Source organism: Prionailurus bengalensis, chromosome C1, assembly GCF_016509475.1.
Source record: "Prionailurus bengalensis isolate Pbe53 chromosome C1, Fcat_Pben_1.1_paternal_pri, whole genome shotgun sequence".
NCBI classification, from domain to species: domain Eukaryota; kingdom Metazoa; phylum Chordata; class Mammalia; order Carnivora; family Felidae; genus Prionailurus; species Prionailurus bengalensis.
Genome location: NC_057345.1, coordinates 37466524 through 37610702, shown reverse-complemented (window position 1 = coordinate 37610702; position 144179 = coordinate 37466524). Strand labels below are relative to the sequence as shown.

Below are 144179 nucleotides of genomic sequence, written 5' to 3'. Positions count from 1 at the left end.
AGGCAGTATGGGAGATACTGCTCTGTCCATCTTTGGAAAATGCAGTCTACCATCCCCACACCCTGAAGACCATGATGTGGTTAGCTGGAAAGAGTTATGGTACTTGTTACCTATAAGCCACTGTGCCAGCCCAGTACCGTTTCTGTACTTCTCAAGTAAACAAATAATGTCCTAAAAGTTTAAGCCATCGTGAGCTGGATTTTCTGTCCAAATGTGGAGCAGGAGGCAAACATGACCAGGGAAGACTTCCTAAGAGAAGATGGACTTAAACTGGATATTTTAAGACCATCTCAAGTTCTTACTCTTTGGTATCAGATACTCCTAGGTTTGAGTTCTATTTCTGCAGTTACTACTAGCTGTGTGAGTCTGAGCAAGTTAATCTCTCCGAGCTTCAACTTCCTCATCTGTAAAATAGGAATAATAACATTTGCCTCTAAGGCCATTCTGAGAACTCAATGGTATGATACATAGTAAGAGCTTAGCATGAGACCACAGAATAAGTGGTCTTTAATCATGACTATTTTATCAAATTATTCATTGAGAGGCAGAAAAGTAACCCACTTGGTTTTGTGTGGTTCCGAATGTTGTTGCTGAGACCACTGAGGGGGAAGTATCAGGAAAGCATTTTCTGGCGGACATGGCTGCCTCTGGCTGTGACCCTTCCATGTCTGGGGGCAAAAGCAGAGCTGCGGGGCCCTGTGAGGGAGACCGAGGAGGGGCTCCTGGCCTGGGAGAAGCTGGACTGTCCTGTGCAGCTCAGTGATGGGGAAGAGGTGGGAGTGGTCTGTAATTTGGGAGCTGGTGAGAGGACACTAGCTGGGATCCCCAAACAATTGCTTACAGCGGTCTGTGAGACCCCAAACCTTTCTCTATGGAAGTCTGAGGTTGGGACAGGGAACAGTCCTCTGCAGGTAGGGTGACCAATTTTAACTAGTTTGTCCAGGACTTTCTGGTTTTAGCACTGGACCTTTCACATCCTGGGAGGCCCTTCAGTACAGGGCAAACCAGGATGGCTGGTGGGATCCTGTTTGCAGGGGATCATCTAGGTGGAAGCTTCTGGGACTCAGGGAGTCCTGTGTCCCAGTATAAGGGATAACATCCTGGCTAAATAGTCTGTCCCATGGAGACCCAGGATGCAGAGCCACCTCCAGGCAATCAGCCTTATAGGTCAGGGACAGCAATGGCCCTCAGTGACCACAAAGTGCACTTCCAGGTCTGGAGACAGAGGATGTAGTGTGGAGTAGCAGCAACCTCTCTGCAGCCACAGTCAGCCTGTCTCAGCCCTTTGGGACATTCACACTTGTGCTGTCATCACCAGGGAGAAATATGAGATCATTTTAGGGGCTCAAGACCTATAAAAACCGTGCTTATGCCTGAGATATAGCTTTCCCAAACCAAGTTCTAGAACTGAAATACCACCATTCACTCTTCATTTGTTAGGTGAGAACCAATAAGAACTATGTTCCCAGAAGCTCTCACCTGACATGCACACTCAGAGTAAAGAGGTCTACAGTCCTTCCTGGTGGAGGAAAGAGCCTGGAAAGGTGAAGAAGAGGTGTCTGAAGCTTGGAGATGAAGGAGCGAGCACAGGAGTCCTCAAACACACCTCGATGACCTCACAATTGGGCCAGTGTGGTAATAAGATAATCCCATAAAATAACGTTGTACCCATAAAATAAGACCTTGGGCTGACATGTCACTGGGGATGTTAAATTGATGGCTTGTTTTATTCCCCTTTCTCTTGAGAGCCTTCTAAAATGATTGTTAAGAAATAAAAAGGATATAAACCCACAACAATAAAAATAATGGGTGAGGCATCATCAGTAGGGGAGATACTCAACAAATGTCAGGACAACAGAAAGCAGATGGAAGGGTGGTAACTAATGCAGTAGGACAGAGAAAGCCTTGGCACAGAGCATGCAGAGAAGATACAGCCACGGAAAGAGGCAGCACCAGCCTCTTGGCAGCCCCAGCAAAACACAGAGCTTAAATCAGCAGATTAAATGAAAATCTGTACACTGGACAATGCCTCCCCACACCTGGGCACAGACCACCAAGAGGTCAGGGTCTACTCTCCAAGTGGGAGTGGGCAGTTTCTGGAGAAATCTAATGTCCCCAGACGAAGGACCCTCACGTTCTGGGATTGGGGTGGGAGTGGGGGGAGGAAGTGCTCTGCTGTAGTGACTGACTGACTGGCTGCCTAGTCAACGAAGACACGCCAGCTAATCAGCAAGCTTTTCAGTTCTTCATTCTTAAATATGAATGGACAGCCAAAGATTACCACACATTTGAGGAAAACCTCCAAACTGAGCACAAGACAAACAAATAAAATGACCTCAGAGGAAATGGAAATAATGCAAGGAACAGAGAACTAAAAAAAAAGTTTACACTCTAAAGATCCTCACATAGATTCAAGGACATGTTGTACCCATAAAATAAAAACTGGAAGGAAAAAGAACCAAAGAGAACTTTTGAAAAAAAATATTATATTTATGTATATGTTAGTCATATAAATAACTTATATAATATCATGTAAATTAAGTTATATATGTAATTTTTATATAATATAAATATATATAATGAGAATAGACAAAGGACATTTTTCAGAGAATGAAACAAAAAGATGAGGAGGTAGAAAATATGAGAGAATGGGGAGCCTGGCTGGCTCAGTCAGAGGAGCATGGGACTCTCGATCTTGGGGTTGTGAGTTCAAGCCCCACACTGGATATAGAGATTACTAAGAAAAATAAATGAACCTTAAAAAAAGAAAATATGAGAGAAAATATAAGCAACATAAAGGATCAATCCAAGAAGCTAAAAATCCAACAAATGGGGAATTCTAGCACAGATACAAATGGAGAAGAGGAATCATTTAAAAGTTACATAAGATGGAAAAAGATATTTGCAAATGACATATCAGACAAAGGGCTGGTATCCAAAATCTATAAAGAACTCACCAAACTCCACACCCGAAAAATAAATAATCCAGTGAAGAAACAGGCAGAAGTCACGAATGGATACTTTTTCAAAGAAGATACTCAGATGGCCAACAGGCACATGAAAAGATGCTCAACTTCACTCCCCAGCAGGGAAATACAAATCAAAACCACACTGAGATACCACCTCATGCTAGTCAGTGTGGCCAAAATGAAAAATCAGGAGACTATAGGTGCTGGAGAAGATGTGGAGAAATGGGAACCCTCTTGCACTGTTGGTGGGAATGCAAACTGGTGCAGCCACTCTGGAAAACAGTGTGGAGGTTCCTCAAAAAATTAAAAATAGATCTACCCTATGACCCAGCAATAGCACTGCTGGGAATTTACCCAAGGGATACAGGAGTGCTGATACATAGGGGCACTTGTACCCCAATGTTTATAGCAGCACTTTCAACAATCGCCAAATTATGGAAAGAGCCTAAATGTCCATCAACTGATGAATGGATAAAGAAATCGTGATATGGGTATTGAGGAGGGCACCTTTTGGGATGAGCACTGGGTGTTGTATGGAAACCAATTTGACAACAAATTTCATATTAAAAAAACAAAAATAAATAAAAGTTACATAAGAAAATGTCCCATAAACAAAAGTCATAAAGTCTCCACATTAAAAGAGCTCAATATGTGCCCCCAAAATGAAGGACAAAGTGACCCACACTCAAGTCCGTTATCCTGACATTTTTTAACAACAGGGATGAGAGAGATCTAAGAGCTTTCAGAGGGGAGCAAAATGAAAATAAAGAAAAAAAAGGTCACAAAGGAACGATAATCAGAATGACCTCAGAATTCTCAGCGGCAACATGGGATGCTAGCAGTCAATGGAGAAATGCTTCCAAATGCTGGGAGAACAGTTTTCAATCTAGAGCTCTAGCTAGGCTGAACCGTCCATTATTGGGCTGTAATAAATACATATAGAGAGTCAGAACATTTATGTCCTATGTACCCTTAGGTGATTACTTGGAGGGTTTTCTCCAAACATGGAAATAAGCCATGAAAGAAGACTGAGCTCCAGAAAAGACTGGCCTCGTGCAGAAAGCTAGGAAAGGAAGTGAGACTGATGGATGTCCAACAGGTTTGGACACTCGCAGACCAGACTGGAGTGCGAGAATAGGGGGCCCTGAAAGGTCTCCGGGGAGAAAAAGAGACTGGGGAAACATGAGGGAAAGATAAAGGCCATTAGGAAAAGAGGAAAAGAAAAAGTGGTGTAAGAAATAAAATGCAACCTGGTAACCACCGGGTCTGCAGTGAATGTGATACTAACACAGCTACACGAAAGACAGTGTCTTAGCTTCACAGTTTGGGATGCATCTATAAACAAAGCATGAAAGCCTTGATTGCCCAGCTGGCGACAGAAGAGGAAATCAGAGATGTGAAGCATGACAAAATTCCATCTGCCTTTGTTGTCTGGAAAATGGAAGGGGCGAGTGGAAGGGACCTGAGGCTTGCCTCTAGTGCCAGGAAGCGCCCCATGACCAATAGTCAGCAAGGAAACAGGCACCTCAGTCTTACAACCGCAAGGAACTGGATTCTGCCAACAGTGAGTATAAGCTTGGATGTAGATTCTTTCCTGAGCCTCCAGATGAGAGGCCTGCCCAGCTGGTTTCTTGATCTCAGCTTTGTGATACTGTGAGCAGAGAACCCAGACTTCTGAGCAACTGTGAGGGAACAGGGGAGCGTTGCTTCAAATTGCCAAGTTTGTGATGATTTGTTACGGAGTCATAGAGAACTAATCTACCTGGGATGTCGGCCCCCAAACACTTATTTTGTTACAAGAGCTGTTTTGGGTTGAGTGGTTAAACTCTCAGACTGCAGACAGGCTGACCTGGCTTAGAATTTTTCCTCTCTGAGGACTAGCAGTCACAAACACAGTAAACATTCAACAAACAGAACCGTAACCGTTGTTCTTATTCACTCTGTCTCTGTTCGGCTCTCACCCCCTCTGTAAATGTTCCCTGACTCCCCGCCTCGCTCCTCTGGAAAGTTCACCCCACCCTCCCCTGAACTTTGTACTTGCTGCACTACTGCAGGTCTCATGCTGTGCTGGTCAAATGCCCTTCCCAGACTATTAGTTTCTGGAAGGGCAGAAATCCTGTCTGTTCAGAACCTGCCACAGCCCGTCATGAAGGCGGAGCTCTGGGAATGTTTGTGGAGAAGGAACGTAGAGACACTTTCGAGAAGTGTGAACTACCCAGTGAGGACAACTGTTCAGGTTGGGGTGAGTAATCTGTTACTAGGGTAGCCACCTGTCAGGGATGCTGAAAGAGATAAACTCCAGGACATATTGGGTCTTTCTACCCTAGCTTATGTTTTGAAGCCAGTATTTGTTTCATAGAACCACAAGGGGTGGGGAGTGGGGGTTGCGAGAGGCAGGTGCTGAGAGTGGAAGACCTCTTCAGCCAGGGCAGATGGGGAAGTTGAGTTGGGCATTAACTCGTTCAATTATTTTACCATGCACTGTTAACTTTTGGCAGTCCTGCACTGGGAGATGCTATCTCACACCTTGAAAAAGAGATGAGATTTTGACAATTGATTCTGGGGGAGAAGCTTTTGGTAGAGGCCACATTATGATTAAGACCTGACAGATCCAGGGGCACCTGGGTGGCTCAGTTGGTTGAGCGTCCGACTTCAGCTCAGGTCATGATCTCACAGCTTTTGGTTTCGTGCCCCGCATCGGGCTCTGTGCTGACAGCTCAGAGCCTGGAGCCTGCTTCGGATTCTGTGTCTTCCTCTCTCTCTGCCCCTAACCCACTCGCATTCTGTCTCTGTCTCTCTCAAAAATAAGTAAACATTAAAAAAAAAAAGACCTGACAGATCCAGCCCCCAAGGAGCAATCTCAGGACTGAACAGGGGGCTCTGAAGTATGGTGTGTGTTCAGCTAGGAGGAAGCAGAGGAGGGGTTGTGGCTGTTTCAGTGGTTTGGAAGAGGGAAAAGGTGAGAATGAGTACAGTGGATCCTAGAAGGTTGGGGCTGGAGGCAAGGAGCCTCCCAGCTGTGTGCAGGGAGCCGGAACAGGAAGGTGCAGGTTTGTGGGTACAGAAACAATTGACGGGTTGGCAGGAGCGGAAGGTGGATGCACGATGGCTGACGGGTGCCCCTCGGTGGCCACACTGAATAACTACACCTGATACCACCCAGACACAGCAAGTGCCCAACTGACTGACTTACCTCAGGGCTAGAAGGGCCCACTCACCTACAAAAGAGGACCACACGCTGCAATAAAAACGGTTTGCGTGAATGCATCTGTACCCGGGGCAGTGCGTCTGTGTGCCTGTGTTGGGTAGGAGCGTGCCTGATATGAATTTAGGCATGCTTATTCGTGTATGTGTCTGAGTACGTGTATCAGTGCAAGTGATCGGGCGTATGTGCAGGTTGTGTGTGCACGTGTGTACATGTTAGTGTGCAAGCCCTGTGAGCACTGGAGCCAGGATGTGCATCTGTATGTTTGTATGTATGTGTATCTGTTGGTAAGACTGCTTGTGTCTGAGTGGATGTGTGTTAATGTAACTTTTGGGGCCTTGGCTTTCTTTTCTGTTACACATTGAAATAGTTAAGCTCCATAATCTTATTGTTTGTTTAAAGTTTGCTCTTGGATGCAGGCCTGTTCCAGAATAACTAGCAGATGCGAAAAGCATCCATTATGTATTTTTGCAATTAGCCGAAAACCCAGAAACTTTTCTTAAATAACAGACACAATTCTGTGGGTTGCTTATTGCTAGGAGCCGCCTCCTCTCCCCGGCTCAGGCAGGCCGGCCCTGGGCCCAGCCCTAACCCAGGCCAAGCCAGGGAGGGTTTGCAAACTGTCCCTAGTGAGATGGGAAAACCATTAAGGGTTCAGAATAGAACTCAAGGGACAGCTTACAGTAAGGAGGAGAAAGAGTAGAAAAAGAGGAGGGGTTGAGGAGTAAAGCAGCCTCCAAAATCTGAGAGGACTTTGTCAAACTTCCCCGTCCAGCCTAGCAGTTACCCAGCATTCTCGTCTGGACGCAGCTAAACAGACACAGGGTAAGCCCGCATTCTTCTACCCGCCTTTATGGTCTGTCCATTACATTTCCCTGCCTTGTCTTTGCATGCCCCTATCTCCTATTGTTTGGCACATGGACCCCCACCCTGTCCAGCCACCCATCCTGGCTGTCATGCTTTTGCTAGCACGGTTTCTCTCCCAGAATATGCTGTTCCTCTCCCCTGAGGCAAAGCAGGCACCTCCTGACCACCAGCAGCATTACCATCAGCAAACTTTGCTGAATACCTATCCCAGGCATGGCAGAGGGCACCCAGGAAGTAGAAACAGAAGCTTAAGGAAATTTCTCAATATTTGGGTTCCTATGGGAAGGCACAGACTCTCATGATGTTCCTTAGCCTTTCCTCCCTGCCCGTATGGACAGGGAGCTGTTCTGCATCCCGAGTTTCAGGAGGGCCCAAAGAATGTGGCTGGGGTTCCAGATGGACCTCAGACTTAGCTACAACTTGAACAAGATGTGACCATGGAACCTAAGGGCTGGAAGATTCTAAAACATCCTGCTGGCTACACACTTCCAGTGATGGGGAACTCATGTCCTAAATTATCCCAATTCAGTGCTGGGTGGCTCTAACTTTACAAGGTCTTCTTTAGGGGCGCCCGGGTGGCTCAGGCGGTTAAGCTTCCGACTCTTGATTTTGGTTCAGGTCTTGATCTCATTCCTAAGATCGAGCCCCTAGTTGGGCTCAGCACTGGGCATGGAGCCTGCTTAAGACTGCCCCTCTGCCCCTCGTGTGGCAACTTCAGTTGCTTCCAGGGCCCTAGCTCTGCCCTCAAACCCATCTCCCCTCAGAAGTCTGGACAGTGACAGCGGCCCCCGGGCTCTCCTCACCTTTTATGACAATGGCAGTTGTGAAGTGAGCTGAAAGCCACCCTACTATGTCAAATTAGTACCCATCTGACAACTTTTTTAGAGAGAGAACATTTGTGATCTTCTCCTAGTCCTTCTACCCCTCCCCTCCTCAACCCAGGAACTTCAGGGATGGTAGACTAGGGAACTGTTTGATTTGTGAGCTCTCAACCAGGGTTATCAATTTGTCATTTATCCAGCACTAAGTACCTCCTCTATGTTAGGCACTGTGGACATAAAGACCAAGAAGCTGGTCCCTTGTCCACAAAGATGCAAGGCCAGGAGTTTCCAATATCAGCTCTGGTTCCTATTTAGTACACTGGTTCTCAAAATATCACTATCACCTGGAATTTTATAAGAAATGCAAATTTGTGGACCCCACCCCATATCTACTGAGGTGGGCCCCCTAGACTGGGTTTAACAAGCCCTTCAAATGATTCTGATACACTTGAAAGTTTCAGAATCATTGGTTTAGATTCACCTGGGGCATCTTTAAAATGAAATTAGAATTTCTGGGAGTGATGCCTGAGACATTGGTTTAAAAACATGGCTTATGTTTTTTTAATTTTATTTTTGAGATAGAGAACGAGCGAGCATGAGTGGGGGAGGGGCAGAGAGAGAGGGAGACACAGAATCCAAAGCAGGCTCCAGGCTTCATGGTGTCAGCAGAGTCCCACGCGGGGCTCGAACCCACAGAACCTTGAGATCATGACCTAAGCTGAAGTCGGACGCTTAACCAACTGAGCCACCCAGGTGCCCCTAAAAAAAAAAAAAAAAATGGTTTAAAGGACATTCAACAAATGTTCGGCACACTGAATGAAATCCTATTAAATAGAAGTGACTCTCGAGCATCACAAGTTATAACTTTGCCTTTCCAGGTTTTTGTTAGGAATGACGGTGGATTAAAGCATGTTGGTGTTAAGGAATGAGGGCTGGGAAAAAGGGGACCTGGGTTCTAGGCTTAGTTCTGTTACTATCTGGAGGGCTTTGAGGAAGACACATCTTTCAATATTCAAGAGAATGTATTAAGAATATCTTAAGAATAATGTGTAGGGGCTGCCTGGGTGGCCCAGTTGGCTAAGTGTCTGACTCTTCATTTTCGTTCAGGTCATGATTTCAGGGTTCATGAGATGAAGCCCCATGTCGGGTTCCATGCTGCTTGGGGTTCTCTTGCTCTCTGCCCTTCCCCCACTCATGCCTGCACTCTCAAAATAAACGTTAAAAAAAATAAAATGTATTAAGAATTGACTCTGTGCCAGGTCACTAAGAGAATACAGAAATACAGCTAAAGACCTCTAAAATCTCTTTCCCAAAGACACCATGCATCAAGAACTACAATGCATTACCCACTGAGGAGAAAGTAGGTGGAAACCTCATTCTGTTCTTTCCCAATCCAGTAAATACGGTCAGTGAAAGCGCTGAGGAGACACCGTAGTCTTACAAGGCTTCAAGTAGAAATTTATACTAAAGAGTTTCAGATCAGGAACAGGAACTGGAAACTATCAAGTCTTCATAAAGCAAAAAATTTTCTAAGTCATAACACAGTAACATGACAATGGAGGTATAATAAGTCAAAAATCTATCAACTAGATTGAATTATGAGTGGGTGGGTGAGATTTTCGCCAAAACTATTATTTTCTGGCCCTAGTCTCTCCTGGTTTTCCTTCCAAGACAGCCAATCACATGGTCTTCTCTGAGCTGTGAGCTACAAGTAGAGGGAGGCTGATGAGGTGAAAGATTCATCTCCCCTCCTATCCCCTGTACTCCATGGTTATCCGATTCCAGGCTCTGGGAGAGATGAAAATAGAATCCTAAAGAAACTGCAGGTGGACCCAGTTAGGATCCAAAGTTCAGTGATGCAACTGGCAGCTATAGCGAGTCAAAAATAACTTTTTCATTTTGCTTTTTCAAGAAGTATTTACTGGGTGCCTACTATGTACAGACACTAGGAAACAGAGATGAAAACATATTTTTGCTCTCCTGACACAATCTAGCAGGGGACTCGCCAATAAGTAAACAAAGTAACTTCACAAATTGCAGATACGTGCAATAGTGAAAACAAATGAGGGGTGCCTGGGTGGCTCAGTCAGTTAAGCATCTGACTTTTGATTTCAGCTCAGGTCAAGATCTCATGGTTTGTGACTTTGAGCCCCGCATCTGGCTTTGGGCTGACAGTGCAGAGACTGCTTGGGATTCTTTCTCTCTCCCCCTTTCTACCCCTCCCCTGCTCTCAAAATAAACAAACTTAAAAATATATATAAAATAAACGAGGGTGGGGTGCCTGGGTGGCTCAGTTGGTTAAGCATCTGACTTCAGCTAAGATCATCTCACAGTTCATGAGTTCAAGCCCTGCATCAGGGTCTGTGCTAACAGCTCAGAGCCTGGAGCCTGCTTTGGATTCTGTGTCTCCCTCTCTCTCTGCCCCTCCCCTGCTCCCGCTCTCTCAAAAATAAACAAACATTAAAATAAACAACAGTAACAGGGTAGTGAAGAGGAAGCATGATGGCATATTAGTGGTTACACTTCAAAATCAGGCTTTATTACAAGTAGGCAACATGGGCTACTGGAAGACAGGAGGCAGATCTGGTAAGACCCAAAGGTCTGGGGTCCAATTCCAGACTCACAACTATCTAGCTGTAAATATTGTTGGGCAATTGACTTGGGCTCCTTCAGCTTCAGTTTAATCATTCACAAAACTGGAAAACCGTCATCCCAACCTGAATGGTTGGGAAAACAAGATGAGAACAGAGGTAAAAGTGTGCTTGCATTAAAGCACTATACAAAAACACAATAGAGTTAAGAAACTGCTAGACTTGAGCTTAACTTGTGAACCTGTTGAAGGCAGGGACTACGTATTACTGCTTGTGGTATCCTTAATAAATGTGTCCCAAACATATTTTGAATGGTCAGCCAACGTTTTTTAAAATATTTATTTTTGAGAGACAGTGTGTGAACAGCGGAGGGACAAAGAGAGAGGGAGACACAGAACCCAAAGTAGGCTCCAGGCTATGTGCTGTCAGCGCAGAGTCTGATGCAGGGCTTGAACCCATGAACCATGAGATCACGACCTGAGCCAAAGTTGGACACTTACTGACAGAGCCACCCAGGCGTCCTGCCACCAAACTCTTTGTAATGTCACCATTTTAGTGCTCATCATCTCCTGGTCTGATGACAGACACATTGCCTAATTAAGGAAAATGTAGATTTCCTGTAACAAATTCTCTGATCTCAATCCTAAAAGCTAGTATCTCTGCCAGGTAGCTTGCTAACACAACCAGTTAGCTCAATTAAGATGGCAGATCCATGAATGTGATTGCAGACTGTAATAATGCCTCCTGTATCAATCTAGTTATTATTTCAGCAACTGGCCAGTCTGAGTATTGTCATATGAAACAACGATTTAGCTGACTATAAACACTTAAAGTCATATACACAAGCTAAACTCACAAATATCCATAAAACTACTGAAACCATAAGTTAAGGATAAATGAAGACAGATAGTATCAAGGGAGTCTCATTCTTGAAGCCCATTTTCATCAACAAAATAATCCTGGAGAGTAGTGGGAATGGGGTCTATGATCATGAAGACTGGACAGATTAAGAAATGGTGTTTGGTAGGAGTGATTATGGGTAGAGTAAGTCTCCTACAAGGACCATCATGGCCAAAGAACTGGAATGAACCAACTCCTGCTTCTCTTTTTTTTATTTTATTTATTTATTTTTTTTTTAATTTTTTTTTCAATGTTTATTTATTTTTGGGACAGAGAGAGAGCATGAACGGGGGAGGGGCAGAGAGAGAGGGAGACACAGAATCGGAAACAGGCTCCAAGCTCCGAGCCATCAGCCCAGAGCCCGACGCGGGGCTCGAACTCACGGACCGCAAGATCGTGACCTGGCTGAAGTCGGACGCTTAACCGACTGTGCCACCCAGGCGCCCCCAACTCCTGCTTCTCTACACAAACGGTTTTACTCTCCCTGCCCTCATCCCATCCCATCCATCCCCTCCATTTCTGACTCTTCCATTAGCACAACAGCAGCAGCCTCAAGTCCAGTAGTGCACCTACCTTCTCTAAAGAGCACTTAGCCAGACCTCAGCAGGAAAGGCCCTAGGCAGAGGAATGGTCTCTGCTCAATCAGGTTTGATACTGGATGTGACAAGGACATTCTGACACAGTCCTTGACATCAGGGGGATTTTGATATAGCTGTTTTAAACTGGTCATTTGGGTGTGACTATTTTGACCCAACATGAAAGTTGACCATTAAACTTTAGCATTTCTCCCCCAAATAATGTAAATGACGTGTCTATGGTGGTCTAAACCACCACCCCAATCCAGGACAGGATAATGGTAGTGCCTATTGTGCTCCACCTGGTAATTAAAAGGAAAAAAAAGGTTTCCATTTTGACAAGGCTATTTTGATGCAGCCTTGTCACAATCATACTCTGGCCAAATTCTGGCAGCTGGTTTGGAACCACTTGTGAGAATGCTTCTCTGTAAAACTAAGGACCAACCAACCTGGGGTGAGCCATGCACAAACAACAGCTTTGTGCTTTTAAGTACTAACTGCTGAGCCGATTCAATGTCTTCTCCCTCTGGTTCTGGAAGCCTTTGGAGCCAGGTGGTCGTAAGAGGGCCAGTTCTCTCTGGCCCTCTCTCTGAGGACCCCGAGTCCTCAGAGGGCCGCAAGCATTCACAAACTGGCAAGGAATCTCAGCCAATTCAGGGGGTTTCTTGGAAGTCCATCTCGAGTCCACTGTATCAGTTTTCCCCCTTAATTTCAGAGAAGCAGTTACCAAGAATATACTTCTTCTAGGAAGCCTTCTAAAGGGTAGAATACAAATATTCCCAAAGCTCACATACATGTTTTTTGAATTTTATTTTCTCTTTTTAGATGTGGTTACTCAACCAAATGAGAATGCATCTGCTATTTATGCAAAATGCTGCTTAACTGCTCAACTGCTCGATTCTACAGTGTAGAAGACAATTTTCAAAGTTTGTCTGGATTATCTACATCAGGGCTGGGATGAGGTAACCTACCTCTACAGATGCTTTTCCTTTGGTTGGTTAGGGCATTGAATGCCAGTGTTAAGAAGGTAACACTTTGTGCGTTACTTCAAAATGTATCATAAATAAAAAACAACTTTCTGTGGCTGAAAGAACCTCACTTAGAGAAATGTTGATTTATTACCCTCATCTCTCCCTGAATAGGCCAAAATAATTAAGCCCTCTTCTCTTATGGCTAGGTCTTAGGAGGACAAAATCATGAAAGAGCCTTTTTGAAGAAGATGGACTCCAGAAAACCAGGTTCTGCTCTGATGAGCAGGGACAGCAGGGATCTCACAAAAATCTGAGCCCTGGTGATGGCCTGGAGGTGGCAGGGCTGACAAAGGGTATACAGCGTGATAGCCAGAAATTCAACTTCGTCCTTTAGCTGTCCCAAGGACAGGAAAGCTGGTGACCTGCGGAGCACAAATGAGTCCCAGAATTAACACCACAGTCACAATAACCACACCCATTCAAAGGAAAGCAAACCTGGATCCAAGAGAATACTTAAACTGGGGTCAGGGGTGAGGAAATAAAGGGATAGGTGATTAGGACCATTTTTACCTTTTTCCTTGGTACACAACAAATGAGCTTACTTTCTTCATTAAAAGAAAAATGCTTAGGATTAAGGAGTACTTAATTTAGTTGAAACATGCAGGCAGGCTAGGGAGAAGTGAAATAAGCTATATAATAATGATCATTACCCATCTAAAGACATGTGAAGGTCTACCCACATCAGGATGTTAGTTTCAGATAGAAAACTCTTGGAAGGCAGAGTATGTGTTTGTAGCACCTACAGCTTGTGCCATTATTATGAGTTTGAAGAAGGACCAAACCTCCAGGGGAAAAAAAAAAGCTGACCTACTCTGGCCAATACTTTCAGTCACTATTATCTCCAGAGTGTCAGGCAACTACTTAATTACATGACAAAGACACAAGCCCCCCAAGGCATTTTGAGACATTGCCTTGAGGCATCTTGAGACATAGCCTGATGCCAATTTCCCCCTCAAAGAGACAAGCAATTGCTGCTGTAGGTAGGTAATGAAATAGGCTATACTTGTGCCTCCATCCAGATTACTTCTTGAAGGAACGGGATAAAGTCATGCTTTCTACTTAATTCAAGATGTGCAAACATAATACAGAGCAGAAAATTCTCCTGGATCCTGAACTCTGCTTTTGCTGTAAACCCACATGTTAAATACAGGGATATTTCTCAGTCTTCAATATGCTTGAGAGAATGGAAATCTGAAACAGCAAACGCCATAGCACAAAATTTATTAGGATTATTTACCAAGTAATTTCATATACATCCAACATCAGGAAATGTCAGTTAATTAAAAAAAAAAAGAAAGAAAGAAAAGCAAAAAAAAAGCAAAGCTTCCACTAAGGTCTTTCAAAACAGTGAAAACCTCCTTGGTGACTTTAACAAACGGAATGACTAAACTAATGAAGTCCGATGTATCTCAGTCAAATCCTAAACACAATATTGCCAACATGTTTTTCTACTCAAAAGCAAACTAGCAAAGGCTCATAATTTCATAATTACGATGTTTCTTGATTTGTGTTCTCAAATGCCACAAAAGGCTGTGTGATGAAAGGAAGCGAAGTGCCTCGTCTCAGCAGTCTTCTTAAAAACCTCACGTTTGCTTCCCAAAATCAGTATAAACATTTAGATTCCCCCATCTGATGAATTTCTTCACTTATTTGGCAGGAATGCTCTCAAAACCTTATAGTCTTTACTCTTGCTTCATACTGCAGCTTTTTGATTAAACCACCAGCAAAATCCCTCTGTATCTGCTGAACTAAATCACCAGACAAGAATTTGTTGTAGTCTCTTCCAGGAAACCAAGATAATCTCAATACAAATTTTGGTGGCTAATATGATCCATCCCTTATATTTTGTTTCCTAATGGCAAGTATGTTGAAAAATATATCATTAATAAGTGAATTTCATAACACACATAGAAATAAATGAACCTATTATAATGTAAGAACATCCACAAGTTGTCCTCACTATTCCCAATGACTTTATACTTCTAATTTTTCTTCTTCTTTTTTAAGTAAACTCTATGCCCAATGTGGGGCTTGAACTCAAACCATGAGATCAAAAATCACATACTTTACACCACTGAGTCAGCCAGGCGCTCCTATTCCCAATGACTTTAAATATAAAATCTAATTAAACAAAAACAAAATTCCTTACCCTATTTAACCCTGTATACCAAACAGTATAAGTGCTAAAAATGAGAAACATTTTAATAAATCTCACATTAAGAACCTTGGAAATAACTCTTCATTAGTAATGGCAGAAAAAGATAAGAAAGGGGAACACAAATTTCTCAGAGATTTTTTTAAAGGAAGAATGGATTTAAGGGAAAATTCCTTTGGACTCGATAGCCTTTTTAAAATAGCCTTTTTAAAATTCTGTACCTTTCAATGCTTCAACATGATGCCAAAAAAGAATTTACTAAATAAAAGTAGCCAGGAAGGAAATCAAACATTTATAAGATATATTTATTATTTTTCTGACCAAAGTGCAATGATTTTTAAATGTCCTTAAATAACTGAAAAAAAAGTATTCAAGAAAATAAACACAAATGGGAAATTTAACCATTAGATTTTTTTTTACTTCATACCAACCCTACATTTAATCTAGAAAACAAATAAAAACAAAAAACAAAAAACTCTGAATGAAATGTTATTAAAATGCTAACCAAATCATTTTACCATAAACCCAGTACATGCATTTCAAGGTTCCCCTGCTAGGAATTTTGTTAAGATCAGTTTAATCATTAATAATAATAACACTATATAATAGAGCACAGGAACACATGTCATTTGATGTGATCCTGCCCCTTACCCTCAGATTTATGTCAGAATAAAGCTGACAATTCTCCCAGGCTCTGAACCCCCAGCGACCCCATCCCAATCCCTGGAAGCAAAGAAGATGCCTTGTCATACAACTTTGTATAAGTTGTAATAAAACAAAGCCTTAAGTTTTCTTATCTTTCTGTAGGAAATGGTCAGTTATTTGATAAATACTAAAACACTTCTAGGAATTCATTTTATGAGTTTGTTTACCAAACACATTTTGCAAGAACTGACTACACAAAAAGTTCCTTTGGAATTTGGTCCACAAATTCGCTTAACAGGTTGGAAATGTAAAACCTACAAGAAAACAAGGAAGTGGGGAATCCCTAATCTTAACATGTTGTAATTACTAAAGGGATATACACACAGACTACAGAGTTTTGCTCACAGAAGGCACAAACTATAAAAGGGATATGCTTTTTGAGGAAAAACAAAGAACTAGCTGATATCCTTCTTTGTTTTGTGAGCACCATAGCTAAGATGAAGTTAGACCCGAATTCACTGTCTACTCCTGTAACCAGAAAAATTGAAGATAAAAAATTTAATTTGTCTTACTACATACTTTCCAGCCATTCATTGAGATGTAATTATGAAAGATTAAAATTGCCTTAAAAAGGGGTTGTAATAGCAGCTATCAAAGCAATATTCAAGCATGATTTCAAGGATGCTTTCAGGTTTAGACTTAGCCTTCTTTGTCAAAAATCTTCACAACTTCATCAAAAACCTGTAAAGGACAAAGAGTAGTAATTTAAAAAGGAAGTATTATTAAAATACTATATGGCTAAGTTCCTGTTTAGAAGTCCATTTTTTAATTAATTTTCAAGATGTATCATTTAAAAAAATACATTAATTCCTTGGTTTCATCTATTTTCCTTTGGACCTCTCTCCCAGCTCGTGCTTTGTCCGTCTGTCTCTCTCTCTCAAAAATAAAAAAAAACATTTAAAAAATAAAAAAATAAAGAGAGAGAGAGAGAGACACTAGAAAAGAGCTGCTAGGCACTGAGGGCTTGCACGGCAGTTTAGAGATCAGGATTTTTAGAGTGGGAGGGAAGGGCTGGGCGCGGAAGCCCTGCGCCCCTGGGGCTCTGTGCTCTGTGACTAAGAGATGGAAGCTGCCTGGGGCCCTTGCTCTAGAGGACTCGCCATTCACATTAGAGATTTTAAAAGATGAATGTGGTCCAAATCACAGTTCTCAAAATGCCAATTTTCTAGTGCTTGAGAAAAGAGGTTTGGAATTAATAAACCACCCACTTCTTATGAAGAACAAGTCTGAAGTTGTAAAATCTATTTTAGACTCTATTCAAAAAAGGAGAAAAAAAATCTCATTTTTCACTTAGTTTCCCAGGTCTTGAAAAGCAAACAAACTAATCTGTCATACTTCTTTTTCTCCTGCCTACCTACCCCTTGTCCCCCAAATCACATTTTTACTGGACTTTTCTTTTAAGGCAAGCTAGGGATACTCACTTCATCAACAGACTTAGAGGCATCTATTTTCTTGACTTTCCCCATTTCTTCATATAAGTCAATAATTGGCTTTGTTGACTGAAGATAGGTCTGAATTCTGCAAAAGCAGCACATATTGCAAGGTTCTAAGTATCCACCCGCTCTCCCCCACGTTATGGAACAGCTCAGAGCACAACCCAGACCCAACCCAACCGACTCCCTTACCATCTCCTTAGACCACACACTACATATTTAAGCATGCCAGTTTCTTTTTCTGGACCAAAATGAGGCAGGTATTTAATCTGTGACTCAAGTTCCAAAACGAGCCCAAGGTGGTGATGTGTAAAGTCTGCAAAGTACCTCTTTTCCAAGCTCTCTCTGTTGTCATCACTCCTACCACTACTCTTTCCCCTCTCAAGACACCGTTCAATACAGATCTAAAAAGAGAAATAAATAGTACAAAAAAAAAAAAAGATGTGAATTTCACATTTGCCATTCTTTTAACCTGAATGAGAACAAAGTTTGAAGAGATCACAAAAAAACCCTACATTAAAACTAATTTGTCTAATTCATTAATCAACATGCAAAGTCCTTTTAAACTTAAACATGTGGTTCAATTTATATAAACTAGGTTAAATAAGCACAGAGCATAATAAGAATTCATTCATGACTCAGTTTTTCCTGTGTACTTTTTTTTAAACCGCAATAAAAAGAAGATCTGTATGTGTATGCTTCCATCCAGGATATATTATTAACTTATTAGGTATGAATTACATGCCTCAAACTTTGTTCCATTTTGCTTACTTTTTGATAATTCCATAAATATCCAAATATTTAAGAGTCAACATATTTGCATTTGAATAAAGTATCCCTTGTTAATCGTGAATAAACATTCCTTAGTTATAAAGCTGTGGTAACATTCTAAAGTCAACTTTGAAGAATAAGTGAAAACATATTTTTGGGGGTTGGAAAAAGAGAGTTACATTTTAAAACAACTCAAAGGCTGCAGCAAGCCTCTCCACCAGAGGCACATTTGCAATTCAGCCCAAGAATAGCCAACTTCCTTCAAGGCAGTTCTTTAGATTCTTATTCTTCCAGACTGTTGGCATTAATTTAATGAAGTTCTACTGCAGCTGTCAAACAGTCAGGCCTTTTAATTAAATGACTCTGAGAAATTTGGTTATTCAAAGGTATGTCTGGGTATGTTATTAGAAGTGCCAGAAAGAAAAAGAACGCTTTCCTGCTTTTTGCAAGATCATTTCACTCTTAGAAGACAAATCAAGCTATCTTGTATGTTTCTTTAAAAATAGAAAGTTTTCCCAACTTCCCAAAAATGTTGCCCTAACGTCCTAAGGCAAGATACTCTCTGATAAGAGTGCATACCTACGAGGTAACACTGCAGTTTCATTACCTAACATTATTGTAAAAGTCAATTCTTAAAACAAACACAGTACTGCTATTTTGAAAATAAAGCAAATTTTAGGTCCACAAGGTTGCTGATGCCAAATAGTTTCTAATAGTCCAACAGCAATACAGTGCTGTTCCATCCAACCAATTTACCAGTTCAAAGCAATACTGCTGCTGATATAAAAATATAAGTAAAAAATTACTTTGTTTTTCTCTAATAGTTGACCATCAGTTGGTTAAACCCCATGTGGGCAGATGAAGGTCTTCATTACCTCATTATTACAGTCAAAAAACAGAACAAAAGACACTTCTGCCTTCCCATCCATGGTCTTATTCCAACCTTGAAGGTTGTCTTGATTTCTTGGAAACCCATCAATCAAGAATTTATTCTTCTGAGCATTGGCAGCCATTGTCTGATCCATTTCCTAAAAGAAAAGGAAGATTTAGGTTCAATAAAACATTAACAAAATACAACTTCTTAAGGAAGGGGGGGATATATGAGTGTTTGCTTTGTTATTATTATTCTTCAAATCATGAGTAGAGTGGAGGGTGCATGGGGAAAAAAAACAACAACAAGACTTAAAGGAGATGATCAGGCAGGGCCCCTGGGTGGCTCAGTCGGTGAAGCGTCCGACTTTGGCTCCAGTCATAATCTGGCAGTTCATGAGTTTGAGCCCTGCATTGGGCTCTGTGCTGACAGCTCGGATTCTGTGTCTCCCTCACTCTCTGCCCCTTCCCCACTTGCATTCTTTCTCTCAAAAATAAATAAACATTAAAAAAATTTTGGAAGCGGGGGTGGCGCCTGGGTGGCTCTGTCAGCTAAGCATCCGATTTCAGCTCAGGTCATGATCTCACAGCTTGTGGGTTCGAGCCCCGCATTGGACTCTGTGCTGACAGCTCAGAGCCTGGAGTGTGCTTTGCATTCTGTGTCTCCCTCTCTCTCTGACCTTCCCCCGCTCACGCTGTCTCTCTCTCTCTCTCTCAAAAATAAATGAAGTGTTAAAAAAATTTTCTTTAATTTTTTTAGGTTATAAATTAAAATTAAAAAAAAAAAAAAAAAAAAAGATGATCCAGTGTAGTAACACGGTCACCTCAAGTTGGTGGAGTTATGGTATATACCCCTTCCCCATTTATACATATTAATAGACATACACACAGTTTCTTTTTCATGCAGTTTCTGAATTTTCTACAGTAAGCATGTATTACTTTCACATATAGATTCACAAAGTTATAAACAGCAAAAAGAAAATAGGCATTAACCAGTATCTTTGCTCTAGCCACCAGAGACCCTATTCCTTCCTCTCCTCTCTCCCAAGTCATTTTTGCTGTGCTAAGAAGAATGCTACTTCTTCAGGTATTAAGATTCTCTGCAATAATTCAAGTCCAATTGCAAAAAATCCTTGGACAAATATAAAGAGATTGCCAGCATTAATTATTAGCATAAAGTTAATAGTTTTTTCAACTAAAGCTAATTAAGCTACCCAAACACATGTAGCAGAGGAAAGAACAGACTCAAGAAAGATAGCAAGAGCAGCACGTTTCACCATCCTGTGCCAGTGTGAATTTGGGCACAATGTGACAATATGTGACAGGAGATGCAGATCTCTAGTCTCCAAATCCTCACCACTGCCAGCCCCCATTGGGTACACACTGACACATGACTTTGACCAACTCCAGAGCAGCCTCTATTCCAGACACCAACATCTAGTCCCCTCAGTGCTCAAACTGTTTCCTAGTTCTTCAAAAAGAGCGAGGGCTGTCAGGCCCCCTAATTCCTTTCTTTGTCTGAGGGTTGGCTTTGTCCCATCATCTAGCTTTTCCAATATTCTCCAATAATACAAAGCTATCACAGAATGTTTTTGGGCCCCTGCTATAGCATTTCTACCCCAATTATGGTAGTGGAAGATACCTGAAGAGGTGCATCAATATTCCACCATCACATACATTTACTCGAGGCCTATAACCAGGGAACATGAAGAGCAAAGTCATGGCTCCTGGGGGCTCACAGTTCAGCAGGTAACAAATATGTGTAAGTAAATGTGCTAAGTCCTATGATGAGGTATGAAAGGATGCTATGATAAAACAAAGAAATTAAGCACAAACTACCTGGGAAACTGCTAGAGAGAGCTTTACCAGGGAGGTGGCCATGGAGTCCTAAATAATGAAGTGGCAAGCAGACAGGGATCAAGGTACTCCAAAGAGTGTAAACTGGATAGATAAAGGCTCAGAAATGAGAAAGCATAACAGCTTTGCTGAATCTGAAGTAAGCTGAGACAGTTGAATATTAGGACACATGTAGAGAGTGGTGGGAGATAGGACTAGAAAGTAGGTAGGGGCAAGATTAATGAAGAACTTATTATGTCACACTAAGGAACTGGTTTTTATCCTGGAAGCAACAGAGGACCACTAAGGAATTTTAAGCAGAAGAATATGCTTACATCACCTTCTGGAAAAAAATCACCTTGACTGTACCGTGAAGGACGAGCTAGAAGGGGACAAGCATGGATTAAAGGCAAAAGACTCATGAGGAGGCTCCAATAATGGTCCAGGTAAGAAAAAGAGGATCTGAACTAAGGTGACAGTAGTAATACAGAAAACAGACTAAGTCAAAGAGGGTTAAGAGGAAGATAATCGGGGTGCCTGGATGGCTCAGTCAGTTAAGCATCTGACTCTTGGTTTCGGCTCAAGTCATGATTACGGTTCATGAGTTCAAGCCCCGCTTCAGGCCCTGCACTGATGGTGCAGCATGGAGCCTGTTTGGGATTCTGTATCTCCCTATCTCAGCTCCTTCACCACTTGCACTCTCTCTTGCTCTCTCAAAATAAATAAATAAACTTAAAAAAAGGAAAGTCACTGGAAGATCTGCTCACTGAATGGATTTGGGAAAGTGAAGAAGAGGTGGTAAATACAGGATGGCCCCAGGTTTCTGGCTTGGACAGCTGCACAGATGGCAGAACCATTGACCAGGACAAGAAATAAAAGGTGATCACATTCTAGAGGTTATGCTGATAACGCTGAGATACTTGTCAAATATTCAGATGGATGTCTAGTAGTCAGAAATATAGGTCTGGAGTTCAGAAAAAAAAGATGTGTGCCAGCGCTGTAGGTTTTAGCATTTATTAGCACAGTGAAAGCCTTGGGCATGGCTAAAACCATCCATCACGAAATATATAAAAGGAGAGGAGAACCAAGGATAAAACCCTGAGAAGCATCATGGTTTAGAAACTTGCAGAAGATGAGCTATCAAAGGAAACATAAGAAACAACAGCCACTGAAGTAGGAAAGAATAAAAAAAAATGGTATCACAGAGAACAAAGAAGGTTTGAGAAGATATGAATAGAGTTAACTGCTGTGAGAAAAATGACGACAAATATCCCCTAGATTTGATAAGGAAGAACATTGGTAACAACAGCAAGAATCGTTTCAATGAAGATGGAAATAGTACCTGATTCCAAAGGGTTGAAGAGCAGGAAGTAAAAAAGTGAAAAATGCAGACCACTTTTTCACAGTGCTTAGTGATAAAGTGGAGAAAAAGGCATTAAATCCAGAGAATAGGGGAGGATACACTCTGGAGTGGAAGCAGGTTACTCCCATCTCTGAAACAAAAGGTAAGAATGTGTGTAAATGAGCCACTACTCCTCATCCTCAAGGTTCTGTGGTTCTGTCCTGGTGCTCAGATATCTCTTTTCCATTGGGCTTCAACTATTTCTTATTGTTCTCACTCTTGCATTTCTCCTTCACTATTTCTTATATATGAAAAAACCTGTTAATAAATAGTCTTAGAAATATATAGTGGAGAGTTACCATGTAAATCCAAGATCTCTGTTTTTAAGATGGGACATATTATAATTTCATAGCTATTAATCTTGGCATTTCACACCGAAGATGGTGACACATTCACCAGAAAAGGAAACATCGAAATTGAGAGACCGGCAACAATGACAGGGTCATGGGAAGCAGGAAAAAAAGGAAGGGGGAGAATGAAGGAAGGAAGAAAGAAGGCTTACAAGAAAACAGAAAAGGGAAAGGACGTGGGGAAGGAAGAAGAGGAGGGGAAGGAAAAAAGGAAGAAGACAGAAATGGAAGTGAGACAATTTCTGCACGTTGGGGAAGGATCAAGTACACACATATGGATGTTAAGTCATCCATAAGTCAGCTGTAGCTGATCCTAGTTCTAGGCAGAGAATGCTTGCTACTGTCCAATTTCTTCCCAGGTGAAAAGTAGAATTTCTCAAACACCGTGACCACCTACCACAAGCAAGAAATTTAGTACTCTCATTTTTTTTTCATTACTCAAAGGAAAGGTAGATTTACTTTCTCATTTCCTTGCTGGTTTGAACTGGTTGGCATTCACTCCTTACCCTCTTTAACAAACTGATGGTTATCTCAACTGGCACAATCTTTCCATCTTTAATGTACTTTTCAATGAGTTCACCATACTGTGAATCTGGGTTCTTCCTTTCATCACGAAGGAGTTCTCCTGCAGAAAGGTGTGTGTAGCCATATTTCTGAAAGGAACAACACATAGGGAAAAAAATTAGAATATATTCAACCCAATGATAGGACTATCGATTTTTTCCTTCATGTTAATTTCTATATTCTAATTTTTCTACAATAAATAAGCTTTGCTTGTACATTAAACAAATAATTGTTAAAAATTTAAAGAGATTTGATACAATCAAATTTGCTTAAAAAATACTCTTAACCTGGTAGGGCATGGTGGCTACAATGTTCACACACCACAAAATCATCCAGGAATTTGTGTAACTATTCAAGGCATTAACATTTCATTATAATCCCTCACAAAACACAAAGTTTAAATGTCATTAATAATGTTCAAAAATGCATAACAAAAACCTATACAATTCAAGGCAAAAAAAATAAAAATAAAAAATCCTACCAGTGTTGGCTGTATCCACCTTCTACAAAATCTCTACTTCCATTCCTTAAACTCAACACACCTAAACTGAACTCATCAGAATTTACACTAACCCCATTCTTCTGGTCTGTTCCCTTTCTCAGTAAATAGCACAAGTCCTACCTCCTACACAAAATTAGCTTCGAGAGTGGTCACATTAATCAAATAGAGCCTTCTCTACCTATCACTGTATCACTGTCTCTCTACCTAGACCAGTACCTTCCTTACCTTTCTTCAAAGTCCACTGCCTCTTCCTCCTCTAGTTGCAACTAGAGGTCTCATCTGTAAATTGGGAATACACATAGCTATTTTATAAGTTATGGCTAAATAAGATAATGTATATACATTGCCTACCAAAAAGCCTACACATAGCAGGGGATAAAAGTCACCAATTACTTCAATGCTATTATGAAGATACTTATCTTAAATAAGCTAGAAGCATTTTTTATATTATATATACACCATTTTATATGTGTGTACATAAACACCCACACATGCATATGTACTCATTTTGATGGTTTTTATAGAAAGACCAATCAAGAGGCTTAACTGAGGTAATAGCTATGAATAGCCAACGAAAAATCAGTAGTATAATTATGACTGTGATGATCATTATTATGTAGGACTTACAAATGATACACTAGGTGCAGGGTACAGGGTAGTAGTTGAATTAAGTCATATAAAATGCTACAGTATTGTGGGCGCCTGGGCGGTTCAGTCAGTTAAGTGTCCTACTCTTGGTTTCGGCTCAGGTCAGGTCATGACCTCACAGTTCATGAGTTCAAGCCCCGCATCAGGCTTCAGGCTCTGCCCTAACAGCACGGAGACTGCCTGGGATTCTCTCTCTGCCCCTCCTCTGCTCTGTCTCTCAAAATAAATACACAAAAAAACCAAAAAACAACAACAAAAAAGCTACAGTATTGCTCTGCCATTTCCCCATGACTGGAATGAGAAAACAATGCTGATCTAAGAGACCATTCTGAATAATGAAAAGCTTCTTCCCCTACATGAACATATACATTCCCTTTTATTAAGTCAAAAGAACTATAGAATCTTTTTTTTTTTTAGTTTTTATTTATTTATTTTGAGAGAGAGAGAGACCATGTGAGTGGAAGGAGGGGCAGAGAGAGGAGGAGAGAGAGAATCCCAAGCAGGCTCCACAGTCAGCGCAGAGCCCAACACGGAGCTCCATCCAACAAACCCATGAGATCATAACCTGAGCAGAAATCAAGAGTCAGATGCTTACTGGGCCACCCAGGTACCCCTAAAATCTATTTTTACAACGTTTTTACTCTCAAATATCAGGGCATTCAGAACTATATTCAATTTTTGGTTACAAAAATCATCTCTCCCCAAATTCTTAAGACTCCCTAAATGAGACTTTATCTCATGCATACTTAAGTGTGCAATAAACGTTTAAGATCTTAAATTTATCTTTAATTCCAACATTAAGATTTGAGGAAGCCTACAATCCCACCTCCTACTTTTAAAGTACAATGTTTCGGGGCACCTAGGTGATTCAGTTGGTTAAGGTCTGACTTCAGCTCAGGTCATGATCTCGCTGGGTTTGTGAGTTCGAGCCCCGTGTCGGGCTCTGTGCTAACACCTCAGAGCCTGGAGCCTCCTTCAGATTCTGTGTCTCCTCCTCTCTCTGCCCCTCCCATGCTCATGCTCTGTCTCTATCTCTCAATAATAAATAAATGCTAAAAAAATAAAAAATAAAGTACAATGTTTCAATTGCACTCATAAAAACTCTCTCAATTACCCAGGTTATGGTGAGTCTTCTTTTTTTGGATTACAGAAGCCTTACATTCTTTACCCCTTTTCTATTTCCAAACATCGTTGGCTAAACTTACTCTTGCCGAACTAGTTCTAAGCTAGCAGTAAGGTAGTCAGCAAAGGAAAACAAACTCTAAATAGTTTATTTGCTGACTAAAATTGGGCATAAAGTTGGAGGAGAATAAACAAAACCGCAGCGTCACTCATGTCTCTTAGTCACACAGTCCCTACCATTAGAATTATCAAAAGTGTATTTAGTTGTTATAATAGGGTTTAAAGAAAAAAAACCCCTCCCATCGTTTACAGAAAATGGAAATACAAAATGTTTAATTATTTAAACTGTTATTTTAAAATTATTTCCACACACCATTTTTAAATGCCTACTTTGATCACCAAGCATAAGCAAACTTCTGAAAATGGGTGTTGTAGAAAAGGCCTTATAAAAAAAATGAGGCGTGACCCACTTTCCCACTCACTATTACAATTTTCAAAAAGCAGTTTGCAACTAGTGTCCATAAAATTTAATAGCAGTCCCATTTCCTACAGTTTACTTTGTTTTCTGCTTGGAAGTCTATGCTTGCTGGATGTTCTCATCTGGTCTAGAGATTATAGCATATGGTAATATTGAATAAATGCAGAGACAAACAGTACTAAACAATGGCAAATGCTTAGTGAAACACAAACCACACAGATCGCTCTGTACAGATTGCCTCTGCTGCATGAACAACATACATTTAGAAGCCCAGCTAGCAATTTAGAAATTAGTATATACAGTGTTTATTTCCTGACACTGGAGCACTCAAATTTGCAAGCTCTATATTGCATTAAAGTAGGTTTTGGCATATCACTTTTTTAAAAGAGAAACTAGTTGTAAACTGAAGTATACAAATGATATTTAAAAAAAAAAAATCACACACAGTTGGTCAAAAAGAGAGAAAACAACCTTATCTGCAAAGTCTAAGGAAACAAGGAATTCAAATTAGAACGATGTCAAATCTATACATGTGTCTTCCTACTGTTCATTCACATTGCATCTTTAAAAATCCTCTATTTACCACTTTTTTATATTTTTCTTAAGGATTTTGCTGAAGCTTTCCTCTTACCACAGAGTTTCTACAACAAAAAGCAACTATCACTTACACACTAGCTATTATGGTATTTTAATAACAACTAGACTTTAAAGAGCATGTTTTTAAAGCATTCTGTTGTCATTAAGTAGTCACTGATGCCAATTCTGAGGAAAGCAAGAATGGCTTTTTCTCAGGCTTAACCAAAACTCTTTCACATTCTCTGAATTTCCTAGCAATTAAAACCTAGTGGGTCACTACTGCAGTCTTAAGAACAACATTCAAAACCACAGCAGGTTATAAATACTATAAACTACAATAAATACAATTACAAGCTACTATTCAACTAAAAATAGTTTTCTAGTGACAAATATATAAACTCAATTCATTTAGAGTAACGGTCTAAATTTTTTTACTTTCATTTTCTCCTTTAAGAAACTGAAAACTCAATAAATTTTTATAAACCATATACTAAGACTTGGAAGGAGGGAAAAAAAAGCACCATGTTCTCAATAAGGACAGAATGGCACTCTGTGTAATTATAACTAGGTGAAGGTTGACAATTTATGGTATCAAATCTCCAATCATCTTGATGGACTTCTCTCCCTTCTTAGCAATCATCTTTCCTTCTTTCTAAATTTAGGTAATGTGGTGTTATGTGAACAAAGACAACGATAAAAACAATAAAAAAACAAAACCACAACGAAAAAAAGAGTTCAAGGTAAAAATGATGCATAAATGGCAAGTCCTTGGAAGCAAGAAGAGATCCAGATGCCAGACACCCCCTCCTGTTAGTGTGGCAATTAGAAAGTACCACAGACTGTGACTGAGCCTCACAAGAGAGGGAACATAGCACATATATTAGCTACAAATATACATATATGGATATATATATGGATATATATACATATACATATATATACATATATATACATATACATATATATCTTTTTAATTTTTTTAATATTTTTAATTTTTTTTAATATTTATTTTTGAGAAACAGAGTGAGGCAAAGTGTGAGCAGGGGAGGGGCAGGGGAGGGGCAGGTTCCAGGCTCCAGGCTCCAAGCAAGCAGTCAGCACTGTGAGATCATGACCTGAGTCGAAGTCGGACGCTCAACGGACTGAGCCACCCAGGTGCCCTGCTACAAATATATTTTTAATGCAACTGTGTGAGTTAAAATTACTGGGTATCCTTTAAATAGTGGATGCATCTTTAAAGCATTTAAGACTAAGTTTACTTTGCATTCCTTATAAGATTAGTGACCCTTAAAATCTAAATTTTGGTTCTGTACTGTCAACAATGTACCTTCAGCAGCACACCCAGAAATGCTACAAGGACTATCCCAAGCCATCCAGACTCACTAGTCTGGTGCCTGCTGCAAACAATAGCTTTAGAGCCTACAGCCTCCCAGCAACACTTTATGTAAGGCTCTCATTTATTTCAAAGGCATTTCCAATAGAACTTTTTCCAATTACTCTAAATGAGATGTCTGATAAGGACCTTCCAAGAACAGAATCTGCCAGTCTTGGGGAACTTACTTTACTTGGAATGTAAAAACTGCTGCACAGTGCCCAGATGCTTAAAACTGGTCAAACGTTTAAGGTTCCTTCCAGTTTTACCTATAGAGGGTTAGAGAAAGGGTCTTTCCTATAATCACCATTAAAGAAAGGTTAGCATTAAAAGAAAGGAAAAAAAACAACTGTTCAGTGCAAGAAACGCTGAGCGTAATAGTTGATTTAAATTGCTAGTAGATTTCCAATCTCATTTTTAGTCTGCCCTTGCTGTATTTCCAAATGCATGAATTGCACTTCACCATGCCTATTTAATTGCAAATCTACATATTAACTATAAACTACAGAAATTATAAACTGAGCTAAATCTTTTCTTAAACAAAAAGCTTTAGCAGACAGATTTTAAATTAACATGAAGCATACTTCTTTTTCTAATTAAAGAGTGATATTTTAAAAGCTTGTACCCCGAAAAGAGGGATATAATCCATTCAACTGCACACAATTACAACACTATTCGTTTTCCTCAATGTTTTGCTCTTCCTAGAAGACAACCTTAATTCAGGCAATACTTGGAACTTAATTTAAATCCATAAATATGTATTGAGTGCCTATGAAGTGCCAGGCAATGTGCTGATTTCAGGGGAAGTAAATAGGATGCAATAGTGACTTGTACATTAAAGTGACTTGAGCTGTACGATTAACTAATAAGACAATTCTTCATCTTGCATAGCTTTTCCTAAGGAATTCAGTCTTTACCAGCACTGTCTGCTGGGGGAAGAAGTTGATTCTTCAGAGGCAGTGCAAGAAGACAGAACAATAAACAAAACTCAGAGCAAAGGTGAGTTAGAAGCCACCCAATACTGTTTCCCCATTTCTGTAAGCCTGCATATTCCTCTAACAGTTTCCAAAAATCCTCAGATAACTGAGGATTTGGGTACCTGACTTATATACCAAATGGTCCCTATAGCAACTGTGAATTGGAATTTTCACACTCCAATTTCATTCCAGTTGGTCATTTCCAGTATTTTTCTTTTAATTCATCTCATTCATTCTGAATCAATCTGTCTTCCCTACATTAGAAGGGCATGGAAAATGGTCAAAGATGAAGACCAGGCCCAGAAACCTCATGGGATTCCAGGAGCTCAGGGGCAGTAATTTGAAAACTTCCAACATTAATGGATAGGTACAGATGTCTTGTTAATCTTAGAAAACACTCTCTGGGGGCGCCTGGGTGGCTCAGTCGGTTGGGCATACAACTTCGGCCCAGGTCATGATCTCACGGTTCGTGAGTTCGAGCCCCGCATCAGGCTCTGGGCTGACAGCTTAGAGCCTGGAGCCCACTTTGGATTCTGTGTCTCCCTCTGTCTGCCCCTCCGCTGCTTGCACTCTGTCTCCCACATTGTCTCAAAAATAAACCTTAAGAAGAAAAATTAAAAAAAAAAAAAAGAAAACACTCTCTGAGCTTATTAACTGAATGATCAATTCTTATAGTCACTGTAGAGCCTACAAGCTACACACTCATATCACTAAAACCCAAATATTGTTGCAGGTGGCCTAAGAGCCTAGAGTTCAATTAATTCATTTCCTGTGAGAACACTTGGAGGACATAAATGAAACCACTTACATGAAGCCCTTGCCTCTCTATTTCACCTTAGGAAAGAGAGTTTTTAAAATATTAAGCAGGCCTAATTGTATTTCTTATTTTTAAAAAATAAATAACATTAAAATCAGAATATCATTTACCTGGGGAATACCAAAAGTAATAAAGCCACCCTAAGAGATACTTGAGAATGCGATTTGTAAAAAGACTCAAAATAACCACAACATTTTGGGGCGCCTGAGTGTTCATGGTTAAGCGTCCAACTTCAGCTCAGGTCATGATCTCATGGCTCATGAGTTTGAGCCCCACGTTGGGCTCTGTGCTGACAGCTCAGAGCCTGGAGCCTGCTTCAGATTCTGTCTGTCTGTCTGTCTGTCTGTCTGTCTCTCTCTCTCTCTCTCTCTCTCTCCCCTCCTCCCCGGCTGACACTCTGTGTCTCTCTCTCTCAAAAATAAATAAAAAACATTATGGGGCACCTGAGTGGCTCAGTCGGTTAAGCATCTGACTTCAGCTCAGGTCATGATCTTGCAATTTGAGAGTTTGAGCCCTGCATCGGGCTCTGTGTTGACAGCTCAGAGCCTAGAGCCAGCTCCAGATTCTGTGCCTCCCTCTCTCTCTGCTCCTCTCCACCTTGCACTCTGTCTCTCACTCTCTCAAAAGTAAATAAACATTAAAAAATTAAAAATAAATAAATAAGTAACATTAAAAAAAGTTTTTAAATAACCACATTTTAATAGCTCAGGTTCTCCTTAAGGGCTAGAATTTATCTGGATTTACGAATCAACTTGAGTAAAATGTGCAAAGGATAACAAACTCTGAATTCAATAATATATGCAAACATAGCATTTGAGCATCTGCAAAATTACCATACTAATGGCAAAATGGAGCTACAGAAATACAGAATCCAGCAACAACCACAAGAAAAGAACCTTGCATGAAGTCATGTACTCAGAACACTGAACTGAAAGTTAAGGGATCAAGTCTTAAAATTAAACGCTCACAACCCTGTGTGACACTGGAAAATTTATGTAACCTTAGAACTCAGTTTCTTCATCTGTAAAACAGAATTATTATTTACATTACCAGAAATAATACCTACACTACACTATCAGCTGCAGCATAGTATCATTAGCTATTACAACTAGAGGTGTCTCCTAAAGAACATACTCCTAAAAACATTGCTAGATGCAAGACTTACTATGAGAGCGCAAACTCCCAGATCCCATTCCAGTTATTCCAAAGTCCACAATAATCAGTGGCTACCCTAACAAATTACACACCAACAAAGGAAAAGTACTACCAAACTGGCTCAACAGCATACGAAATGTACACAGGAAAGGAACAAAAGCAATAATAATAACAACTAAGTATAGAACAAGTATAGTATGATAAATGACAGTCCAATCCACTATGCAAATAGCCTCAAATACAGAGTCTCCAACAAACGGCAACAGTGATATATTTGAATACATTTAAAAATTTATGAGAACCAACAAGAATTTATCTTGCTTACTATCTTCTTATAAACAAACAGATCAATTTCAAACCCACTAGCAATGACTAATTAGAAAATAGACATTTTAAAAAAGATCCTATTCAAAACAGCAATAGAAACATAAATTTAGGATTAGGCCTACAACTAACGTGTAAAAATTATATAAAGAAATTAGAAACCCTTGAAACTATTATTATTAAAAGATGGTATGGGGCGCTGCCTTGCTGGCTCAGCCAGAAGCAAAGAGCATGTGACCCTTGATCTTGGGGTTGTGAGTTTGAGCCTCATGTTGGGCAAAAAACTGACTTAAAAAAATAAATCTTTTTAATAAATAAATAAACAAGGCATTCTTTGCTTCTGTGTTCCTGAACAAAAAGATGCAATACTGTTAAGTATTTTAAAATTCCACAAATTAATCTATGAATTTATTGCAACCTCAATCAAAATTCAACTGGAATTGATTTTTTAATGAAACCTAATGAATGGATTCTCAAGTTTATCAGAGTAAATGTGAGAAGAGAATGGCCAAAACTGAAAATAATTTTAACAACTACAAGAGGGACTTGTCCCACCACGTGGCATAAAATATTATAAAACTACAGTAATTAAAACAGTATACTAGTATAAAAATAGGCAAAGAGAACAATGAAAGTGAACAGTCCAGAAACAGAGCCAAGTAAGTATAAATGGGTATTCAATAAATGACAGACTTAGCATCTAAAATTCAAGGAGTGGGGGCGCCTGGCTGGCTCAGTTGGTACAGTGTGCAACTCTTGATCTTGGGGCTGTGAGTTTGAGCCCCATATTGGCATAGAGTAAAACTCAACACAGAAAAGAACTATTTGATAAATGATACTTGTGCAACTAGGTACCCTGGGAAAAAATTAAATTAGATACCCACATCATACCATATGCAAAATTAAAACAACACAAGCAAAAAAACTCTATGACAGTACTGGAGGAAAATAATCCTGAGAGAAAAAGGCATTCTAAAACAAGAACCAAGTCAGTTAAGGTTTATGTTTGACAACATAAATAATAAACACTTAATGAACAAAGAAAGATATCATAAATATAATCAAATAACAGGCTAGAGCATGGAAGAAAATGTTTTCACCATACAAAGGTGACAGGGTAACATACACTGTACATAAAGAGATCATACTCAGGCACCTGGGTGGCTCAGTCAGTTAAGCATCTGAATCTTGATTTCGGCTCAGGTCATGATCTCATGGATTGTGAGATTGAACCCCAAGTCAGGGAGTCCTGACAGCGTGGAGCCTGCTTGGGATTCTCTCTCTCCCTCTCTTTCTCTGCCCCTCCCTAACTCGCGCACATGCACACATGTGTCTCTCTCAAGATAAATAAATAAACTTTAAAAAATCACACTAACAAATAAAGAAAAAAATACAGGAATGGGCAAAGGATAAGAATAAACAATTCACAGAAAAGAAGAAAAGAACAGATGTTCAACCTCACTGGTAATCACGAAAATTTAAATTAAAACAATGTGATTCATTTTCCACCCATCAGATTGGTTAAAATAAAAAGGCTGTTATATCTGGCTTTTGCAAGAATGGAGGTGGGGGTGGGGAGGAACCATACTTTGCAGAAGTGTAAACTAGTTCAGCCTTTTTTGAGAGCAATTTAGCAGAATCTATCAAAATTTAAGTCTGCATACCCTCTGGTCCATTTCTAGGAGTTGTGCTACTGAAATAGTTGTACATGTACACAAAGACATTACATAAATGAATGTTCACATAAGCATCATCTGTAAACAGAAAATCAAAATGTTCACCAATATATGAATATACCACTAAATATACCACTGTATATATTATGAATGAAGTAGAGCTATCTGTAAGTTCTGATATGGAAAGCTATCCAAGATACACTGTTAGGGAAAAAAATGCAAGTCAAAAACAATAGGCAATGTGTGTGCACGTATGTGCACATGCATTGTATCTGTGTATAGATACATCAAAAAAGGAAAAGAAAGGCACGCACGAAAAAATTGATGTGATTACATAATCTGAGGTTAAGGAGAACTTTCACTTTTACTTTACGTACTTTCAAATGTTTGACTCTTTTATAATGTACATATATATGTATAAACTTTTTAAAGTTTTAATTTAATATATATATACATATGCTTTTACATAAAGCATATATACTAACCACCCATTTCTAAATGGCAAATATCACAAAGAAAAATTCATAACTTAAATGTTTATTAATATAAAATCCTAACAAAACAGCAAAATGAAATTCAAAGTAGCCTCACATTAAAGATAAAAATCCCTATGTTTAAAAAAAAATCTAATTTCAAGAAAAAAGAGAAACAGGACTTGTGCAATCAAAAACTTACTTAAAATTTAAAACTAAATCATTGTAGAGAATAGCAAAAATCAATTCAAATGTTTGAACAAAAATTTCCCTGGAAAGGGACCCATTTCTTAAACAAAGGAGAAACAAAAGTATAATATAGCAACACAAAAACATACTGCATGGGCATGAAGTCAAGAGTTATAGGAGACAGAAAACAGTCCAGTTTTATAGCCTAGAAACAGATGGAAATTTAGAGACAACACTCAGTTAAGAATCCAAAAAGCACATCAGCAAAGGTTTAAAAGGAAACATTTTAATGAAGCCCTACTCTAGACACTAGGGTTCAAAACTATAAGCAAGTTGTTCTGGGAAGGACACCTTCATGGCAAAGACAACATACTCACACTACTTCTAGTCTCCAGGGCACTTTCAGACTGTTATTGTGCCAAGCAATACCTCTCAATTGATTCCTTATACATAATTAATCTTGCTTAGACAACAAAGAACCATCTTCATTTTGATATACCAATCTGTGTTAATAGAAGAAAGTGCAAGCAAAACCACTATTAGGCTTGAAAAGGTAGTGCATGTTTTTAAAATTCGGGGGTATAAAGTTCAGTTTATTACATTTTGCTCAATATTAAATTAAAGTCAGCAAAACAAATGAATAAACAAAGCAAAAGAAGAATCTGATCTCCAGATACAGAGAATAAACTGATGACTGCCAAAGGGAAGGAGGATGGGCAAAATGGGTAAAGGGAAGTAGGAGACACAGGCTTCCAGTTATGGAACAAATAAGTTATGAGAATAAAAGATAAAGCATAGGGAACATAGTCAATAATATTGTAATAGCACTGAATAGTGACAGATGGTGCCTATACTTGTGGTGAGCATAGCATAACCTATAGATGCTGAATCACTATGCTGGACACCTGAAACTAATGTAACATCATTGTGCACCAACAATCAATCGATTAATCAATAAAAGTCAGACTAAGAATATACTTTTTTTAGTTTATTTAAGACAAAGAGAGGGCGCACGTGCACAGGCGGGAGTGGGGCAGACAGAGAGAGAGAGAGAATCCCAAGCAGGCTCCGCACTATCAGTGCTCAAACTCAAGAACCCTGAGATCATGACATGAGCCGAAATCAAGAGTCAGACACTTAACCGACTGAACCACCCAGGCACCCCTAAGAATACACATTTTTTATGGCATAGCCATCAAATCTTAGCCCAGCCTGGAATTTAATGCTGGCCACAGATACCTGTATCCATTTTATAATATAGAGCAGAATATAAAAGACCCTCCGTTCTTGATCAGAGACTAACTTCTTCATAGAAGGGGAACAGTAGTAAGCCTATGGGAAATTTTATGGCAAATTTTCTTTCCTGCCATCACTATACAACAGGAAGAAAGCTGGAAACCATTCTATAGAATGAGCAACTTCTCTCACCCACCCCACTAGTCTGACTTAACTTGGACACAATCATGCCTAGAATCAGTCAAGGAAGTAATAATAATCTGTTATTCCCACTCTTCTTTTCCATCTACTACTATCCCTTCTTCTCCTTCATCCCCAACTCTCAGTCCCAGGTACAAGACATACACTTACCAGTTATCTTCTTTTTTAGTTTTTAACTTACTTATCAGTCTTTTGATCTCTGCATCATAGGCAATAGAAAGCAGACTGTATGTTCTAATGTGCAGGGTGTAAGGCCTCATCAAAATTAAGAACTACTGTGCTTCCAAGGATACAATCAAGAAAATTAAAAGACAACCCATAGGATGGGAGAAATATCTGCAAATCATTTATCTGGGTAAGGGATTTCTATCTAAAATGCATAAGCAACTTTGTAACTCAATAATAAAAAGATGGGGCACCTGGGTGGCTCAGCTGGCTGAGCACCCGACTCTTGATTTGGGCACAGGTTGTGATCCCAGGGCCGTGGTATCAAGCCCCATGATGAGCATGGAGCCAGCTTAAGATTCTCTCTCCCTCTCTCTGCCCCTACCTGCACCTTAAATGCACACTCTCTTTCTCTCTCTCAAAATAATAAAATAAACTTTTCGGGTGCCTGGATGGCTCAGTTGGTTTAGTTTCCAACTGGTGATTTTGGCTCAGGTCATGATCCCGGGGTCGTGGGATTGAGCCCCAAGTCAGGCTCTGCTCCGGGTGTGCAGCCTGCTTGGGATTCATTCTCTCTCTCTCTCTCTCTCCCCCTCTCTCTGCCCCTCTCCCCTGCTCATGCTCTCTCTTTCTAAAAAAAAAAAAAAAAAAAAATTCAATAAATAAATAAACTTAAGAAAAATAAAATTAACTAAAAATGGGTCAAGGACTTGAATAGACATTTCTCCAAAAATATACAAATAACCAAAAAGTCCATGAAAGATGCCCACGTTAGTCATTAGGGAAATGCAAATCAAAACCACAATGAGATACCACTTCACACCAGTAGGATAGTTATAATTAAACAAACAAAAAATGATTAAGTGTTGCTAAGGGTATAAAGAAACTAGAACCTTTATACATTGCTAATGGGAATATAAAATGGTACAGCCACTGGGGAAAACAGTTTGGCAGTTCCTCAACAAGTTAAACAGAATTATCATATGACCCAGCAATTACACTCTTAACTGTATGCCCAAAAAAACTAAAAACAGAGACTCAAACAGATGTTTGTATGCCAATGTTCACTGCAGCATTATTCACAAGGACCAAAAGTCGGAAGCAGCCCTTGTCCCACAATAGCTAAATGGATAAATAAAATATGACATATACATACTATGAAACATTAGCATAAAAAGGAATAAAATTCTGACACATGCTAATATGGACGAACCTTGAAAACCTTATGATAAGTGAAAAAGCCAGACACAAAATGACAAATAATATGATTCCTCTTGTATGAAGAACCTAAAATAGGGAAATTCATAAAGGGAGGAGAAAGCGGATTAGAGGTAAAGGGAGGAATGGGGAATTACGACTAAGTGGTACAATATCTGTTCGGTGTATCAAAAAAGTTTTAGAAGTCGGTTAAGCGTCCGACTTCAGCCAGGTCACGATCTCACGGTCCGGGAGTTCGAGCCCCGCGTCAGGCTCTGGGCTGATGGCTCAGAGCCTGGAGCCTGTTTCCAATTCTGTGTCTCCCTCTCTCTCTGCCCCTCCCCCGTTCATGCTCTGTCTCTCTCTGTCCCAAAAATAAATAAACGTTGAAAAAAAAAATTTATAAAAAAAAAAGTTTTAGAAAAGTGATGACGGCTCCATGACATTGCAAATGCAATTAATGCCACTCAATTATACATTTTAAATGGCTAAAATGAGAAATTTTAGTTTATATTTTACCACAATTAAAAAAAATTAACAGGGGCGCCTGGGTGGCTCAGTCGGTTAAGCGTCCGACTTCGGCTCAGGTCATGATCTCGTGGTCTATGAGTTCGAGCCCCGCGTCGGGCTCTGTGCTGACAGCTCAGAGCCTGGAACCTGTTTCAGATTCTGTGTCTTCCTCTCTCTCTGCCCCTCCCCTGTTCATGCTCTGTCTCCCTCTGTCTCAAAAATAAATAAACATCCAAAAAAAAAAATTTTTTTTTAATTAACAATGTAATTACCAAAACCATTGAATTATACACTTTAAATGGGTGAATTGTTTGGTATGTAAATTATATCTCAATGAAGTTATTTTTTAAAAAACACAGAATTTCTGAAAAATCACAAAATTTCCAAAACAAGGAATTAATTAATTATGTAATGTATCTAATCTATACAGTATGATATAATTATATAGGTTATATGGTAAAAGTACATTCATTAAGATGGAAATATGTTTGTGATATGACAAGTGAAATGCCGGTTTCCAGATAGCATGAGCCTACTTAAAAAAAAAAAAAAAAGTCTGGAAGAATACGCCCCAAAATATTGATTGATGGTAGCTTTCTCTGGATGGTAAGATTACTGGTAATTTTTATACTCTTCTTTTTATATACCTGTATTTTCTAAATTTTGTGTAATGTGTCTATACTACTTGTATAATAAAAAAGTATCCAGAAAAAAAAAGGTAATCAAAATAAAAAGTGTGCTCATCCTTAATAAGACAGTTAAAGTATATATACAGTATTAGCTTACAATACTTAACCCATCATTTGGACATTTGCTCCATTTGGCAACTAATATCCTATTTTGAATATAAACAGCATTTATGCTGTAAACTTCCTTAAATCTATGTGCCCTTTCTAGGGTTTTTCAATGTAAGCTAACTCTAAATATTTTCTCTAAGTACAAAAATAGTTCATATTCAATAGACTCTAAAATACCATACCAGATTTCCTAAAATCTATAAACTGATTAGTATTATCATTCCCTATGTTAGAGTAAACAATGAGAATATAATGCTTCCCCAAACTACTTTTATCCAAATTACTCTTCGATCTCTTTCCTAAACATCTTTTTTAAAATAATGTTACCATTTACACATTGTCATGTACTGTGCTAAATACTGTAGAAGCATCATTTCATCTTTGTAACAACCCAGTTAAGTTGGCATTATCATCGTTTTACAAATGAAGATACAGAATCAGAAAAGTTAGCGAATGTAGCTATAGGTGGTAGGCTGAGATTCAAACTAACACCTGACCTCAAAGTCTACATTCTTTCTAATAGTATGCTAGAGTGTAAGAAAGTTAGTCCTAATATCCCATTTCTTACGTATTTTTAATTTTAAAAATGCATACAAAATTCTATTTCAGAAAGCTATTCTTTTTCCCAACTTCACACATTCTTTGTTACCAGTCTGAAGCTCTATGTAAACATGAAATCCAGCAGGAATTTATTAAATACAATTCCTTGGTGCTCACATTCATAAAGCACAGAATAGCAAAGAAGGTATACATATTTGTAGTCACTGGATAATTTGTCTCTGATTGTACTATACTGGATTACATGCTAACACTGAAGTCTCAGGATACAGATTTGTTTTAGGGTTGGCAAAACTGCCTACTTCTACACTCCTCCTTTCACAGGAGGGAAAACTGAGATAAACAGACTTGCCAGTTAGTGGAGAGGAAACTGGCACTTGAACCCAAGTCTATCAATCCACAGTGGGCATCTGAAGCAATTCCTAGGTGACAGACACGGAGACAGTCTTTTGCCTTGAAGGTACTTACAGCCTTTAAATAACAGAATCTGCTGGCAGAAATTAAAAAGGAAACTCAAAGTTGATGTACTTTATAATTTTGTTGTATCCTAGCACGGAGATGAGATCAGAACTTCATCCATACCAAACAGCCAGGCATGTCCGACCTACCATCCAGCCAGATTCTAACCATCTTTCCTTCATTTGCTTCATTCTTGTCTTTATGATCCCACTACCACTCTGACACCATTACCGTTTCCACTCTCCACTTGCCTCACCCAATAATCACTAAGTGGCAGATACAATTTTCCACTATTTAAAAACCTAAATTAGCTAATAAGTCAGTTCCCAATCACATAATCCAAACATCTGGGCTGTCTCTTTACTCCCTGTAGACACCAAGAAAATATTAATTCATGTTATTATCTACCTAAATCATACATAATTATAAAGGTAAATCTTGTAGGGTAAACTAATGGCATACACCCATGACAAACACACTAGGGAAGTTCCAAACAGAAAGTGGGCAGGGAAGCAGTATTTTGTATAGCCCCAAGTTAAGCATATTTGTTTGTTGATACAACATATGTTCTAATGATGAATAAAACCAACTCATGGGTCTTCTGGAGAAGACTGATGGAAACCAGGCACGGAACATGATTCATGGGACCCAGTCCCTCAAAATGAAAGTTTCTGACAATGGTAGGTAACAACTGGTGCTTTTCCCTTTACCAAAGTAATGTTTTGTTAGATTTACCAGGCAGCATAAAAAATGTCAGCAAACAGTATGTACAATCACACCTGTTCTCTATTAAATTCTAAGTGCTCTTATCACATGTTTAGTCTGTAAAAATGTTCTTGATTTGCCAGGTTAAAGCAATAGAAATGTCAGAGTAAATACATTTTCATAGGCAACTGGGCTAAAAGTATTAGCTTTAAGGTTAACAAGAGTCAGTGTGATCAGGCCAACATGACACAAAGAATGAGACAGTTATCCCCCATCTCCACCCTTTCTTACCTGATCTAAAACTCCCACTACTAGGGGCATGTGGGTGGCTCAGTCAGTTAGGCGTCTGACTTCGGCTCAGGTCTTGATCTCATGGTTCCTGAGTTTGAACCGCATGGGGCTCTGTGCTGACAGCTCAGAGCCTGGAGCCTGCTTCACATTCTGTGTCTCCCTCTCTCTCTGCCCCTCCCCCACTCACACTCTGTCTCTCTCTCTCTCTCTCTCTCTCTCTCTCTCTCTCTCACCCAAATAAATAAACGTTAAAAAATTAAAAATAAATAAATAAAACTCCCACTACTGGAGCAACTTCTCTGAAACTCTCTGAATTTAAATTCAGAAGGATAACTGTTGAAATTGTGACTGAGAGGTCCTCGGGGACTACAGTCCTCTCCCCATTGGTGTCTTAACTGAAACGTGGTGTTTAGATTAACCCATTATTGTCACTGACACTTTAACCCAAAGGGTACATACACATCAAGCAGACTTTAAAAGAGTAAGGATAAGGGAAAGAGATGCTTTGAGTTAAGACTTAGGTAGACGAATCTAATTTTTGTGGGGGTGGACTATATACATACATTCAGAGAAATCCCCCCTACATAGAAAACCCATGTAGTTGGATATATGTATATGTGCGTGTACATACACATATACATATATCCAACTAGTTGGGTATACATATAATACATTTATATATATACACACCCATATATGTATATATATGCAACTACATGGGTATATAAACATATATATATATATATTCTTTTATTTTTAAGATTTTATTTTTAAGTAATCTCTATACCCAACATGCGCCTCAAATTCATAACCCTGAGATCAAGAGCCCATGCTCCACCAATTAAGCCAGCCAAACATCCCAAATGGAGTATTTTTTAATAACATTTTTCCTTTATTTTCTTAAATAATCTCTACACCCAACATGGGGCTCGAACTCACGACCTCAAGGTCAAGAGTTGCATCCTCTACCAACTGAGCCAGCCAAGCATCATTCATATATTCTTTTTTTAATGTTTATTTATTTTTGAGAGAGAGAGAGAAAGAGCATGACCAGAAGAGGGGCAGAGAGAGAAGGAGACACAGAATCCAAAGCAGGCTCCAGGCTCTGAGCTGTCAGCCCAAAGTCCCACGCAGGGCTCGAACTCATGAGCCTCAAGATCATGACCTGAGCCAAAGTCAGACACTTAACCAAGACTAAGCCACCCAGATGCCCCACAAATTCTTTCTTAATGCATAACTGAGCTGGCAGAAAATTAAAGGAGTAACTCAGATTTAGAAAAATCAAGAAAGCACAAATCCAGAGTGAGTGAGTGAGTGCTGGAGTTGTGTCTGCCAGACACAATGGGATTTAAAGGCTCACAAACTGGTGAACAGAGACAGAGACTGAGGCCTAAATAGGACTGGAGATCAGATCAAAGAGCTCCATGTAAAGAATGTCCTAAAGGATGACACCCTCAGTGGCTGAACTAGAAAAGAGAACCCACTATGCAGAGAAAACAGCAAAATTTCCTAACCATAAGCTCATATAAAGAAACTTTTAAAGGATATACTTTAAAAAGGAAAATTATCTCTGAAGGAAGTTCTGAGGTACAACAATAATTGGTGAATAGAGAAGCTGGTATACATGTGAGTTATTCTACACAAACATTACATCATTGCTATAAAATGTTAACAAGTCATTTGTAGGGATTAAAAAAATCAATATACAATTTGAATCCTGGAAAACAGAAGAGGATGGAAAATAGAGTTATGTATTCTAAGGTGTTTCTATTGTTTAGAGGGAGGAGAGTAAAAATATTAATCAACATTAGACTTAAGTTAAATAACATGTATGCCTAAAGTTTCTAGGGCAAACACTAAAAACAGACTGTATAGCTACAAAAGTAGGAGGGAATAAATGGGGCAGGAGGCAGGATCTCAATCAAGTTCAAGAAAGTAGATGGGGGGAGGCGGACAGGTAAAATTAACACATAAAAAGATGATAGTACAAACAGCTAACATTTATATATGATTTACCATGTGCCAGGCACTGCTCTAAGAACTTTACATATATTAGCTCATTACCTCCACAACACCCCTATGAGGTAGACACTATGTATCATTATTCCCATTTTACAGATGAGGAAATTTAAGCATAGAGAGATTAAATGACTTGGCTGAGGTCACACACACAGTAGGTGTTAGGTGAAAATCAAACCTGGGCAGTCTGACTCTAGAACCTAAGTGCTACATACTTCATAGGTATGACACTTTGATATATATTTTTTTAATGTTTATCTATTTTTGAGAAAGACAGAAACAGAGACACAGACACAGACACACACACACACACACACACACACACACACACACACGGAGATAGTGCCAGCACTAGCAGGGGACAGGCAGAAAGAGAGGGAGACACAGAATCCAAAGCAGGCTTCAGGCTCTGAGCTGTCAGCACAGAGCCCGATGCAGGGCTGGATCTTAGGAACCTTGAGATCATCACTTTGATACTTATTCATATCCTTTCAATTAAATTTTTCTTCAGTCTAAATGACTCAGAATGCCTCCCAAAATGTTGCTACTTACACTGCTCAAGACATTTGCTTCATTGACTATTTATGGATACAGAATAGGCAAAGAGGGAGGGGTGCTAACATATATGAAGTAAATATGTATTAGGCAGTCTGCCAGACATTACACAGGTTCTTTTGATTAATCTCCACAATCACCCTGAAAAGTAGATTAACATCCCATTTTTCAGTGGAAGAAACTTTTTAAAAAGCCAAAAATTTAAGTAACTCACCAAGGGGCAGGAACCCAGGTCTGAATGGCTTCAAGATTTACTTACATGTTCAATTTGTGCCAGATGTGCTGGGCACTAAAGATATGAGAGTAAATCAGAAAGTCAGGGCTCTCACCCTTATGGAGTTTAATGGTCTAATGGGGGAGTCTGTGGGGTTCCTGGACCCAATTCTAACTTAAGGAGTAGGTTCCCTTACACAACAAACAACACAGCAGAGTGTTCTCAATTCTGAAGTATGGCACTATCTACCCAGAGAATTGTCATCTTCCACAGGTTAAAGAGTCAGTCCGAGGCGGTTGCCCCCCAACCACCACTTCAGACACCAGCTGCAGTCAAAGGTATTGCCTGTACTTCTGACCAACTGACTATAAATTAGAGGGCCCACGGTCCCCTCTTTGGGCTTGGTTAATTTGCTAGAATAACTCACAAAACTCAGAGAAACACTTTACTTACTAGATCATCAGTTCACTGTAGAGGGAGCAACTCAGGAACAGCCAGAGAGATGCAGCACAAGGGCATAGAGCTTCCCTGCCCTCTCCAGGTGAATGTCTCCCCCTGGATCTCCACGTGTTCACCAACCCAGAAGCTCTCTAAAACCAGACCTTGGGGTTTTTTTGGAAGCCTCTTGCATAGCCATGTTTGATTAAATCACTGGTGACTGGCAAGTGATTAAACATCCAGGCTCACTCCTCTCCCTGGAGGGGAGAGGGAGGGGCGAGACTGAACCCTCTGATGACTTGGTTCCAACACTCTGATGACTTGGTTGGTTTTCCTGGCAACCAGCTCCAGCCCTTAGGTGGGGTCCAAAAGTCACTTCATTAACACAACAAGAAACATTTCTGTAATGCTCAACACTTAGGAAATTCCAAGGGTTTGTGGGAGCCATGAGTCAGGAACTACAGACCACAAATTGTTAGAAAATACCTGAGTATTGTTCAGATCTAATTACTTAACAAATACAACTATTAGATATTTCTTTTGGACCAGGTTAGGTTTGAAAAAATTACTGAGACACTAAGGGCACCATGAACTGAGGACATCTGGGAATCTCTGTATAAGCTAAGATCTGAAGGATAAGCAGGCATTTCAAACACCTTGCAGGAGGAGTAAAAGACCAGGTCCCCACTGTTTAAAACATTACAATAACAGTTAAGGTAAAACTAAAAGATAAACAATTTTAAAACAATTTAATGTTAAACTTTAATATCTGCAAAAGTTTTTCATATCTTTTCTCATAAAATTCTGTTAGTGTGTGTCTATCTCCACTAAATTGAAAGCCCCTAGAAGCCTGTATCCCCGTAGACAGAACACACAGTCTACATTCAGGAAATGTATTCTGGGTCAGTCTCATATAGGTTTACTCTCCTTAGGCTTTTCTCAAAAATGAAACCTCAAATTACCTTATTCAAGGGCTTTAAGTACTCTCGACTCCTCCACATCTCCTAGCTGCTTCTTTCCGATGGCCCTTCAGAATTGAGTTCAGAATGGAAACCAATTTGACAATAAATTTCAAAAAAAAAAAAAAAAAAAAGAAATGAGTTCAGAGCTATTACCTCTCCTGGGAAGACTTCCCTGACCCACTGGGAAGTCACTGGACTGAAATTGAAATGTCCCTTATTTAATGGTATATTTAGTTTATTTCTATCATAGGACTTACCACTCTATTCTGTAGTAGTCACCAATTAACTTCCTTGACTCCACTCTAAACTGTAAACTTCCCTTAACAGCAGGATCTAAGCCTTATTCATTTCAGCAACAATCAGAGTACCTACCTCTCAAAAAAAAACAAAAAAACAAAAAACTGTTTTTGGAATGAATGACAAGGGACATTTTTCAAATTATGCCTTTTCTTCTTTATGGACATCTTGAAAAAAATAAGGAATTTACTCAGAAAAACTTTAGAAAGGAGATTTACAAATTTGCAAAAATTAAATTGATAACTATCCAGTGCTAATAAAGAATCATACACTGCTAATGGAATTGTAATAACTATGTTTTTGAAAAGAATTCTGATAATGAATTATCAATTAAAATTAAAAATGCATATATCCTCTGACTCAGCAATCCTTTTAGGGACCTAACTTACAAAAATAACAGTATCCATATGCAATGTTATATTTACAAGGAAGTTTGTTTTTGCTGTTGTTTTTACAAGGAAGTTTTCTGAAGTACTGTTTGCAATAGTAAAACAATTCCTGCAGACTATCCTGAATGTCCATCAGTAGGGGAATGGTACAATTATGCTATAGAACATGTATTTTACGGAATATTCTACAGCTACTAGTAAGAATGGGTTAAATCTATATGTAAAGACCTGAAAGGTATGTAAAGACCTGAAATGTATCCATGATACATTCAGCAGAAAATACAAAAATCCCATCTAGAGGTAAAAAACATATATTGGTATTTTTATTTCTAAGAATATTGAGAGAGATGGGGAAGCAGTTAATACTAGACAGCTAATATGAGTGACATCAGAATTAGAGGAGATTTAACTCTTCCCATCCAAGTAAGTATTGTTTTTATAACTGAAAACCAAAGCAGGAGGAAAAAAGGAAGTTTTGAAAAGTAATGATAGTAATAACTCAATATATTCTCCCCTCCTCCAAGTTCTTATTAAAAAAAAAAAAAATTCTAAGTTACAACCACCTTTAATAAAAAGGTGGTACTTCAGAAGAGTCAAGAATACTGTGGACTATGTCTTTTATAGATAATTTAAACTTTCTTTAAAAAAATAACAGAAAAACAAAAAACCTATCTCTTACTCTACCCTATCCCACCAAAAGGAGAGAAAGGCCTATTCTTAAACAAGCTTAATGTCCAGTGGATCATCCTATCATCATTCTTCTATGAGAGGTAATCTTTGGGGATTTGGAATTAGGAGCTTGGATATTTTACAATACTCAGCAGATTTTCACAACCATACCATTTATTCACTGACAGTAAGCAGAAGTGTTACATAAGAAATATTTATATGACAGGGTTAGGTCTCACTCAAGCACTTCTGACCTGAAATTGGGAGAGCTAACTGCTACTTGGGCGCCCCCTAAAGACCAAATTCTTAAAACTTTTTACATCTTAGGACAAATTAGTGTCCTCTAAAACAGATTCAAAAAACATTCCCCCCGCCCCCCACCAAATACTTATTAAGCCCTTACTAAGTGCCAAGCACAATGTTCCACACTGGAAACACAAAGATAAATAAAATCGACTTTCTGATTTCTACATGTTTAAATTTAATACCGTCCATACAAAGTATAAGTTCCCCCATACAGGTCAGGAGAAAGTTATAAAACAGAAAATGATAAGAATCCTTTTAGGGTACTAGAGAAAGCAATTTGGCATGGAGATAAGCTTTAGCATAATTTGTTTATGTAAGCAAAATGTCCACCACCTTTAAAAGAGAGGTTAAAATATCCCTTCTGGCTAACACATGCAAAATTGGGGTTATTTTGAAAGACAAATTTAGGTTATGGCATCATAATTTTTCTTGGGTCAAAGCAATATAAGTAAAGCTTAATTTTAAAAATTAAAAAAGGAGAAGTATCCCTGAAAGGATTGCATGATTTAGAAAACAGCCAATTTTCAAAAACAAATAGAGTACAAGAGGACACAGAGTTAGAAACAATTAGAAAATCAAACAGGGGTGCCTGGATGGCTCAGTCAGTTAAGTGTCAGCACAACACAAAACCTGCTTGGGATTCTCTCTCTCTCCCTGCCCCTCCCCTTCTCACACATGCTCGCTCTCTCTCTCTCTCTCTCTCTCTCTCTCTCTCAAAAATAAACTTAAATAAAAAACAAACAAACAAATAAATAAAACTGACGAAGACCAGTACAAATAAATGGGCAAAGTCAACCCCTAAATCTCCCTCAGATCATTCCTTCTCAGTTCAGAACACTTTTAGATGATACTGTATCAGATTTGCCTTTTCTTCCCTCAAGGTCTGGGAGCATAAGTAGTAGAGATAGAATTCACCTCAAGGAAGGAAGGAAGGAAGTTTGGAAAAAAGGAAGGAAAGAAGAGAAGAAAGGAAGAGGGGGAGGAAAGGAGGTAGAAAAGAAAGAGACAGGTAATAAATAAATTATACATACATACATACATATATACCAGCTTCCCTCCAGTTACAGCCTTGATCACTAATTGTGATGCCCCAGGACACTGGAGGGCCAGATATTCTGATTCTGCAGCCAGACCTAAAAAGGTACTTCTGGCAGCCTGAGTTGGAAATCAACATAATTACTCACCCCCTCAAACTGTATTTCAGCCACATTTCAGGTACCCTGTGAGCTAAATTAGCACTGGCATCACAGATAGAGAATTTAACCTTGACTTGTATAATCTTTCCTTACAGAAAAAACTTAGTCCCCAAAATTACAATTGTTTAGGATTCAGCTTATGTTTGCCTATGAAATAAAATATTGGGTCAAAATACAAAAGACAAAGAGGAAAAGAAAAGCCCTCTGCCTTAATTGCTCATTAGACATTCCATTGTTTAATTTAGTCAGCTAGGAGACAGCAATTGCTAAATTATAAACTATTTGGAATTTGCAGAAATCAGCTTAATTGTTTACGGCAACTGGAATCAATGGCAACTATTTTCATGAAAGAAGATGACAGTTTAAAACAATTTAAGGTCATATAATTGCCAAAATATTAAAAAATAATATATTATGAAACATTTAATTATGGAAATTTATAGTTGATAATTAATAGGTTTAAAATATTATTAGCCATTACTGAACAGAGTAAAGAATAAATACCAGTTACAGAATGTGTAGATTATTTTTAAAACAGTGGAGTAATTTGACTATTATTAGCTTGGATGTGGATGTTTAAAGCCACGTTATGATTCAGAAACAAAATATTTAAACACATTCAAATACAGCAGCCGTAAGCCAATTTTTAAAGTAATACTATTTCAAAGTAAAAATAACCAATCTCATAAATTACAAACGGGAAGTCAAAATGTAGAAAAAAATTATTTGCATCTATGTGTGCCAGATATTTTACCTCATTTAATATCTGGAAATACCATACCAGATATGTATTATTCCTCTCTCTTCACAGAGGAGGGCCAGCCAAAAGTAACAACTTCCGGGGGGGGGGGGGGGAGGAGGGGGGAGGGGGGGACACCTGGCTGCTGGCTCAGTTGGTAAAGCAGACAGAGCATGCAACTCCTGATCTCTGGGTTGTGAGAGTTCGAGTTCCGCGTGGGGTGTAGACAGTACTTAAAAATCTTGAAAGAGGGGCGCCTGGGTGGCGCAGTCGGTTAAGCGTCCGACTTCAGCCAGGTCACGATCTCGCGGTCTGTGAGTTCGAGCCCCGCGTCGGGCTCTGGGCTGATGGCTCAGAGCCTGGAGCCTGTTTCCGATTCTGTGTCTCCCTCTCTCTCTGACCCTCCCCCATTCATGCTCTGTCTCTCTCTGTCCCCCAAAAAATAAATAAACGTTGAAAAAAAAAATTAAAAAAAAAAAATCTTGAAAGAGAAGAGAAGAAATAGTAAATGACAAAGGGTTTGAAACCATATGTGTCTGGTTCTGAAGTCTTTTCTCCTTCCCCTATCATGCTATATACCTGTAAGAATCATTTCATATATTTAAAAAACAAAAAACCCAAACCCGAAATCATCCAATCCCCACTAGTCTTAAAAAGTTAAAAGAACCAACAAAAATAGGGAGGGAGCACTTAGGTGGCTCAGTCCATTAAGCATGGGACAGGATTTCAGCTCAGGTCATGATTTCGTGATTTGTGGGATCAGGCCCTGCCTGAGGCTCTGTGCTCACAGCACCAAAACTGCTTGGAAGTCTCTCTCTGCCCCTCCCCCACTCACGTGTTTTCTCTCCCTCTCAAAAAAAAAAATCTTAAAAAAAAAAGGAGAAAATATGTTTTTGGTTGAAATAGTTCCACCTTTATTTCTAAAAATGATCAATAATTATAAAGACAGCTGTAAAACATAATGAAGTAGATGTTACCATTCGATCTTCTTTAGAGATGTTCTTTAGAGAATAAAATATAGGACAGGAGTGGATTGTATGAACACAGAGGAGAGAAGTGAACGCCCAAAGCTAACATAAGCCATATTCTGGAAAAGAGGAGGGAAATATTTTAGAAGTTCTGGGTCAAAACTTTTGTGGTCACCGAGTTTCACAGGGACTGTTTGGGTGTTTTACAGCTCTGCCGGTCGTCTCTTGTTTCTAGATACCCTCTGTTTTTCTTCACTCCCAACATCATTCCCCAGATTCTTCAATAAGCCTTACCGTCACAGTGTCACTAACCACGTTATCTATTCGAAAATTAACAGAACTGAACCGATAACCTTAACACGCCGTGAAGCAACAACAAAAAGAGTAACAGAATTTTAGAGTTGGGAGGTATTTTACATTGAGTTTAAATCTGGGTGCACAGCCTCCTATGGTCTAGGGCGCAACTGAGACTCGGAGAGAGGAAGTGACTTGGCCAAGGACAAAGCCTGAGTTGGCAGCGAGACCAGACGTTGAAGCTTGAACTCAGACTCGGCTCCTCGGCTTTTCCGACCACACGAATCTGGGCTGAGCCTCAGAGCCGGTACTGCCATTGACAGAGCGGGAAAGTGCTCCGGGCAGATCACAGATTATTACCTCAAACAACACCCTGTCCCCCGAGGTTCCTTTCCAGGGTTAAGACCACGGTAAGGTTAGTTGAGATGTTGGCGTTTCTAGAGGGCTTGCGGGAAGGGGCCAAGTAGACAAACCGGTCTCCCTTCCACACAGCTGCGAGCGCACACCGCCTCTAACCTAAATCCACGCTCCCGCTGCCTTCACCCACCCCATAACCGGTGACACACTGAACTCGGCGCGCCGGAGGTCCCCGAAGGCTGATCCTCCCGGATCCCCTCCCAGCCCACTCTCCGGATGAAACTGGTCCCCAAAACGTTAAGGAGAGAGGGGTGCAGGAACAAAGCGACCCCAAGCGGTCCCCCTCCCTTCTGGGCACCCCCCCCCCCCCCCGCGGCGAGGGGACGTGGACTACGAGTCCCGACAGGCAGCGCACCGCAGAACCCTCGATCACCGCCACGCGGACGACGCGATGGTCGCCGGGACTAGTAGTCCGCTGAGTCCGCGGCTGCGGGGGGGCGGGGGAGGGGGAAGGCGCGCGGACCGCCCGGCGCTGCGGGACAAGCCGACCCGGCGTCCGGTCAAGCCCAGGGAGCGCGCCAGCTACCCGGGCCTCACCTCGACGATGCGGGCGCACTGGGTCCCCTTGCCGGCCCCGGGACCGCCGAGGACGAACACTACCAGCGGTTTCATGAGGCGGTGAGGCCAGACGAAAAGCGGCCGGCAGGTCAGCAGCGGGAAGCTAAGGCCCAGGACGTGCAGCAGCCTCCGGCCGCAGCGACTCAGCATACACCGCGTCTCAGCCGCGTCTTGGCCGTCTTGGTCGCTGAGGGAGCTGACAGCGGCCGGGCCGGCGGCGGCGGCGCGGGGCGGGGCGGGGGGAAGGGGGCGGGCCGAGTCGGCGCCCGCCGCGGCCCCGCCGCCGTGGCTGCCGAGGCGTCCGCGCCGCGGCCGGAAGGGGCGGTGCCTCTGCTGCGTTCTAGGCGGCTGCGCTCCGGCGCCGCCCGTGCGGGCCAGCGCCCCTACTAGTCCCCGCCCCTCAGCGGGCTCATTCATCCCACCGCAGGCAGTTCGTCCAGGGCGCAGGTCCCCATCGCGCGCCTTGTCTGACAGGCCTGTGCTGGAGTGTGCGACGCGACACACGACAGAGAAAACCTATTGTCTGTTTGCGAGGAGTTTAAGCTGCAGTGGGGAGGCAGCCGACCTGAACAAGCCAAGGGAAGAATAGATAGATGACAGAAAAGAAGGGAGAAAGAAATAGCGATACAGGCTTTGAAGGAAAAAAGCGGAAGAATAACAAAGGATGGATACAATTTGGAGGCGGTGGTCAGGTAACATTTAAGGCAAAACATAGGGCATAGGAAAGAGCGAAAGCAGGTAAAGACTGGGATAGGTCCCACAAGAAGAAGAACATGTGCAAAAAACCCTAAAATGGCTTGTGTTGGAAAAAGCCAGAGAGACCTGAGTTGTAGGAATGAGGCACAGGATGGAAAGTGGGGGGGTCAGGCCCAGGCAGGTCGTTCAGGCCCTTTGGTTATGGAAAGGAGTTGGGGTTACATTCTAACTGCAGTAGGAAGCCCTTTAACTGTAACTCCAGTTCTCGCCTGCCTGCGTGAGAGAAAAACCTTAAGGGAGAAGAAAAGGCGTCCAAGGAATGAACCACATGTGGCGATTTAAATTAATTATATTAAAAACAAAATTCAGTTTTTCGTTCACACTAAATTTCAAGTGCTCAAAGGTCACATGGGGTAGTGGCAATTGAATTGGACAGTGAACATACAGAATGTAGCCACTACAAAAGGTTCTAGGGGTGCCTGGGTGGCTCAGTCTGTCAAATGCCTGACTCTTGGTTTCAGTTCAGGTCACGATCTCACAGTTGGTGAGTTGGAGCGCTTCATCCGGCTCTGCGCCAACAATGTGGAGCCTGCTTGGGATTCTCTCCCTCGCAGTCTCTGCCCTCCTTTGTTCTCTCTCTCTCTCTCTCTCTCTCTCTCTCTCTCTCTCTCTCTCCTCTGTCTCTCCAAAGTAAATAAGGGGCACGTGGGTGCCTCTGTTGGTTGAGTGCCCGACTTCAGACTTCGGCTCAGTTCATGATCTCACATTTTGTGAGTTCGAGCCCCACACCGGACTCGCTGCTGTCACCTCTCTCTCTCTGCCACCCCCTCAAAAAATTAAATAAAACGTTTAAATATATAATAGGGACGCCTGGGGGCTCAGTTGGTTAAGCATCCGACTTTGGCTCAGGTCATGCATGGTTCATGAGTTCAAGCCCCATATCGGGCTCTGTGTTGACAGCTCAGAATCTGGAACCTGCTTCAGATTCTGTGTCTCCCTCTTCCTCTGCCCCTCCCCTGCTCGTGCTCTGGCTCTCTCAAAAATAAACAAACATTTTAAAAAATTAAAATAAATAAACTTTAAAAGAAAAAAAGGTTCTATTGGGCAGTGCTATACTAGACCTTGTATTTAAGTTCCTGGGAATGGTTTGATAGAAAGGGAGAGAGGTAACCCCTTGAGAAGAAAAATCAGATGGGTTCCAAGGGGCACATGGAGGGCCTTAGATGACTTAGAAGATCTTAAGAAACAAACACATAAATTGGCAATAGGAAATGCAAGAAGGGCACAGTTTCAGGAAAGTTTGAAGGTAGGAAGAGTTCCTGTCTGAAAATTTTATTTTCTCAGTAAAGAAAAGGCAACATTAGATGAAGGTAAAGATTTTGAAGTAGGATGTTTGAGGAGAGAAGATATGAAATAGACACTTTTTTGAGAATGGAAAAGTTGGTTTTCTAAAGAAAACCAATCAGTATGACTTCTGAGCGATATTAAAAGCTCACTTGGTATTTGAGATCATGGATTTTATTATTTTTTTAAGTTTATTTATTTTTGAGAGAGAGACACACACACAGAGCATGAGTGGGGAGGGGCAGCGTGAGGGGCAGCAGAATCTGAAGCAGGCTCCAGGCTCTGAGCTGTCAGCACAGAGCCTGATGTAGGGCTCAAACCCACGAGCCGTGAGATCATGACCTGAGCTGAAGTCAGATGCTTAACAGACTGAGCCACCCAGAGGCCCTGGTTTATTTATTTATTTATTTTGAAAAAGAGACAGAGAGAAAGAGAGAGCATCCCAAGCAGGCTCCGCACTGTTGGTGCGGAGCCTGACACGGGGCTCGAAACCCACAAACCGTGAGATCCCGACCTGAGTAGAAACTGAGAGTCAGGCACTCAACTGACTGAGCCACCCAGGCGCCCCGAGATCATGGATTTTAAATCATTGAAGGTGTTTGTTCAGGTGCAGGCAGAGAGAAGACAGATTCTTGAGGTCATCCAGGGTTGGATTTTTGCCAAGCAAGTACAACAGAGGGAGAGAGGACCAAGATGGTATTTTCAAGAGAATGTTTGTGATGATGTATATGGAATCAAAAACATACAGAAAGCCAATTATGGCATATTAGGGCTGCTAGTGGGGACGTGGAGGGGAGTGAGGAGGGGGCCAAGGCATTAGAAGCACTGATGTTGAAGAACGGCTGCAGCGGGGTACTTGAGCAAGTGAACAGGCAGTACAGATGCTGGTGGTCTGAGTGGGATATTTGGAATTGGCCAAGTTGATATTTGGATTGGAAATTGTAAGTTTTTGATGATGTTGAAATCCAGGATGAGCCCAAACAAGGTGATACCATGAGAATGGAAGGCTGAAGCAGAAAGCATGCCCTGTGGTTAGAACTGGGTGGCCAGAGTGTTAGATTTGTCATCCAAGCAGTCTGCATGAATTAGCATTAGAGTAAACAGAGAAACTATGAAAGAGGAACTAAGTTGTTGAAGACAGAATGACCAGAGGGTTGGAAAATGATAGCAAACAGGAGGGAAAGAAGGTGGTATAGCCTCTGTTTGGCTGCCCCCCAGCCTCTTTCCTCTCTACTGCTCCTTTCCTCTTCCCTCACCCAGTATTTCCAGCCTCTTCCCCATCTCATTCTACCTTCACTCCCTCCTCTCTCACCTTTTTTTTTTTCAACTTATTCCTATCTCTCTTCCCCTTCTTTCCCCATTTCTAATTTCCTACCATTCTCCCCAATTATTTCTGTTTTTCTGTCCTTCTCCCCACCCTGTTCTTTTTCTTTTGCTCTCTGATCCCATCTCCTTTTGGTTCCTACTTCCTTCTTTGCCATGATTTCTTTTTTTTTAATTTTTAATTTTATTATTATTATTTTTTACATTTACATCCAAATTATTTAGCATATAGTGCAACACTGATTTCAGGAGTAGATTCCTTAGTGCCCTTTACCCATTTAGCCCATCCTCCTCCCACACCCCCTCCCATAACCCTCAGTTTGTTCTCCATATTTAAGAGTCTCTTATGTTTTGTCCCCCTCCTTGTTTTTATATTATTTTTGTTTCCCTTCCCTTATGTTCATCTGTTTGGTCTCTTAAAGTCCTCATATGAGTGAAGTCATATGATTTTTGGCTTTTTCTGACTGACTAATTTCACTTAGCATAATACCCTCCAGTTCCATCCACGTAGTTGCAAATGGCAAGATTTCATTCTTTTTGATTGCCGAGTAATACTCCAGTATATATATATATATACATATATATATATATATATACATATATATATATATATATGTATATATATATATATACCACATCTTCTTTACCCATTCATCCATCGATGGACGTTTGGGCTCTTTCCATACTTTGGCGATTGTTGATAGTGCTGCTATAAACATTGGGTGCATGTGTCCTTCGAAACAGCACACCTGTATCCCTTGGATAAATACCTGGTAATGCAATTGCTGGGTCATAGGGTAGTTCTATTTTTAGTTTTTTGAGGAACCTCCATACTGTTTTCCAGAGTGGCTGCACCAGCTTGCATTCCCACCTTGCCATCATTTCTACCTTTTCCTTCCCACCATGGAAGAGGGAATGGGATATCTCAGATTATCGCAGCTAAAGAAACGTTATGATTAATAGCTTACTCATATGCCTTCACAATATTCCTTTTTTTGTTTGTTTGAGCCCCTCCACCCCCTGGGGAAGAGGAGCTAGGAGATAAGTCTGCTGAAAATAAGAACACTTGGTCATAATACTGAGAGTAGGAGTACAAAAAGGGCCATACTGTAAGCAAATGTGCCTTCTTTTCCTTGGTGCGTGTTCTCTTAAGTGTCTTTTCTGTATCTCTCCTGGCAATTAAAGTTGAAAGATGTTCAAGATATGGGGTCTGTGGGAAAGGGATTAGGAAGCTATTCACAAGCTTTTAGTGAAGGCGTTAGGCCATAGACAAAAAAGTAGCCTTTCTTGATTCCAAGAGAGAGTCCACCAGAATAAGGAATCCACGCAGGAGTTTGGGTCCAAAATGTCATTGAATACCTATATATAGCAAGATGTGGTGACTTTTCTCTCTAAGTCGCCCTGGAGAACTATAACCACCATAGATTGAGTACTTATTGTCTTGTACCTTGCCCAGTTCTTTGTGCCAACCATGCAAGGCAACTAAGGAAAATACTGGCGTGGAAATAAATAAAAAAGTGAAACCCATATACCTATCTCTGCCAAGGGTTTTCCAGGGAATTATTTTCAGGAAGAACAAGCCTAGGCCGAAGAACAATTTCTTATTTGTTGGCACTTTAGGCCTGTTCTGGTTATCTATTGCTACATAACAAACCTACCCCAAAACTTAATGGCTCACAACATAAAATGCTTAGTGTGGGAACCCCGCCCTCTCTTCTCCCTTTCCCCCTTTCCCCCACATCGTCGACCTGGAGTGTTCAGTGTGAGTAGTGCTATGAGTAGAAAGAGGACAAACATGGAGGAGTTTTTCCAAACATGGATGTTACCACACCAGGCAGTCCCATGGAGCCAAGCCAAGGATTCATAAAAGACACCTTGCTACTCTAACAATTTAACATTTAACCCTTCTACTTGTTCACTGTGAAAGGTCTAACTCTTAGCACCTTGGTCCTAATTTGTCCCCAAAGAAATCTTTTTTTTTTTTTTTTTTTTTTTTTTTAGCCTTAGATCAGTGTTCCCACTCCTTGAAGGTGGCAGAGAAAAGAATGAATTCCACCTACATGCAAACAACCAGATATTCAATGAAAATATGCCTTAGTAATTATATACTGAATAAAAGGATGTCACCCAGTAGAGGGTCATTTCCTAGCTAAACACATAGATTGAACTCATAGATTAAATAAATTTGATGAATATCTATTGAATATCCACTAAGTACCAGGCATTTGACTTACATTGCCTATTTTTTGGATGATATTCAAACTTTCAATGATCAGTACAATCAGGATATCTGTAGGTATTTTTGTGCCAAGATTGCTCTGCTAGGCATCAGCCCTCTAATTGCTGGATCATGGGGAGGTCCTTGGTGTTCCAGGAGAAGGATGGAGGGCTCTCAAAGTGCTCAAGGGAGTAGTTATATACCAACTCATATGAAAATAATGCACTATTTTAACCACCAATACGGTCTTACCAGTTGTGTGTTGGTTACATATCAGCCTTGCCTTGTAGAATCATCATAATGCTGTGACATTAACACTCATTTTGCAGCTGGAGAAACAGCCAGGAAGTGGAAGTAGTTTGTTCAAGACCACGTAAGAAGTAGATAGCAAAGTTAAATACAAACTCCATGTGGATGGCTTTAAATCTGCATTCTTTCTATACAGTAGAAACCCCTTTATAAGATAAAAAGTTCCATACTCATAAAATCCCTTCCAACTTAGTTCTCATTACAGATGAGAAGACTGATCTCAGAAAAATGTATAATAAGAGGTGTCCTCAAAACTAATTCCAACCCATATGTGTTTATTTATCAAGTACATTAGGTCTTTTGGGCATATATTCAGTGCATGCCTACTATTTCCAGGGTATGGCTATGTTCTAGGGAATTCTATAGGATCTTAAGAAATAGAGTCTTGTCACCATATATCTGTCCTATTTATCATAATTGCCCTTTAGAGAGAAATCATCTATTCCCACACTTTTGTTTTCCCATTCTTGACCATGCCTCTTTGCTGGTACGTACCATTCATTTTTCAGGATTCCCCTCAGATTTTATTTCCTCCAGGAAGCTCTCCAAATTCCCAAGACTGGGTTGGGTGCCCCCCTTTTGTGCTTCTACACACACCACCACCAGCAGCACCCATACACACCTATTCCTTCCCTCCTTTACTTCTGTTGTAGTATATTGTGTATCTCCATACTAGATTTAAAACTCCTGGAAGGAGGGGCACCTGGGTGGCTCAGTCAGTTAAGCGTCTGACTTTGGCTCAGGTCATGATCTCACAGTCTGTGAGTTTGAGCCCTACATCAGGCTCTGTGCTGGCAGCTTGGAGCCTGCTTCAGATTCTGTGTTCCCTCTCTCTGTCCCTCCCCCACTCATGCTCTCTTTCTCTCTCTCTCTCTCTCTCTAAAAAAAATAAACATTAAAAAAAAAAAAACTCCTGGAAGGAAGAGACCATGTCTGATTACTCTTTGTGCAGCATGACAACCTGCTCTTTTTACAATATGATTCACTCTCTTAAGGGTACTACTCCGAGGTCCTTGGAACATTTTGACTAATTTGGTTGCTGCCACTCAAGTTCTACTTGTGATGGTCTTTGGCAGCTACTTCCCTGTAATTCCAAAAACACCTTTCTTGCCTATATGTAGGAACTGGTTTGTAGGATCAGGCTGGGTGATGAAACGAAGACCTGGTGTGTGGAGGCATAGAAGGGTGAATGACAGGCCATATGTTTTGCATTCAGGCCTTCATTGCCACCTATTATATTGTAATCTATTTCCTGGCTGACACTTAGTGTGTTACATAACCCGATGCTTCATGGAGTTTCTAAAATGAAGATTCCTGTTACTTAGATTTGCATTTTTTGCAGATATGCTTCTTGCTGTAATGCTTTCTCAAAGGACCTTTTTATCAAAGATTCCGAGAACATTAGTTAAAGGAAATATGGCCTTTAAAAAGCTGATGTGTCAAACCTAACAACAGACAGTATGCCTAACCTCTCAGGAGTGTGTCAGCTGAGCTCAGTCAGGTCTATACTGTAAAATGGCAGGCTGAGCAGTGAAGGGGGATTGTCTTGGCAGGTCCTACAGTGTCTTTGCTTATTAACTCTGAAACTATAGGTAGGGTGATTACACCTATAGTTTCCTTGCCTGCAAAATCAGGATGATTTTACATTGACTCAGTCAAGGAAATAATTTTAGAGAAGTTAACCGTGTGTGTTGTTTGATCATTTCTGTCTTCATTCCAAGCAATCCAAGTTAAAAAAAAAAAAGTAAAATAAGGTGCACTTGGCTGGCTCAGTCAGCAGAACATGTGACTCTTGATCTCGGGGTCATTAGTTCGAGCCCCAAGTTGAGTGTAGAGATTATTATTTTTTTATAAATTTTTAAATGTTTTATTTATATTTGAGAGAGAAAGACAGTGCATGAATTGGGTAGGGGCAGAGAAAGAGGGACACACAGAATCCAAAGCAGACTCCAGGCTCCCAGCTGTCAGCACAGAGCATGACGCGGGACTCGAACTCATGAGCCGTGTGATCATAACCTGAGCCAAAGGTGGACACTCAATCAACTGGGCCACCCAGATGCCCCACACAAAGATTATTTTTTATTTTTATTTATTTTTTAAATTAAAAAAAATTAACGTTTATTCATTTTGAGAGACAGAACAGAGCATGAGCGGGGGAGGGGCAGCGAGAGGGGGAGACAGAATCCAGAGCAGGCTCCAGGCTCTGAGCTGTCAGCACAGAGCCCCGAGGAGGGGCTTGAACTCACAGACCACGTGATCATGACCTGAGCTGAAGTCGGACACTCAACCGACTGAGCCACCCAGGTGCCCCTATTTTTTAAAAAATAAGTAAAATAAGTCAACTTGGGTCTTGATCTCAAGATCATGAGACAAGCCTGGCATTGGGCTCCACACTGCACATTAAAAAAAAAAAAAAAAAAAGCAAAGCTATAGTTATTTTTAAAGAGCAGTAGTCTAGCTTGGCTCAGAAGTGCAAATAGCGAAAGGGAAAATTGGTGTTTGGAGAAATTGAGTAACAGAACTGATAACTGATTCCAACTTCCCTGTTCCTGGTGATAACAATTGCTCTTTAATTCTCTCAGACTTCTAGCAGGCATGCCAGGGTTTATGACACTGAATATGTACCCAATGTAATCATAAAGACTATGTCATGTGGACAGTGACTGAAAGGGAATAAGGTAAAGTAAAAACAACTGATGTGTTAGGATGTAGAATTTTGGATGAACTTTTCCCTTTACAATTTTTTTTCCTGTTTTAGCATTGTCAACAAACTCATACATTTTTTAAAAAGTATGACATACTAGAAATGATTCTCTGTGAAGCAAATTAAAGCACTTGCAAATTTGAAAATTATGGCCTGTAGCTTTTCTCTGTGGGGACCTATGACCAGAGCAATTCCATACAGTCTTGAAATGGCATAAATATATAAAAATGGAGATTAAAGAATAGCATAGTATATATTCAGTCTATTCAAACTGGCCTGAAATCTAATAATAATTTATATTTGCTTTGGATAATTACCTCTTATTACCCCACCTTTAAAATTGTGCCTTCCTTGGGGGGCCTTGGTGGCTCAGTTGGTTAAGTGTCGAACTTTGGCTCGGGTCATCATCTCATGATTCATGAGTTCAAGCCCCGTGTTGGGGTCTCCATTGTCAGGATAGAGCCAGCTTTGGATCCTCTGTCTCCCTCTCTCTCTGCCCATCCCCTGCTTGCTCTCTCTCTCTCTCTCATTCTCTCTCAAAAATAAATAAACATTAACAAAAATAGAATTGTGCCTTCCTTGTTCTATGTTTGTCATATCCTTCCAATTCCCTATGCCATTGCATAGTAGATCCTTGGAATGGCATTTGTAGATTTTATTTCCCTAAGCTTATTCTCTAATTTACAATTACAAATTTGTAATTCTCTAATTTACAAATACAAATCAATTCCCTTAATCTCTATGAATGTGTTGCTCATTTATTAACACTGTCCGTGGTGAATATAACTGGACAAATAATAATATATGGGTATTCTTTTAATTAACTTTAATTAACTTTCACACTCACTAACTCTTTTTTATGATGATGTACAATGTGCAAATGAGGAAAGTCAATCTTAGAGAGATTAAATGGCAGAATTGAGGCCAGATCCCCAAAGCCAGTGCTTGTTACATTATAACAAAACTCAAAAAAATTTTTTTAATATCTGGGGCAGTAGGTCCTTTAGGCAGGCACCTCTAAGCTGTCCTAAATATAAGGCTGAGTCATTCCAATCCTAAAATAAATAATTACTTTTCTCATCATTTAATTTGAAAAATATCTATATTATGTATATCATTAAATGTATATCCTGCTTAAAAATCCAGTGGTAATAAAATGTTTAGTTGAAGTTTTATTAGTATTTGAGTTCTTAAGCAAAAAATACTTTTTATTTTATTGTTGTTGCTCAAAAAATTAGCATATGCTTCAACTCTCCTATTGCCCCTTCCTTTTATATTTTTCTTTTAATTTTTTTTAAAGTTTATTTCTTTATTTTGAGAGAGAGAGAGAGAAGGGGAGGGGCAGAGAGAGGGGGAGAGAGAGAATCCCAAGCAGGCCCTGCACTGTCAGTGCAGAGCCCGATGTGGGGCTCAAACTCACAAACTGCAAGATCATGACCTGAGCCGAGATCAAGAATCAGATGCTTAACCGACTGAGCCACCCAGGTGTCCCTTCCTTTTTTCTTTTTAGTAGACTTTATTTCCTAGAACAGTTTTAGATTTACAGCAAAATTAAGAATATAGTACAGAGTTCTCATATACGCCACACACAGTTTCCCCTTATTATTAACATCTTATATTTAGTATGGTACATTTGTTACAATTAATGAATCAATATTGGTACATTATTATGAATTAAAGTCCACATTTCATCCAGATTTTCATAGTTTTTAACTTCGTGTCATTTTTCTGTTCCACGATTCCATCCATGAGACTACATTACATTTAGTTGTCATATCTCTTTAGGCTCCTCTTGGCTGGTTTCTCAGACTTTCCCTATTTTTGACAACCTTGATGGTTTTGAAAAGTACAGGTCAGGTATTTTATAGGATTCCCCACTATTAGAATTTGTCCAGTGTTTTTCTCAGAATACGACTGGGTCTATAGGTTACTGAAAGGAGGACCACAAAGGTAAAGAGCTGTTTTCAACACAGTGTATCCCGTGGACATACTATCAACATGACGTATGACAATTAATGTTGGCGTTAATCACCTGGCTGAAGTAGCTTTGGTTGTTTATCCACTGTAAAGTTACTCTTTCCTTCCATCCTTTCTATACTGTACACTTTGGAAGGATTTCACTATGCCAAGCACACACCTAAGGAGTAGGGAATTATGTGTTACACTCATCCTTTCCTTTTTGTCTGATTCATATCAGCTCATCTTACATTTCTCTTTCAGATATCTTAAAGTAGTTCTAAAGAAAACCATAGATCATGAGGGCCCCACACAAAGTCCCTTTCTTTTACCTCCTAAATTCAATCTGTAATCAAATGCTGTTGATTTTACCTTCAAACCATATCCAGAATCCAACAACCTCTCACCACCGCCAATGCTACCATTCTGGTTCAAGCCACCATCATTGTCTCCCCTTGGTCATTCCAACAGCTTTCTAACTGGTCTCCTTGCTTCCCCTTGCTCCCTACAGTTTATTCTCAAAGTAGCAACCACAGTAGTCCTTCCAAAACCTAAAATCAGATCATGTCAGCCCCCTTTCTAAAATATTCCAGTAGGGGTACCTGGGTGGTTCAGTCAGTTAAGTGCCCAACTCTTGATCTAGGCTCAGGTCATGAACTCATGGTTCATGGGATCGAGCCCTGCGTCAGGTTCTGCGCTGACACTGCTGAGCCTGCTTGGGATTCTCTCTTGCCCTCTCTCTGGCCCTCCCCCTTTTCTTTCTCAAAATAAATAAACTTTAAAAAATAAAACAAAATACTCCAGAGGCTTCCTATCTAACTCAAAAGTGCAGCCAAATCCTTATCATGGCCTCTAAGGCCCTGTGTGGTTTACCAACACCGTCTCCCCCTTCAACCCTTAATGTTCTTCTCCTCAGTCACTTTGCTAAGGACATACTAGCCTACTTGGCCTTCCTTGAAAGATGCCAGGAAGATCCCACCCCAGGGACTTTGCACTTAACATAACTCATGACAGCCATCAAGGCGTGTCACTTGGACTTCTCTCCAGAAAGAGCATGCCAATCACATGCAGAGTATACACTTAGCTATCAGCCTCTTGCTGTGCCCTTCTGAATCTGCCTTAGTGCTTGCTTTCTCTGGGAAGGCCCAGGCAATGACTGAACGCAGTAAGGATTCTAGCCATTTATGCCTAATGTGGGGCTCCTCTAATGGACAATCTTTGCTCCAAAGTTCCCTATTGGGTTTGCCAACACTTTGTCAGACATGCATCACTGGCTCTTCGTACTCTCACACTGAGGAACTCACCATCGTTTCTCTTAAAATGTATGTCTTAGATTCTAGGAATTTTTCCGGGAAAGCAGAGAATGACATTCTATATAGCATATATTTCTTGGCTAGTTTGATACATTTTTCAGGAGAGTGTCTTCACTCCCTCAAAAGGGTGAGCTCCTTCAGAACAATACAGCTTACAAACACATCTCGACTTTGACGCTCCCATATTGCTCAGGAAACTAACAGAAATGGAATGTGGAAGAAAGTTAAGTGGCATTTGGAATCCTGACTCTGCACTAATTAGCTGTGTCATCTTTTACATTTCTTCGTTTGTTGAGTAGGGATACTAATACCTACTTCGGTTGTTGCAGGACAACCATATAAAAAATGACAGAAAAGGCCCAATTACCAACATTAGTTGTAGACACTAAATATAAATGGTTTATAAATTTAAGTCACGTTATTTTTTTCCTCAATAGTAAGGAATTTATTTATTTACTGGCGCGGGGTGGGAGGAGAGGGGGAGACGATGCACACAGGCACAGGCACGTTTGAGGGAGAAGCAGAGGGAGAGGGAGGGAGAGAACCTCAAGCAGGCTCCACACTCAGGGCAGAGCCCGACAAGGGGTTCCACCTCAATATCTGAGATCATGACCTGAGCCGAAATCAAGAATTGGACACTCAATCAACTGAGCCATCCAGGAGCCCCTCAACGGTAAGACATTTAAAAGAAAATTTTTGTTGTTATTCAGAGAGGATTCTTCTTAGGAAAGAAACTAGAGGGGCGCCTAGGTGGCTCAGTCATTTGAGCATCTGACTCTTGACTTCGGCTCAGGTCATGATCTCACGATTCAGGAGATGGAGCCCGGGCTCCGTGCTAACAGTGCAGAGCCTGCTCGGGACTCTCTCTCCCTGTCTCTTTACTCTCCTCCCCCACTCGCAAGCACGCTCTCTCAAAATAAAATTAACATTTTAAAAAAAAAAGAGGAAAGAAACGAAAAGAAATCTAACTCCTCTCTTTTGTTCCTTCAAGCAAACGGTTTGAATCGCTTCTAACCTCCCACAAACAATCTGCACAACAAGCACTTCCGGCTTCCTCTGCCACCCTCACTACACCGGGTTAAGTTCTTCATTGCGCCTGCGCAATGTACTCCCCTGCCCGGAACTTAACCGTTGACCAAAATGAAGTGTTTAAATCCTCCGGATCCTGATCGTGGAGAGCCGATGGCACCCCTATTTCTCCAGAGAGGCTTGGGATTGGCCAAGCACCGGAACGGCGCAGAGAGCTGATTGGTTAGCGTACTAGCACGCCTCGGCGACCGTGCGCGTTGCCTCTAGCCCCGCCCCTGTCCCTGAAGGGTTGGGTTTCTGACCAGTCAGTAGGCGCGGCGCGGATTTCGGTTTACCGAGCTTGTGTTTGCCGCCTTGGTTCCCGCGACCCCAACGTCCTAGAGGCGGGGCGGAGGCGGCAGCGGCGCTCCTTGGAGCCGACCTTTGTTCCGGCCCAACAAACAGACCCCGCTGGGCGGCGGTGGCGGTGAGTGGGGCGTTGTGTCGCGGATTCTCCCGAAGGGCGGCAGTGGAGCACGGAGAAGGACGGTGGGCTACATTCAGGGCCTTGTGGTGGCTTCTCAGGGCTCCTGGAGCCTGGGGCTGATGACGTGAAGGGGAACTAGTGAAAGAAATAAACTAAGCGGACCGTGAATTTCCTATGAATCGTTTGTCCTTAGGTATGTGAAAGAGGTTTGCAGTCGATAACGTGCCATTTAAAGGTGTTTTTACTATGAAAATTTGTGGACTGAAGCCCTGCATGTTCGTTCCTGTGTTTCTCACATCTAATTCAGATGGCTTCTTGGTAAGGGCTCAGTTAGTGTTTGCAGTTCGCGGTCTACTGGGAGTAATGTGTGAACAATAAAGTGTGAAAATGCTATGTGTGTGAACACAGGCGGTGTTTAGGAGATGGTTTTCCAGAGGAAGTGACATTCGATTTGGATTGTGAAGGATGAGGGGGATTTACCAAGACGTTTCAAGTTAAAGGGACAGCCTGTGCAAAAGACACCCAAACTCGGGGGATTGTAAGTAGTTCAATTCGATTGGAATGTAGGATGAGTGGATGAGGGATAAGATTGGAATAATAGAGTGGGGCCAGATCGTGGAGGTGTTTTGTTCTGTATTTAAACAAGAGCCATCAGCTTTTAAAGCAGGGGCAGTAATTTGGTCAGATATGCATAAATACCCTTCTAGGAGCACTGTGGGGACTTTTCAGTAAATCTGGTGAGAGTTGATGTAGTCAGGAACTACCGTGGTAGAGATGGAAAGACAGAATTTATATGGGAAAGAGGGAGGAAGAAGAGGTAAGGATGACTTCAGGGTTTCCATTTTGATAAACCATGATGCATGCCATTATCCAAGGAGAATATATTTTGCTAGGTATAGGTGTTGTGTGGTTTCAGTTTCACTAGCTTTCACTGCTTACGTGATACTGTAAAAATAAACTCATGTATTGTTTTAATATGAGAAATAGGTCAACATTATTTTTTTATCCTAATACATAAAGGAAGAAGAGACAAGTTTAAGATTCTTGTTTATTGAAGATGGCACTTTATATATTTCCTACAGTTATCTATCTGAATACTGTTATCCGTAACAACCAAGTGGTGTAGAAGGGCTTTCAAGTTTAAAGCCTTCATTCTATAGAAGACACATGAAGTCCAGATGTCTCCAAGAGGGACTTTTTATCAACCTTACAAGAGCACTTTGAATAAGATTTTATTATAGTAAATAATTTCAGCCTCTGGCTTTGTCTGAAAAATCTCTTCTGCACCTGCATTTATAACTCTCCTCTCTTATCTTGCTTCAGACGATTCCTTCTTGCTAAAATTGAAGTGAAATGTACAGAGCCTAAAGAACTCTAAGGCCTAATAAAAGAGTATAGGAAATACTGAACTGTAAAGAAAGGACTAGCCCTGTATTTTGCTTTGATAATATTTAAATGAAGATACCCAGTGGGCAATTAGAAATACGGTTTTGAAACTTAGAAGAGAGATGGAAGCTGAAAGTTTGCTATGTACAGGTGGATGTGGAAGCAACGGCAGTGGAAAAGAAGTACCCAGAGAGGGCATGTGCAGCCAAACAAAGACCACTGATTTTTCACGGGAACAAGTCAGTTTGTGGGGATGTAATATTTGTCTTCCATCTCCATGAGATTTAACATTTGTTAACCTCATTACAGATCCAGTAAATATCTAGTTCAAGTTGTTCCTATGTCCTGTTTTGTGGTTTTCTGACTATTATGACACTTTTGGTCAAAATTTCATATATTAAGTATTGCCTGCCCTACTATACCTAGCTTACTAAATGGTTATGAGGATCTTGTTAACAGAATCTGTGCTTTTCTTTCATTCTTTTTTCTTCTTTTTTTTTAAGAATCTGTGCTTTTCTTTATTTTTTTATAATGTTTATGTATCATTGAGAGAATGTGAGTGGGCAAGGGGCGGGGGGGGGGGGGGGTGCTGCCGAGGGGACAGAGGATCTGAAGCAGGCTCTGCACTGACAGCAGAGAGCCTGATGCAGGGCTCGAACTCACAGACCTTGAGATCATGACCTGAGCTGAAGTTGGGCACTTAACTGACTGAGCCACCCAGGCAACCCAGAATCTGTGCTTTCCTTAATGAATAGATACATTGGTAGGTATTGCTGCCTAGAATAAATGTTAATATTAATTTATAGGCAAAATGACTGTAAAGTATGAAAATGTTCAGAATCCATGAGCATTTTATCTTACTATTCTATAGACGAAAGTACTTAATATAAGTTACCTAATTTTGCCTACACTTCTGTTAATATGTGGTTAAATCGTATTTCTTTTCTTTTCTTTTTTTTTTTTTTGTCACTCATTAGTAACATTCTCTTTACTTCTTTAGGATACTGAGCATTTGATATTGAATACATCATTCACCAACTATCATGGAGCCTAGATATCCTCTTACAGGGCCCCAGATGAATACCAGGTATAGAAATTGTTTCACAAAATGTTTTTTTAACTGCTTCTGATAAGTTGGAAAGACAGGTTGGAATAGGAAAAAAAACCAAACTTTCCAATTGGGAAAATCTGGTTCCATATCCTAGCTCTACCACTTGGTAGGTGGGTGACCTTGATCAAGTAAATTAATTCTCTAAGCCTCAATTTCCTCATCTGTAAGTGGGGGATAGTAATCTCTATGTAACAGAAGATTATTGTGAAGGATTAAATAAGAACACTAAAATAAAGGGTCTGGTACATAGTAGGCACTTAGTAAATATCAGTTTCATTCCTACCTCCTTTTTTTTTGGTTTCACAGAGCATCTTTATTGATGGGAAACAGAACCTGAGTTCTTGGGGCTAAAAATCACGTAGATACTTATTTATCCTAGACAAATGAGAAAGTGGTTAGGTTCCTTCCCTTGTTTAAGCCCTAATCCTTGATGGGAAAAATTGCACATTGGATGTCCCAAGTTTCTTTAAATGTTCCTAAGCCTTTCCCCACTCATGTGGAATAGGAAGGAGGAGCTTGCCACCTGTCCCCTAATTTTCGCAGTCTGTCAATACTATGGGGACAAGGCAAATTGGCTTGTGTTATGCGGCTGTTTGGATCATTCATTATTCTTTTTTTCCCCCAGGGAGGAACAATTAACGGTGACATGTGAATTTTTTTCTTCTAAACTATAACTACATCCATGAGTTACCTTCATTCTCAGTATTTTTCTTTTGTACCAGGTGTTTTTGAAGACAATGGGAAACATAACCCAAAGAGGCTATCATAATCCTTTTGCTTAATTTTGACCCTTCTGTTTTATCCTACTGCCACCTGTTATTTGAAAATCTGTCAACTTCTATTCTTTGGAAGAACTTGTGCTTGCAACAAGTCAATACGTTCCCTTTTTTATTTATTATTGAGTCAAATTCATTTCTTATATTCCAGGTAAGATAATATTATTGAGTCAGATTCATGCCTTACATTCTAGGTAACTACACATTTTGCCTGGGGCACCTGACTGGCTCAATCTGTAGGTTATGCAACTCTTGATGTTGCGGTCATGAGTTTGAGCCCCACACATAGTGTAGGGATTACTTAAAAAATTTTTTTAAAATAAACTGATTATTCCTAAAATACTCAACTCTTGTTTTTTTTAACTTAATGACCTCTGATTTTCAGTAATCTCTGGGCTTTAAAGCAGCATTTCTGAGTTAATTTGGGGTTACAGACTCCTTTGAATATCTGATAACATGAATCCCCTTCCCTAAGAAAAAACTCTTATATGCATACATGTAAAATGTTGTACCACAAAATTTTGTGCCTCTAAAGTCTACCTGCATACCTTAGATTAAGAAAAGGACTAATAGCAGCATTTCTTGAAATTTTGCTATGTGCCAGGTACTGTGTTAAGCACCCTGCACTATTCTTATTTAATCCTCACAACAAATCTATGAGGTGTAGGTACTGTTATTATCCAATCCGCCCCCCCCCCCCGGCCTTTTTTTAAATGAGGAAACTATAGTGTAGAGAGATTAACCAACCCAAAGTTATCCAGTTGGTAAGTGTTATAGCCAGGATTTAAACCTTATGTGACTTCTACTCTAAACCCTTTACATATATTGACTCATTTAATATTCAGTGTAACTACCAGGAGATACCAGTATTATTCTGTTCAGCAGATGAGGAAACTGAGGCACGGAGACATTAAGTAATGTGATCGAGGTCACACAGCTAGCAGATTTTGGAACAAGTTTTCAGACCTAAACAATTGACTTCCACCACATTTTGCTTTCACCCACCACTTCATACTGCCTCTCAATTGATTAGTGATAAATATATTAGATATAGAAACATAGATAAACTGTTACTTACTAGCTTTGTGACCTTGAACAGATTTCTCAATTTCAGACTATGGCCTCATTTCAAAAAAAGGAGATTAAAAATCCTTCTCACAGATATTATGAATTCAAATTAGATGTGGATTTGAAAACATACAGCTAGCAATGTGGTAGAGCGAGAATTTGAACCCAGGTTCTAAAGCACTATACCATTCAGCTTTTAGAAGTATAAACTCCAAATTAGCCACACTTAGATTCAGATCCCAGCTTTGCTACTTAATTGTTGTATGAAGTTAGGAAAGTTACAGTTTTTTATCTATAAAATGGATAATAAAGTGTTTCTAGAATAGTTTTAGTGAGACATACTGTGTACGTAAAGTGCTCAGTAGGATGCCTGTGTACGTAGTGCTCAGTAGTAGGTAATCAGTAAAATGAGGCTAGTATTTTAGTTGAGAAGCTTCATCAGTTGATAATGTAAGGTCTAGAGTCTAGAATAAGGTATCCTTAATACATGATACACTGTCAGAACTTTTCTGATTTTTTTTACTTCTTTTTAAAGATTTTATTAATTTTTTAAATAAAACAAAATTTTTTTGAGAGAGTGCACTTGGGTGGGAAAGGGGCAGGGTGGGGGGGAGAGAGGGAGGAGACAGAAAGAGAGAGAGAGAGGGAGGGAGAAAACGAACCTTAAGCAGGCTCCATGCTGGGCATGGATGCCAACGTGGGGCTCAGTCTCAGAACTGAAACCATGACCTGAGCCAAAGTCAAGTCAGATGCCTCACTGACTGAGCCACCCTGGCGCCCCTTAAAGATTTTATTTTTAAGTAATCTCTACACCTATGTGGGGCTTGAACTTATGACTCCCAAGATCAAGAATCACATGCTCTTCTGACTGAGCCTGGCAAGTGTCCCTTTCTTGCTTTAATTATGTGTGACTGGCTATTTTTTCCCCAGTCCTTTCTTTCCATTGTTTTTTCTTATTGTGGTGTTCTCATGTCACTCACTTATGTAAAATAAACTTTGTGATGGCACTCTGTATGATTTAACATTAAAGCCTTGCTTTACACTGCCTCTAGAGTCTTTGCTAAGGAATTATAATGATGTCCTTTTGATGCTTCAGTAATTAAACTTAAGTGATAGGACCCAAGATACCAAGTTTGGAACCACTGAAAAATAAAGACTGTATTAAGTTTTTGTGCTTTTCATAATTTTATTAGATACTATCTAGAAATTAATTCAGAAGGATAGCATTTTAATTTTAAATATAATTTTTTTAATGTTTATTTATTTTTGAGAGAGAGAGAGAGAGACAGGGCACAAGCAGGGGAGGGACAGAGAGTGAGGGAGACACAGAATCCGAAGTAGGCTCCAGGCTCTAAGCTGTCAGCACAGAGCCTGACTCAGGGCACTAACCCACGAGCTGTGAGGTCATCACCTGAGCCAAAGTTGGACGCCCAACTGACTGAGCCACCCAGGTGCCTCTAATTTTAAATTTAAATGTAAATTCATGGTTTATACTTATTTCTCTGTTATTTAAAAAGGATATATAGAATGGATGCTACCAATTGCTTTTTTTTTTTTTTTTTTTTTTTTTTAAGTAGGCACCATGCCCAATGTGGGGCTTGAACTCTGACACTGAGATCAAGAGGTGCATGCTCTACTGACAACCAGCCAGGCACCCCTCCTGGCTTTTTTTTTTTTTTAAACATGTGTACATAAATTTCTGTATGCATAGGAAAAAAAGGATAGGGAAAAGCTATACCTAAATTTTGAATACTTATTCTCTTGACATAAAGTTATTTTTATTTTATTTTATTTTTTTACTTTTAAAAAATATTTCTAAGCTCTTTTAAAATTATAAAAATGGTCACCTGGGTGGCTCAGTCGGTTAAGCATCTGACTTTGGCTTGGGTCATGGTCTCACGGTCTGCTAGTTCGAGCCCCTCTGTGCTGTGCTCTGTGCTGACAGCTTGGAGCTCGGAGCCTGGAGCTTGCTTCGGATTCTGTGTCTGCCTCTCTCTCTGCCCTCCCCCCATTCATACTCTGTCTCTGTCTGTCTCAAAAATAAATAAACATTAAAAAAAAATTAAATTACAAAAGTAGTTTGATAAGCCTCATCATTTAACTCTGGTTTTTTTTTGTTTTTTTTTTTTTTAGTGTTTATTTATTTTGAGAGAGTGAGTGCATATGAGCACACTGGGTGAGCAGGGGAGAGTCAGAGAGAGAGAATCCTAAGCAGACCCCATGCTCAGCACAGAGTGCAATATGGGACTTGATCTCACGACCATGAGATCATGACCTAGCCAGAATCAGGAGTCAGACACTTAACCCAGGTGCCCCCTCATCATTTAACTTTAAACTCTTTATTATAAAATTTCTGCCAAGTTTGCTTTTCGTTGTGCTTTGATTTAAATTTCTTTTTAAAGGTTTCCTACAAGCAGAATGGTACCTTTCTACTTTCCTCCATCAAAATGTGCACTTTGGAACCCGATGCCAATAGGAGATTTCATCTATTTACACCTCAATTACTACAGGTATAAGATGTGTCTCTTTTCAGATCAAACCAGTATAAACAGGAGTCGAAAGGATGTGTAAGGCGAAGTTGATTACTATGACTAATTCATTTTTTTTTTAACTTCCATTCAAAAGCTCCTCTCAAACAAATTATCCCTTCTGCTACTTAAATCCGTTTCTTTTCTTTAAAAAAAAATTTTTTTTTTAATGTTGGTTCATTCTTTGAGAGAGAGAGATTGAGAGAGATTGAGATAGCGTGAGCAGGGGAGGGGTAGAGAGTGAGGGAGACACAGAATCTGAAGTAGGCTCCAGGCTCTGAGTTGTCAGCACAGAGCCCAACGCGGGGCTCAAACTCATGAATCACAAGATCATGACCTGAGCCAAAGTCCGTTTCTTAACCCACTGAGCCACCCAGGGCCCCTAAATCTATTTCTTATGCTTTTGAGGAGTAATATTAATTTCACAGTTAAAATATTCGCAGATCTAAAGTTCTAAGTCTTATAGGAATTCAAAAGACAAAATATGATAAATACCTTTGTAGAGCATTGAGAAGATTGAACTGATTTTGAGTGGATAGATCATGTTAGAAGGACTGTAAAATATGGTTATAACCAGGATCTTGAAAGAAAGACATAACAGCATAGGCTTAAACTAATAGAAGATAGAGATTCACTGCGATTTTGTATGTAAGGGAGTTATTTGTTAATAGCAGAATTCTAAGAGGATGGGTCATAGTGGGGAGAACCTAGAGTTAGCCTGGCTGTGAGATGATTTTTTGTAATCTAAGCAACATAGATTTATGCCACAGTGGTTTGTTTAAGGTGCTGTAACTGGAGTCAGACTGCCTAGAGGGTCAAATCCTGATTCTACCACTTATGAATGCAACCTCAGTAAAGTAGGCAAGGATCAGTTTCCTTATTTATAAAATGGGAATAATGATACCTGTTTCATAGCACTCTTGTAAGGATTAAATGAGACAGACTCTGTAAAGCAGCAGTTGGCATGGTGCCTGGAACATAGGAAGTATTCAATAAACGGGAGCTATTATAAGGGTTTAGAGCAGTGTAGCAGTACTGAAATCAAAAGGAAAGAATGAAACCGGTATTTTGAGAAAATAGCTTGTAGCATTTGATGATGGATTCAGTCGAATAAAGGAGAGATACAAGTCACAAAGTATTTAAGTTCTAGACCAGATGGCACAGAAGGATAGTATCATTGATAAAAAACAATCTTGTGAAAGTTCAATTAAATATTTCTTAGACTTGTTCATTCTTAATGTCTCTTGACCTATCTTTTATATTTTTTGTTATTTGTCTTTACTACAATGTTTTTTTCTTCAACTGCTAATTTTCTCTTTAAGTGTACTTTGTTACCATTTAACCTGTTCATTTAGGTTTTTTAAATGTGGAAGTATACTATATATATGATTGTTTATAATACTTATGCAGAGTTTATAAAATAATAATAAAAATTCATGTACCTATCCCTAGTTCATTATATTGAGTCTTTAATTGATTATATTTTCATTTCTGTAGGTCCTTTGTGGTTCTTTTTTAAATTTGCCTAGTTTTGTTTATTGGTTTGTTTGTTTGTTTTTGAGTAGCCTTTATGACCATAGATCCCAATGTGGGGCTTGAACTCAAGACCCTGAGATCAAGACTTGAGCTAAAATTTGAAAGCTTAACCAATTGAGCCATCCAGGTGCCCCTGCCTAGTCTTTTTTGATAGTATCTTCTTCCTTGACCATATTTTAGAGTCCCTTTTATATGCTTTTACACATTTGAGTTGTATTTTTGTATATCTTGGATTCAATAATGCTAGTATCTGAAGTCCATAGACAATATGTAAACAAATGGATGTGATATTTTAATCAAACCTTATTTCTAAAAACAGGAGCCTGGCCTCATAGTTTCTTGATCCTTGCTCTGGTTCATAAAATTCAGCAAAGACTCAGAGAACAACGATATCTTCAGTGTCTGTTTGTTACAATCCTGGCTTCCAGGCAGCTCTCTCTACCCACTCCCCACCTCCTGCCCATTTTTGACCCTAGGATTTCTCAACAATGATTTTTCTTTTCTTTTTTTTTTTTTTTAAGTTTATGTATTTTGAGAGAGAGAGGGAAAGAGAGAATGCCAAACAAGCTCTGTGCTGAAGCATGGAGCCCCATGTAGGACCCAATCTCACAGTGAGATCGTGACCTGAGCAGAAATCAAGAGTTGGATGCTTAACTGACTGATCCACCCAGGCACTCCAACAATGATTTTTCTATACATATTAAAAGATGTGTGTTATATTTTAGGCATTATCATGGCAGGAGGGTTTTCTAGGATATCAGATCTATCACATTCATAAAAGACTTCTGTTATTTTTCAGAAATCCAAAGCTTGTGGTAACTGAAAAGACCATCCGACTTGCTTATCGTCATGCTAAGCAGAATAAAAAAAACCTGCCATGCTTTTTACTTGGTTCTCTCATAGTAGATGAAGGTAATATATTAAAAAAAATATTTTTATAACTATAATAGAATTTGTCTTTTGAATTCAGCCAATTATTATAATATTCTTTGTGCTTATTTTCTTTGCTGTATACCAAGGTTACAAAGGTAAGTAAAACTTGACACTACCCATCACAGACTTCATAGTCTGTGAACGTGGAAGAATGTATATGCAAGTCATTTTTTAAAATAAGAGTTTAGTGTACTATTGCTATGAACAAAATGCTTTGCTGTAGTCGTAGGCTGGCTTGGTTGATTTCAAATTTTTATTGTCATGCTATAATAATAACTGCTATTTTTGTTCTTCAGATGAAGAAAGTGTGACATTGACAGTAGATCGTTTTGATCCTGGTCGAGAAGTACCTGAATGTTTAGAAAGAACCCCTACTGCTGCTCTTCCTGGGGACTTTGTGATTCCTTGCAAAATTTATACTCATGGACTTTGTTCAAAAGAAGTAATAGTTCATGATGCAGATGACTTCAGTTCAGCTTTTAAGGTGGGATTTGTTGATAACTTGATTATTCTTAGTTCAACACAAGTATCATATTATATGTCCTGTGTTGTATTTCAATAAACCCATATTTAACAAGTATTCATAATAATTTCTGATTGAATGTTGTTAAAATACAGTTAAATGTGGTTTCTGAGGGTAGAAATTCTGGGGAGGTAATATGGGTAGCATTCCAGAAGGGGAAGCAATATGGCCAAGATAACAAAGTGCAGGATGTGCTCAGGGTCATATTAAGGATGTAGATTTTTGCTGTGTTTGTGGGCAATCAGATAGGACTATGAGCTTGGCCAGATTATAGAGAGCCTTATCTGCCAGGCTGAGGAATTTGACGTTTGTTATATGGGCCATGTAGAGTCATTGAAAGTTTCTGAAAAGAGGAGATAATATGAAATCAAGGATAGTTTATTTGATACGGCAGCCTGACTGAAGTCAGAGAGAGTAGGTCAGCCATTGCAATAGTCAGATGTGTATTAGGGTGTAATTAGCCTCTAGAGTGGTGGCCAAGTCTAGGAAGGACACAGTGGGCATGAGCAACTATGCAGGAAGAACTGACCTGACACTTTAGGGCAATAAGAAAATAATCAAAGAATGGACTTTAGGTTTTCTGAATTGAGTCAGAGTTAGTTTAACATTCATTTTTTTCATGTGATGAATGTTTATTGGAAGTGACATTCTCTGATAAGAATTTGAAATGCTGCTGGCACATCTGGCAATAGATGATGGAGCTTGGTACAGTAATTCTTACTTGCTTTGACATAATTATGCATGTAGCTTTTTGGTCACATGGAAGAAATGAGAGAATTGAAATATCACAAATCAGAAATTGTTTAATTTTGTTAATCCAAGGTATATATGTGTATACATGCACCAGTATGAAATAAAACCTTTAGAGATGTGGACAAATTTCAAAGTTATATTTTTTTATTTTTTTAATTAAAAAAAGTTTTTTTAATGTTTATTTTTGAGAGAGTGTGAGTTGGGGAGGGGCAGAGAGAGGGAGATAGAGGATCTGAAGTGGGCTCTGTGCTGTCCTCAGCGAGCCAGACGTGGGGCTCGAACTCACGAACCACGAGATCATAACTTGAGCTGAAGTCGGGTGCTCAGCCAACTAAGCCCCCCACATGCCCCTCAAAGTTTTATTTTTTAATGGAGCACCTGGGTGGCTTAGTTGGTTAAGCGTCCAACTCTTGATCTCAGCTCAGGTCTTGATGTCAAGGTGGTGAGTTCAAGCCCTGTGTTGGGCTCCATACTGGGTGTGGAGCCTACTTAAAAAAAAAAAGTTTTATTTTTTATTTCCCTCCCCTCACAGTTTTAAAATAATTGTATAATATTGATTCTTCAGGCTCTGCAGCACCATGTATGTAGCAAAGATTCCTTGGATTGTGGTAAACTGCTTTCCCTAAGAGCTCATATCACTTCCAGGGAAAGTTTGGACAATGTGGATTTGGACTTGCATTGGGCAGCAGTAACTCTAGCGCATACTTTTAAATGCACACCTGTGAAGCCCATCCCCATTATTCCAACAGCCCTGGCAAGAAACTTGAGCAGTAATCTGAATATTTCTCAAGTTCAAGGTACCTATAAATATGGGTAAGTAAGAGAGAAATTAATTTTAAATATTGGTCACATTAGTATATTTTCATGTGAAATATTTGTGCATTCAGTTTACATGTCAGAGATCTGTGGTGGCTAGATAAATAACCAAAGAAGGTTAAAATGTGATGTTAAATTCTGTTGAATGTAGTTCAGAGTTGTGCCTATCACCCCAAGAAAAATTACCGGTAAAATTTATATTAAAAATTGGTTGTATTTTGTAATTTAAAAATAGGAGAGATTATCCTCTATGTCATTTTACCCTTTGTATTTTCCCGAGTTTTGGGTTATCATCTTTTTGTCTTTGTCTTTTTCTTTTTTAAGCTATAATCTGACTATGAGCCTAATAGAGGCTGAATTTTTTTAATAACTTGCAGTATTAATTGTGAATAATAGTGAGCACTGCAGAGAGAGAAAGGAGATTGCTAAATCAAACTTCGTAGTACTCTTGCTTGCCAAATTGTCAGCCACTGGAGGGTGAAGTTTCCCCACAGAGCTAGAGCAGCATTCTCTCCAGCTTCCTATCACCACTCTTAGTTTTTGAGGGACGGAAAGCCAAGTTGCATGCTTTCTGACCCTCAGCAGGGATACTTCCCTGGATCCTCATCCACTTTCTTTATCCGTTGTTTCCTGAGTTAGGTTAGACAATGTAAGCACCGTCTGCTTTAAAGTCTAAGCAGTTCGCTTCTGGCTTCCTTTGCCAGTGACTCCACCCTAGTTCCTGTTAGGTCTCTAGAGCCAAAAGTGTTTGCCAAGATACACTCCACTCTAAGTCCAATCTAAAAATGCCTCTTCAAAAGAGGAAAAGAAAAAGAGAGGGTTTTCTTTTCAGAGGGTCCCTGGAATAGCAAGAAAAGTCCTATATTTGAGTCCCAAAGGCTGACCAGAGCGCCTTTCTGGCTGGAGCGGTACAAAAGAAAAAGTGTGTGTTCCAAAGTCATGGTATGGTCAGAGGTGATAGTGATAAAAGGTGTATGAATTTAGTGAAACATTTGATTCTCTTGGAATAATAAAGTGCTTCTCAGTTGGGATATGAGAATTTGTGCTAAAATTAGTCAGAAAAATGAACTTGTTTTTCATAGTCTCCATGACCATCTACTAGTGAAGCATGAATTTCTGTTTCTTTGAATTTTCTTTCTGTGACCCCTTGACATGCTAGTAGTAACCCAGGATATTCACTATTCTGTCTAGTCACCTAGTTCCCTTAGCCCCTTCCTACTTAGATTTATTTAATTTGTGACGTTTGTCCTTTCCCTTGACCACATTCATTTATTTACCCTGATATTTATTAGGATCCATTATGGAATAAGTATTGTGTTAGACACTAGAATTAAGTAGGTAAAAACCATATTTATTGTCTGTTAAGTATATTCTTGCATAAACATGATGCAGGTAAACATAATAGGGGCTTATATATAGTGCAGGGAAAGCAGGAATGTGTGTCCAAACTAAAGAATAGAAAGTTATCAGATGGTGAAGGCAGAAGAGCTTTCAAAGCAGGTTTAAGTGTCATTTTTTTATTTAAGATTTTATTTTTAAATAATCTCTTTGCCCAGCATGGGGCTTGCACCTACAACCCCAAGATCGAGAGTTACATGCTCCACTGACTGTGCCAGCCAGGCACTCCTAAGTGTCATTATTGATCCATAAATCTCCCTGCCAACTCAGGCTTAATCATCTTGTCACATGGCCCAATAAAACTCATTATCTTTGTGTTTTAAGGTTATTGTAGCAATAAAATATGTCCTCAGTGGTACTAGCAAGACTAATGGTATTTTTATTTTTGTGTTTTAAAGCCATAATGATAGGGGTACCTGGGTGGCTCAGTTGGTTGAGCGTCCAACTTGTGATTTCGGCTCATGATCCCAGGGTCCTGGGATCGAGCCCCGCGTTGGGCTCTGCACTGAGCTTGGAGCGTGCTTACGATTCTTTTCTCTCTGCTTCTGCCCCTTTCCCCGGCTTGAACGCACACACATTCGTGCTCGCTCTGTCTCTCAAATTAAAAAAAAAAAAAACCATAACGATAAAATTAATTCTTGACAATTCTATTGTTATTCATGCCCTTAAAACTTACTGTCAGTAATAGGAGCACCTGGCTGGCTTGGTTGTTGGAGCATGTGACTTTAGATCTTGGGGTCTTGAGTTCAAGCCCCACATTGGGTGTAGAGATTACTGTAAAAAAAAACAAAACCTTACTGTAAATAATAAAACAATAACAGAGTAAAATGTGGTATAATGTCCTTTTAGGAAAAAGTGAATTTTGAGGTTCTATCATGTTGGTTCTAATGTTCTCTGATGATGGTTGGAGGAATTTAGTGCATGGAAGGTTGAGCATAACTCACCTAATTCAGCTACCTTCAGTGAGAAGTCACATCTGCTGCATTCTTGTGAAGTCACCTGGATGCTTGAGCACTTCTAGTAATAGGAAATCCACTTCTCCTTGGGAAACCTCTTTGAATCTGAAATTGTCAGCCTTGATTTTACTACTCCCAATTAAAATAAGCGGATACTTTTAGAGCACAATTTTTTAAAAAGAGCGGACACTTTTAGAGCACAATTTTTTAAAAAAATGTGTGATCTTCAATGACCATTTGAATAGAAATTTAAGATGTTAAATCTCTTTCATCTCTATTACTGAATTCTTTTTTCTACATTTTGAACTATTTTCTGTGTGGGGTAGGGGGGACATTCATTTGAATCATCTTCTCTGCCTAAAATATGCTTCTTCAAGTATTTAGGTTATCTCTTTTAGGTAGAAAGTACAAACTCTTAATTGTTTTTACATGAATTTCTTCTGTTTAGATATCTTACCATGGATGAAACACGCAAATTATTACTTTTGCTGGAATCAGATCCCAAGATTTGCTCTCTACCATTAGTGGGAATGTAAGTGTTGTATTATTATGACAGCCTTTTTAGCCACATATGTATTCAAATGTATATGATAAGCATGTTCATCTGTTGTACTATGAATATAAACTTAATACTTAAGTCACCTTATAAAGCCACAGAGGCCAATGATTCTTAAGTTTTCTTATTTTCATAGCAGAATCAGTTAAAACCATATTTTGCCCAATCTTAGGAAGAACTCCAATAAATAAAGCACATAAAGTCAAATTCTTCTGGTTGAAGTTGAAGCCTTCGAACCCTGCTTCTTTAATCTTCATTACTACCCCCTTTCCTTCAAGGCACCTTGAAGAACGCAGGGCTCAGAATAACACTTTAAAATTCACTGCCAGGCAGTTTTTGCAGAAATTCCCTTTAGTATGAATGGCGTTTTCTTTAGAGTTTGTGGTTAATAACATTTAGACAGATTATTCAGTCAGAAATGTATGTTCTTTGAGTATTTATTGAGTGCTTACCCTATGCATAGTACTATTAGTACTATGTTGGGATTTAAAGCTCTCCAAGGAATTTTATAATAAAGGGCAATAAAATATACAAGTAGAAATAGAAAAATAATAAGGAAGTATATGATTTATTATGAAATGAGCAATCTAGACAGTGTGTGTTATTAGTATTTATTAGAGAGATGACAGGGACATTTTCTTGAAGAAGGCAAATTTGAGCTGGACCTTGAAGAGTTTGGATAATAGAAGGGAGGACTGTTGGTATGTGCACAGTTAAAAAATGAGAAGGCACAAATGTTCTGTAGACTACGAAATGTACAGTGTTTGCTATGGATTATTGATACCAAGTGAATACCTAGTAAGAGCCTTGGGTGTATTGGGCAATTTATATATGTTACAGCATTTAATCCTCTCAATACCTAAAGTTTGCTAACTATATTCTCCTGCTCACTTCATTCTCCCCTAATTCAGCCCATTCTTTCTAGTCCAGGCTAATTGATTCTAATTGATTCCTACTTTCTATTGTTAACCATTTTGTCTCCCACCATTTTCTTGTCCTCTCAGGGAGAAGAGGGCAGAGAGGAAACTCTTTTTGTCTATGTCTATACCTATGTCTACGTCTATATCTATACCTATACCTATATCTATATCTCTGTATTCCTTTTAATTATTAGTGAGATCTAGTGTTTATAGATTTCATATTTATGAGCCATTAAATGTATTGCTGCTGAATACCAAGAATTTCTACCATATTATTACCTTGAGAAGAAGGTAATCTAAAGCACACTAAGTGTTAATTTGGAAGTTACTAAGCTTTTAATTTCTATTTTTTCTTTTAGTTGGCTGTCTGGAATTATACATATTTATAGTCCTCAGGTGTGGGCTTGCTGCTTACGATACATGTTCAGTTCTTCTATTCAAGAAAGGCAAGTGATATTTTATTTTGTAGTTATTTTATTTTGACCTTCTCCCCTGTTCATATTTTACTGGTCTCATTTAAAATTCATGCAGTGCCTTAATACTTTTATAACGTTTACATACCAGAAGACTTTTATAATACTTAAAAACTGTAAGACTAAGAAAGCGCACTAAAAAAAACCAAATCTTACATCAAATGGGAATAAAACCAGACCAAAAAAGGTGAGGTTGCAGGATACTTAGAAATGTGAAGGAATTCACTTGTCTCACCACAGGACTGTAACATAGATGATACATTTTTTAGGTGTGGGGAAAAAACCCTAGAAATCCTCTCTTCTAGCATCTTATTTTAAAAATGAAGAGATCAGTTTTCAATGAAATGATTGAAAATGAGTTTGAGTTTGTTGCCTTATTGTGTTTTATTAAATTACACAGTGCTACTACTAGTACCCTAAGAAATATTTGAGATGAAATGTTTAGTTTTCTTCTGGAGCTGAAGCACAAGCATTGGAACTAACAAAGAAATTTTCTAACCTCAACTCCTCATTTAATTTTTTAATGGTTTTTTTAATTTATTTTTGAGAGAGTACAAGTTGGGGAGGGGCAGAAAGAGAGAGGGGGACAGAGGATCCAAAGCAGGCTCCTCGCTGAGAGCACCAAGCCCAATGTAGGGCTCAAACTCACAAACCATGAGATCATGGTCAGACACTCAACCAACTGAGCCACCCAGGCGCCCCTCAATTCCTCATTTAATTTTTTATTTTGTATGCGATACCACATTTGCCTCTTAGCTTTCTCATCTATTAAAAATTTCCAGGTCGGTTAGTGTCTACCTTGAGTAGCTATAATATACTTTTAAAAATATTTTATTTCTTTATTTTGAGAGAGAAAGAGAGAGAGCATGAGTGGGGTAGGGGTAGAGAGAGAGGGAGAGAGAATTCCAAGCAGGCTCCAAGCTGACATGACGCAAAGCCCAACACGGGGCTTGAACTCCCAAATCATGAGATCATGACCTGAGCTGAAATCAAGGGTCCAAGAGTCAGGTGCTTAACCATCTGAGCCACCCAGGCGCCCCAGGCAATTTCTTTGATACCTGAACTCCTTAATTTCTGCCAGCCCTTTGAACCAGAGAAGAGTTAGCACTGCTTAGCATAGCTTAGGTTGGTACTTTACAACATTCTGAACAGTGGTCTTGTCGGACCCAAGAGAGAGGAATTGAGCAGAATACACATTCTGCCTCTACAGCACTCACTTCTTGTTTTTAAATTAAGGGTGTAATGTATCCCCACTTATTTTTCATTCAGTGTTTTACCAAGGAGAGACAATTACTTAAAAGTGTTTTTATTTGTTTATTATTTTCTAAAAGTATTTTTAACTATAGGCTGTCATCCCATTCCCGCCCTCCCACCCCCCACCATTTGAAAGAGCAGAGCGTTCTATGAAACCTTGCTTAAGTTGAAATGATGTAAAGCAAAGATTACCATTAATATATATAGGAAAATTTTTGAGCGTTCCCAGACCTAGAAAATAAATAACCTCTCTGGCTTTTCTGACACCTTAGGTCATGTCTTGCTAATGGATGCACAAAATAAATTGAGATAAAACACAATTCTCACAGATAGAGTTCAAAGCTATGACTGCTCGATACTGAGCTACTGAGTGTGGTTCCTGGGGAAGGAGCCTGGTGGGGCCCCTCTCATGCAGTGTGTGCTGTCTCTGTAATGGCTCATGCAAAACAGATGCTGCACGTTATTTTCGGTTTTGCCTTTGTATTGTAAAAGCAAAAATCTTCAGATTTCTTTTGGTTAGTAAAAACAGGTTCTCCTAATGTTGTCTCTTATAAAAGTGAAGTGGCCTAATGTGAACTTTTGAAAAGAGGGGATATCTGCACTGGTTTTAAGGATTCATGATGACTTCATAAATATTTTTGTTGAGTCATAGAGTGAATAATAAAATGAATATTTTTTATCAAGTGTTTATAATCATGAAATGTTTAATTAAAATACCCACTTAGAAGTTAAAAATGATACAACTATAAATTGTAATACTGGCTAGTCACTAAAAAAGAATAAAGAGGTCTGAGGTATAATATAGAATAGTGACATGGGAAGAAATCCAAGATAGTCAAATAAAAAAATAGCAATTGCAGGGGTGCCTGGGTGGCTCAGTCTGTTAAGTGACTGACTTCGGCTCAGGTCACGATCTCGTGGTTCACAGGTTCGAGCACTCTGTCAGGTTCTGTGCTGACAGCTCAGAGCCTGGAGCCTGCTTCAGGTTCTGTGCCTCTCTCTCTGTCCCTCCCCCACTTGTGCTCTGTCTCTCAAAAATAAATAAACACTAAAAAAAAAGTTTTAAAAATAGCAATTGCGAATACAATTGACCTTTGAACAATGCAGGTTCAAAGATCTGCATATAGGGGCGCCTGGCTGGCTCAGTCAGTAGAGCATGTGACTCTTGATTTCTGGGTCATAAGTTCAAGCCCCACATTAGGTGTAGAGTTTATTTAAAAAAAGAAAACAAAAAACAAAAAAAAACAAAACTGGGGGCACCTAGGTGGCTTAGTCGGTTAAGCCTCTGACTTTTGATCTCAGCTTAGGTCTTGATCTCAGGGTCGTGAGTTCAAGCCCTGCATTGGGCTCTGCGCTGGGTGTGAAGCCTACTTAAAAACAACAACAACAAAAACTGCATAAAACTTGATTCCCCAGAAACTTATACTAATAGCTAGCTCACCGTTGACCAGAAGCTTTATAGATAACCTAGTTAGTTATCACATATTTTCTTGTGTTCTATATATTATATACTTTACGTGTTCTGATAGTATTATAAGTATTTTTCAATACAGCAATCTGGAGGAAAGTTCTTAAGAAAATCATAAGAGTAAGTACATTTATAGTACTGTGCTATATTGGCAAAAATTCATATTTAAGTGGGTCTGTGCAGTTCAAACCTATGTTCAAGGGTCAACTGTAGTATGTATGGTATGGTCTATTTTTGTTAGATTGTATAAGATGTTTTTGCATGCCTGGGAGAAAATTATATACATTAAACCATAAAGTGAATTGGTTTTCTATTTTATATATCCCTATTTTGCTTAAAGTTTTTACAAGGAATATGTACTTTATAATAAAGTGTATTTTAAAAATTAAAAATCAGTAACACTAAAAAAGTAAGCATAAATTTGCTCCCCAGTTTTCTTCCCAAAATTGGACTGTTTAAGTAGTTTATTAATTAGGTTGAGAGACTCTTGTAGGAGTTCTTAAAAGTGTACTTTCATTATCCTCAGTAAATTTTAATTTAATGGCATTTTTTTGTCCAGGGTTTTTTCAGAATCTGGAAATTTCATTATAGTTCTCTATTCTGTGACACATAAGGATCCTGAGTTTTATGAATGCCTCCCCTGTGATGGCAGGTCATCTGACCTTCAGTTCCAGCTACTAACCAGCAAGGAAACATTACATCTTTTCAAAGTAAGTGATTTGATTACCTAGCACTTTTTTTTTTTTTTTTTTTTTTAGACAGTGAGAAACAGCAAGTGGGGGAAGGGCAGAGAGAGAGAGAGAGAGAGAGAGAGAGAGAGAGAGAATCCCAAGCAGGCTCTGTGCTGTAAATGCGGAGCCTGACGCGGGGCTCAATCGCACGAACCGTGAGATCATGACCTGAACTGAAACCAAGAGTCGGACACTTAACCAACTGAGCCACCCAGGTGCCCCTGATTCCTAACATGTAATCACTAGTTAGGGTTGCCTGTTGGCAGTTTAAACCCAATGATTTTTACCCTTTAAGATAAATAGTAACTCAGACTATTAGGCTTTGTTTATAATTATTCTTATTAAATATTAACTTCATTTATGGTTAATATCATTTTATAAATTTTAGACCATGTCTCCAGAACCAAACTGTAATACAGGATCAGAGCTTTTCCGCAGAATAACTTACCCAATTTTTTCTGAAACCTTTGAAGAGTATCAAGAAATTTATATATCATTTTATGATATTGAGAGTTAGTTTGTGATCTTTGCATTTTGTGTGCCCTGTTATTTTTTAAATGTGTAGATGTAACAAATGGTTTCTCACATTTGAAAGTCAGTGTTTAGGGGCACCTGAGTAGCTCAGTCATTTGAGCATCCAACTCTTGGTTTCAGCTCAGGTCATGATCCCAGGGTCATGGGATTGACCCCCACACTGGGCTCTGCACGGATTACGGAGCCTGCTTAAAATTCTCTCTCCCCCTCCCTCTGCCCCTCTCCCTGACTTGTGTGCTGTTGCTTTCTGTCTTCCTCTCTCTGTCTCTAAAATTAAAGAAAGTCAGTGTTTATATATAATCCTAGGAATCAGAATAGATTGTTGCTATAGCTCATAAAACACATAAAAATACATCTAGGTGATGGTCACAGAAAAAGTAGATCTTTGAAACCCTAAGTGTCATGATGTAAAAACATTCAAAGACCACTTTTCAGTAAAATGATTGATCGTCCTAGGTCAAACCAGTAATAAAAAAAATTCTGGGAGCACCTGTCTGGCTTAGTCAGAAGAGCATGCAACTCTTGATCTTGGGGTTGTGAGCTCAAGCCCCATGTTGGATGTAGAGATTACTTAAATAAAACTTTTTTTTTTAATTCTGTATTTTATTACAAAAATATTGAATATATTTAAATAATCATGTGTTTTCACTCTGATATTATTTTGTGCCTTATTTATTTTTTTTAATGTTTATTTATTTATTTTTGAGAGAGGGAGGGTTAGAGAGGAGGAGACAGAGAATCCAAGCAGGCTCTCTGCTGTCAGTGCAGAACCCACGAACCATGAGATCATGACCTGAGCCAAAATCAAGAGTCAGATGCTTAACTGACTGAGTCACCCAGGCACCCTTTGTGCCTTCTTTAATTTCATTTATAGGCTGTCAGTTCATGAATCAAGTTTTTGTATTTTAATTATAAATATAATTATTTTAAGTGAGGTCTAATAATTTACTTCCATTTTAGAGACATATATCATTTACTCATTCTTTATGTTATATCCTCAGTTCAGTTATTATTTTCACTGAGTCCCTGATTATTGAGTAAGTTACATAATACAGGTAATTAAGTTCTCGCTTAATTGGTTTCATTTATGTAGCAGGGAAATGGACAATTTAAAAAGGTTACATAAAAATAGAACTAACATGTTTAAGGAATTACACTTCTGGATATTTATCCAAAGGAAATGAAAACACAAACTTGAAAAGGTATTTGCACCCCCATATTCAGTGCAATACTATTTTATAGTAGCCAAGACATGGAAGCAACCTAAGTATCATATCCATTGATGGATGAATGGATAAAGAAAATGTGTGTATGCGCGCGCGCACACACACACACACACGGTGGAATGTTATTCAGCCATAAAAAAGAAATACTGTCATTTGTGACAACATGGTATTATGCTAAGTGAAAAAAAATGGTCAAACTGTATTCATAGATACAGAAAACATATTGTTGCAGTGTGGTTTGGGGTGGGCGTAATGGGTGAAGGGAGTCAAAAGGTACAAACTTTCGGGGTGCCTGGGTGGCTTGTCAGTTAAGCATCCGGCTTTGGCTCAGGTCATGATCTCACGGTCCATGAGTTCAAGCCCCGCGTCGGGCTCTGTGCTGACTGCTCAGAGCCTGGAGCCTGTTTCAGATTCTATGTCTCCCTCTCTCTCTGCCCTCCCCTGTTCATGCTCTGTCTCTCTCTCTGTCTCAAAAATAAATTTAAAAAAGTTAAAAAAAAAAAAAAAAAAAAGGTACAAACTTTCAGTTCTAAAATAAGACATGAGGATCTAACATACAGCATGTTGACTATATTTAATAATATATATTTGAGAGTTGCTAAGACAGTAGATCTTAAAAGTTCTCAGCAAAAGCGGGACACCTGGGTGGCTCAGTTGGTTAAGCGTCCGACTTTGGCTCAGGTCATGATCTCACAGTTTGTGAGTTTGAACCCTTCACTAGACTCTGTGCTGTCAGCACAGAGCCTGCTTCAGATCCTTTGTCTCCCTCTCTGCCCCTTGCACACACTCTCTTTCTCTCTCTCTCAAAAATAAACACTTAAAAAAAAGAAAGTTCTCAGCACAAGGAAAAAGAATTATAACTTTGTACAGTAATGGATGTTAACTAGACTTATTGTGAGCATTTTGCAGTATATACAAATATCAAATCATTATGTTGTATGCCTGAAACTAATGTGACGTGTCTGTTATATCTCAATTTTAAAAACAATTTTTTAAAAAAGGTTACAGTAATAGAAATAAGTCTCCTACTTCCTGTTGTTTCAGAGCTACTTTTCATTCATTCATTCATTCATTTTGAGAGAGTGAGTGAGCATAAGAGTAGGAGTGGGGGAGGGGCAGAGAGAGAGAGAGAGAGAGAGAGAGAGAGAATCCCAAGCAGGCTCTGTGCCATCAGCACAGAGCCTGACTCAGGGCTTGAACCCACGAACCATGACCTGAGCTGAAATCAAGTCAGAGGCTTAGCCGACAGCCACCCAGGTGCCCCTCAGAGTACTTTTCATCTAAATAGAATTCTCTGTTGTTTCTATTTAAGTCAGCTCTCCAAGTATGCCCTTCTTTATTTCAGAATGTTGAACCTTCTGATAAAAAGTCAATCCATTTTGAACTGACTGCTGAAAGCCAAAATGCAGAAACAGAGTTTTTCAACAAAGTTTCCAAGAATCTTTCAATTAAAAGGTAAAAGATACTATTTTCATGTGTACTTTTTTTTATTATATTCATTAGCTTTAATGAGTAATGAAAGTAACTCCCTAATCTGATGAAACTGATTGTATTATCTTATATCATAAGATGTCCATGCATTACTTCATACTCGGATGAAGTGACAACTTTAATGTAGTTGTCATTTGAGTTGCTTTATTACATAGGGGCAGGAAGTGTCAAGAAATTATCTTGCTTAGGAAGAAGCTCCTGTTTTTGTTTAGTTTGCCTTCTGTTTGTTCTTCTCTGACTTGTAGTTTTAAACTTGGGTCTATCCGAGAAACTGTGGTAAAAAAACTTCTCTACCTAAAAAAGAAAATGCTCTTGGGGAGTATTAAGTGAATACTGGCTGTGATTTTTGGGGTCAGTATATACTTGTCCTGGTAAAAAAAAAAAGATACTCCATTGTATTAGGGTTCTCCAGAAAAACAAAACCAACAGGATGGAGAGAGAGAGGGAGGGAGAGAGGGAGGGAGAGAGAGAGAGAAAGCTTTGTCTTATGGAATTGGTTCCTGCAGTTGTGGAGGCTGAGAAGAGTTGCATTTAGAGTCCAAATGTTATCTGCCAGCAGAATTCCCTCTTCTTGCAGGGGGTCGTTCTTTGTTCTATTAAAGCCATCAGCTGACTGGATGAGGCCTGTCTACATTTTGGAGGATCATTTGCTTTACTTGGAGTCTACTGACTTTAATGTTAATCTCGTCTAAAAATAACTTCACACAAACATCTATAATAACGATTGACCAAATATCTGGTTATTGTGGCCTAGCCAAGTTGACACATAAAATTAACCCTTCATATCCCTATCCCAGCTTTCTTATGTATTCTCCTGTATGCCAGGTAATGTGCTAAAGACTAGAGATATGGTGGTATTAAAAACAGATACAGACATGATTTCTTCCCTCGTGAAATTTATAGTCCAGTGATGAAGTGTTGAATGTTCTCCATATTACTGGAGTCACATGCTCTACTGACTGAGCCAGCCAGATACTCCTACAAATGTTATTTTAACTTGCCCTAGTGGTTAATTTGTCCTTTTCTCAACGTTTTGAATATAACCTTAACCTGTCTTTGGGTCCCTTTATAATACTGTTTAGTATCTTGCATGCAAAACAGGTGTAAGGTTCATTATAGGTTATTGCGGTGATTGAGAAAATGGCTTGACTTTTTTTATAGGATTCATTTATCACTTGATTCTGTAGGTGGAAATTAACTATGATACGATTTTAAAATAAATGCCAACTATACCAATTATTTATAGAGGTCACAACATAATAGTTGTGAGCTCAGTTTATGGTATAAGACATCTACATTCAAGTCCTGGTTCTATACATCATTATTCCATCTGTAAAATGGGAATTATGACTGAATCTGTATTAGTTTCTGGTTGCTGCTCTAAGAAATTACCACAAACTTCCAACTTAAAAACAATACAGATTTATTATTTTCCAGTTTGGAAGGTCAGAAGTCTGAACTGGTCTTTGAGGCTGAAGTCAAAGTGGTGAGAGGGCTGCATTCCTTCTGGAAGCTTTAGTAGAGAATCCATCTTATTCCCTTTTCCACCTTCTAGAGGCCATGTGCATCACTTGTCTGGTGACCCCTTACTCTGTCTTCAAAGTTAGCAGTATAGTATCTTCAGATCTCTGTCTGACTTCTTCTATCCTCACATATTCTTCTCTGACTCTGACCCATTTGCCTCCATTGTATAAGGGCCCTTGTGATTACATTGGGCCTACCTGGGTAATCTAGGATAATCTCCATATCTCAAGATCCTTAACTTAATCACATCTGCAAACTTCCTTTTCCCAAGTGCGGTAAACATAGTTACAGGTTTTGAATATTAGACAGATACCCGAGGTGTGCTCTCTCCGTCTTTGGGCATTTTAACTTATCCTGGGAATAGGTTAGATCACCGGAAACCTGTGTTCCTACAGGTTTTCAGGAATACCATCACTGTCTTTTGAAGTCTTTATTCAAGATTTTATGGATTATTTATGGAAGAAAAAGCCAAATTTAGGAGACACTTATAATTTCTTTTTTTTTCTTCATTTTTTTCTTAAAGTTATTTACTTACTTTTGAAAGAGAGATTGAGAGCATAAGTGGGGGAGGGACACACAGAGAAGGGGAGACAGAATCTGAAGCAGGCTTCAGGGTCTGAGCTGTCGGAGCAGAGCCCCATGCGGGGCTCAAATTCACAAACCATGAGATCGTGACTGGAGCTGAAGTCGGACACTTAACAGACTGAGCCACCCCAGTGCCCCAATTTCTTTAACATTGTTTTTGAAAATTTTGCCAGTTTTCAACTCTGATCAGAGCTTTAGGAATGATCATTTTTAGATTTTAGGAAAGTGTTCATCTCACCTAAAGAACTGATGTTATAGTTATACAACATAAAGTTTTTTCTTTTTGCCTTTGGTCCTACAAAAGCTCAGAAATGGATTTTATTGCTGAATGTCAGAAATTTTATGTGTGTTTACATGTTTGTGTTACCACAAGTAAATATGTAGCAAATATTAATTCCTTGCCACAAACTCAGGTGTTCAAAAAATGTTAACTTTTTTCTTTTTAAAAGTAATTGAACTTAATTTCTTTTTTTTTTTTTTTAATTTTTTTTTTCAACGTTTTTTATTTATTTTTGGGACAGAGAGAGACAGAGCATGAATGGGGGAGGGGCAGAGAGAGAGGGAGACACAGAATCGGAAACAGGCTCCAGGCTCTGAGCCATCAGCCCAGAGCCTGACGCAGGGCTCGAACTCACCGACCGTGAGATCGTGACCTGGCTGAAGTCGGACGCTTAACCGACTGCGCCACCCAGGCGCCCCTGAACTTAATTTCTAATTTGACCACCCAATTGGTTATAGAAACCAAATTTCAGTAATTCAAGTTCTGTTTGTCTTCTTTCCTCTGAGGTTATATGCAATTTGGAGGAATTAATGCTGTGCCAGTAGTAGTGTCCTGGGGTGACATGATTATCATACATCCAAGCTGCCATCTGCTGAGATGTTTTCATTTGTGTCTGGTCTTTGGCAGTAGGTTTGTGCAGGCTTCTGCTGTGACCTCCTTACTCTAGTCAGGTCGTTGGTTCTCTGTCATGTCTGTGCTACCCTGAGGCACAGGGGATACAATAATATTCTTCATGTCATTCTTGGGTGTAGGGGGAGAACTTTATGGGACTGAGTGCAGACCCTACTGCTTAAACACACCATGCAGACATTCGGATTGTTTCATTGCAGCACCTTGGTGCAGAAAGAACTCTGTGTTTGCTTCTCCAGACCACCAGGGTTTAGGCAAAGGTCTCTTCTGCTGTCACACCTCCTACCTGGGGGCTTCTTTGTGCTCCCTGACCAGAGAGACAGGATGTAGGACACTTTCTAGGGATTCCATCAATGTCTATGCTCTTTTAGCTTCCTTCTGGCTTTTCTCTTCCCTGAACTCATCCTATTGAGACTTTATCTAGGATGCAAAAAAATGTGATGCATATAGTCTTCCAAATTTAATTTTAAACTCTAATTTTGGCTTTTGAAACTCAGTACTCAAAATCGTGTCTGTGTTCTATTGGAGCAGGCGGCTGTGACCCAATGACTACAACTGACTCAGTAGGAGGAGGCACCTCAGTTAATGTCTCCAAGCTCTCCCATCACAGCTATCAGTGCACAGGAAAGTGTAGTAGTTCTATCTTAAGTTCCCTTTTTAACACAGTGTTTAATGCAGTGAATGTATAGCTCTGTCACCAGATTATAATTCTTTTTTTAATTTGAAAGAGAGACTGTGCACACGTGCACAGGAGAAGGACAAAGAATTTCAAGCAGGTGCCACACTCAGCACCGAGCCTGACAAGGGGCTCAGTCCCACGACCCTGAGATCATGACCTGAATCAAAACCAAGAATCAGATGCTCAACCAATTGAGCCACCCAGGCGCCCCTAAAGTTTTGCTATGGCAAGCCCTATGCCTTATTTATAACTACATTCCTCAAAGTGTTAATCGGAAGATGCTCAGTAACTGTTGATACATATATATTTTTAAAAATTTTTTAATGTTTATTTATTTTTGAGAGAGACAGAGTGCCAGCAGGGGAGGGGCAGAGAGAGAGGGAGACACAGAATCCAAAGCAGGCTCCGGGCTCTGAGCTGTCCGTACAGAGCCTGACGCAGGGCTCAAACCCACGAACTGTAAGATTATGACCTGAGCTGAAGACGGATGTGTAACTGACTGAGCCACCCAGGTGCCCCTGATATTTTGTAAACTTCCCGCGATCAGGCAAAGAGAGGTAGTTTATTAAGCATGAATCTGACTGCACCAGCTTTCCTAGGCAGCTAACACTGGCCCGAAAAAAAATAATTTGTGGTTGTCAAATACTAAATTAAATGATCCAGATACTACTCTGGTTTATTAAAGGACTTTATTCACTTTCAAAAAGAAAGAACAAATGAACAAATAAGATTACTGAAGACTTTTCTTTATTCCCTTCTATTTTTTAGGTCTTCCCAAAAGTTATCTCCAGGGAAAATGCCAATAAATGATCATGACTCTGGTGTTGAAGATGAAGATTTTTCTCCAAGACCAATTCCTAGTCCTCATCCTGTGAGTCAGAAGGTATCACTGATCTTATAAAGAACCCACCTCTTGTTTAGAAACCAAAAATCTCTTCATGTTAAAGCATTCAATAATATTACCTGAAACTTATTTAATTTTTATTCTAAGATGTATCTAGCTATATATCAATGTGGCTATATCTATATATATAGATACAGATATTTCTCACAAGTATATGTAATTATTGTATGCGATATATATACATATGTGTGTACATATTGTAATAAGTACTTTTTATTACTACTTCCAGAGAATACTGAGGCACAGATTGGTTAAGTACCTGCCCAGTATTAAACAACTAGTAAGTAGTAAAATAGGAATTCAGTAAAGCTAGTAGTTCAGGAGGTTTGGTTTCAGAACCTGGTGCTTTTAAAAAACCCATGTAGACTCAACATTCTGTACTACCACCAGAACTTGACAGTGATTCTTATTAACCAAATCTGAGAAAACATGATACTTGATTTTGGAGATTGCTAATCTGTCATAATTTTTTGATTGTAGAATTGTTGTGCCTTAATTGGACTAATTACTTACTAGAAGAAAGTAGGTGAGGGACAGAAAGAAAGGGAGAGAGAGAATCCCAAGCAGGCCCTGCACTATCAGTGCAGAGCCCGACGTAGGGCTGGATCCCATGAACTCTGTGATCTTGACCTGAGGCGAAAAAAAGTCGGGAGCGCCAGGATGGGCTCAATCAGTTAAGACACTGACTTCGGCTCAGGTTATGATCTCATGGTTCGTTAGTTCAAGCCCCATGTGGGACTGTGTGGACAGCTCAGAACCTGGAGCCTGCTTTGGATTCTGTGTCTCCCTCTCTCCCTGCCCTCCCCTGCTCATGCGTGCGCTCTCTCTCTCTCTCTCCCTCTCTTTATAAAAAATAAATAAACATTAGGGGCGCCTGGGTGGCTCAGTCAGTTAAACATCCGACTTTGGCTCGGATCATGATCTCATGGTTTGTGGGCTCGAGCCCCGCATCAGGCTCTGTCCTGACAGGTTGGAGCCTGGAGCCTGCTTCACATTCTGTGTCTCCCTCTCTCTCTGACCCTCTCCACCTTGTGCACTCTGTCTCTTTCTCTCAAGAACAAATAAATGAACATGATTTTAAGAATAATAAATAGGGGCGCCTGGGTGGCTCAGTCGGTTAAGCGGCCGACTTCGGCTCAGGTCATGATCTCGCAGTCTGTGAGTTCGAGCCCCACGTCGGGCTCTGTGCTGACAGCTCAGAGCCTGGAACCTGTTTCAGATTCTGTGTCTCCCTCTCTCTGGCCCTTCCCCGTTCATGCTCTGTCTCTGTCTCAAAAATAAATATTAAAAAAAATCATTAAAAAATAATAATAATAAATAAATATTCAAACATTAAAAAAAAAAGAGAGTTGGACACTTAACCAACAGCCATCCAGGTGCCCCAGGAATGGGAAAGATTTTTAAAAATTACTATCAAATTATAACCAAATTTACCACAGCGAGTATTGTTTACTTTTTTCTGCTCTTCCAATTACTAGTTGGTATTGATAAAAAGAAGAACAGTGAATAATTTTACTTAGTAGAAAAATATTCTGAAGTATTTATTGAAAGATCTTTTATTACCTAAGATACAGAAACATTATTTGCTACTAGATCTATTAAAGCATTCTGCCAGCGATAATTTTTTTTATGGGGAGAGGGTAAAAAAAAGTCTATTATAAAACAGTTTTCCATATTGTGTTATGTGATTTAAGCAACAATAATCAGTGTTCCAATAAAAGGAATTCCATTGTTAAGTAAGTTTGTTAGGGCAGGGACCTTGTTTATTTTCCTCACAGTTACATTCCTAGTGCTGGCACGTAGAAGATGCCCGAAAATATGTGTCAACTGTCTAAATAAAGAATAAACACTTTTTAATAAGTAACTGGATATAATTTGGAAAATATTAGTGTGAAGAAAGTGAGGCATCCTAAAAATACTTTCCCTCTTTCATTTTTTTCCCATTTATAGGTTTCTAAGATCCAACCATCAGTTCCTGAACTTTCGCTTGTGTTGGATGGCAATTTCTTAGAATCAAATCCTCTTCCTAAGCCATTGGAAATGGTGAATAATGAAAACCCTTCTTTGTTGATTAACCACTCTGAACACTTGGATCCATTGCAACCCCAGCTTTACGATGACAAACACAGCCTAGAAGCTAAAGCTGGAGAGCCTTCCTTGAGAGGGTTACCAAATCAGTTAACCCAGAGCACTGTTCCTTTAAGACATGGCAAAGTAAGACAATCATCTACCTGTAAAAAAGGGAACCCCCATAACAGGAACAGTGGTAAACCATCTTCTCTTAATGGGCCATCTCCTGATACAAATTTACACAAAGAAGAATATCTTATAGGATCCTCCACATGTAATTCCAAGCAGTCTTCTCTTGCCTCACAGTCCCACCCACACAATTTTGTTTTTTCATCCTGTAATTCAGGAAGACCAATGGAACTTCAGATACCTACTCCACCACCACCATCTTACTATTCTACAAATGTCTGCAGTTGTTGTCAGCATCATGGCCATATTCAGTATAGTCCAGTAAATTCTTGGCAAGGAATGAATACAGTAGGGTCCATTCAAGACCTCCAGTCTGAAGCCCTTCACAAACATTCGTTATTTCACCCAGGTGGATGTCCAGTTCTGTACTCTAATGCATTCTGTGCTTCAAGTAGTCCTATAGCCTTGAGACCCCAGGGAAGCACGGGTGGTTGCCCTCCCCACAGCACTGTAGAACCATCGCCTGTGGCAAGACTGCCTTCACACGTGGACGCATGTAACTCACGGCCCTGTGCAGTGTGCACACACACACCCAAGACCGGGCCAGATAATGGAATGATGGGACTGTCTCCGGATGCATATAGGTTCCTCACAGAACAGGACAGACAGCTGAGACTGCTTCAGGCACAGGTTTGCGAACTTTCTTACTTCTTTTAAGTTCTTGGTATTAATATGATTACTTAAAAATAACTGGCAATTCTTCAGTAATTACATTTTATGGAGTAAAACTAGAATATCAGGGGTGCCCAGGTGGCTCCATTGGTTGAGTGTCTGACTCTTGATTTCTGCTCAGGTCAGTCTCCTGATTCGTAACTAACTTAGAGCCCCCCATTGGGGTCTGTGCTGATGGCTCAGAGCCTGCTTGAAATTCTCTTTCTTCTCTCTCTTTGCCCCTCCCCTGCTTGCTCTCTCTGTCTTTCAAAATAAATAAACATTAAAAAAAAATTGTAGAATATCAGAACTAGAAGGAAACTTGGAAAGTGGATTCTAGTTCTTGTTGTTTTACAGATAAATGCAAAAGGGATTAGAGAGAGTATACTTTAGCCAATGACACATTGCTAGTTAGGAGTAGAACCAGGAGTAGAAAGCAGGCCTTTCTTCTCTGCCTGGTGTGTATCCTAACCTGCAATATAACTGCATTTTTCTTTTCATTTGTTGCCTCTAACAGAAAGTCTATGTAATTTACTAGACCTTGGTATACCACTAGATATAAAGCCTGCATAATGGATTCTGATGCATCTCTAACTTGTCAACCCTGTAGTATGTTTAATAAGTTTCAGCCAGTGTACCTTTCAAGAGTAGTTCTGGAACATCTTCTGTGTATCTATACTAGATGGATTTCATTCATTATATTATGAAATGCTTCCTTTCTTCAGGCATTTATGGCAGTTTTTAGTCTTTTAATTATATTCTACACCATTCAGTCTTGTGCCGTTTTTTTTTTTTTTTTTCCTTTCCTTACTGGCACCTTTCTTCCACATACATACCCCAAATCCCCTGCCATCTTCCTTCTCGTTCCCATGAATATGAATGAAAACAACCTGAAATATATTCTTCTATACTTCTTCCATCATCCTATAAATGTGCAAATATATGTATAATCGGCATTATATGCATGTATGATTTTTTAACATCTTTGTTTTGTAAAGTTGTTTTGCATTTTGCAAAAATAAAAAAAGGTAATGATATATAAAAAATTCTGCTTAAGGATACCTGGCTAACTCAGTCAGAAGAGCATGGGACTCTTGATTTCAGGGTCATGAGTTCATGTCCCACATTGGGTGTAGAGATTACTTAGATAAGTAAACTTAAAAATAAATATATAAATAGGGGTGTCTGGGTGGCTGAGCTGGTTAAAAGACTCTTGATTTTGGCTCAGTTCATGATCTTTCATTTCTGAGGCCAAGCCCTGTGTTGGGCTCCATTCTGGCAGTGTGGAGCCTGCTTGGGGTTCGTTCTCTCTCTCTCTCTCTCTCTCTCTCTCTCTCTCTCTGTCCTTTCCCCCCCTTGCATGCTTGTGCGTGTGCTCTCTCTCTCTCAAAGTAAACTTTTTAAAATAAATAAAATATAAATAAATAAAAATGCTGCTTAAAAATGGTTTAGATGAGACACTTGAGAAAAATGTAGTTTTGCTGTTTTTTAAACCTAGGTAAATTCTCTGAAATTGTAGAATATAAGCTTGATTTTTATAAACCCTTACAGATATTTGGCAGAAATTTTAATGTAGCTAAATGTTTCAGCTTGAGATTCTCCCTTTCTCTCTTTCTTTCTCTCTTTTCACCCCTTTCCCCTGCTCGCATGCTCTCTCTTAAATAAAAAATGAGTATCAGTCATAAGTAGAAATTGTTTTAATTTGCACTATATTATTATAATCAAAATTGATCATTTTATTATTTATTGGCTATTTTTTCTTTGTATAAAGTCTGTCATTTACCCATTTTAGGTTTTTTTCTAATTAAATTTTTAAGAGCTCATTGTATATTGAGGAAATTGATTTTTTATCATATGTATGTGGTAAGCATTTCTTACAGTTTGTGTTAAATGTTTTGTGTTTTAACCATTTGTTTGTACAGAATATTCCAGTTTAGATATAATTAGATTTGTCATTTTCTTTTTGGGTGTTAATTATGTTTAGAAAGCCCTTTTCTCTTCCAGATTGTAAAAACTATATTCTTCATCTTCTCTCCCCCTTCAGAATTATATTTTTTGCTTTATTTTGATATGTGAGATAAGAGGTTTTTCCCTTTTTAATAATCAGATAACTGGCCTCATATATTTATTGAATAATGGATCTTTTGTTAATGATTGGAGATATATTTTTTTATAATAGAAGTACCATGTATTTGTATCTATTTCTGTACCATATTCTCCATTGATTTGCCTGCCTATTCCAGCACCAGTACTATTTAGTTAATCACTATAGCTTTATTATCAAGTGTTTCTTGTGTGATTTCTCTAAACCTCACTCTTCTCATCTGTGAATTGGGAGCAGTGATTGCTATTACATGTAGATTTGATGGTTAAATGAGTTTATGTGTGTGTATGTGTGTATGTACATGTATCAAGTGGTTAGTGTAGGACCTGACTGTAGTCAGCAATCAAAAAGTTACAACTATTTTATTTGTCTCTTAATCCTTATGACTACTTTAGCTTTAGGTGATATTGAAGCTCATAGTGGTTAAATAGCTTATCCAAAAGGTAGCAGAGTAGGATTTAAACTTACATCATGACACCAAAGTCCATGCTACAAACCACTATAAGTACATAGGCTATTTTGTATTATTAATGCAGGCTGTATTTCTACCTATCTTGATAATTTGTGGATAACTTATATTTTCTTATATTAGTAAAGTTAATTTGCTGAAATAAGTGAGACTAATTAAACACATTAGTATAATTTACAGGGAAGTAGAAAATCACAGTGTTTAAAAAGTGAGGCTCTTCCACTCCTAAGTATATACCCAAGAGAAATGAAAAAATATGAGCACATAAAATCTTATATACAAATGTTCATAGTAACATTATAATAGCTAAAAGTGAAAGCAACTCAATGCCCATCAACTGATGAATGGATAAACACACTGTGACATATCCACACACAGAATATTATTCAGCCACAAAGTATTGGTAGATACAACAACATGGATGAACTTTGAAAATGTTATACTAAGTAACAGAAGCAAAATACAAGGCCACATATTATGTGGTTTCATTTATATCAAATGTTTAGAATAGGCAAATATGTGGAGACAGAAAGTAAATTAGTGGTTGCCAGAAGCTAGGGATGGGCAATAGAGAGTGACTGCTAATGGTTACAGAGTTTTTTTCAGGAGATTGATGAAAATGTTCTAGAATTAGATGGTGGTGATGGTTGCAAACTTGTGGTGGCTTTACTAAAAAATACTGAATTGTATACTTTAAAGGGATGAGTTTTAAATGGTATGTGAATTCTATTTCAGTTTTAAAAGGAGTAAAGAAAACTTGGTGTTTGAACCTTAGCATTGCTACTTATTAGTTACATGTTCTGGGCAAGTGACTTTATTTTTAATTTCTCAAGTTTTCTTATCTGTAAAGTGTGTTTAATAGTAGCACATTCTTGAGATGCATGGGTGGCTCAGTTAAGCATCCGACTCTTGGTTTCGGCCCAGGTTGTGATCTCACAGTTTTGTGGGTTTGAGCCCTGTGTCAGGCTTGTCTCTCTGCCTCTCCCCCACTTGTGCTGTCTTTGTCTCTCTCAAAATAAGTAAACTTAAAATAGTAGTACGTTCTTGGGGCACCTGGGTGGCTCAGTCAGTTAAGTGTCCAACTCTTGGTTTCAGCTCAAGTCATGATCTCATGGTTCGAGAATTTGAGCCCTGTGTTGGGTTCTGTGCTGACAGTGTGGAGCCTGCTTGGGATTCACTTTTTCCTTTTCTCTCTGCCCTTCCCCTGCTCATGTGAGCACTCTCTCTCTCAAAATAAATAAACTTAAAAAAAAAATGTCATTTAAAAAACAGTACATTCTTCATGGGATGGTTGTATTAATCGTACATAAACACTCTTCATACAGTATCTTGTAAACAGGAAACAGTAAGTGTCCACTACTGTTATTAATAATTTCAGTTGTGAGGTGCCTGAGTGGCTCAGTCTGTTGAGCATCCAACTTTGGCTTAGGTCGTGGTCTCGCAGTTCGTGGGTTCGAGCCCCGTGTTGGGCTTGCTGTTGGCAGTACACAGCCTGCTTTGGATCCTCTGTCCCCTCTCTTTCTGCCTCTTCCCCCTTGCACTCTCTCAAAAATAAATAAACATTAAAAAAACTAATAATTCCAGTTTAGCACAGCCAAACATGGGCTATTCTGGTTAACTTTTATAAGAAGAACCTTGTGTAAAAATGTTGAATATTTGGTTAAGTGTAGCTCTTATCTTACTTTTGATTTGTAGGTGGAATAGGAATGAAATTTTTATTATTTATTTATTTAAATGTTTATTTTTGAGATAGTGAAAGAGTGGGGGAGGGGCAGAGAGAGAGGGAGACCCAGAATCCGAAGCAGGCTCCAGGCTCCAAGCTGTCAGCACAGAGCCTGATGCAGGATTTGAACTCATGAACCATGAGATCACGACCTGAGCCGAAGCTGGACCCTCAATTGACTAAGCGAACCAGGCACTCTTGAAATATTTATTTGAAGTGCTAACATTTAGGCTTTTTTACACAAGTTTAAAGTTATGAATGTCAATCTAAATACCTTCATGTTTTTACTTTTTTTGGTTTATTAATTTTTTTTTTTTTTAAGTAATCTCTGCACCCAGCATGGGGCTTGAACTCACAACCCCAAGATCAAGAGACACATGCTCTTCCGACTGAGCCAGCCAGGTGCCCCTATGTTTCACTTTTAAATTTATGCTTAGCCATGGGACACCTGGCTGGCTCGGTCAGTAGAGCATGCAACTCTTGATCTTGGGGTTATAAGTTTAAGCCCCACGTTGGGCCTGGAGTTTACTTTAAAAGAAATAATAAAAGTGTGCCTGAGTGGCTCAGTGGCTTGAGTGTCCAACCCTTGATTTTGGGTCAAGGCATGATCCTCACGGTCATGAGATCGAGCCCCATGTTGGGCTCCTCGCTAGGAGTGGAGCCTGCTTAAGATTCTCTCCTGTTCCTTCTGCCCCTGCCCTGCTTGCTCACACTTACTCTCAAAAACTAAAATAAATAAATAAATAAATAGTAAAATAAAATAAAATTTACATTTAGCCCACTTAAGTTGGTCTTAATAATGAAGGATAGTGATTTCTGCATTGAATAAGTTTTATGGTATGATCTAACGGAAATGTGAAAAAAATCTAGTTAAAAGCCACTTATTTGTAATTGGGACACTTTGTAATTCATTTTTAAACTCCACTGCAATTTGGTGATTCCTTCCATGGCCAGTTTAAAATATGTTGTTAATTGATACAGATTCAGCGTTTATTGGAGGCACAGTCTCTGCAGCCCTGTTCCCCTAAGACAACCTCTGTTGAAAACACGGCACAAGCAGCAAGACAGATGGAGCTGGTTTCCATGGAAGCACAGTCTTCTCCTGGCTTGCACATGAGAAAAAGTGTGAGCATTGCTGTGAGCACAGGTAATTGTTTTTTTTATTTGGAAGGAATTTTAAAAAATGCTTTTCATATCTACTTTTAAAATTTTGATGTTGAAATTGGTGCATGGTACAAATAGAACCAAAACCAGGGTGATGAGAGTATCACTTGTTTAAGTCTTTGTGTAATTTTACTCTTCATGAAAGAGAACTGTATTTGAAAACAAATGTGAAACCACATGACATCATACATAGTATTTGATACATTCCTAGGCTGGACCCAATTCTTGTAAGAAAAATCATCTGTGGTTTGAGGGATCAGGGAAAGTTTTTTTCATCTATGCGGTGTTACTGACTCTGGGCCTTGAAGGGTATGTAGGATTTTAGTAGGTGGAATTGAGAGATGGCAGAATAGCGTGGGTAGAGAAAATAGTATGGGCACAGTGAGAAAACACAGGCTCTGAATTGTCTAGTACTGTAATATTTTATGGAGAGCCTTTATTACATCTTTTAAAAAGGAAAGTCTCCTTTATTTGGTATGCATCATTGAAGGTCTTTTTAAAAAATCAATTAATAATGTAAATGATGTATATTTGTTTGCTTGCATGTTTGCTCATCACCAGACCCTTTGAGATCTTTAAGAATGTCTTCAAGAATGTCCCCAAGATCTAGCAAGATGCCTGTTAGTACATAGAGTGATGGTGACAATAATGAAGAGAAAGAGTTGTGCAGGGTGTTAATAAGATTTGGTAACTAGTTGGATGTGGCAGTTGGAAGAGGTATAGGATTCAAAAGTACTCCTGCTAATTGCAGTGTCATACCCTGGTTTGGATCCTGGAACAGAAAAAGGACATTAGTGGAAAAATTGGTGAAATTCAAATAAAATCTGGAGATTTTTGTCATGCACCAACGTTGGTTTCTTGATTTTGAAAAGTGTGCCATAAGATGGCACAGGGGAAACTGGGTGAGGAGAGTGTACAGGAACTCTGTATTATCATCTCTATCAATCTAGACCTATTCTAATATTGAAAGTTTATTAAAGATGAAAATAAAAGTTATCCTAGGATTTTCAGCCTAGGTGACCTAGGGAAGCAGGGAAGAGAGGATGAGTTCAGTGTAAATATCTGTTGCATTTGAGCTGCTTTTGGAAATGAAGATGGTGATACTCAAACATCAGAAGAGTGGAGGTGGGCTGATGACCTAAGACTTGGAAAAGTAGCAGATGGAGATTTGAGCTGGAAAGTAAAGATTTGAGAGGGAGAAAAAAGAAAGAAGGCAGATTTCTGTATTCTATTTCTGAACCCATTTGTTAACTATCCACGTGGAGGGGAGCACGGAGGGAGGGGAGCAAGAACCTCATGTACAGTAAGTCAGTTATTACTGAATATTAGTCAAGATTCTTTGGCTAAATTATTAGTCAAGATTCTTTGGCTAAATTATTTCTTTGAAATAATTTAAGCAAGGAAGGGGAATTTACTGGAAGGATATGAGGATGTTTCATGAAAACCAAGGCCAAGAATGGAGCTGGACTTCAGGAAAAAACTAGAACTGGAAACTGGAATACCATTAGGACTGTTCAACTATTGTGCGTGGCTGATTTACTCATTCTTTCTTCACTGCTTTGCATCTTAAAATACAGCTCACCCAAAGCTCCAAAGGGTATGTGTTACACAAACCAGGTTACTGTCTTCAGTCTTGTTTCAAATTGCAGAGAACCTGAATGGCCTAGTTTGGATTAGGGTTTAATTCCTGGTTCAGCGGTAAGGGGGGTGAGAAGCACATAATAGGAACATGTCTTTTGGAGTCCTACCTCTGTTAATTGCAGGGGTGGTAGTCCCCAGAGAAAGTATGTGTGTGTGTAATGTAGAGGGGTGGTGGACAAGGAGCTGCGGGTATCGTGAGCCAACCAAACGTACATAGATAGCAAACATCTATGTTTGCTCCTATAAAACTCTCTATTTACTATATTACAGTTGCTTCTCATCCGTAAGCTTTGGGGATCTGAAACACTACCTTATTCACTATTGTATCTCATTAGTTAACATGATGCCTGAATCATGTGTGCTGAATAAAAAGATCATTGAATGAAGTCATTTACATGTTTAAACTTACATTCTGAAATTATTTTGAAACTGCATAGATTCATATTCAGTAATTCAGCTTGGATGATCTAGGGTGGTTATTACTTATATGCAGAAAAATGCGTTATTAATTATCATTAGAATAAGTGACTTTTAGAAACATGTTTCTTCTACAATGATACTTAGTTTCCTGAAGGTATATATTGATAAATATTCCAGAAGAGTAGCAGCACTCATGTAACTTTTTTATAATTGTCCTTTCTTAAGACAGGTTTTAATGTTTCATGAATACAAAATTAAATCATTCATTTATTAATTTATTTTTTTTAATCACCCAGGTTGACCCTCAAAGTAGAAACCATTTTGACTTGGATGTACTTGTTGATTTTAACTATTTCTTTAAGTCATTATGCGTAGCAGTATTTCCCAAGTTGTGGAATGCATACCACTCAGATTCAAAAGATAATTTGGGATGGTTTAAAGATGAATGTTTTATATTTTGTAGATACATTTATTCTTATGAGTATTGGAAAAATACAGCACATCAAATCTGTGGTTTCACAGAAATGGAGAAGCTAGGTAAAAATAAAGTGAGTTGATTTAAAGAAAAACAGTAAGCCAATAAGAGTAAATGTAAATAGTTCTGCAAATAATTGTGCAAATGGTCCATAAAGTTTGGGAAACATTTGATTCTTAATACTTGCCTGATATGCCCCTGAGTAGTCTCATAAATACCGTGTTTAAGGATAAAAATCACAGAGCCTAGGAATTTGTATTTATATTATTTTCCCTTGTTTTTCATAACAGCAGTTTTCAGTACACATACATACACCCCAAATCATATTCAGAACCGTAATATGTAAAACACATCATTTGAGAGCCACACATCTTGAAGAGAGGGCCCAGAATGTCCCCTTTACCTTTGTGCACCAGTTTTCTGTCTTTTCACCTAATCTCCTTATGGCATTTCTGAAAAAAATATAATCTGAAGACATTTCTAGGAAATAGTGTTAAAATAATAGTTAGTCTTAGAGGTTTGTCAGAGGTTTATTTTTATAGTAAAATATTTGTTTCAGTATCTGGCTCATCATTTAACCTCTAGGTGCCAGCTTGTTTTGGAATGCAGCAGGCGATGGTCAAGAGCCTGAATCTCAGCTGAGGCAAGATGATACAAAGATTTCCAGTGAGGACATGAATTTTTCTGTTGATATTAATAATGGAGTCACAAGTCCTCCAGGTAGTTCATCTTCATTAAAAGCAGTTGACATTCCCAGCTTTGAAGAGAGCAACATTGCTGCGGAAGAAGAATTTAATCAGCCACTTTCTGTATCCAAGTAAGGTGTCTTCGATTCAGTATTCATCCTCCCGTTTTTCTTTTTAAATTCTAATATTCTTTTGGTGTTCTAACTCAGAAACTTTGTTTTGTAAATGGTATTTTCAGCTGTAGTGACTCTCCTTAGATGGTTCTTATGTAATCGACAATTCTGACTCTTCTAGAACCATTCCCAGATGTCAATCTTTGGTTGTGTTACAGTCTAGCTGAATCAGAATATCTGAAGAAAATTTCAGGAATACATATGCCTAGGCCTCACTCTAGATTCTGATAGCTAGATCCCAGATGGAGATGGGCCCTGAATTTTGTGAATTTTTAAAGATTCTGCATATTGCAAAAATTTATATATCTATGAATTTATTTTTGTAAGATACAGACTGGGTGTTTATATATGAAATGTTATCTGAGATTTACTTCAAAATAATCTGGTGGGAGATGAAATGGCTAAGGGGATAATTGGAATAAGATTGGTTGCAAGTAGGTAATTTTTAAAACTGTGTATAATAGTTTGTTATACTATTTTCTTGTGTTTGAAATTTTTCATTATGAATTTTTTTTTTATTAAACAAGGATTTCAAAGTAACTTAAGATCCTCAGGAAATTAAGAAACAAATTCAAATATCTTTGAGCTTCTGATATGTGCTGCCATAGAACGAAGCCCTAGAGATGAGCAGTAGGTCAGGAAAAGCTGCTAACTTAATGGAATTTTCATGACTTAAAAGAGACAAACAATAACCATATAAGTAACACATAATTTAATGTCATATAATGATTACTGCTCTTCAGAGAATACTACTCTCTTCAGAGAATAAACCAGGGAGGCGCCTGGGTGGCTCAGTTGGTTGAGCATCTGACTCCTGTTTTCTGCTCAAGTCATGATCTCACAGTTCATGAGATCAAGCCCTGCATCAGCCTTTGTGCTGACAGAGCAGAGCTTACTTAGGATTCTCTCTCCCCTCTCTCTCTGCCCCTCCCCCTGCTCATGCACATGCTTGCTCTCTCTCTCTCAAAATAAATAAATAAACATTAAAAAGAAAAAAAGAACCAGGGTTATTAAGTGGAGTGTGACTGGGATGGTGGCATGGGAGCGAGGGATATATTAAGTAGGGCATGGTGAAGGAAGCCTTCGCTGAGGGATAACATCTGAACAGTGACTAATATGATGAAAAGGAGCCAGCCATGAAAACATCTGAAGAGTATTTCAGGTGGAGGAAATAGCAAGTGTAGACCTTGAGGTATGCATGAGCTTGACCGTTCAAGAAACAATTAGGAAAGCCGTTGTGGCTATGATGGGGTTCTTGAGCAAATGGCTAAGAAGGAATTCTTGAGGCCTCTTTGGTGCAAAGGGGTGATTTAATTATAGCAGCAGGACAGAACCTGTGGGCAGAAAGAGCTGCACTGGGGTTGTGAGGAGTGACTGATTATATACTTTTAAGTTAGTGGGGTTAGGGATAGCGTAGTTTCTAAGGAATTTGAAACCAAGGCTTTCAGGACCTTGAGGGGCTAGCTACTGTTAAGACAAGGCTACTCTTATTTTTAGTCTTTAATAACACAAAAACATTAAGGAAGTAAGGCAGCCATGAGTTGCTTGAGGAAGGTCACACTCTGCAGGTTTCAGGTGTCTATCAGGGTGCTGCAAGCTGTAAAGAGATTTAACTTATGTTACATTTCTCTTGCCTTTGTTTCTCTCATCAGCAGATATGGTGACCAAGGGAGAGAGAGCTTAGGAACTGTGGTCAGAGATACAGGCAGGAACCAAATTATGTGGGGGCTTTGCATTATGTAGAAAGGAGCTTTGAATTTACTCTATGCTTATTAAAGCCTGGGTGTATTTTAGACAATAGAGTAGTGTGATCTGATTTTTTTTTTTTTTTTTACCATTTATTTATTTTTGAGAAATAGAGGGACAGAACATGAGCAGGAGAGGGGCAGAGAGAGAGAGGGAGACACAGAATCTGAAGCAGGCTCCAGGCTCTGAGCTGTCAGCACAGAGCCCCATGCAGGACTTGAACCCACAAACTGCAAGATCATGACCTGAGCTGAAGTCGGACGCTTAACCGACTGAGCCACCCAGGCGCCCCTGATTTTTCATTTTTTAAATAGCTGTTTTGTGTCAAATGAACTAAAGGGGTTTAGAATGGAAGTAGGGAAACCGGTTAGTATAGTCAAGGCCAGAGGAGGCGAAGGCACTTGGACTTGTGGAAGTGCCGGAAGGGATCAGGTGTAGAATACATAGAGTGCATCTTGACAGTAGAGGAATGATGTAGGTGTAACACACCACATGCACCAGCAGTTAAAAGAGATGAATTTGGTGGTGGGATGGCATGGGGCAGACAGTTGATTATTTTTTTAAATTATAAGCCTTGTGATAATATTTGACATTTTTAATTATTCTGATTACCATATTCTGTGTCTTTAGAACTCGACCTAGTGTATGGTTCCCCATGTTACCTACTTCATATGAGTTCTGTGATAGGAAGAGCAATTTAAGGTGAGCCCCGAGATAGATCCACATTTTATTTGGACTAATTATAGAAACAGAACAAAGGAATGAACTATGGTTATCCTTATTTCTCCTTCTGGACTTCTGTAAACTGCAGGCTTCTTTCTAGCATTATGGGTGTCTTCCCCCTGAAATAGTTTCTAAGTCAGAACTTTAAACATCTCCAATCCAATGTGGTTTTTAACTTTTGAAACATATCTCAGTTAATTGGTAGACTATTAGTTAATTGCTTTTTCAGGGCAGTTAATCAGCTCTATTGATTCCAACACATAGCTAGATATAAATCTGATCTTTGTTCAGCATAATGTATTGATTTGGATTAAATACTGTCTCCATTGTTGTCCATAGTGGCTTTGGTGCTTCTGTAGGATTCTTCCCAAACATGTGGTCTGATTCATGATGTGCTTCCCACTGCTAAGTGTTCATACATGGCACCTAGGCATCCGGGTTCCCTGTCCCCCTTGGATGTCTTCCTGGATCTCTCTTTCTGATGTTAAAGCAGTCTATGAGGGATAAATTTATTTGCCTTGAAGGAAAGTTGGTAATTAAAAGCTTTTTGCCACTGAAGAGTAGTGGTATTTATAGGCTTTCATGTGAAACAATCCTTATTTTTCTTTTAGAAGTTATACTTTGGGGGCACCTGAGTGACTCAGCCAGTGGCGCGTCCATCTTCAGCTCAGATTGTAATCTCTCGGTTTGTGAGTTTGACCCTCACATCGGGCTCTGTGCTGTCAGTGCAGAGCCCACCTCGGATGTTCTGTCCCCCTCTCTCTGCCCTTCCCCCACTCGTACCCTCTCAAAAATAAATAGAACATTTTAAAAAACACTTTGGGTATACCACTTGCTGTATTATTAGAGTCATCTTTTATTTTTTATTTTATTTTTGTGTTTTGGAGAGAGGACAAAAGTGAGCAAGGGGCAGAGAGAGAGAGAGGGAGAGAAACGGGGCTCACCTGGAGCTTGTGTTGTTGTGGTTTTTTTTTTGTTTTTTTTTTTAACGTTTATTTATTAGAGGCAGAGAGAGACAGAGCATGAGCATGGGAGGGGCAGAGAGAGGAGGAGACACAGAATCTGAAGCAGGCTCCAGGCTCTGAGCTGTCAGCACGGAGCCTGACGTGGGGCTCAAACCCATGAACCACAAGATTGTGACCCGAGCTGAAGCCAGACACTTAACCGACTGAGCCACCCAGGAGCCCCCTTTTTCAAAATTTGTTTTAATATTAATTTATTTTTGAGAGGGAGAGAGAGAGTGTGTGTGTGTGTGTGCAAGTGGGGGAGAGACAGAGGGAGACACAGAATCCAAAGCAGGTTCCAGGCTCTGAGCTGTCAGCACAGAGCCTGATGCAGGTTTCGAACCCATAAACCATGAGGTCATGACCTAAGCTGAAGTCAGATGCTTAACCGACTGAGCCACCCAGGTGCTCTTTTTTTTCCCCCTAAACCTGGGGCTTCTGTTTTTACCAGAAGTGGGGCTTGTGCTCACCTGAAGCAGGGCTTGAGGTCACCCGATGTGGGGCTCAAGCTCACGAACTGTGAGATCGTGACCTGAGCTGAAGTCAGATGCTTAATGCCTGAGCCACCCAGGTGCCCTAGAGTCATCTTGTAAAATTTTGATTTGAGGTGCCTCGCTATCTCAGTCAGTAGAGCATGTGATCTTGATCTCGGGGTTGTAAGTTGAAGCCCCACTTTGGGTGTAGAGATTACTTAAAAATAAAATCTTTTAGGGGTACCTGGAGGGCTCAGTCGGTTGAGCCTCCAACTCTTGATTTCGGCTCAGGTCATGATCCCAGGGTTGAGGGATTGAGCCCAGGGTTATGGGATCAAGCCTGGAGTTGGGCACCATGCTGAGCATGGAGCCTGCTTAAGACTCTCTCACCCTCTCTCTTTGCTCCTCTCTCCTGCTCTCTCTCTCCCTCTGCCTTTGCCCCTCTCCCCAACTTGTGCATGAGTGCTCTCTCTCTCTTAAAATTAAAAAAAAATTTTTTTAATCTTTATTTTTAATTTTTTAGTTTCTTTACTTTGAGAGAGAGAAAGGGCACAAGTGGAGGAAAAACAGAGAGAGAGGGAGAGAGAATCCCAAGCAGGCTCTACACTGTCACCACAGAACCCAAGGTGGGGCTTGAACTCATGAACCATGTGATCATGACTTGAGTTGAAATCAAGTCGGCTGCCTAACTGACTGAGCCACCCAGGTGCCCCAAAAATAAAACCTTAAAAAAAAAAAAGATAAATAAAATAAAATTTTGTTTTAATCTTAAATCTTTTGAGGTTAAAATCTTTAATGTTTTGGTTCTTTTCTTTTTCTTTTGTTTTTGCTTGCTATGTTAAACACTAAGATACGCATATGTATGTCTTTTTTTTTTTTTTAATTTTAGGGAGAGGATGAATGAAGGAGAAGGGCAGAGAGAGAGAGAGAGAGAGAGAGAGAGAGAATGAATCTCAAGCAGACTTAGTGTGGAGCCCAACACAGGGCTTGATCCCATGACCCTGGGATCATGACCTGAGCTGAAATCAAGAGTCCGATGTTCAACCGACTGAACCACCCAGGTGCCCCTAAACAGATATTTTAAGATTCTTGAAAATGCAGTTTAGAAGAGTGATTATGATTAAGATCATGGGGTCAGGTGTCAGATTGCCTGGATTTGAATCACAGCAGTGTGACTGTAGGCAGGTTTCATAATTTATGGATGACTCAGTTTTCTCATCCATAAATGGAGAGAATAAAAGCACCTATCTCATAGGGTTATTGTAAGGATTAAATAAGTTAATATATGTAAAGCACTTAGAACAGTGCCTTAGTGCCTAATTACTTTTATCATCTAGCTAAAGATGGAGTAAGGCAAACTCAGTAACTGACATGGACTCTCCATAAAAATAAAGTGCTTTGCAACTGTTTGGATGATAAAAATCCTGCTCAGAACAAGTAATTTCCCAAAAAGCCACAAAATCTCTATAAAGACTAGATTTCTGCTTCTACATTTAAGAGGTTTGGTGTTTTCACTAAAGTGAAATTAGTTAACATGGTTGAAGAAAAAGGTTCAATCTGATGTTTGGGGAATAAGGGGAAAGCAGCAAGAGATAAAGAGAACTAACACTTATGATTCACCCACTATGATTGTCTGGTACTGTGTTAGGCACTTTGTATCTCCTTTAATCCTGTGTCATTTGTTTCAACCCAGGGAAGTGGATATCATTTTTCCCTTTTCATGGATGAGGAAACCGAGGCCCGGATTAAAAAATTTGCCCAAAGTATGATGAACACACAGATGACTGTATCATAAATGAGAATATATGTGACATAAAAGATAAAAGGAAGTGCTAATGGTGGCTAAAAGAAGCAAGAGAACATATCCAGTTAGGGATTGATTGATTGATTGATTGATTGATTGATTTTTGAGACAGAGAGAGAGAGAGAGCATGAACAGGGGAGGGTCAGAGAAAGAGGGAGACACAGAATCCGAAACAGGCTCCAGGCTCTGAGCGGTCAGCCCAGAGCCCGACGTGGGGCTTGAACCCACGGACTGTGAGATCATGACCTGAGTGAAGTCGGACGCTTAACCGACTGAGCCACCCAGGCGCCCCTCCAGTTAGGGTTTTAGAGGAAGCAGACTTTTAAAATGACCCTTCAAGAGTAGATAAGGGTTTGACAAGAGTGTGCCAACACAGATGCATTCAAGCACTAATTCTTGAGTCCGTGGCATTTGAAAGTACAGATAGATATCTGGGCCCTTCACCAGTTCAGCGTCTCTGAAGGGTGCGGGCCAAACAGTTGTGTTTTTTAAAAACTTACTTATTTATTACTTAATACAAGTAATATTGCTGTGTTGCCAAGATTGAGAACTGCGCTGGGGGCTTAAAATGTATGGGCTGAATTTAGAGTATTACTAGTTATCCATTTTGTTTAGAAGTAAAACAGGGGACATTGTGAGAAATTGGCTGAAAAGCCAAATTGGCTACCAAATTTTGGAGAGCTTTGATTGGCAGAATAAGAAATTGTATTTGTTTTAAGAAATCATTTAAGGTATTTGTTTGTTGTTTTGCTAAAAAATACGTTTACATAAAATTTACCATCTTAATGTTTAAAGGTACACTTGGGCAGTATGACGTATGTTTACATTGTTGTAAGACAGATCTCCAGACCTTTTTCGTCTTGTAAAGCCAAAACTCTATATCCGTTAAAGAACAACTCCCCTTTCTCCTCCCGCCTCAGCCCCTGGTAGTCATCATCATTCTACTTTCTATTTCTCTGAATTTGACTACTTTAGATCCTTGTATAGGTGGAATCATACAGCATCTGTCTTTTTATGAGTGCCTTATTTGACTTAGCATAATGTCCTCAAGTTTCACTTATGTTGTAGCATGTGACAGGATTTCCTTCTTTCTAAAACTGAGTGATATTCCATTGTATGTATATACCACATTGTGTTTATCCATTCACACATCGATGAACATTTGGGTTACTTCTACCTTTTGGCTATTGTGAATAATGCTGTTGTGAACATAGGTATACAAATATCTCTTTGAGACCCTGTTTTCGATCGACTTGGATATATTCCCAAAAGTGAGATTGTCGGATCACAAGGTAGTTGTACTTTTAATTTTTTGAGGAACCTCCATACTGTTTTTCATTGTGGATGTAACCATTTTACAGACCTGTCAACAGTGCGAAGGGTTTTGTTGGCCAGCACTTGCACTTGTTATTTTCTGGAGTTTTTTTTTATAGGGGTAGTCTTAATGGGTGTGAGGTAATATCTTATTGTTTTTGACTTGCACTTTTCTCTCATGATTACTGATGTTGAGCATCTCTTCATATACCTGTTGGCCATTTTATATCATCTTTGAGGAGAAATGCCCTTTGCCCATTTTAATTCGGTTGATTTTTTGTTGTTGAGTTAGAGTTCTTTATGTATTTTAGATATGAACCCCTCATCAGATCCATAATTTGCAAATAGTTCTCCCACTTAAGGTTTTTAAACATGTGCTTTTTTTCTGTGTATAAGATTTACCTGAAACTAATATACTGAAACTAATAATACATGAAACTAATATAACATTGTGTGTCAACTATACTAAAAAAAAATTTTTTTTTTAAGATTTAATTCTCGGTATTTAATTAATTACACCAGATTTGGATACTAAAGGAAATTATACAACATAATTACACCAAAGTTCTTTTAAGTTTAGGATAAATTCACTGGTGTCTTTACTGGTTTAAATGTACTTTCATCTTAAGGAAGGGATGGAGTGGGTGACTTGGAGAGCTCCTTCCTGGTTTTAAGAACAGTGTGTCTTTGTGTCTGAGAAGCCAAATGGTGATTATAATAATCTCTATTTGTAAATTTTATTATTTGTTAAAATATTTGTGTCTTGTATTTTTATTGTATTATTCCTTCTTTAGGATCTCAGACTTCTTAATCAAATTATATTTGAGAAAAACAAACCAAATGTAGAATTGTGTCTTTTTTTTTTTTTATTTTTTTTTTTAACGTTTATTTATTTTTGAGACAGAGACAGAGCATGAATGGGGGAGGGCCAGAGAGAGAGAGACACACAGAATCTGAAACAGGCTCCAGGCTCTGAGCTGTCAGCACAGAGCCCGACGTGGGGCTCGAACTCACGGACCACGAGATCATGACCTGAGCCGAAGTCGGCCGCTTAACCGACTGAGCCACCCAGGCGCCCCAAATTGTGTCTTGCTTTAAACATTTTTATTTAAAAATCTTAGATTTATAGAAAAGTTGGAAAAATCATAGAGTTTACCCAGATTTCCATAATGTTTATACCTTATATCACCATAGTAAAATGATCGAAACCGGGAAATTAACATTGGTATAATACTATACTAAATTGCAAATTCTAACTGTACCAGTTTTTCCAGTAATGTCCTTTTCCAAGAAACCGTATAGGATTTCACATTGGTGTATTAATTACATCTAGTTAATCCAATCTGTGACAGATCCTGAGTCTTACCTTGTGTTTCATGACCTTGACACTTTTGATGAGGACTGGTCAGTTATTTTGTAGAGTGTCTCTTAATTTGGGTTTGTCTGATACTTTCCCATGATCAAAATGAATTTTTGTATTTTTGGCAAGATTACCACAGAAGAGGTGTTATGGCCCTCTCGGTGCATCATATCAGCAGGTTACATGATGTCGCTTGGGTTATTAGCTTTGAACCCCCAGTTAAGGTGACGTATGCTAGTTTTTATTGTTACAAAGTTAAAATTTTTCCCTTTGTAGTTAATAAATACTTTTAAGGAAAATACATTGAGACTCTAAATATTCACTTCTTGAGCTTTCTCCCTCTGATTTTAGCATCCATCTATGGATTTTGCCTGTAGCGATGATTACCATAGTATTTGCCTGCTGATGATTTTGTATTTTCCTCATTACATCTACATTTCTTTAAAATGTTTTTTAACTTTTATTCATTTTTGACAGAGAGAGGCAGAGTGCGAGCGGGGGAGGGGCAGAGAGAGAGGGAGACACAGAATCCAAAGCAGGCTCCAGGCTCCCGGCTCCGGGCTCCGGGCTCCGGGCTCCGGGCTCCGGGCTGTCAGCACAGAGCCCAAGGCGGGGCTTGAACTCAAGGACCTTGAGATCATGACCTGAGCCGAAGTCGGAAGCCCAACCAAATGAGCCACCCAGGCGCCCCATTCCTTCTACATTTGTAAATTGGATTTCTTCTGTAAGGAAAAGCTGTTTTCCTTCTCTTCTTATGTGTTTATTCATTTGTTTATGTGAGTGTGTACTCCTGGGCATTACTTTTATTCTAAGAGTTATAATTCAAACTATTATTATTTATTTTTGTTTGCTCAAATTGTTCCAGTTTAGGTTTTTAGAAACTCTTTTAGATGTTTTTTTTAAGTGTTTATTTTATTAATTTTGAGAGGGAGAGTGAACATGCATGGCACAAGCAGGGAAGGGGCAAAGAGAGAGGGAGAGGGAATCCCAGGCAAGATATGGGGCTTGATCTCAACAAACTGTGGGAAATCATGACCTGAACTGAAATCAAGAGTCAGGTGCTCAACCGACTGAGACACCCAGGCGCCCTGGTCTTTGGAAATTCTTTTAGATTGGCTTCTGTTATCTCTGGAAAAGCCCCCATCCTTTTTCACGTACGTTCTTATTTTTTTGGCACCACAGGATGTTCCAGGCCCACCTTGTATTTTCCCTGCCCCAACCCTGGATTCAAACACAGAAACCAGGAGCAGTGGTACCAGAGAACATATTTAGAAGTCAAGATCTGGGCACTAGGTGTACTCATTGCTACTTTGTATCTGTGCTTCTAGGCCCTCCTATCTAGGATACACCTCCCCCCCCCCATATTTATTTCTATATGTATCTATCTATATTTGAAAATCCTTGACTTCATACCAATCCTCTGATTCCAGTCCAACACATCCCTTTTTCTTATTTATACCTTCTTTTCCTAACAGTGAGAAACCTGGCTTTCATGTACACTATACTTATTTGTTTAGTTCTAGTGTACACATAAAGTAGTTTTGGAATTGCTTAAGAATTCTGAAATGGATTTACTAGAGTATGTTTCTTTATAATTCTTTTTACCTTTAACCCTACAGTATCCAATGAAAATACCTCTTTCCATAGTTATTTAGGTAGGTTATTTTCTTCCACACTTCCTTATGTGGTTATTTGTTTGTAATATCATTAGGTTGATTCGTTACTGTTTGTTCCACTTGGGGGTCCCTCCGTATTCTGGTTGATTTTATTTGTGGTTTTTTTGGTACCTGAAACTTACTGTAGTTTTAACAGACCAAACTACATAAAAAGGCATATGCTCAAAGGAGTGTTGCTCCCTTCTCATTCCTGCCACCCTGTTCCGAAATCTCCCTTTTTCCTACCCCGTTTCCCACTCATCTATCTCCTTTAGATAACCAATCTCTTTAGTTACTGGCTTACCTTTCCTGTATTTTTTTTTTTAAACATTTATTTATTTTTGAGAGACATAGAGCGCAAGCAGGGGAGGGGCAGAGAGAGAGTGGGGGAGACACAGAATCTGAAGCAGGCTCTAGGCTCCGAGCTGTCAGCACAGAGCCCGACGTGGGCCTCGAACTCACAAATTGTGAGGTCATGACCTGAGCCTAAGTCGGACACTCAACCAACTGACTGAGCCACCCAGGTTTCCTGTATTTCTTTTGCACAAACGAGCATGTATGTCTATGTTTTCTTTTTCTCTTTTTACTTTTTCAAAGAGAGAGAGCATGTGTGTGAGCAGGGGAGGGACAGAGGGAGAGGTAGAGAGAGAATCTTATGCAGGCAGGCTCCATGCTCCGTGCAGAGCCCAATATGGGACTCGATCTCATGACCCTGAGACCATGACCTGAGCCAAAACCAAGAGTCAGATGCTTAACCAGCTAAGCCACCCAAGGCTCCCCTGTGTCTTTATTTTCTTATTATACTTCTTTCTTATGTGAAGTGTAGAAAGGTAGCATACCATAGGTATTTTTTGAGCTTTTTTTCCTCTTAGCAGTATATACTGGAAATTACTACAAATCAGTCCTAGTGATCTTCTTTTTTTATATAACTATATAGTACTCCACTATGTGGATGTACCATAGTTTAATAAACACCTACTTATGAACATTTTGACTGTTTCCAGTAATTTTTAGTTATAAGTATTGCTATAGTGATTACCTAGTGGTATGTGCATTTTTGAATTGTTTTAGAAGTGGGATTTCTGCATCCACAGTTAAGTGCATATGTAATTTTGTTAAATATTACCATGTTTCCCTGCAGAAAATTGTACCAGTTTGTGGTCTCAACAGCAGTGTATGAGACTACCTATTTTCCCAGAGCTCTGCCAACAAAATGTTGGCATATTTAAAACAAACTTTTTGCCAGTCTGATAGGTGATAAATGGTATATTGGTGGAGTTTTAATTTTCATTTTAAAAATTATGAATGAGTTGGATCACTTCCTCATGTCAAGATTTATTTTGATAACTTTGTTAATTGTAAGTTTATGTCTCTCACATATTTCTGCTAGAATCTCAGGTCCTTCACCCTTTACTTTTTAAGTGTTCTTCTACATTAGTGATGTTAGCTCTTTGTAGTATATGTTGTGCATGTTTTCTTCCAGTTTGTCAGTTGTCTTTTGATTTTGTTTGATGTTTTTTGCTATGTAAAAATTTTTATTTCATGTAGTCAAATTTATGGATTTTTTTCCTTAGAATTATGACTTAACTGGTATTTTACAAATATTCATTTCAGCTAATATTTACTGAGCTTTTCAAGTACCAAACGAGTACTAGGCACTTCATATCAAGTTAAAATTAAGTAATATGGGGAAAATTGGAAATAAGCTGAGTTTTAAAGAAGACTTGTGGTTAGAAGAATTATACTATATCTATAAAATAAAATACTGTGTAACAAAGCTTGTTTTCAAGAATATTTGGTGAAATGAAAAGATAACTTATGTTGTTACGTTTTAATTTCTTTTTTTAATGTTTGTTTATTTTTGTGAGAGAGAGAGATTGGGAGTGTGTGAGCAATATCAGGGGAGGGGCAGAGAGAGAGGGAAACACAGAATCCAAAGTGGGATCCAGGCTCTGAGCTGTCAGCACAGAGCCCAATGAGGGGCTCCAACTCATAGACTGCGAGATCATGACCCAAGCCAAAGTTGGACACTTAGCTGACTGAGCCACCCAGGCGCCCCTAATGTTAGGTTTTAAAAAGCTGCCTCCAAACTACCTTTGGTATGGTACAGTTTTTCAGAGAAAATACTACTTGTAAAAAAAATATATATATAAATGGAAGTACTCTAAAATGTGGTTATCTCTAAGCATTAAACTATGTATGAGTTTTATTTTCTTCATATTTGGTATAACTTTGGGCAGTTATCTAACCTCTCTGCCTTAATTTCCTCATCTTTCAAATGGGCATAATATGTAGTAACTATCTTATATGTGTTTTCGGTATATGGTAAGTATTTTACAAGATAATGCACTTGAAACAGTGCCTGGCCTACAGTAAGCTTTCTGCTAGCTGATATTTTATTATTTCTCTACTTTAGCCACAGATTATTGTTCTTACAAGAAATGTTTTTTTAACATTATGTTCCATAATAAATGTACAGATATGTGTTTATATGCTAAGTTTGAAAGTAATAAATGCTCATTGTAGAAAATTTGAAAAATATAGAACAGCATGAAGAAGAAAAGAAGTACTACCAAATATATAATGTGATTATAAATGGCAGCTTATGAACTCTCCATTTGCCAGGAATCTTAACTATATTTTAATTCTTTTTTTAACGTTTGTTTTATTTTTGAGAGCACGAGCAGGGGATGGGCAGAGAGAGGGAGACACAGAATCTGAAGCAGGCTCCAGGCTTCTAGCTGTCAGCACAGAGCCTGACTCAGGGCTCAAACTCACAAACCATGAGAGCATGACCTGAGCCGAAGTCAGACTCTTGACCTATTGAGTCACCCAGGCACCCCTTAACTATATTTTAAAACTTGAAGTGAAGAAATGATACATTTATAATTTTTAGATACTCTGAAAATTTCCTTTGTATCAAGTTCAGGAGAAATCAGCAGGTTGTTTGCCTTTTTAAAAAAAATTGTCTAAATATAAATAACATGACTTAAAAAGGTGTCATGATCTGGTTTATATACAGCCTTATCAAGATGAGATCTGAAAATACAAGCCAGAATGCTGCTTGAGTCTTATCCCTTTCTTTCAAAGTTACTGCACTTCAAATATATGTTAAAGGTGTCTTGATAACTAACGCTTACATTATTTATATATCCTTCCAAGCAGCTCTTCTCCAGGTGTGAGAAAAGAACCTGATGTGCCCGTGTTCCTTGCAAATTCTGTGCCAGCAGAGAGTATAAGCATGTGCTTACAGAGTGGACCAACAGAGGGTGCTAGTAACAACCCTGTAACATCAGGTGAACCCAAAACTGAGCAAGTGATACAACCCTTGCCTCCTCAACCATCAGACAGGCAGAAAATATACCAGGATTTATTGGTAAGAAATGTAATGCATTTCATTTTTTCTGAGATGATTATTTAGTTTAAAGTAGACTAGTTAAGCCTTTCCTGTCTTTAAACTGATTGGGACTTTGATATAAAAAGATTTCCCCAAATTAATGATACATAATTTATTTCCTTTAGCTTTTTGTGATTATGATAACCTAAATTCAGTATAAGCATGCCAGTCATCAGATACTTAGATAGGTTGGGGGGGGATGGAACCTGATTTTAAAACAGAAGTGTTGATATTATGCCAAATTCAAACTAAGCTAGTACCAGAAAAAACAAGCAACAATTTGCAGGAAGTTTGAAAGTTGAAAAGTAGGAGAATATTGATGATAATATTTACTGAGTTCAGGTAAGCAGATTTTTATAGAATATTTAGCTTAGTCTAAGAAATAAACTAAGTAAAGGGAATAATATAAAGATGAATATGGTAGTCTCTGCTCGTGAGAATCTAGGGGAAATAGCACATGGATACTAGTAGCAAGCAATTATAGGACAGGCCGAGAAGTGCTATAAACAAAGGCAGCATGGACTAAAAAAGGATAATTCTGGTTGGAGGAAATAGTCACCTAGTCGTCTTGGAAAAGTTGGAATATAAAGTAAGACTTGAAGGTTGAATGACCCTGGCTGTCACTTCCATCCAAACTGTAGACTTTGGAACACTGGATGTCTCCATGCTTCATAGGGCCCTAAGTACCCATCAATGAACACATAATTGTTATTTGCCTGCGGAGTCCTATACTGGTGCTAGCAGCTGTGGCTCAGCGAATGAAATGTACTCTAATGCCAGGAAGGCAGAGATAGTATCACAGGTCATTCTCATTCAAAGGGAGAAAGGAGAAGAGTCAGATTCTGAACATAAAGATCTAATTTATAACTCTGAAACATTACCATTTTCCTTTCTTGAGAGAGAGAGTGTGTGTGTGCACAAGTGAGCGAGGGGCATAGAGAGTTGGGGGGAGAGAGAAGCAGGGCTCACCCGAAGTGGGGCTCGTGTTCACCCAAAGTGGGGCTTGAGCTTACCCAATGCAGGACTTGAACTCACAAACCGTGAGATCATGACGTGAGCCAAAATCAGATGTTTAACCAGCTGAACCATCCAGGTGCCCGAAACATTACCATTTTTCAAACGAAAGCATGATTTAGAACTTTAATTTATAGCTACTATAAACCCTTGAAAACACTTGAAATATTACTGAAATGATTTTAAATTTGGTTTTAAAATGAACAAGTTCTGAACAGACGTTCTAAATTTCCTCAGAGCCTGATGAAATCATTTGTTAAGATGGGCTTCCTTTATAAAAACCCCATAGTATAAAAAATTTCCAAATATATTTGCTTCTTTATAGAATTTGGCAAGATATTATTTCGCTTTTCCCTGGCCTTGCTTATGCTGCTATTTATACTTTTGTTTCCTAAGATTGTTAATAGTGATTTTTCAAATACATTTTTTTCATCAGAGTCAAGTGAACCACCTACTGAATAGCTCCTCCAAAGAAACTGAGCAGCCGTCCACCAAAGCAGTAATTATCAGCCATGAATGTACCAGAACACAAAATGTTTACCATACAAAGAAAAAGAAACGTGATTCAGGGCCAGCAGACAAAGATTGTGTTCTTAATGCAACCCTTAAACAACTAAGAAACCTTGGAGTAAAAATTGATTCTCCCACTAAAGTGAATAAAAATGCACATAAAGTGGATCATGCCAGGTAACTTTAAAATTTGTTTTAAAAGATCAAACAAAATTGTAGATGTATTGCAGCAGTCTCATGAGAAAAAGTATAAGCTCGCCACTCCATTCAATTGATGCATCATGAATTCAGGGCCTACTATGTGTGTGATGACTAAGAGATCATCTCTACCCTTTGGGGTCTTCATTTTAGTAGGAGAGTAGGTTTTATATACATAAATCCCACCTGGGGGAAGATGCCAACAAAATGCTCTGGAAGGCTTGGAGAAAGAAATGGACTTTACTCATTGTTGGTGTCTAGAAGGCCTTCCTGGAGGTGCTAGGGTCTGCACCACCTATTGGATGTTCGGTTATGCAGTTGTGTCGACTAAAAGGCAAAAACATTCCTTTCCCTAGAAATGGGTTTTCTTTTTTTTTTTTTTTTTTTTTTTTTTTTTTTAATTTTTTTTTTTTCAACGTTTATTTATTTTTGGGACAGAGAGAGACAGAGCATGAACGAGGGAGGGGCAGACAGAGAGGGAGACACAGAATCGGAAACAGGCTCCAGGCTCCGAGCCATCAGCCCAGAGCCTGACGCGGGGCTCGAACTCACAGACCGCGAGATCGTGACCTGGCTGAAGTCGGACGCTTAACCGACTGCGCCACCCAGGCGCCCCTAGAAATGGGTTTTCAACAGTCTAGTCATACAAACCTTACTTCTTGCTTACCGATTACAATTGGCCATATTTTTCTGTTCAGATTCTTCTTCATCAAAGATGATCTTTATCACATACTTATTTTTAAAAGGATAAAAATCTGAAAATTGTATTATTAAGGTTAGCCTGTTTTCTGTTAATTATTTTTGTTTCATAGTTGCAAAAGTAGCATGGTCTCATGTTTTAAGAAAATATTAAATAAAAAAGAGAAAATATTAAATAATACAAAGAATATCAGATAAAATGCAAAAGCTCCCACTCCCCAAATTCCTCAGTTTGACTCCTCTTAACTGTTTCTTTTGCGTTCTGCAAAAATGTTGTGCATATTCAGGTGTATATGTGTGTGAAGAGTGTTGCAATCTGTTTTTGTTTTGTTTGCTTAACATTATGTCTTAGATACTTTTCTTTATAGGTATATGTAGTTCTTTCTCATGCATTTAAACAGCTGCATAATACTCTGTTGTACACAGAATATAGTGAACCTGACCTCTGTTAATGGACTTAGACTGAATCTCTTATGTCTTATCTCAAACAATGCTAAGTAAACATCTTTCTACAGGAGCTGATACAAATATCTTTGTAGGATCAACTCTTAGAAGTAGGCAGGATCAGAGGATATATGCATTTAAAGTTTTGGTAGTTGTTGCCATTGCCCACCAAATGAGTTGTACCAGTTTATGTTCCTACCAACAGTATAAGAGAGTAAGGCTAGCATTTTTGAAGGTTTTATCTCAATACTGTGAGACAGAGGCTGTATAACGTCTGTTGGAATATACAAATTATCCTGCTATCTGTGGAACACTGTGTTTTGGTGTGGTGCCTTTGGGGAGTAGTTTTTAGGTAATTATTTCTTCGTAGTAGTTACCCAGTTTTAATGTCTTTACAGTAAAACAGTGGAATTAATAAATTTTCAGCATATAATGAACTTGATTTGTTTTTTAGATGCTTAGAATGAAATGGAAAGTAGAGCCTTTTGATTTACCATTGTGGGGTAGTCATTGTTTTATCAAGATTGTTCTGTTCTTCATTTACATAACAATTTACATTGTAAATCTATACTATGAAAATTATATATGCTCAGGGTTGGCATTTTAGAAAATGAAGAGAATGTCATTTGAACTAATAACATCCAAAGAAAATCAGTTTTTTAAGAAACAGTTTTAGGGGCACCTGGGTGGCCCAGCTGGTTGAGCGTCTGACTCTTGATTTCAGCTCAGGTCATGATCCCAGGGTTCAGAAGGTCAAGCCCCATATCGGGCCCCACGCTGAGCATGGAGCCTGCTTTAGATTCTCTCCCTCCCTCTCCTTCTGTTCCTCTCCTACTTGTACTCACTCACTCTCTTTCTCAAAAAATAAAAATTAGGGGGCTGGGAGGGAGGGGAGAGTGATGGGTATTGAGGAGGGCACCTTTCGGGATGAGCACTGGGTGTTGTATGGAAACCAATTTGACAATAAATGTCATATATTGATAGATAAATAAATAAATAAATAAATAAATAAATAAATAAATAAAGCATTTTCAGTATGATTCCAACGTTAAAAAAATAAATAAAAATTAAATTAAAAAAAGAAACAGTTGCAATTTTACTATATATACAATTTTACCATTTTTCTTTATGAATTTTAATACTGTGGGCTATGCCCATTTTTAAAATTTGATTACCAGTTGAAAAACACATAGATATACGTTCATAGATAGGATTTTAATTTCATATAAGATAATTTTCTCAAGGAAGCGAAAGCCAATATGAAAAAAATTGTTTTTCGGTTCGAAACAATATGTTAAATTAGGTATTTCCATAGAGGGGTAAGTAACATAGTTATATCTTTATGTGAAAAAAAATCTTTTAGATTTTATTATATGGTATAAGTTGTATAAAATATTGTAGAACTTTGGAAATAGAACTTGATATTTGTTTTCATTGTCAAAGTAATATAAACTTATTTTGTAAAATGTAGAAAAACCATATTCATCCCAATCAAACTCATTTATTATTAAAACTTTGCTTTTGTGTTTCCTTTTCTTTTTCTAAAATAATTTTTTAATTCTGGAGAATTTCTTTTTTTTTTTTAATTTTTTAAAAATGTTACTTATTTTTGAGAGAGAAGAGAGAGTGTGTAAGCTGGGGAGGGGCAGAGAGAGAGGGAGATAGAATCTGAAGTGGGCTCCGTGCTGTCAGGACAGAGCCCGATGCAGGGCTCGAACTCACGAACTGTGAGATCATGACCTGAGCCGAAGTTGGACGCTCAACTGACTGAGGTACCACTCTAATTTTTCCCCCCTCTAAAATAATTTTTAACAGCAACCATTTATTGAGCGTTCATAGTGTGTCAGGAACTGTGCTGAATTTTTATGCAGTATTTTTCATTTAACCCTTAGTAATCTATATAGTAGACACTATTATTATTCCTGTTTTATAGATAAGGAAATTAAGTACCAATTTGATCAAGGCCCCCATACCTGTGATTTTAAACCTACTCTCTCTAATTCCAAAGTCCATAGTTTGTTTTTTGTTTTGTTTTATTACTGTTTTGCTCTCTTGCTCATTTAATTTTTTGGTGAGGTCTGATGGTGGTGTATAGTTTGCTACTTTGTGTTTTGACCGTGTTGTGTCTACCAAAAAAAAACCAAATTCTTTTTGGCTTTACACTGGGAAATAAGCATGTTTTCCAAATTGTTGTAACTCTTACTAACCATCATCTTTTTTTTTTTTTTTTTTTTTTAATTTTTTTTTTTCAACGTTTATTTATTTTTGGGACAGAGAGAGACAGAGCATGAATGGGGGAGGGGCAGAGAGAGAGGGAGACACAGAATCGGAAACAGGCTCCAGGCTCTGAGCCATCAGCCCAGAGCCCGATGCGGGGCTCGAACTCATGGACCGCGAGATCGTGACCTGGCTGAAGTCGGACACTTAACCGACTGCGCCACCCAGGCGCCCCACTAACCATCATCTTTAATGGGGATATATCCTAATCCATTAAGTGGGATATATAGCATCTGTTTACCTAACCCTTCCCTTTTGTCAGAACAGAAAAGAACTTGTCAAGTTGGCTTCAATTTCTATTTTATTTTTTTTAATTTTAATTTTTTTAAAAAAAGATTTTTATTTGGGGGGTGCCTGGGTGGCTGAGTCGGTTGAGTGTCCAACTTTGGCTCAGGTCATGATCTCGTGGTTCATGGGTTTGAGCCCCACATCGGGCTCTTCGCTGTCAGCGCAGCGCCCACTTCGATCTTTTATCTTCCCCTGTCTATACCTCTCCCCTGCTTGCGCTCTCTCTCTAAAAAATAATCAGACATTTAACGAAAAAAAGATTTTTAAGTAATCTTGACACCTGACGTGAGGCTTGAATTTACAACCCTGAGATGAAAAGTCACAAGCTCTTCCAGCTAGCCAGTCAGGTGCCCCAATTTCTTACTACTTAATTTTTTAATGTTTGTTTATTTTTGAGAGAGAGAGAAAGAGAGAGCTCAGGGAGGAGCAGAGAAAGGAAGACAGAGGATCCTAAGTGAGCTCCTGCTCAGCAGAGAGCCTGAGAGCCCAGTGCAGGGCTCAAACTCACAAACGGTGAGATCATGACCTGAGTCAAAGTCAGGCGCTTAACCGACTGAGCCACCCAGGTGCCCCTTTTGAAATGTTGCTGTAATGAACATCTTGTTGCAAAGATTGCATTTTCTTTTTTTTTTTTTTAGTTTTAGGATTATTGCCTTACAGTCTCAGAAATGGAAAGACTAAGTCAAAAGGGTAGGAAAATTTTAAAGCTGTTGTGACATTGCTTTCTGAAAGAGAAGGTTTTATAGTCTTACCAGCTAGCTATATGTATTATTTCGCCAATACTTTCATTCATTTTACTTCAATAAATACGTATTGAGCTTCTATCTTGAGCCAGCTCTGAGAGACATCATGGTATACAAGATAACCTGTTGAAGACATCTTTGCCCCCACAGAGCCCATTGTGCAGTGGAAAAGACACATAAATAGTCAACTATGATATATTCTGTTACCACCTATGAAAAGGAAGGATATATATAGTATGTTGTAGAAACACATAGGAGAGGTACCTAACATTAGCAGTATTTTCATACTGTATTATAATTACCCTATATTAAAATTGTCCTTTTGAAAATGTGTGCTAATTTAGACCAAAAATATATTAAACCATTCTTTTTTTTTTTTTTTTAACGTTTATTTATTCTTGAGACAGAGAGAGACAGACCGTGAACGGGGGAGGGGCAGAGAGAGAGGGAGACACAGAATTGGAAGCAGGCTCCAGGCTCCGAGCCATCAGCCCAGAGCCTGACGCTGGGCTCGAACTCACGGACCGTGAGATCGTGACCTGAGTCGAAGTCGGACGCTTAACCGACTGAGCCACCCAGGCGCCCCTAAACTATTTAATTTATATTTTATTGATTATTAATGGCTTCTGCATATTATTATGATTAAAAATGAAACCACACTGAAACTGTTTCTCCAACACAAAGAAGTGAGATTTTGTTTGTCATTAATCTTAGGCTGAAAGAATCTAAAGCCTAATTAATTAATTCATATTGTTTTTTGTCTTAAACTGTTCTGTTTTTTTTAACAACTTTGTTGTTGTTTAATGTTTATTTTTGAGAGAGAGAGAGCACAAGTAGGGGAGGGGCAGACAGAGAGGGAGACACAGAATCTGAAGCAGGCTCCAGGTTCCCAACTGTCAGTACAGACCCTGACTTGGGGTTCAAACTCCTGAACCATGAGATCATGATCTAAACCAAAGGACGCTTAACCGACTGAGCCACCCAGGTGCCCCAAACTAATTTTTTTTCGTATAATCTCCTACCACTGTCTGCCAGCCTTCCAGCTTACCCACCATTGGGATTTGCAAGGTTCCTCACTGTTACTTTCACCTGGGATATTCTTTTTCACCTTTCTGCCTGCCAGAATCCTCTTATCCTTCAAGGCTGAACTCAGATGGCAGCTCCTTTGTCAAGCTTTCCTGGGCCCCTCACCAGAATATTGATGTTTTTACTCAGACTACCTTGTTCCTAATATATCCTATTCTATACCCTATTCTTGTGATAGGTTTTCCAGCAAGATCATGAGTAGTATATATCTCTGAATCTTCATTGCTTCTATCACACTTGGTGGGTCTTCCATGAGTCATTTGCTGAATTAGTGAAATCCCATCTGTTTGGGTCATTATTGAAGCATACAGTGAATGCTTTATTTTTAGCACCTCTTTGGTACTTATTGTCCATATTTGTGGCCTTGTTACCTTTTAACATCTATGAGTATAATATAACTGGTATGCTTAAAAGTTCATAAGGCAGGCGTTTAGAATTTAAGGTACATTTTCCTATGGAAATAGTGTTACAAATTATAGTTTAGTAATCCAGGAAAGTACTCTTTATAATTCTTACAATCTACACTGTTCCCCTAGTTTATAAACCACCTATTCTTTGTCATTGTACCTATGTGAGAACTCATTTCATGTACAGACTTCGGAAGCAGATCCTCCCACCAGATGAGTAACTGAGACAAGGGAAGGAAGATTTCCTTTCTGCTTTCCAGGTTCAGAACTGCAGAGATTAGGAGGGTCCAAAGGCAGGAGAGCAATGAAAGAAGGTGCTAAACAAGTTTACCCCTAGAAATTGTAGGGAAGATGGAGATTGTGGTTTGAGGTCTGGCAGCAGCCTCTACAGGCATATTTCCAATTCCTTTCAAATTCAAAACAGATCTTAAGCAGTCTCTTTAGTCGCTTCCTTCCTTTCTACTTATTAGTTGAAAACCCAGTGTAGGATAAGTAGGAGTTTACTAATTGGTATTCAAACAGAACAATAAAGTCAAAGTTAGTTTTCATCTTTAAATAAGTTGGAATAATTTTTGTAATTTTGGAATAGTTGTTGGCCTGGGACTCTCCTATAGAAGCATAAATGGACTCTCATCATCCTTCTGAGACTGTCCATCTAATGAGATGCTAACATAGTATATTTGTGCTCAAGGCTGTTAGGATTTGATTAGTGAGTGGCCTCCTGTTGTTTCTCATCTTTAATTACCCTAGTGTTTATATGCATTCGTTTTGAGCCTTATTGATCTGTTTTGTTTTCAAAGTAGTGTTGTTTCCCCTAACCCCTAATTGAAATTAGCTAGCTGTGTTACACAACGAAACTTGAAGGACCTTCTAAACTGATAGTGACTGGTTTGTGGATATATATAGATTCTTTAGCTATTCTATAATAAAAGAAGATGTAACTCAAATTAGACCTACTTTTTCTAAATATTTAGCATTTTGAATTAGAAGTTTTAATTTATTTACATTAATATTATCTCTAGAGATATATATTTTTAACATGTACAGGTCTTCTGATTTAATATGCAAATTGCTTATAATTTTGAAGAAATAGGCAAAGAAAGTAGAAAAGATTTTATATTTAGAAAATATTATCACTGTGAACATTTCATAAAAGAATAATGTCTAGATATATTGGTGTCTCTTCCATCATATTAAGTACCTAAGTACCAAGAAGATTAAGGGAAAATTATAAGGTGGTTTTAAAGACCAACATTATTGAGCACACTGTTTCATTGTTTGATGATGATATCATTGGTTTCAGGAATATTAACGGTTGAAAATAGCTTCTTCAAAATTTCAGATACTTCTCAGAATGAAAATACCTGCTCATTATTTGGGTTTTATGGGGGTAGAGATGCAGACAGTGGCTGGCACATATAAAACAACTGAATTTCTTCATCGGGTGATATGCAAAATTACAGTGTATTTGAGTAGAATATAATGTTTACCACAACAAACAGTACACAAAAGACTCTAATTTTTAGGGAACAGAAAAACTGATACCAAAATAATAGTGAAACACAGGGGTGGTAGAGCCCTAGAGAATAAGGTGACCTGGGCTCAGCTTTTCAATTCTTAGCTGTTCAGCTTAGGCAAATTAGTAAAAAAAAAAAAAAAAAAATCCCTATTCCTTAGTGTTTTCAGCTATAAAATAAAGATAATAGTACTTATTTCTTTAATTCATACAGTAAATATTCAGTAAGTGCCTACTATGTGCCAGACACTGTTTAGGCACCAAGGATATTGACATGAGGTGGTGGATTTAAAAATACCTGCCCTCATGGGCTTTCATGAAGGAGCTGGATGATAAATAAGAAATGTGAATTAGGGGTGCCTGGGTGGCTCAGTCCATTGAACGTCCAGCTCAGCTCAGGACATGATCTCACAGTTTGTGAGTTCGAGCCCCTCATTGGGCTCTCTGCTGTCAGTGCAGAGCCCACTTCAGATCCTCTGTGCCCCACCCACCTCTGCACCTCTCCCTCTCGTGTTCTCTCTTTCTCTCCCAAAAATAAACATTAAAAAAAAAAAAAAAAAGAGGGGCACCTGGGTGGCTCAGTTGGTCGAGTGACCAACCTCAGCTCAGGTCATGATCTCAGTTCATGAGGTCAAGCCCCGCGTCAGGCTTTGGACTGATAGCACAGACTGCTTCCGATTCTCTGCCTCTCACCTGCTCACACTTGTGTGCTCTCAAATAAATAAACATTAAAAAGTTAAGAGAAAAAAAAGAAATGTGAGTTAAAGATATGGAATGCCAATAAATGATGTAAATGTGAAATGTTGTATAGAGTGTACAATGAGGTTGGAATATTTGAAAGGCAAGATACCTCTGAGAAAGGTTTCTGTGAGGATTAAATGAGATACTGAGTGTGCCTGGCACATAATCAGGCATCAGTAAAAATTAGCAGCTATTATTATTGTATTTATGATATAAAGGAAAAAGGCAAGTCAGTTAATATTAATGAGATGACACCAACCAAAAGTAAGTTGATGATTATATCTAATGAAAGAAAATTAGTGTATACAGAGATACATACAGTAGCCCATATCCAGAGACTGGTTGATGTTTTTCACTCATTACAAATGGAGTCTCTTCAACTACGGACAATTTCATATTCTGAGCTACTCACCAAAGCTTGTAAATGTTACATTATCAGATATTTGCTCTGTTTGGTTTTATTTATTTATTTATTTATTTATTTATTTTTACCAAAATTGAATGGCTTTTACATTTGGGGGCATTGTATTTGTTCTTAAAATCATGACTGATGTATAAATTTAGGAGAACTAGTTTGTGGTCCACTTTTAGTCTTTGAATCATAGATTACCTTCTAGTTTACCATATTTATCTCTTGAATGTACCTGGATCATTAAGACTTAGATGCTTGCACACTCAGATAAAAAAGCACCGTGAATCTTGAAGCTGGAAACCTTTTGTTGCTTTCTTAGAATGGAACACATTTAGAATAACAGCATTTAGTACTCAAAATAAGATAAATGATGGCCTGCTCCATTGTGTCTTTCAGTGTGTTGGCATGCATCAGCCCCGAAGCAGTGATTTCTGGATTAAACTACATGTCATTTGCTAATGTTGGTATGAGTGGCTTAAGCCCCAACGGCGTGGATTTGAGCATGGAGGCGAATGCTATAGCTCTGAAATATTTAAATGAAAATCAGCTGTCACAACTATCCCTCAGTCGATCAAACCAAAATAACTGTGACTCATCTTTTAGTCTTCTACATATTAATACAGACAGAAGCACAGTGGGGCTTAGTTTAATTTCACCAAACAACATGTCATTTGCAACCAAAAAATATATGAAGAGATATGGACTCATTCAAAGCAGTGACAACAGTGAAGATGAAGAGGAGCCTCCAAACCATACGGAGGGCAAGAGTGAACATTTACTGAATCAAAACCTTACATCCACACCTGAGCAACTAGACTGTCAGACAGAGCCCTCTAGGAACACCTGTGAAATAATTAATTGTCACAACTGTGAACCCGTGAGCACCCACACAGATATGCCAGTACTGAGAAATATTACAAATGAAGTTGTGCGGCCAAAAGCAATGCAGCAATTGAATGAAAACCCAGCTTTCTTATTAAAAAACTTTAAACCAAGTCCTGCAGTGAACCTCCGAACTGGAAAAGCAGAGTTTACCCAACATCCTGAGAAAGAAAATGAAAGGGACTCTCCAATTCTTCCTGAAAGTTTCAAACCTGAAACTTTAAAGCAGATGAACAGTATGAATTCAGTAGGCACCTTCTTAGATGTAAAGCGGCTCAGACAGTTGCCAAAACTATTTTGAACCTTAAACTCCCCACCCTCCTGATGTGAGGATGGGGTGTCTCCCAAAGAGACTTAGGGAAGCCAGAGCCGCTTGGTGGTTTGGGGATCCCTAAGCATTCTCAGGGCCGCTCTGTTTCTTGGCAGCAGCTGATGGCAAAGAGCCGAACAAGCAACCTGATGGTCTGGGAGATGGCTGACTGGTGGGAGGTGAGGTTCTCTGTTCAAATAGAGCCGTTCAGCATCACTGCGACTTTTTTTAAAAAATCCCAAGACCAGTCATTTAAACAAATTTACGTACACAGGTAGTATCCAGCTCTAAATCTGAACTGTTCTTTGTGAAAAGTAAGTCCATTTTCCTAGCATGTTGCATCTCTGCATCCACCCACTATCACCTAAAAGAACATGAGATAGACTTATCATGACCCTCACTAAATTAACTAAACCCACCCTTATTGAATTTAAGGGGAAAGTTTTATTTTTAAAAATAACTTGAAGATCTTTTACACAACAAGTATATATGTTCTATTAATTAGGATGCATATTTGTCGAATTCTGTGGAAGTAAAACTCTTGCAGTCTGGTAGGTTGATGTTATGTAACATTTTCAACATTATAGCACTAGCTATCACAAAATAAGAAAATTACTGAGTATGAGTGTGTTTTACAGACTTTGAGTATTTCACGTGTTTTAATATTTTTTAGTAGAACTTAATAAAAATGTTCAGATTTACTGTTTTCCTTTGTACTCTGCTATAACGTATCCTTCTTTCTACACTTGTTAAAAAAAAAAACTTTTTAGACTCCCCCAAAATTATAAAAATAATAGCAGAGAATTCTGGTGTACCCTTTAGCCAGTGACCCCCCAATGATAGTATCTTACATAGCCATAGCAAATGATCAAAACCAAGAAATTGACATTGGGTACAATATTAGTAACTAAACCACAGGCCTTTTGGGTTGCACAGGTTTCTACACGCACTCATTTATTTACTTTTTGGTGTATAACTCTATGAAATTTTGTCACTTGTTATAGATTTGATTCAGCACCACTACAATCAGCATACAAAACTGATTCATCACAGCAAAGAAACTCCATAGTGCTATGCTTTTAAAATATACTCGCCTCCAGCCCAAATCCTTGACAACCAGTGGTCTGTTCTCCATCACTCCAGTGTTGTCATTTTGAGGATGTTAATATAAATGTGGCATCACGGTGTGCAACTTGATGAAATTAGTCTTCACTCAGCTTAATGTCCTTGAGATCCATCCAAGTTGTTAGGGTTGCTTCTTTTTTTCTCCCACCTTCTTAAAAATTAAGTTTAAAATTCGTATTTCTAAATCTAAAAGGAAAAAGCCCTCATTCACTTGAGAGATCAAGCTCTTCTGCTGAAGTTAACTTAGATGTCACTTTCTTCTATCAAAGTTTGATATGGAAGCTGGAAAGAAGGGGACTTTGTATCTCTAAATACTTTCCAGCTCGTTTGGGGCCTTCTGAGGTAATAATCTGATAAAAACAGTTTTTAGTTAGTTAGCAACCTGGTTGCTCTGTGCTCTTCCCCACTGGAGCCAGGACCAGTCGGTGTCTGTTTCCCTGCAGCGCTGCTATTTGGGGTTAAAATCAAGATGTAGAAATGGCCATAATGATTCTGTGTTTCCCTTTGTTTCCATAGGCTACATTTGGGACTTTAGTTATTTTAATAAATAGCCTAAAAACCCACTTAAAGTCTTCACTAGAGTCAACTTTTAAGGAACGGAATTGTCAATGCTACTTCAAGTGTGCTCTGTTTAACATTAGCCTGCAATGTCTCACCCAAGAAGTGAGTGTGGGTATAATTTAGATTGCACATTATTGAAAAAACTGAGAATGCTAGTGAATTAACTGACAGCCTCATTAACTATACCATTATCACTGGGAACCCTGTAATTTTCACACCAAACAAGAAGCTCTCTGTCTGAACAATAAAAACTGAACCTGAGGCTTTTTAGGCAAAATCTAATTCCGTCCCCTCTGTTACCACATCTAATTTAAGGCCTCTGATAAGACACTTAAGCAGTTTTGGAGACTGAATTTAGACTGCAGACTAATTCAACCAAACATGTCTCTTTCTACTAAACGCATGTCTAGAGAAGAGGGGCCGTCACTGAAGCCTCCTCTGGAAAGTTGTCTAAGAACGTTTTACTGTGGGAAGTTATTTGGTAAATTAGTTGCTAAGGTAGCTTTCAAGCATCTTTGGGGAAAGCATGAGTACTGGGGAAATTGGGTTAAAAGACTCTGGATATGATTGCCTCTCAAGTGACATTTGCCTGAAGTTTTCCCTTTCATCCAGTCCCACGGCATACCATTTATAGATACACGGGTGCTTCTTCAAATGGAATAAGGAAACGATGGAGCTTCCATTACCCAGCTTCTGGGAAACAAACCCATTCGTCTAGGTCCTGGCCAGTTGGCACCCCTGCCTTCACCAAATGTCCCCTCTTTCAGCCTCTGAACCCCTTGCTGGCTAGTCTGTGCTCACTTGTCCTCTGCCTTACCTTACTGTGCTAAAGGGGCACGGAAGTGGATGTGGGCAAGTTAGACCTGAACCTTGCCTTTGCCAGCTGCAGAGACTCTAAGGAAAACAGATACACCCTGGAAACAGACCACAGTATGAGACAGTTGAAAAGTCAAAAGGAGTGATCCAGACTGCAAGAAGCCACAGAAGCATAATCCTGATCGCTTCCATCATTTTAGCACGTGCCCGTGCTCACTTCACATGCAGCGGTTCATTTAAGCCTCCTTGCTGACCCGAGCTGGTTGGTGATTGTCATTCTCTTAGATGAGGGGACAGCCTGAGGGGAATAATGTACCCAAGCAAATTGCTAGCAGAGGTGCAAGCTCAAGTAGAATTCCAGAGCCCAAGCTCTTATTAAGCCCACCGAGAAATACAACTCCTCTTGAGGCCTGAGGAATCCTGGAAGAGCTTCCTACAACAAACATCTTGAGCTGAATGAATGATTCCGAATACTGTAGTCAGTGCGGTTTTGAGTAGGTGCTGTCCTCCAAGGGGCCGTGCCTTACTTGTGCCGAAGAAGGAGTCCGCTCGCCCTTTAGCCGACACCAGAAGTTACCCTTTTCCCTCGTGTCCTGAAGTAGGCAGCCCCAGCTCTGTTAATGTTAAAGCGCTCACTTCAATGATTTTACATCCTGGGAATCTTCAACTGAGTCTACTGTAAGAGCTCCAGGAAATTAGAAGAACAAAGGTTTCTGTGCCTTTGTTTTCTAGATGTTACTAAGGGGGGGGGGGGGGGGGGGCGGGGGGGGACGGGCAGAACCTTTCCTAGCCTCCTAGATTAACCGAGAGGGCTTTAAGCTCGCAAAATAAACTTATTGGCAGTGTTTTAGGTTAGCAGACTGCTTCACACTTGTCCAAGTGCTTTCCAACTACTTCCTCATGTAATCCTCCCATCCCGGACCAGACTGAAGTATGTGTGGCAGGCATCAGTAACCCCCTCTTAACACATAATGAGAAAGACAGATAAGGTACAACTGGGCCAAGGCCACACATCTATAGTTAACAACCAGGACATCAACCTTGTGTTCTTCCATAGCATCTAGCCCCAGCAAAGGCCTCTTCCCCTTTCTTCCTCTCCTCGCCAGCACCTGTTTTCCTCCTGATCATTCAACAGGTATCCCTTGCTGATTCTGCTGGGCACTCTAGATGCTGAGCATAAGGTGATTCATGGGACAAATGCCCTGTCGGATCTCAGTCTAACAGGGGAGAGACATGCAAACATTAGCAGGACACTGAGGCCAGCCCTCATAGTAGAACTATATAGAATAGGGAAGGGGAAGAAGTGCCATTTCCAGCAGTGGGAACGGCTTGTTGGAAAGCAAGGAGAAATGAAGAGGCACAGCATTGGAGGATGGAGTTGGAGGCAGGAAACCAAAGACAGGGAGAAAATATGCTAGAAAGAACCCTGAGGGAGCAACTGTTGGGTCCCTCTTGTTGCTCTGCCCCGAATTCTGTCCCTTTGGGCAAGTCACCTCTTGTCACTAGGCTTTAGTTTCCCCATTTTTGAGGTGAAGGGCTAGCCTGTTGATCTCCGGCAGGCTGTGATTATGAAGCAGTGATGCAGAAATACGGGGTGTGAGGAGTGGTTTGTAAGTCCGGAGGAAGGAGAGGCTTCTGCAAGAGATAGCACTGGAGTTGGGCCGTGAAGGGTTTTGAAGGATTGCCACAGTCACAGGTGAGAAAAAAGAAATTTCCCCACTTTTTATAATGCTTAATGTATTTTCACAACTTAAAAAAAAGGGGGCGCCTGGATGGCTCACTTGGTTAAGCATCAGACTTCAGCTCAGGTCATGATCTCACAGTTCGTGGGTTCAAGCTCCACGCTGGGCTCTGTGCTGACAGCTCAGAGCAAGCCTGGAGCCTGCTTCGGATTCTGTGTGTCTCTCTCTGCCCCTCCCCCACTCACATTCCATCTCTGCCTCTTTCTAAAAATAAATAAACATTAAAAAGAATTAAAAAGAAAAAGAATTCAGTTTTCCCCCACCAAAATGTTGAGGAATATCTGTTCGAACCCATAGCAACATGTCTTTCTCCAGCTCTGAGTTATACATTCCCTGTTTTGAAGGAGCTCAAAGTCCAGTGTGGAAAGAAACCTCAAACCCACGAAAAGGGGTTTTTAGAGTTTGGAAGCATAGGTGATGTTCCCTATCTCCTCTCCATTCCCCAAACCGGAACTGTCGGTCACAGAGAACATCCTCAGAGGAAATCCTGTTTTCCACTTCCTGGTCAGAGGCTGAACTCCAGGAAAAGGATGGATTTAGGGAGAGCCCTGTGTCCTGCCTCTTCGTGGGTGGTCTGGGACCAGGAGGATGAGAGGGACTAATTAAAAACACAATGGAAAAGATGACATCAGGTACTCAAGGGTGTCAGAGCTTCAGGGTCCTCAGAAATCACTGGGTCCTCATTGTACAAATGAGGACACTGGGACCCCAAAAAGAGAAGGGACTTGTTCAAGTCTACACAGCTTAGTAAGCACAGAGCTGGGACTGGAATTGAGGACTCTAGACCGTCCTATCATAGGCCATGGTATCTGAGTAAGTTAGGTATCAAGCAATAACCTAGGCCCTTCCTTTTCTCCTTATACTATGAAGAAGAAGAAAAAAAGGCAGTGTCTGTGCGCACACACATACTTCCCAGCTCATTTGCCTCTAAACCCGCCATGAGTTCAAACCCTGTGTGTATCCTTCAAACCCCTGCTTAAATTCTACTCTGTCCCACATCCCCTCCCCATCCTGCAGAAAACCTTCCCAGAATCCTGTTGTGGAAGCGACATTTTTCTCCTTTGACTTTACATAATCCTCCCTCCGGTTCTCTTTTTGTCCTCTTCCAGATTTATTACAGCCAACTTGTGTGTTGGTTATGTGTACCCATGGCTGGGAACTCCTTGAAGTCAGGGACCATCTACGATCCCCTCGTCCAGTGAAGAGTCACAGGCACAAGGTTTGCCGAACGTCCCTGCTATATCTTGTGCTAGACCCTGGGGAGCATAACAGAGGAAGAAAAGGCACCGTTAGACCCTGCTGTTGTAGAAATGCACTTGCGCGTGCACAGACACACATGTGCAAAATCATATTCACCCATATTTATTCAAGTCCTACTCGAACCTCATTTAGACGTCACAATAGCCCTGTGAAGTGACAGAAGCAAACATGCGGGTTCACCGGCAAACACTCATAGAAGTTCTCGGTGAAGTAATAACAATAGTTCAGTGAGCACACCTGCTCTGTTCTAAGCCTGTTCTAACATTTGTTAACTTATTCTTCACAACAAATGTTAAGAGGTGGATACTTTTATTACCCCCATTATGGGCTAGAAAGTAGGAACAGAGAGGTTAAGTAATTTTCCCTGAGGTCACACAGCCACTAGGAAGAACAAGGATTCAAATCTGGACAGTCTGCCTCCAGAGCCATTGCTCTTAACCTGGGCATTATGTCAGGATTCCCCCTGAGAGGAAATGGAGACTCCATGGTAAAGTGATGTGCCCAAGGTCACACAGGTGAAGTCAGGATTTGAACTCAGGCCTGTCTGGCTTCAGAGCCCATGTTATCCTTTCCTTCTTTTTCTCCTCCTCCTTTCCCCTCGGCAGCAGCAGGGGCTTGAAGTAAGCATGTGTGTCAGTTTCATAAAGCTCAGTTCCTACCTTGATAAGATGCTGGTTGGAAGGGGGCAGATACAGGGACCATAGCGGAGTCACTCCTGGTAAGTGACTTGCTCCAAACCCCCAGAATCACCCGGAGGAGCCTGCACTGTGACTCTTGAAGCCCCCACCTGTGCTCTCCTCTCCACCCAGCACAGAGAGTATCTGTGGAGCCCTACCCCCGCGAGAGCCTGCACTTCCTGGGCTGCCCCGGGAAGGGGCTGCGACTCACAGCTTGTGTGCTTGTGGAACCATTCCTCTCTCCTGGTGAGGGCCACACAGGGTGCCCTTGCACCTTCTTGGTGGCTGGTTTCTAGGACCAGGAGGGCTGGCAGTTTGGGCTTCCTCCAAGTTCACGGCCCAGGTTACTGCTGGGTGGTGTCCCTCTTGCTCGATTTCTTTCTCCAGTTCCATCACTCTTATTCCTTCAACATACCATTGCGGTGCTGCTACTCTGTCTCTATGATATGCTGGGGCATAGATAAACCAGACCTGTCTCCGAGAAGCTCTTTGGGGTACACAATCCCCCTGATATAGTGGTTGGTACCATATTGGAGGGATGTTTAAGGGACACAGGAGAAAAAGCTGGAGGCAGGAACTTCTGCTCTCCTGGAAGTCCTAGGGCAGCCAAAGCCCTTGGCTCCCTCTGCTTAGAGGAGATTTACTTGGTGTACATCCCGCCCTCTCCTCCCCCTGCCACCCAGTGCAACAGGGCCCCAGTGTATGGTCCTGGGAAACAAGACCAGGGTGGGACTGACCTGGGAGGAGCACAGTACCCAGCCCATGTATATTTTAATCCACTCGGCAACTCTGTATTCTCCCAAGCCTCGCAGGCACAAGCCTCGGCGCCTTGGCAGGCAGCCCAGATGGGCTCTGAGTCCTGTCACATCCCCAGCAGCCAGCACAGGGCCCAGAATTACTGTTCAAAAGTGTTTGTTTAAAATGAATGCATAAGCAGGGGCCATGCCCACTGTACAGATGAGGAAACTGAGTTCCAGAGAGGGTGGATGACTGCTCTCCCACCACAGCTTTTAGGAATAGAACGAGAAGGAAGCCAGATTTCTTAACCTAGCGCAAAGCATGCTGTCCAAGCGAGGGGAGCATGTCACCCCCACACCCAGGATATTGTCTGGCACAAGCTAGACCCTTAGCAAGTGTGGAATAAAGGAATGAGTGAAGCTGGGTGGGCATGCATTTTGGATAGCCCTGGCCCACCATGCTCGCCTCATCTACCACTTTGTGTAGCCCCTTTGTATAACAGTGACAGTCACACTGAACTTCTCACCATCCCCACATGTACTCTTCCCTTCCCACCACTAGGCCTTTGCACCTGCTATCGCACTTCCCCATCATCTGACCCTGCTACTCCCAGTCCAAGACAGACAACACCAGTTTTGCAAAGTCTAGTCTGATCCTTCCCAGCAAGAATACCCAACACACACACAAGCGCGCGCGCGCGCACACACACACACACACACACACACACACACACACAGTCTCTCCTGGGTCTCCAAAGCATTTTGCATACCCCTGTCTGGCAGAACATGTAATCCTTGCTACTGTATCTCTCTCTTCCATCTCAGTATCTGTAGGCCTGAATACGGGGTGGGGTAGAGGCTCGTAAGAAAATTACAGTTTCTATTTATGAGACGGCGCTCAGCTCTGTGCTCAGCTTTTTATATATGTGTCATAGGTTCCCAGCAACCCTGTGAATCATGTGTTCTTTTTACCTCCGTTTCAGAGATGAGGAAACTGAGGCAGGGAAAAGTGCAGTAACTTGCTTAGGGCCACCAGCCACGAAGTAGTTGAGGAGGAACTCAAGCCTGGTGGGGCAGACAGTTAATCGAGTATTCTCTTCTACTCCATTAGGGCCCTGTCCTGTGGAATGGGTTCCGGGCTGGACATGCAGAACCCAGGCCACGCAGGGGCGTGCAGATGAGAGGTTTTCCTGGCGACTCATGGTTGTGTGACAGAGCCCGGTAGGCCCATGTGTCTCCTTAATGGTGCCTTTAAAACAACTCTCCCCTTCCCTTCCCACCCTCCTTTTCATTGCCCTCTCACTGTCACCCCATAGGAGCTGGCAGACCGGCTATGATTCTGTCGGGCCTGACTTGTTAGGATGTGACAAGGAAGTGGGCTCCTTGTTTTTCCGGGTACCTGTGGGGTGTGGGAGCTCTCACTAAGAACCTGAGCGGAGACCCAGAAAGAGGAAGGAGGCACAGATGAGAGCCAGATTAAAGACAGAAAGAAGAGCAGACCCAAAGAGTGAGAGCTGGAGATAGAGACGGCACACTGAAAGAGATGATAAGAGATAAAAGGGAGAGAGATCCTGTGGTCCCCTCGCCCCATCCCTATTAGAGATGGGGAAACTGAGGGTCAGAGGAAGTGACCCTACTTCCTGGCAGATGTGTCTGTCACTTTTGCAAACACCATCAATCCACTTCCTCTCATGTCCCCAGATAGCTACTGCTGTTCGTGTGCCTGGCCCTAAGCAGCATGCGTCAGACTGCCGCCGGGGGCTCTTGGGCCTGCTCGGGAGGACAGCGAGAGTGAGGGGTATCAGTGCAGGATTGATCAGCGATGGCATCCTGGACAGGATAAGACCGAAGCCAGGCCACACAAAAAAATGTTTGCAATCAACCTTACTGAGGCATGATTTATACACAATGAAATGCACCCATTTGAAGGGTACAGGTTATTGACTTTTGACACACATATGCTCGTGTAAGCAGCACCATGAATCGAGACAGAGAATATTTTCATCCCCAGAGACGTCCCTTGTACCTCTTTGCTGTCATCTCTCCTCTACCACCAACCCTGACTTGAATTCTGCCATTATAGATTAGCTTTGCCTTTTCTGGAGTTTTCTATAGATGGAATCATACACAAGTATACTCTTTTGTGCCTGTCCTCTTTCACCGAGCATAATGTTTTTGAGATGATTTTGTATTCTTGCATGTATCAGTAGGTTGGTTCTTTCTTTACTGTTGAGTAGTATTCTGTTGCGTGAATGTACCACAATTTATCTGTTCACCTGTTGATGGGCATTTGGATTGTTTCTGGGTTTTAGCTGTTATGAATAAAGCGGCTATATGAATATTGCGTCCCAGAGTTCTTGGGGATATATGTTTTTCAATTCTCCCAAATAAGTATATGTCTATCAACTATTTTTTTTTTTGAGAGAGAGAGAGAGAGAGAGAGAGAGAGGGAGAGAGAGAGAGAGCCCTAGCAGGGTAGGGGCAGAGGGAGAGGGACAGAATCTTAAGCAGGATCCATGCTCAGCGCAGAGCTGAGACCCGGGGCTCGATCTCACAAACTGTGAGATCATGACCTGAACCAAAATCGAGAGTCTGACGCTTAACTGACTGAGCCACCCAGGCGTCCCTATGAACTGTATATTTATAAGGAACTGTCAAAGAGTTCTTCAAAGTGCTTGAGTCATTTTTGCGTTTCCCTTCAACTATGAGAATTCCAGTTTCTCCACATCCTCACTGTTAGTTGCTAGTGTCAGTCTTTTAAATTTTAGCCATTTTAGTCAGTGTGTCACAGGTATCTCATTGCAGTTTGAATTCACATTTCCCTAATGTAAACTTGAGCACCTCTTCATGAGTTTTTGGCTATTTGTTTTTATTTTTTAGGGTCACAAGGGATTTACGTAGGGACGTATCACAGTGCCATCCAAAGTGTCCACGATTTTAAAGTTCTCTCGATGTAGCAAATGAGTCATTACAGCCAGAAGGCATGAAGAGGACATTGGGCCCAAGGCGACATGGCTGCAGACCAGCTGAGTGACCTCGGGAGAGCTGAGCCGGTTTCCTCATCTTGAAAGCTGGGGTCACACTAGCAGCCTGGCAGGGTTATTGTAGAGGGTGTCGTGGCAGAGAAGAGCCAGACACAGGGAGCTGTGCAGGTGTATGCGGAAGGTGCTCAGGACATAGAGCCCCCTTCAGCGGTCTAGCAGTCCTGCCCACAAGTATTTATGTGTACCCAAGGCCCAGGGCCTGTCTGAGTGACCACCAGCAACTGTTCGTTCACTGCCCAGAGGGCTGGGGGCAGCACCCGTTCCTCTCCTTTTCTGACAGCTCTGGGAGCACGACCACTGAGGGCAGAGCTGGCTGGGCGGCTCCCTCGTGAGGACAGATGAGTTTAGGCACTAACCATTCCAGGTCTGGGGAGCAGCCTTGGTCTTCCGCATGCTCCTGTCAGAGGCATGGGGCAGGGACAGGGACATGGCTTCAAAGCACTAGGAAGCGCAGTGCTTTCTTAACAGATTCAACTATTTTATGGTGGGCCTTGCAGAGGACAGCGGTAACTAGCGCAGAGTTTCTCAGGGTTTGGTGAACATCAGAATCCCCTGGACGTCCTGTGGACATGCAGGCTTCTGGGCCTCACCCCCGGAGTTTCTGATGCATCAGGCCCAGGGCCTGGGACTTGGCGTTTCTAATGAGTTCCCAGGTGGTGCTGATGGCCCACTCCGAGAAGCGGAATTCTGGGCTGAAGCCCTTTCCGTCCGTGGGAGCTGTGGTGTCCGCGCTTGGGCAGCATACAGATGGCGCTCCCCACGCTTCAGCTTGGAATTCTCTCTCAGCCCCACTTATGGGCAGGGGGCGGGTTCTTTCAGGGCAGGGAATGGAGGCCAAAATGGAGACAGTGGTCCCATGGAAGTGGAGGGGGAAAACGATGTCACCTCCTCAAGTCGGAGTTTGGTTTTATTTTTAAATTTGTTTAGTGTTTATTTATTTATTTATTTTTGAGAGAGAGAGAGAGAGAGAGAGAGAGAGAGAGAGAGAGAGCATGAGTGGGGGAGGGGCAGAGAGACAGAGGGAGACACAGAATCAGAAGCAGAAGCAGGCTCTGAGCTGTCAGCACAGAGCCCGATTCCACGGGGGGGCTCGAAGTCATGAACCCTGAGATCACGACCTGAGCCGAAGTCAGACCCTTAACCGACTGAGCCACCCTGGCGCCCCCAGAGTTTTTACCACTACAAATAACCCTGTGATGAGAACACTATGATGTATGGACAACAATCACCCCCTCTTCTACAGATGAGGAAAGTGGAGCACAGAGACTGAGACACTTTCCTACAAAGCTACTACTGACAAGTGAGAGAGCAGGGATGGGAACTCAGGACTGCCCTTGGAAGCCGCACAGCCTGGAGCCTGACTGCCTTGGGCCGGGATTCTGGCTCCACCACTTACCAGCTGGGTGTTCTCCACAAAGTTGCTCAACCTTTCTGTGCCTCAGTTGCTTACCTGCAAAATGCAGGTGAGGGCAGCCCCGACTTCACTGGGTTGTTGGAAGGATTAACTGAATTAATACTTATGAAGTGCTTAGGGCAGTACCTGGCACATTGTGCCTCCACATAAATGCACTGAAAGTAAACCTGGCTGTCCACCAGAGCGCACACACCCTGCATTCCTCCAGAGGACAAGCTCAGGGGAGAAAGCTCAGAGATCAGCTAGTACCCAGAGACAGAGTGGGCTGAAACGCTTGAAAAAATTAAGACCTCAAATTTGGGGGTTAGGAAGAGCCCAGCCTTTGGTAGGGGTAGGGGTGGAGGCAGGGGACAGGTCGGAGAGTGGCCACCGCGGCCTCAGGCCCCAAACCTGGCGAGGCTGTTCTCTCCAGGATGTTCCCTTCCAGGACCAGACTCCAGACTGACCTGTCTGGGTCCCAACCTCCCCTCCACCCTACCCTGCTCCCCACCCTAGCCCGGGCGCTCTGGGTTTCCTGCCCGCCCGAGGCCCCTGCTCCAGGCACGCGGAGGAGGGGTGGCATTTCCTGGCGGGGCCGCGGGCCGCGTCACTCGCTCCTGGACGCTCGGACAGTGCTGACCGACAGGCACCAGATGCTATTTCAGGCGGCGCCCTGCTCAGTGCGCAGTTTCCGTTTTTCCACCGACCGTCGGAAACAGGGCAGGGGAGGAGGGTGTAGACGTCACGAGCCCCCCCTCCTCGCTTCAGGCGGGGGTGTTGGGGGCGGGGGTTGGGGCAGGTCCGCGATGGCTGCCAGACTGTCAGAATCTCGAGCTTTGCGAGCTTTGCGAACAGAGGGGGTGGTGAGCGTCACCTCCGCGCCCTGCCACGGATACCTGGGCACACTCTTCTGCCGCAGGGTTGACGAAAGCCTTGCCGCCTGTGTTCCTTCCCTACAGCCTTGCGGGGTCATTTAATGCCCGGTAGGAGAATCCAACAGCTTGTAGCTGCCCCGGACACCTAAACTCAAGAAATTTGAAACCAAATGCAGAATCTCTCCCCATGCTCCCTGGCCTCCAGGCCCCTATCTCCAGGAATAACACCACCGCCTAAACCAAGGAGAGCCAGAAACCCAGAGGGGTCCTGGATTTCTGCTTCCCTCTCATCCCCCAAACCCTATGGGTACAACCCCAGTTTTGTATCCTAAATACAGGTCCTCTTCATCTGCCTCCTGTCATCTCTTCCTCGGCACCCTAGTCCACCCTCCCACTGGACCACTGCCTTGGTGTCAGAACTGGTCTTCCCACTTCTTACCTCCCCCCCCACCCCTTCGTCACCTTGCAGCCAAAGAGCTTTCTAGAAATGCAAATCTGATCCTTTTTAGGACACTATGCATCCCCCTCCCCCGGAACCAAATAAACAAAATGGTTTCTCCTCCTAAATCCTTTAAATTGGCCACAGGCTTGTTCCAGCCACACTGGACTCTTTTCTGTTCCTTGCATGAAACTAAAGCCCTTCTTCCGCATCAGCCCTTGGCCCACGCAGAAGGCTCTCAATGTTCACTCTTTTACCCACCCTCAGATCTCTCAGTTCTCCATCCAGGCATCATTTTCTCGGGGAAGCATTCCCTGGCGGGGCTTTCTGATATGGGAATGGCCAGCACCTATTTGCAGGGGCTCAGAGAAGCGAACTGACTTCTGGAACTCAGAATTACAGGAGTCCCCCGCTTTCAGTTAAGTGATGCAGTCAGGCAAAGGCAATGGGGACCAGAGGAGGAGAGATGAAATCCAGCCCCGTTGCAGGGAGGCTTCAGGGAGGAAGTGGCCAAAAGGTTGAATCGTGAGAAACGCGAGGAGACAAGAGAAGGCCAATAAGGCAGAAGGAGCAGCAGTAGCTGAGGCACAAGGGGGGATTCGGTGTGATGATAGTGGGTGAGGCAGGGCTGGAGCCATGCGGAGAGAGCAAGAGATCGGGCCTAATAGACCCCAGAAGCCTCTCCTCAGGGTCCCTGTGGAAGGCTGGAATGGCTGGGCCAGGGGACGCCTTGTGACATGTCCAAGAATTAAATTATTTTTCGCAGAACTTGGATGGTCCTTCTCCCAGGAGATTCTGTAAAAGTTACCAGTATGCACAGGGTGCCCTGACTTCCACCAGAGAGCACAGGGGGGATAGAGGTCACAGCCTGCACTGAATTGACCCTATCTTCACAGAGAGTCATCTTGATGGCAAGGAAGGGCCAGTACTCAGACTGTGACCAGACTCTGGGCACTGTCCTTGACTGGGACTCAGTCCGGGACCAGATGAAAGGATTTCCCCAGTTTTCAGGCTGCAAAAGAAGCTCCAAAGCAGAGCTACGGGGAGGACCAAGCATCCTGGCATGGTGGCTAAACCTGTGGACTGGGAACTAGGTACTTGAGTTTGGGTCTCAGCTTTTCCTGGGTTCACTGTGAGCTTTGGCCAAGTCACATCTCTCCATGCCTTAATTTCCTTGTCTGTAACAATAACCAGAACTGCCATGCAAGTGCATATGATGTCATCCTGGGCTCTGGGCTGTGAGGGTTCCATAGATTACTGTTCTCACAACTACCTTTTAAGGGTCATTTAATTCTCACAACAAATCTGGGAGGTAGGTATTATCTCCCCATTTTACAGAAGAGGAAACAGAGGTTCGGAGCCAAGCGACTTGCAAGATTTAAACCTGGGCTTTCCCCTCCACCATAAAAGAATGAAACCAGATGCCCTCTATGAGCTGAGCCCCAGTCACCACTCCTCGCTGAACTCAGACTTCTACCCCACACTAAGATCTTGGTCCCTGCAATGAATTGAACCCAGATCTGTCATCCCAGCCTAGGCTCTGGCTGCTTTTCGTCATCTGCTGGGCTCCAGGTGGACACTGGTGCCAAATGAACTTCAAACCCAGGCTCCACCACTCACCAGATGTGTAACATTGGTCAAGTTTCTTTTACTCTCTGTGCCACAGTTTCTTCATCTCTAAATGGAGGATGGTAGTAGCACCAGCATTGTTTATGAGAACGAAAGGAATTTGTATGTGTAGAGTGCTTAGAACGGCGCTTCAGTAGCAGGATTAAACTGTTTAAAATATTATGAGGGATGGGATGTTCCCCGGGCTCTGGGCTCAGCCTGGAACTCAAGCAGAATGGACGTTTAAATCGCTCCGTTGACAGCAATTCTGCCTCCACAGAGCCCCCGGCTGTGAGCTCAGTCTATGCCACGGGAGGCAAGCAAGCTCCATTTTAGAGCAGAAAGGAGCCAGGGCTGAAGGGGCTGGGGGGCCGGGGGGGGGGGGATGCTGGGAGCTTCCTGGGATGAGGAACTGCCCATTGAAATCCGGGTGTCTAGGACTGGAGAAAGAATGGATGCCGGGGAAGGGTTGGGAGTGATGGTTTTGGTGTCGGAGGTAGGGACGGGGTGCTGGGATGAGAGTCGCTGAAGAAAGGTGTCTCGAAGGCCGTGGGACTGAGGTTGCGGGGTGCCCGGTTCCCCAGAGGCTTCGGGATCAGAAATGGGGCTGGAGTCGCCGAGTCCTAGACCGCGCGCCCAACTCTCTCCGTAGCGCATTCCGGAGCCGGTCCCAGCGCCGCGCAACCAGTCCCCGCTCCCTCCGGTGAAATTGCCAAATTAAAATGAATCATTTGGCCCATAATGGCCGAAGCGCTTATCGGGGGTGAGCGGACCCGCGGCAGTGCCTTATCTCGGCGGCGCACACGGCCCCGGCGCGCCTCGGCCCATGCTAACGAGGCCCAGAACGTGAGCGGGGATTAGCGCGCGTCGCTGGAGGAGCCTGGGCGCGCGGGCGGGGGACAGGGACGGGGGGCGGGGGCGGGCCTCGGCACTGAGGACCAGGCCTCAAAATGGCCACACGCGTCCCCCCGTAGCGGCAAAACGTGAGCATTCTGGCCTTTTTCTAGGGGGAGGCAACCTACGGCCTCCCGCGGAATTCCCCGTCAGTTCCTCTCTCCCTTTCCCCCCGCTCGCAGAAGAGGTCTTCGCTCCTTTTCCCTGGGTTTCTTTCGATGGGGGGCATTTTCCACGGACGCCCTCCGCTCGCCGCCGCCGCCCCTCCCGCCACGGAGACTCTCTTCCTTCCTTCCCCTTTTTCCTTACGCAATATACAGAAATGCGCGAGGCGGTGGTTGGTTTTCATTTCTTCTTGGTGGTTGTGTGCATGCGGTGGGATTGTGAGTGCGTGTGTGAGCCGTCGGCAATGCTGACTTCTTCCGAGTGTGGTCTTCCCAGGCGATGGGCTGTGTGTCCGAGTGTGATGGTGTCCGCGCCCTTTGGGTTGTTGATTTGGATTCTTCAAGCCCTTCTGCGTTTTCATCGTTGTATACAGTTATGCTCGTTGGCTTTCTCGACACGGGTCTGCCTCTGGGTGTTGGGTTGTGTGGCCTTGGCGATTGTGTTTGGGTGGTTTCGTTGTGTCGGGCGTGTGTGATCCTGACTACCTTAGGTGTCTGTCCGTGAGCGATTGCGTTGGACTGATTTCGTTGTGGCGCGTTGGACAATGTGCGGGCCCGACCATGTCGACTTGCGGGGCAGTGTTGGGTTGTGTTTACTTTGCTTCCCTTCTGTGGGGCTGGACCGTGTGTGGTCCTGTCCATACTGGGTTGTGTGCTTGTGTCCTTTAGAAGTGCATTTGCAAATCGCTGGGGGGTGGAGGGGAGGGCGAGCAGGAGATGGGGCCGCAAGTTGAGGAGGCGGCAAGGGGGCGGGGAGAGGGATTTCACATTTTATTCCAAATTATGATGTATTCGGAAGCCAGTGTTGGCTTGGATGGGCAGACGGAGCCCGGTCGGCGGCTGCTCTGTCCAGAGGCCAGCCTGTGCCCCGGTGTTCGAGGGGTTTGTTAGAGTGGGAGGTTCTTCAGGCTCGGAGCTGAGCAGCGCTAGCCAAGGCCCGCGCCTTCAAGCCGGTAGCCGCCGGCTTCGGTTTCCGCCGCACCCAGGCTTCATCCATTTCTGGTCAGTTTCGCGGGTACCTCGGCCGGGGTCTGCGGGAGAGGCCTGGAAAAGACAATGGGAGCATTCTCCAGGTTTCGCGCCTTGGGTGGGGACCCTCGGGATAATCTCCAAAGAACACTTTCCTATCCCCTCCCCGGGTGAGCGACATTGCCGCGTGGGTCAGGTACACGTCGCGTCGGTGACCCCGGCCAGGCTTTGTGGAGGGATGGGGTTAGTGCTGCCCTCGCTGCGAAAAAATGGATTTTGTTTTGCCAGTTATTATGGTTACTGATGTCGTCGCCATCATCCTCATCGTCATCGTCATCATCATCCTTTTTAATTAAAGTAATCGTTCAGAAGCGAAGCGGCTTGTCCCTTTTAGCTTCTTTGGAGAGATAACAAAGCAGCGCCGTTTCCCGCCCCCCACCCCCCCGCTCTATTTTTTAAGTTGCTGAGCTTGGGGTTGGGAGAGAAAATGGAGAGAGGGACGGACACACAGACTCTGTCATAAAGCAAAAATTAACCCAACCTAAGATACGGGACTGAGTGAATTCTCCCTTCTTCCCACCCCTCCCCCCATTTCGATTAGAAGAGGAGAAAGAAAATCTCCCGCATTGGACTGAAACTGCAGGGAAGAATTATTCCTGTATTTCTACCAAAGCTGGGGTAAAAAAGAGTCCTTTGGAATTAATCCAAGGCTTCGATGTGTAATCATAAACTGGACAATTTAGGCAAAACAAATTAAAACCCTTCGGAGGAAAAAAAAAAAGCAGCCTAAATCTCACTACACTACACCCTGGGAAGCAGTATTGGATTTGTGTTTATCCTTCCTCCCTTTGCCTTGTTTATTGCTGCAAGGAATTACTAGAATTCTCCTTTACTCTGCTAGTCTGAACACTGAAAAATTGAAAATCATTGTGTGGGGATGGTTGAAAGGAAGACGGGGGCTGCCTGTGTCTCTTTCTTTCTCAATAGGAAGAAAAGAGGGGACCTAGGTAGATAAAGATATCTCTCCCTCCCCTCCCCCATCCTCTTGGATCAGTGCTGTTCTGACTCCATTTCTCTGAGAAAGTAGCTTTTGGAATTGGGTTCTGGTTTCGCTTTGGGCTAGAGGTGGATATGGAGAGAATGGGGGCCTTGGAGGTTCTGCCCCACAGATCAGGGTCTGAAGACTGGAATCCCCTTTTCCAACACACATTTCCCA

At 40.4% G+C, this 144179-nt stretch overlaps 3 protein-coding genes across 8 annotated transcripts in view; 2 read left to right on the top strand and 1 right to left on the bottom strand.

The window, feature by feature from the left end:
• Positions 1–12719: 12719 nt before the first annotated feature.
• CMPK1 (cytidine/uridine monophosphate kinase 1) lies at positions 12720–49809 on the bottom strand. 2 transcript variants are annotated; one of them, XR_006296576.1, is made up of 7 exons: positions 49474–49751; positions 22988–23134; positions 18899–19051; positions 17580–17656; positions 17241–17337; positions 16384–16500; positions 12720–13321 (listed from the first exon to the last, which is right to left on the bottom strand). XR_006296576.1 is itself a non-coding variant. In XM_043574922.1 (6 exons), exons 1-6 carry the CDS (start codon positions 49642–49644, stop codon positions 16459–16461), a joined length of 687 nt encoding a protein of 228 aa, XP_043430857.1. In that variant the 5' UTR covers positions 49645–49809; the 3' UTR covers positions 12720–16458. The 2 variants fall into 2 exon arrangements, 1 of the variants encoding a protein (XP_043430857.1); XM_043574922.1 differs by having other exon boundaries at positions 12720–16500; positions 49474–49809.
• A 12868-nt stretch (positions 49810–62677) lies between these two features.
• Positions 62678–127365, top strand: STIL (STIL centriolar assembly protein). Of its 3 annotated transcripts, none has more exons than XM_043574921.1 (17): positions 62678–62852; positions 65239–65325; positions 69596–69703; positions 72057–72169; positions 72487–72674; positions 74032–74279; positions 77085–77168; positions 78472–78558; positions 81867–82017; positions 85144–85253; positions 89756–89870; positions 91842–92780; positions 98079–98244; positions 101383–101614; positions 114901–115111; positions 116583–116833; positions 125864–127365. In XM_043574921.1, exons 2-17 carry the CDS (start codon positions 65282–65284, stop codon positions 126648–126650), a joined length of 3834 nt encoding a protein of 1277 aa, XP_043430856.1. In that variant the 5' UTR covers positions 62678–62852; positions 65239–65281; the 3' UTR covers positions 126651–127365. The 3 variants fall into 3 exon arrangements, with proteins under 3 accessions (XP_043430856.1, XP_043430853.1, XP_043430854.1); XM_043574918.1 differs by having other exon boundaries at positions 114898–115111; XM_043574919.1 differs by lacking the exon at positions 62678–62852 and adding an exon at positions 62861–64477 and having other exon boundaries at positions 114898–115111.
• Positions 127366–141839: 14474 nt separating this feature from the next.
• TAL1 (TAL bHLH transcription factor 1, erythroid differentiation factor) overlaps positions 141840–144179 on the top strand; it is a 15477-nt gene continuing 13137 nt past the window's right edge. Inside the window, exon 1 of one of the 3 annotated variants that reach the window (XM_043574916.1) lies at positions 141840–141919. The gene's annotated coding sequence lies outside the window, so the exon portion shown is untranslated. Of the gene's footprint in view, positions 141920–141948; positions 142997–144179 lie in introns of those variants that run through there. The other 2 variants (XM_043574915.1, XM_043574914.1) reach the window with 2 other exon arrangements.

Excerpts from the sequence above, each read along its gene's own strand:
- CMPK1 (XM_043574922.1), bottom strand. The coding sequence starts at position 49,644 with ATGCTGAGTCGCTGCGGCCGGAGGCTGCTGCACGTCCTGGGCCTTAGC. Across the intron at positions 19,052-22,987 it reads CCATCAGTTTGTTAAAGAGG|GAAATGGATCAGACAATGGC; the intron begins GTAAGGAGTGAA and ends CTTTTCTTTTAG. Across the intron at positions 17,338-17,579 it reads AGAGAGAGCTTGGAAAAGAG|AATTCAGACCTATCTTCAGT; the intron begins GTACTTTGCAGA and ends CTGCTTTTGCAG.
- STIL (XM_043574918.1), top strand. The coding sequence starts at position 65,282 with ATGGAGCCTAGATATCCTCTTACAGGGCCCCAGATGAATACCAG. Across the intron at positions 72,170-72,486 it reads TTCTCTCATAGTAGATGAAG|ATGAAGAAAGTGTGACATTG; the intron begins GTAATATATTAA and ends TTTGTTCTTCAG. Across the intron at positions 78,559-81,866 it reads AGTTCTTCTATTCAAGAAAG|GGTTTTTTCAGAATCTGGAA; the intron begins GCAAGTGATATT and ends TTTTTTGTCCAG.